Source organism: Vulpes vulpes, chromosome 15, assembly GCF_048418805.1.
Source record: "Vulpes vulpes isolate BD-2025 chromosome 15, VulVul3, whole genome shotgun sequence".
NCBI lineage: Eukaryota > Metazoa > Chordata > Mammalia > Carnivora > Canidae > Vulpes > Vulpes vulpes.
The window spans coordinates 51,224,496-51,328,088 of record NC_132794.1 but is presented as its reverse complement, the minus strand read 5'-3'; the positions used below and the strand labels follow the sequence as shown (position 1 = coordinate 51,328,088).

General features: G+C 41.4%; 2 protein-coding genes, 1 long non-coding RNA gene and 2 pseudogenes across 13 annotated transcripts; 3 read left to right on the top strand and 2 right to left on the bottom strand.

Moving 5' to 3' along the window:
• The first annotated feature begins 796 nt into the window (after window positions 1–796).
• On the top strand, window positions 797–4,991 carry LOC112919875 (thioredoxin-like; annotated as a pseudogene).
• Window positions 4,992–8,316: 3,325 nt separating this feature from the next.
• Window positions 8,317–8,790, top strand: LOC112919811 (signal peptidase complex catalytic subunit SEC11A pseudogene; annotated as a pseudogene).
• A 4,636-nt stretch (window positions 8,791–13,426) lies between these two features.
• SORD (sorbitol dehydrogenase) lies at window positions 13,427–48,439 on the bottom strand. Of its 11 annotated transcripts, none has more exons than XM_072738403.1 (12): window positions 47,451–47,621; window positions 44,613–44,694; window positions 42,201–42,285; window positions 38,456–38,677; window positions 33,738–33,771; window positions 30,624–30,788; window positions 26,800–26,959; window positions 23,067–23,185; window positions 20,558–20,623; window positions 19,167–19,342; window positions 15,798–15,919; window positions 13,427–14,906 (listed from the first exon to the last, which is right to left on the bottom strand). In XM_072738403.1, exons 6-12 carry the CDS (start codon window positions 30,772–30,774, stop codon window positions 14,741–14,743), a joined length of 960 nt encoding a protein of 319 aa, XP_072594504.1. In that variant the 5' UTR covers window positions 30,775–30,788; window positions 33,738–33,771; window positions 38,456–38,677; window positions 42,201–42,285; window positions 44,613–44,694; window positions 47,451–47,621; the 3' UTR covers window positions 13,427–14,740. The 11 variants fall into 11 exon arrangements, 9 of the variants coding, with proteins under 9 accessions (XP_072594504.1, XP_072594502.1, XP_072594507.1 ...); XM_072738401.1 differs by having other exon boundaries at window positions 44,613–44,909; window positions 47,451–47,588; XM_072738406.1 differs by lacking the exon at window positions 38,456–38,677 and having other exon boundaries at window positions 47,451–47,646.
• On the top strand, window positions 48,099–73,552 carry LOC140595622 (uncharacterized). Its single transcript, XR_011997363.1, has 2 exons — window positions 48,099–48,221; window positions 72,788–73,552. It is a non-coding gene; the product is annotated as an uncharacterized lncRNA (long non-coding RNA).
• Window positions 73,553–75,713: 2,161 nt separating this feature from the next.
• Window positions 75,714–99,950, bottom strand: TERB2 (telomere repeat binding bouquet formation protein 2). The gene is made up of 7 exons (XM_025998368.2): window positions 99,400–99,950; window positions 99,204–99,285; window positions 98,301–98,440; window positions 95,325–95,386; window positions 92,162–92,247; window positions 84,564–84,652; window positions 75,714–78,285 (listed from the first exon to the last, which is right to left on the bottom strand). Exons 1-7 carry the CDS (start codon window positions 99,461–99,463, stop codon window positions 78,143–78,145), a joined length of 666 nt encoding a protein of 221 aa, XP_025854153.1. The 5' UTR covers window positions 99,464–99,950; the 3' UTR covers window positions 75,714–78,142.
• Window positions 99,951–103,593: the final 3,643 nt, after the last annotated feature.

The window sequence follows — 103,593 nt, the reverse complement described above, 5'->3', positions numbered from 1 at the left end:
ATTTCACCTGCAAAAGGGAAAAAGGTGGCTAAAAGGAACCTGAAGGAGGAAGAAAGAGTGGGAAAAATGCTGAAGAACCGCAAATAGCCAATTGATTAGATAGCAGTTATTCTGAAAGAAAAGAAGAAAATATTTTTGCTCCCCAAGGGAGCAGATGGGTGATTCTTGAAAATTATGTTAACATCCTTCAGCATAGGGGAACTGGGTGACTCGTTTGGTTAGGTGGCCAACTTTGATTTCAGCTCAGGTCATGATCTCAGGGTCATGAGATGAAGCTCCAAATCGGGCTCTGAGCTCGGCAGGGAGTCTAGTTAAGGATTCTCCCTCTCCCTCTGTCTCTCTCCCAGCATGTGCTCTCTTTCTCTCTCTCTCTCTCTAAAAAAAAAAAAAAAAAAAAAAAAAAAAAATCCTTCAGCATAGAAATCCTACTTCTAACAAACCTACAGAAATTTTTATGTATTTATGTGGAAAGATGTATGTGCAATAAAATGTATTGTATTTATAATGGCAATATATTGGAAGAAACCTATACACCCACCTACAGGATAATGATAAAAAAATATATGATGATACATGGTACATCCATGCAATGGAATAATTTTAGCATTGAAAAGAATGAATATGATGGTGTTCATGGGCTATCATGTAAATATATGTAACAAGGATATGATCCCATTTTTGTACAACTAAATCTGTGTATATATGATATAAATATATGGATATAGTTATGTATAGCATTTGGGGTGTATCTGCAAGGACATACTCCAAATTATTAACAATGCAGGGTTCTACGAATATGGGGTTTGAGGTAAGATAGGGACGTTTTGTTTCTCAGGTGCATTAAGTCTTCATTCTACAGGGCAGTGAATAATTACCAATGCCAAGAATACTAGCATAGAAAGACTACATAGAGCCAAATTAAACAATGAGTTGATTATAATGCAAACCACCCAGTCCCCACCACGAACCTAGCGGCTGGGAAAAGGAGAGAACATCAAGGTAAAAGGACCACATGATGATCAAGAATCACAAAGAAAATGCAGCATCACTGTGGTTGCGGGATCAGTTATTTGGGCTCAAACCTCCATGAGCCAGTTATCTCCATTCAAGTTCCATCACTGCTCTGACACTCAATGTGAGGGCGAGATGAGAATGAAAACCGCCAAGAGCAATACAATCCTCCACCAACATTTCCCTGCATGGCTACTTGCCAAGTCTGTAAATTCTGAGATGAGATCGAATGGGATCATATAAATGTGGGTGCAGTACTTGGTGAGTGGTTGGGGAGGGGCTGGGAAGTGATATTTTAAGAAGCTAGAACAAAAATTTTTTGAGCTTCACATCTCAAGCCTAGGGAAAGAGAAGAGCCTGAAAGAAAAGCCCCACAACACAAAGGAGAAAGGACCCAGCAGCATCAAATAAAGACCCCAGTTGACTTTGCCACTTAGAAGAATATTTCAAGAAATGGAAACCTTGAAATAATTCACCAACAGAGGTTGTGGGCTGTCGAAGTAATTCATAATAACGGTGGGGATCTAAAAAACTGGTCACTCCAAATGGCATGAGGTCTAATTAAATGGTGTCTCAGCTTCGATATCCTGAGAACTACCAGGCAAGTGAACAGTGAGGTTTACAGGGTTTTTTAGACAACCACATCATATCAAAATGTTGGTGAGGCTGGGGAGGAGCCCATATTTCTCTAGAGCAAGATTAAAATGTGAAATTGGTAGTAGAAAGATAAAAACATTCCATCAAAGTTTCTTATGGTAAAAACCAGTTTAAAAAACTAGAAAGGAAAAAAAAAAAATAAAAAAAATAAAAATAAAAAACTAGAAAGGTAGAGGCAGATCCTTCGGCCCGGGGCGTGGTCCCAGAGTCCTAGGATAGAGTCCCACAGCGGGCTCCCTGAGTGGAGTCTGCTTCTCCCTCTGCCTGTGTCTCTGCCTCTCTCTCTGTGTCTCTCATGAATACATAAATAAAATCTTAAAAAAAAAAAAAACTAGAAAGGTGGAGTGATGTTCTCTTCTGACCTCACTTTTAAGGATCTAGAAAATACAAAGTCCTCTACAGAAATTGCATACAGGGAAAAGAAGCAAAAGAAGAAACCAAGGCAGGTCCGAAGGATGATGAAGCCACACACACCATCATCACAGCCCCAGTGAGTCCCAGCTGAGTTCATCTGCCAACTGAAGGGTGATTGATGATTCAAAAACAAAACTCAAAAAAAAAAAAAAAAAAAAAAAAAAAAAAAGCAAGCCCTCAGTGCAATGAAGTCCACAAAACATGGCTAAGACCAAAAGATGCAGGCGTCTGGGGACTAATGGGAGGCAGCAAAGACTAGCCCACTGTTGGCAGTCACTCTGCTGGTCATCAGATAAAGGTAATTAATTAGAAAGACTAAGACTACAAAGATACAGCCTCATGGCTGAAATATGGGAAGAGCTAGACTTGCAGAACTAGTGAATCTACCCCACAGTCCTTGAGGCCACATGATTGACTTTTGGGCCCATGATGTAACAGACCACCCTGCCCAAACTGCCCAGGGTTCTGCTGGGGTCAGGGATAGTTCTGTTGTTTGAGAGTGGGTGGCTCCCTGCCTCTCCCTGCTTCTGGGAATTGGCCAAATACAAAGCCTTTTTGGGAACGGAAAGTGTCCCCTACCTCGGGGGTCCGTGCTGTCACTTACACTCTTCTGTGGTTAAGTCTGAAAGCCACTGAACTGTGATTCCCTTATTCATTCATTTTCTTTCCTTTTTTTTTTTTTTAATTTATTTATTTATTTTGGAGAGAGAGAGAGAGTGCACACTCAAGTGTGGGGGGAAGTGTGATGGGGAAGGTGCTTGAGGGGTAGAGGCAGAGGGAGAGGGAGAGAGAGAATCTCAAGCAGACTCAGTGCTGAGCGCAAAGCCTGAGTCGGGACTTGATCCCACAACCCTGGGATCATGACCTGAGCCGAAATCAAGCCTAACCTAACAGAACCATCCAAACACCCCCCCCTTATTCATTTTCTTAAATTGCAAAAGTTATACATGCTCCTGGTAAAAAAAAAATTTTTTTTCAAACAGAGAAATGTATGTGGTTTAAAAAAAGAAATTCCTCCTGTTCGCCTCCCCTCAAATAATACAAAACTTCAAAATCTTCTCCTCCAGAGTTAAATGCCATTAACTGTCTGGTGTCTATCCTTAGAGATATTTTTTTCCCATGCATATTCAAATGTATGTCTGTATGTGGTGGTGATGGCAAATGGTGCAAATTATTTAACCTCTGTACCTCAGTTTTCTCAGCCTTAAAATGGGGGAATGATATTAATCCACAGGATTATTTGAAGGTGACATGAGTCAAGACGTCTCCATTCTTAGACGTGTCTAGCCCGTACCATAGTAAGCATTCAGGCATTAGCTGTTATGATTATTCTCTCACCCTTTTCCAGAGCAATTTAGTATCTAATTATATAAATGATAAAGATACTGAGAGGTGTTACTGACACCACTTGAAATGCCCAAGAACACACACAAATTAAATAGCTCTCCTAAAATTAGTTGGGATGGGGCAGATGTGTTGGTCCCAGAACAGAGGATTCCTGATACAGTGTTGTTTTTACCACGCTACAGAGTCCCCCACAATCCCTCTTGAAGCCAAAAACGTCTGGAGCGGGCAGCTGGTCCCCATCTTATTTGGACTCCAGGCTGTCTCATGGGTATCCAGGGCTGGGGGCTCAAGGCTCAGGTGAGCCATCCTCTTGCTACACTCTCCCGACATGCCCCTCCTGGGTCCTTGGGGCTTGACTTCTCTTCTACACAGAGAATTGTGCTGAGATCTCCTGGTAACCAGGGGGTTAGCTTAAGGGGATGGGCAGGATGGCAATGGCTTGGAACTGAGAGGGAGATCTGGCTGCTTCTCAAGCTACAGACATTTCTAGAGCTCCTTCTGTGTGTACCAGGCACTGTACTAACCAATGAGGGATACCTCCAGGCCTCTGGGAGTCTCTGTCCCACTGGGACAAATTGCTCAGGGCTCTTGAGCACAGGGCCTCCTCTGGGTGGTCTCAGGGGCAGAACAGGGCAGGCAGGTAAGAAGCAGCTCCTGAGTCCAGTTACCTGGTTTCTAGTCCTCCTCTCTGTTGGGCCTCCAGGTTTATTTCTAGTGCCCTTGCCCTGACAGGTTTATGGAAGAGTTGAGGGTGCTGGGTCATGCCAGGCTGAGGCCTTTTCTGCCATCCAGGGAATTTCTCACATACTTCCAAGTGCCTTTCTAGACTCCAGGTGCAAAGCTGGCAAAGTCTTGAGGATCAGCGACTCTGCTCATTTGCCATAGGAAGAGATAAGTTTTGGTGAACGAGAGGCAGGGGCATAAGCACTTATTAAGCACAGTCATGGCACTCTTGGCCAAGCTAAAGATTTCCAAATAGAAGCTCTGCCCAGTGTTTTAGAACCACTTTCATCAATCCTTATGGTCGCTTGTCAGATTCCAGCTGCCAAAATGGGTGAAGCGGACCGAGAGCAAGTATGCATTTTAGGAAGCTTTGAACAGGGCAAGAAATAAACTTGTAGTAGTTGACTTCTCAGTCACATGGGGTGGGCCTTGCAATATGAGCAAGCCTTTCTTTCATTCCCTCTCTGAAAAGTCTTCCAACGTGGTGTTCCTTGAAGTAGACATGGATAACAGTCAGGATGCTGCTTCAGAGTGTGAAGTCAAATGCATGCCAACCTTCCAGTTCTTTCTTTTTTTTTTTTTTTAAAGATTTTATTTATTTATTAATTAGAGACACACAGAGAGAGAACCACAGGCAGAGGGAGAAGCAGGCTCTACACTGGGTCTACGTTGAGACTCAATCCCGGGTCTCCAGGATCACACCCTGGGCTGAAGGCGATGCTAAACCACTGAGCCACCCAGGCTGCCCCTTCCAGTTCTTTAAAAAGGGACAGAAGGTGAGTGAGTTTTCTGGAGCTAATAAGGAAAAACTTGAAACCACCATTAATGAATTAATCTAATTATGTTTTCTGAAAACATAACCAGCCATTGGCTGTTTGCAACTTGTATTTTTTTAAATTTATTTATTTATTCATGACAGACACACACACACAGAGAGAAGCAGAGACACAGGCAGAGGGAGAAGCAGGCTCCATGCAGGGAGCCCCACCCCGGACTGGATCCTGGTCTCCAGGATCACGCTCTGGGCTGAAGGCAGCGCTAAACCACTGGGCCACCGGGGCTGCCCACCCCACCCCCCTTTTTTTCTTTTTACAAAAAGTAAAGATCGAGTATAAAGACTTGTGGGAGAGCAAGACCTCAGCAAGTAAAAGAAACAGTAAGAACAGGGACACGCATAAACAGCAACAGCGTTATGCATGTGGCAAAAGCCAGTTATTCCCGGAATCGGTCCGCACTGCAAACAGTCCACGCTGCAAACAGCAATGATGGTGGGGAGACAGCCAGGCCAGCGGAGGTCAGGGGTCCCATCCCTGCTGCCCCTAGGTAGTGCTCCTCTGAGACCCATGCAGACGGTCACGTACACAGTTCCCTGCTGCCCCTCACACAATTGGCTTCTTGAGTTGTTTTTCCTTCCTTGTTTCCACATACTTTACATTCTACGATAATAAAACCAAGAGTCAACCTGGACTCTGGGCTTCACCTCACGGTACCTGCAGTTCCTGGCAGTGCCGGATGCTGTAGCCCCTTCGGGCCTCTCTTTGTTCCAAGGTATTGAACTCTGAGTAATCGTCTCACCTCTTATCGGAAAGCATCACGTGGCAAAGACTATATACTCAACTGCCATTTGATTGTAAGTGACAAGAAAAATATTGATTCTACCCTTAAAAAAAAAAAAAGACCTCAAAATCATTCTGTTTCTATGACAACCTTGAGCTAGGTATTATTTTTCTTACTTAAAGGATGAAGAACCATGAGGCTTAAAGAATTAAAGTGATTTGCTCAAGGTCATAAGGAAATGACCTACCTACCTAATGTGTACCTACCTCTTTCTTACTGTAGGGAGATCATGACACTGAAACACCCCACTAGCCTCTTTCTTTACCACCTCTTCCAAATGCATGGGAGCTTTTCTTCTAGCCAGGCCCATGACGAGACATATTTTGGATGACAGAAACACCTCCCCAGCCAACCACTCCAGCAATGTCTGTCTTCCCCTTGGGAGCATCACTCCCTCTGGATCCCTATTCTGAGAGAAGGCTTTTGGGGACCAGTGAACAGGGCAACAATGTTCCTCAGGTTCTAGTTTTGCTCGGTGTGCAGCAAGATATGGGAATTTTCTATGTGGTACCAGGAGAAGCCAAGTCAGTTTGGCTCAGAGAAGCTCTGGTTGGAGCCTGTCAGTCCCTGTGCTGTGCAGAAAGTCCACCTGTTCCCCAGAACCAGCAGCCCCAGTCTCCAAAGGCCACAGCTGAGTCACATTCTTCACTCTGCCCTAGATTACTAATTCCTTTGCCTCTCAGCTTTTTCCTCATTCACTCTCAGGTCATGTGTTGTCCTCCTTCTGCGTACTGCTAACAATTTTTCCAGAAGTTTCTTAGAATCTCAATCCTTAATACTAGCAATGTTGGCAGTCCCACCCCATCCCACCCCACCCCACAAAGTGGGTGACAAGGGAGATAATTCACTTTAGTGTCCCTTAAAGCACACAGCACAAATACAAAAGCACACTTGAAAATCTACACTGCTAAGCTCTCTAAGCACAACATTATATATGTATTTGACAAGAGATTAAGATAGCAATGTGATGATTGTATTTGAATCAGCACCTCAGAAGAAAAGATGCTTTAAGAATCCTACAAATTGTCAATTTCTTGGGGTCTGAGAATTCCAAAATTTCCATCTTTTTTTTTTTTTTTTTGTAAGATTTTATTTATTTATTCATGAGAGACATAGAGAGAAGGCAGAGACAGGCAGAGGGAGAAGCAGGCCCCATGCAGGGAGCCCAATGAGGGACTCCATCCTGGGACCGCGGAATCATGCCCCAAGCTGAGGCAGATGCTCAACTGCTAAGCCACCCAGGCACCCCCAAAATTTCCATCTTAATTACTCTAGTTCACTCTATCCCATGTGGATTTGCATCTACTTAAGAGAGGCCAGAGCCAAAAAGGAACATTCTACACTCACCACCCTCACTTCCTCCTGGTTAGTGACTTACTAAAGTTTGGTGAATGACACCCAGAGTCCTCTGGCACTGAGGTTTGGCAGGGTGGGAAGAGAGTCTTCCAGTACAAATTAATTGACAGGGTTTACTGTTCCACACTAACCCAGCCACAGTTCCCTGTGAATCCTATGGCAGCCTTTGGCAGGAGCCATTTGTTGTTATGTGCTAGCAGTAGCCTCAGAGCTAGAAGGGACCACTGAGTTTACTAAGAAAGAAACTGAGGCCTGAAGAGGTGGTGACCCATCCAAATTTATAGATGGTGAGACCTAAGCCTCCAGCTTCCCCAAGGTTGGCCTAAAGCCAGAGACCAGTGGTTTCATGGCCCCATCCTCAACAACCCCTGAAATCTCCCCCAGACCCCAGAGTCCTCCTACATTATACATGGCCTGGGGCATCCCGATCTCAGATTTTGTTAGGTAATCTCAACAATATTTGGTTTTCTAGTCTAATCATCTCATCTTTAAATTGTATACCCCTTAACACAGCTATTTTCATTTCACTTTATTTTTTAAAAAAGATTTTATTTGACACAGAGAGAGTGTGTGTGTGAGCAGAAGCAGGGCATAATGGCAGAAGCCAGCAGGCAGGGAGCCTGAAATGGGGCTCCATCTCAGGACCCTGGGATCAGGACCTGAGCCGAAGGCAGTCACTTAACTGAGCCATTCAGTTGCCCCCAGCTATTTTCATTTTAAAACATAACTTCAGAAAGCAAAAAGTTGAGAATACAAAGATGTATGCACAAAGTAATCATTTGCAACTTTATTGTAAGCCCCAAACCCTGTATACTATACAAGTACCCAAAATATTGTGATTTGCTTTATGAGTGACAGTACATCCACAGGTTGGAAAACGGTGATTAAAAATAATGATGGGTGTAACTATTAACATAAAAAGGAATATAAAATTTATTAAATGAGCACAAATGCAAAACAGTGTGTTGAGGACAAATCACCCAGTTGCTTCAACATAAAAATAACATTTAAATAAAATGGAGGGGGACCATGATACGTTAAAAGAAACATAACAGGCATATTAACCACATGCAGTGTGTTTGGATCCTGATTCAAGAAAATGCCATGGAGCAGGGCGGCCTCCCAGCTAATGTGGGGTGCTGCCTCCACCAGGGGCTGGGTGCTCAGCATGGATTCAGGACTCTGCTGTATTATCAAGTCCTAAATTTTGGCATGATTGTCTCCTTGGCACTAATGATCTGGAAGAGGTTGACGCTCATAACTGGAAGTCAAAGTCCAATTGTAGTGGTGCTCAGTGGCAGCACAGGACCTGCATTTCATAAAAGAGATCTCTTTTTAACAAATCAAGTTGAAGATCCCACCCGATTGGGAGAAATTGGTGTTTTTAGGATAGAGGAAAGAGAGATTTCTATAGTTCGTGGAGTCTTGAAGACTCATGCGAAGCAAAATGGATATATCAATTTTTGACAAAAGGAGATAATACAGTTGATGACTGAGGCTCTATAAACAAGCACAACACTGGCTAGAGAAGAAAGATGTCATGGGGAGAGTCAGGGAATTTGTGCCTTTTACTGGGATTGTGCTGATCCTCATGAATGACTACCCTAAATTTAAGTGTGCAGTACTCTTTTGGCTATTTTATTTGTGCTAGTCCATCATGAGTAATAAGTCTGCCTTGTTTCTGGAAGATGTCCTACTTTTTCATACTGAGTGTTTGGAATAGATATGGTCTGTGATTGGTGGAGTGGAGAACACACCTATCCATGCTGCTTAGTAGCAATGGTCTGCATCAGTTTCTGTTGCCACGCCAGGATGTGCATGGGCAAATGAGCAAGCACCATGGCATGCACTTGGGGGCGAGGGGAGCTCTCAATCATAGGATTTTGTATGTTGTCATTGCCACACTTCCACGTTTTGTACATCAGTGAATTTTTTTATATTAAAAGGTTGAGCCAAAAAGGGAAAAAAGGAAAGGAAGGAAAGGAAAGAAGGGAGGAGAGAGGAAGAAAGAAGAAAGAAAGAAAAGAAAATGAAGTGGGAAAGCTCACTTTTTTTTTTTAGATAATTAGGGAAAGTTGGACTTGGATTGATGGAGTGTTAGATGATGTGAAGCAATTATTTTAACTTTCGTTTATGGGAATTGTGATTGTTCAATTAAAAGTCCTTATTTGTTATGGGTGAAAATGGGGGGAAAGTAGGTAAAGTACATTCCCATTTCTGATTATAAATACATGTACATGCTTTATATGCACAGAGATGCACAGGGGAAAGCTGGAAGGAAGTTCTTGAACTTATTAGCATCCTTGGAGAAGAGATTATGGCTGATTTTCTCTTCTTTTTATTTGTCTGCCTTTATTTTCTTAACAATGTACAAACTTGTGTGGTAAGGGGAAGTACAGACACTGTTATCTCCTGGCGACAAGGGCTCTGTAAACAACTTGGGATTCCTGCAGGAAGGAGGAGCTGAGGCGAGTCTGTGGGAGAGGCCTCCGGGAAGGGCTGGTGCACATAGAGCCCTGTGAGGCCGGTAGCTTTAGCACCACCCTCTGAAAGCTGAAGCAGGTCCCAAGGGACCTGCACCCCGACTATGCCTTGGTGGCACAGTGCTCAGAACAGGTCCACCTCTTTCCACAGCTTCTTCCTCCCTAAGGATGGATTGCTGGAGTACCCCCACCCCCACCCTGCTAGGCTGTGCTTCTGCCTCTGTAGAGGTCCTATGTAGAGCACAGAAAGGCCAATCAGTGACCACCAGCAGGGCAGTCAGTGATGGAGCCAGACCTCTGAGGGCCCAGCTCTGAGCTCTACATACCTCATCAGGACCATACCTGAGAGCCTGAGGCCAAGTAACAGAACAAGGTGATGCTCAGGATGCGGGCGCTTCCTCTCGCCTCCCTCCCTCGGGTGACCTCTTCACACACACGTACACACACGTACACAAGACTGGAATGGAAACCCAAGAAGGCCCCTCACACCTGCACCCTGAGGGCCATACCCCCCAACCCAAAGGGGTTCTCACTCCCCAGGGCCTTAGCATGATGTATGATACTGTAACTGAACTAATAGGAGTTTGTTTTTTGGTGAGTTGCAGGAAGTAATGACACCAGGTGAGTTGTCACACAGTCTAAAATTTATTGGCAGCAAATAAGATCACGGGGAATAACTTCCAAAGCTGTGACTCCCCAGGCAAGAGTAGATGAGTTCCTTTTATTTAGGGTTAGGATGAATATGTAAAAAGGGGATCCTCGTCATGGCCTGTGGAGGCAGGCATGGCCTGTGCATGTGCCTTGAGAAATATGCCTATACATCCACTGCATGTGATGTAAAGGAGGCTTGTGCTCTTCCTTGGATGGAGATTTTAGCATTATAACAAAGTAAAGGTAATTGCCGGTCATCCTAGAGCTCATTCCTGGTTCACCTGTGCAGGCTCCAGTTGGGGATTAGCTCAAACTGGTCTGGGTGGTCTGGGCCGGCTGGATCTTACCAGGGCAGTCATTACTGCTGGAGTTTTGGTTTCCATCATAGGCTGCTATGCCTGTTGAGTCTTTTGCCTGAGGTAAGAGATAAACTGGAAAGAAGAGCTTAGGGGGAGGTGTGGGACAAAAGTCCGTGAGTACAAGCAGATACGCAGTAAAGGAGGGTCTTAGGGTCCAGTCGGTGACAATATCAGTGACGATAGAGACCTTGAGATCATCTTGCCCAATTCTTCTATTAAAAGGGGGGGGGGGGGCAGCCCCGGTAGCTCAGCGGTTTAGCTCTGCCTTTGGCCCAGGGCGTGATGCTGGAGACCCGGGATCGAGTCCCACATCAGGCTCCCTGCATGGAGCCTGCTTCTTCCTCTGCCTGTGTCTCTGCCTCTCTCTCTCTCTCTCTCTCTCTCTCTCTCTGTGTTTCTCATGAATAAATAAATAAAATCTTAAAAAAAAAAAAGGGAGGGGCAGCCTGGGTGGCTTGGCGGTTTGGCCCCACCTTCAGCCCAGGCCCAGGGCGTGATCCTGGAGACCCAGGATCGAGTCCCGAGTGTGGCTCCCTGCGTGGAGCCTGCTTCTCCTTCTGCCTGTGTCTCTGCCTTTCTCTCTGTGTCTCTCATGAATAAGTAAAATCTTAAAAATAAATAAATAAATAAAAAAGGAGGAAACCAAGACTCAGATTGGGGAAGTCATCTGGCAAATCAGTGAGTTAGTGATGGGCCCAGGACTAGATAGAACCCAGGAGCCCTGGCATCAAAGCCTTTACCACGTGCTGTCTCTCATAGGCCTCGTAGGTTGAAGACCCTGAGGACAGAGGTTACTCCCCCAACCCCTTCCACCCACACCAATGGTGAGAGCCGCTGAACGATCTCTTGGTGGGAACACCATCTATACATCCTGTGCCACTTTCAGGTGCCCAGGGAAGGAGCTCAGTGTCTGACTCCACCAAGGTTTTAAGAGGAGAGGGAAGCCAGGAGCGGGGGGAGACAGAGGCAGTGGGAGCGCAGACTGCAGCGCAGCTTAGCAGGGCAGCTGAGGCACCAGAGAACAGGTGCTGCGTCTTGAAGGCGCTTCCTGCAGGCCAGAAGCTCCTAGCCAAACCACTTCCCTGCTGCCCCTTCCTCACCCTGCTCCTCCCTGAACCCTCCAGAACTTGAGTATGTGAGTATGCATATGTGGGTATATGGTGGGGGGGGGGGGGCGGAATTTGCCTGCCACCCAGGAAGGTGCGTCTCATTGCTGGCCTTCTGAATCCCAAGCCTAGGCTAAGATCATGTGTAGAGGACAGTTCTGGGAAAAGGCAAATATCCAATAAATCCCGTGTGCCTCCCACACTCCTCCTAACTTCTGGCCCAAACAACTTCCCCACAAGCCCTCACTGTTTTCTCCAAGGGAGTAAACCAGGAGCCCAGAAGGAAGAGGCTGCGTGTACAGAAGGAGGCTGACTGGGATGGCCTGAGAGCCGGGGACTGGCAGTCCAGAAGTGGCTTCCATCAGCATTCCCTGGAGCCAAAGGTGGATGGCAAGAGGGAGGCGCTGGAGCTGTAGCCCTTCTTCTCTTTTCAGGTAAATGGGCTGGCCTCCCCGTCCACCTTGCAGTCTGCCTTCGGGGTCCCTCTCCCCGGCTTTCCACCATCCAGGCTGCCCTCACGCTGGGAGTGCCGGCCGGGCGGGGTCCCCAGTGTTGATTGAAAGCCAAGGTGCCAGGCACTGGTGCCAGAGCACACAGAGGCAGCAGGGCCATATTCTTGGTTCCGGGACTGATTCACTGAGTTAATCAATATTTATCGAGCACTCAGTGGAGGTGTTAGGAGGGATCAACTCCGGGGCTCCCTGCACTTCCTTCCCAACAGCAGCGGGAACACTCGCCAAGGCTGCAGAGGCAGGAGCCAGGCAGAGCTCAGTAGGGCCAGCTCGGGCCCTCTCACACCCCAAAGGACTGAGCAACCAGCACTTCACAGCTCACCCATAGCCCTCCTCTCCTGCCCCTACCCGGGAGCTAGGGAACTGAGCAGTGCCTTGGAAGACTTGGGAGGATTTGGACATGGGAGGTATTCTCTGAACTGTTTTCCATCAGGCTGTCCGCTCTTCAGAACTGCCCCGTGGCAGCAGCTCGAAGCCCCGCTGGTGGCGCATGGGGAGACAGACTGCGGGCTACCGACTTGAGAAGATCCAGCCCCAGACGACTGTCAGATCCATGGCAGGTGTTTGTCCTTGGTAGCCCCACCTTTCCAGGATCCCCTCTGTAGCTCCCAAGTCCCTGTCCAGCTCAGTGGCCTTCTCCCTCTAACAAACCACAATCAAAGGGAAAGGGGCTACTTGTGAATTTAACAGAATCCACTTCCCTCAGGGGCATTTCTGTTGGAAGCCTTCCGTCTAGAGGGGAAAGGCCTTTTCATTCCACATTCAAGGAACTCACTCAGGGCACCACTGAGCTGGGAGGGGCTGGAAGGCCAGGCAGCCCGCAAGTCTGACCCTGGAGTGAAGCAGGACTCGAGAAGGAAGTGGGACAGTCCCGCAAATGGGCTGTGTTGCTGCTGAACGGCCACATCTCCAGCCTCCCCCACCCTGCTCCAGAGATAACACGAGAGAGGGAAAGCAGTGGGTGACCTTGAACAACGTGCTTAATTTCTCCATTTCCCAGCTGTAAAATAATCCTGTGCATTTAGCTTGCTTGTGAGGTTTGGAGATCATTAACATAAATTTCCAGTGGTTAATGAAATTATATTTGATGCAGACAGGTGTCCCTTTCAAAAATCCTAACTACTTCCCTTTATGAAATGAGTAACCAGAGTCCATTCCCCCCTCAAAAGGAGACAAACAGGCGGCAACAGTCAGGCACCACAAGGACAATTTATTACCCAAAGCAGTTTGAGGAATTCCAAGCATTGGTCACAGCTCTCCCCAGTCACAAGAAAGCCAGAGCCTCTTCAAACTCACCCTCCACTCCCAGCTGAAGGCAAGGATTAAAAGGCTGCAACCCAAGTTATGTCACAGCTGCAATATCCTCATTCTTGACTAATAATCTCAAAGTCACAAATGGGCATAAAGTGATTTGGACCCAAATCGTGTTTACAGAGGAAAGCTCCATGATTAAAATACAATTGGAGAGATCATTCCAAGAGAAAAGATAACAAGAGTGTTAACAGGTTAGGAGGAGGGATTTCTGTTTATAATGATCAGAAATAAATGGAATTGCCTATCATCACCGTCAGGGAGGGTGAAGGGAATGCTAAGCCTGGGGCTGGAGGGGGAGGACAGGTACACCGGCCAAACCCTCCTGGGCAGGTCTCCCAGGAGGACTCCCCTTGACTGCTGCCCTGAGGAAGGAGCCTCCTGGTTGCCTAGCGACAAAGGACCCCCCCCCCCCCCCCCCCCCCCCCCCCCCCGCCCCAGGTGACTGCCTCTGAATCTGCAGAAGGGTTGGTGGGGGGAGGAGGGTGTTGGGAAGGCAGTTTAGGTTACACACAGTTCTCAGGAGTTGAAGAAGAGGCAATCTTCAAGCTGTACTGAGAACTTCCCTATTTCTACCTTTGGAGAATGCGCAAGCTGGTTGGCCCTCATGTGGGATTTCAGTTCGTGGGTTTTTTTAAATTGACTTAAAACTTATCCTAGACCCAAGAAGGTCAGTCCCTTAAAGTCTCCTTTTATCATCAAACTAAACAGCACTTATATCTAGAAACACTGTGCTCTAAAAATGGCTGACAACCCTTCATGTCACAAACTGAGGTTTTCGTGAAAATCAATTTCTGTGCCAGTCAAGTCTGGATAAAGTTATCTCTTCATAATTTAGCTCCCACCCCCCACCTGGCCAGTCACAGTGGAACCAGGAACCCAAGGGGGCAGATTTCTTTCCTGATTTAGGCACTCCAGGAAGAAGGGGAGTTCCCAGCACCTGCCTAACCTGGCTCCATTTGCTGAACTTTGCTCTGGATGAGTAAGTAGGTCACTCTGGCTGCAAATTCCCCCAAACTCTCCCTACTTGTGTTTTTAAGGCACACCAATTCCTCTGTGTAAGGCTCTCTGCTTATAATGAATTATTTTAATTATTTCTGCTACTCAAAAGAAACTTCTGCATCAAAGCCCACCTGCCCTGAGATACTGGCTCGGTGTGGGGGTGGGAGGATGAGGACAGAGCCCAATTAATATTAGGGATTCTGGTCGTTGGGGTCGCACTTGAGCATGACTTTCAACCCAGTTCCCTTTCTGGCTGTTTCAAAGGCCTCCAGAGCTTTCTCCAGAGGAAACCTATGAGTAACTAAGGGCTTTACATTCACAGCCTTGGATGCAAGCATTGAAATTGCCATCGGCCACCTGTAAAAGATCACAAGTGATACATTCAACCTACAGGAGGAAAGAACCAGATCCCCCAAACTGCCAAGCTCGAGGTCGGCCTGGTCGTGATTATTTATAGTGCTGTGGTTCTACAAGGTCTATTCTACAAACAAACAATGAGAGAAGTGACCTTATGGCTTGCAATCTGGGAGTATGGAGTCTGTTCCCAAAGGCCTCCACCCCTCTGCAATGTCTATCTTGAAGCCTAGAATTCCTTTGGCATGAAGGCATAAGGCAGATAGAAGCCACTATGAAAAGGCAGATAAGACTCAGAGAGGCAGCCTAGGATAATTCATCCATATCTCATTGCAGCATGGCTTGGCAAGAGCTTATGGGGAAAGGGCACTCTGCTGAGGGAATAGCCACAGATCGTAAAGGTGGGAGAAGGGACACTGGTGTGGAAGATGGTCCTGGGAAGTTTCCCCAGTTGGGGAGAGGCTAGAGCCACACAACATGAGGTGGGGTGAACTAAGACCCTCTCATTCTCAGGGTGGGCCCTGGGGTGGAAACTAAGGGACTTAAGTTCTTGCTGCTGTCCCCCTTTCCCTCCTTCTTCCCTTTAAAGGGGGAAAATGAAGAGCCAGCCACTTGAAGAAATGAAAAAGAGAGGGCCTGTGTGATGAGGGGCAGACCACCAAGAAAAACACGCTTCAATACCCCCCCACCCCCCACTCCTCCTATTCCCTCTGCCCCTGTTTTTTAACCAGGAGTGATGCTCTCTCCTTAGATGCCTACCATAACATGTGGCTGCCAGTGTGGCTAGAGGAGTGCTCCTCATGAATAAACAGGAGAGACTCTTGCTCCCAGAGGCCATGCAGGGGTCTTGCAGGCCACTTACCACCCTGTGCGGCTCACCCACAGCATACTCACGTGTTGCAATATCGAAACACGCCCTTGATATCCACCTCCCGGGTGCTTGCGTGTGTTAGGGGCACCGTGGTCATCTCGGAGCCCAGCCCTACGAGCACCAGGGTCCCCCCAGCACGAGTAGCCTGGAGGGGAGATATGAACAAGATAACCCAGAAGATCAGAAAGTGCAGGCTTCTCCACTCAAAATGACTTCTGTCATTCGCGTCCGGTAAGTAGCCAGATATTCCAGAGAATACGGTTCTTTCTCTACCATCAAACTCTTCCACATGTCGACCAAACTTAACAGAGCAGCAGAGTTATCCTCCCTTGAGATCCTGAAATGATAAACTTTACCAGTGGAGGACCAGGCAGAGTGGGAGTACCTTCCACTGTCCCACAAGATCCTAGGCAATAGCCAAGTTTCTCCAGACCCCAGTGAGAATCTCGCCAACAAACAAGGTTAATCTTCAGCCCCTGAACATCTCTCAAAGCTTTTACTAATTCAGTACCCGGTGTTGGCTCAGGTACCTCCTCTTCTCAGCACCCTCCTCCAGAATGTCAATGCCACAAAAGACAGACTCTGTCAAAGCTCTCAGGAACCACCCTCTTGGTGAGGAAACTACCAACTGCATGCAAATGGAGAGGGCCATTAGAATTCTACGGCTTGAACATTGCCTTATATGTGCAAGCTGGCTAGGACTGAGAAATATTTTCGTCCCAGAGGCATTCCTTCCAATAGTATCATCAGTCATAATGGATTTTGTCTTCCTTGCACATCTACCTGCTTTACCAGTTCCCTCCTTGGAGTGGGCCAGACACTGAAATTTCTCCTGATAATCTCCACATGATTCCACATGAGTGTTGTTGCCTGCTCCAGGGATTTTTGAGGATCACTGTGGTCAGAGTTGTGAGAGGCAAAAAATTGTTCATTTGCCTCAGTTTTCATGATAGTCAGCAGCAGCAAGCACTTACTGGAACCATTCTAAGTTTTACCAGTGGAACTGCAAAGAGGCACACACCTCAATCTCTATCTCTGAGGGGAAGGATACACCATGAAGAGAGGCCTGCAGCATGGGGGTGACTGGAATTTACACCTTTGAGCAGTGGGACCCTCTCAACCAGCTTCCTCAGCAGGGCGGCTGGCCTAACATAGTGCTCAGTGCCAGGTCGGGCTCATTGTTTGGCACGTTTTCTGTTTTTAGTGAAGCACAGAGTCACTTACAAACCACCTGTGACTTATGAACACTGTTGGTAAGAGGGGAGGCTCTCTCCCCACTAGAAAAGGTGGGGTGGGGTCAAAGTGGTGACTGAGCCACTGAAAACTCGAGTGAGAAACTCTCTCAGAAGAAATGTTTCCCCAGCAGCATTTCCTCTCCAGCTAGTGAGAAGGAGGAAGAACCCTGCTAAACTGGCCATCCCAAAGTGCCAGGAGGCCAGCAGTTTGCTGATCACAGGCAAAGGAATGCTTGGACTACCTGACCATTGTTTTGTGGGTGTGACCTCTGCACCAAGAGGACATGAATTCTACCCTAAGCATTTGCCACGTCTCCTCTCAAACATTTTCTAGTCACAAACCTGGTAGGAAAGTGACCCTCAGGTATGTCCTCCTAACCTGCCCACTGCTGGGGTGGCCTGCAGCATTCTACAGCATCTGTCATGCATAATGGCTCCACTCCCCACTCAGGAGAGGTACTCGCTTCAGGCCTACAGAGGCCCTTTGGATCACATTTACCTCTGCACCCACCACAGGTAGCCTGGCAACTGGGCCCCCACCATCAACAGGAGACAGATGCCAGCTGTTCCCAATGCTCTCTAGGCAGTGGAGAAGAGGAGAAAAAGTCTTGCATTATGAAGCCATGTCTTTTACCACCTATCCGTGGAGTGGGGGTCACTGACTGCCAACAACTTGAAGACAAATAGATATAGCTTATGCATCATAGCCCTCAAGGTCCTTGGCACAAACCCAGGACACAGCAGGTGCCCAAGACATGTCACTGGTCAAATGATCACATACAGACTCATAACCCTCTGAGTTTTGGTTTCTCTTTCCCCCTTGCCACAAGGCAACTGTTATCTTTGACAGTGGAGCAGAGGGTGGGCTAGCCCCAGCTGGAACTTAGGACAGAGCAAAAGTGACACCTATTCTTCCCTTGTCCCACCACTTCCTCACCCCTGATGCCATGGGCATCCTGATAGGAAAGGGGCTAGGCCACTCTGCCAGGGTACCAGGTCGGCTTTCCCCAGAAGGTCTTGCATGGTGCCAAAGTGTCCTTTTGCATGACCCAGCTGTGACTCAGAAGGAAGGAGGAAGCCCGAGCTGTTGGACAGCAGTGTGGGAGGTGAGGCAGAAGTGCCTGGGGAGGTCAGCTGCCACCACCGCTCTCCTCAGCCCAGTCCCTCCCATTCTAGTATGGTTGCCCGCTGGCTTCTTGTCCCCTTCTTCCCTTCTCTCCTAAGCAGCAGAGTAAGAAAAGCTCAGGCATTGGAGCAGTGTGGTCAAAGGCAAGTCACCATGCCTCCTGCAGTAAAATATGGAAAATGATAACTGGTCTTTGTGGCTATCGTGCAAATCTGGCATCACATTTACAAAGCAGCCAGCAGACTGGGTGATATGCTATATGTTGGCAAACTGAACTCCAATAAAACAAAAACAAAAAACAAAACAAAACAAAAAAACAAAAAACAAAGCAGCCAGCAGAAGACCCAACACGATAGGGCTGCAACCTAGAATGTCTTCTTTCTCCCCTCTTTTCCTCATACTTGGATCCATCCATGCCACTCCCCACCCCTGTGTCCCCCAACCCTCTGCCCCCATTTCCACCAACTTCCCATAAATTATGGGTGGGTCCCTGAGGGGCAAATCAGGTGCTGGCAGCTTACCCACTCCTAGGTCTGGGAGAGAACAGGAGGAGCCAAGGAGCCAGGATTTTCAGTGACCCTGAAAAATCACCCCACCTTTGTGACTAACTAAATTAATGGCTGTTACTTTGTATCAATGACTCAAAGATTGCAGTTTTCCTCAATAAAAGAAGATAGGGATTTCCCATACACAACGAAGGCATGGTTCCCCATTCCTCCTGTTGATCTTTTTACCAAGAGGATTGCTTTTATGATCACAGATATTATCATTTTAAGGGGGTGGCCTCTTAACATCTTCCAAGGGCCATATACACTTGTTATCTCATTTAAGCATAACAATGACCTGATAAGGAAGGATGCTAGCTAGGCAAGTGAGATCAAACAAACAAACAAAACCCAGAAATACCCAGATTACCTCATTTGGCCTGGGGGTCACATAGTATATTAGTAGAGACACTAGATCCCAGCACTCCTTATTGCTGCCTCCTTGTGGAACTGCCCACCAGCTTCAGCTACCCTCATCCAACTCACATAGATGCCTGACTGGATGGCGGACTCCACCCCTGTGCACTCGATGGTCGCCTCTGGCTTGCACCCCAGCATATCTTCCACTTTACTGGCTATTTCCTTAGGGCTCTCCTTGGAGATCTGGAGGACGATATCAGCCCCAACTTCTTTGGCTTTAGACAACCGAGAGGCAGACAGATCTAAAATTGAACAAAAGTTTCTTTCAAACTAAGAGCTGGATGGCGGATTAGGGAGAAAACGGTGGAGGTGCAGTTTTTAATGGTAGTGAAGCCCCAGTGTTGTGTGTGGTGTCAATGAGTCCATCACACATACTCTCTATACCTTCACACACTCCCTTCATACCACGCAGCTGCACTCTCTCTCTCTCTCTCCCTCCCCCTCTCTCCCTCAGATCACTTCTCATTCACACTGTTCTATACCCTTACACACCTCTATACACACCACAGAGCTAAATACACACAATCTCTCAGAAAGGTACCTGCTCCTCATACACTTTCCAATACCTTCTATGCACACTCTGATAGTTTCTTTGCACACAAAACACACTCTCCTAGACCCCTATTCCCCTTTATACACACTCCATACAATTCTACATACTTACCCACACCCACACTCTCAGAAACCTTTACACACACACACACACACACATTCTTTTTCACAGAAGCCTTCTATGTACACACATACATACAGCTTTCTTCTATACCTTACATGCTTCTACACTTATTACACATGCTATTACAGATAAACTCTCCTCATACATACCCTTACCACACACCTCACAAACAAACACCCTTTTATAAACATATACCTCCCACTAACTCCACACACACACACAAGCACACCTTCTTTGCCTTCTGGGTTTAGTCAAATGGATCAAGGGCTAAGCCTTAGAACCAAGTGAGCAGTAGGGGCATCTGAGGTCCTCACAGAGAGCCAGTTCCTCTTCTCCATAGCATCCACCCTCTCCCAGAAGTTTCAAAAGAGTCTCCTCCTGAGCCCTGAGTTGGTCATCCCCTGGGTGGGCTTTTCAACCCTGGAACCCAGGAGAAAAGAAGAGGAACCCCTTTAGGATACCCAGCACCCCAAGAAGGAAATAGTTCTCATGCCCTTGCCCTAAACTGTAGCCCAGCTGTTTCCTTTTCAAAGAGACTTTTTTTTTTTTTTTTTGAGAGAGAGAGAGAGAGAGAGAGAGAGAGAGAAAGAGAGAGAGCACATAAGCAGGGGGAGTGGCAGAGAGAGAGGGAGAAGTAGAGTTCCTGCTGAGCAGTGAGCCCAATGTGGGGCTCAATCCCAGGATCCTGAGATCATGAACTGAGCTGAAGGCAGATATTAAACTGAATGAGCCAATCAGGGGCCTCCCTCTTCAAGGAGATTTAAAAAGAAAACCTTCTTACCAGTCACCAGCACTTGACCTGCACCCATTGCCTTGGCCACAATCAGAGTGACCAGTCCAATCGGCCCTAAATAAAGCAGGAAATGGGAGATGTTTGTGAAATATTAAACATCAGCTCTCAAAAAAAAAAAAAAAAACAAAACAAAAAAAAAAAAAACATCAGCTCTCCCCCTTGCCCATAGACAAGAACCACATCTTTTGTGAACCTCTATCATCTACCCCTGTGCCTGACACATAGTGAGAACTTAACAACTATTTGAACGCATAAGTGAATGCACAAAGAACTGTTCTCTACATGAAAATTTTTTTTTTTTTCTACATGAAATTTTGCTCCTAGTGCTGAGCTCCACTAATTCTCTCAGACCTCAGAGCTAGAAATTTTCCATTTACTCTTGGACACTGCTTGGGGATAATGTCAAAGAACCAGAGGGCTCAAGGAAACATATTTGTTAAGAGAATAAGATGTCTTACAAGGTCTGGATACATTGTCCTGTTCTCTCTAGTGTCATGGAAAGATGTTCATAACATAGTGATTTCTCTTAAAAAAAAAAAAAAAAAAAGCATGTTAAGCATGATCTCATTTAAAAAATAAAAACCTGAAAGATTCTACATCAAAATATTTACAGTGATTCTCTCTGGCTGATAGGTGATGGAACTATGGGTAAATTTCTCTGCATGTATGTATACATGTGGGATGTGTGACTTTTTTTCTATGTCAATAAGGTATTACTTATGCAGATTTAAAAGATATATATCACCTGAATACTATACTCTGTTAGCTCATTGAGGCAAGTCTGTTCTATGCCCACCACCTCTCTTGGAAAACCCTGCAGTCACTTATTTGGCCATGTCAAAATCAGTAATGAAGATGTGTATGAGGACTAACTCAAAATGGATTAAAGACTTGAACGTCAAGACCTAAAACCATAAAACTCCTAGAAGAGAACATGGGCCATAGGCTCCTTGACATCAGCCTCAACGTGATTTTTTGGATTTGACACTAAAGGCAAACGTTTTCTAATAAAAGCAAAAATAAACATGCGAGACCACATCAAACTAAAAAGCTTCCACACAGCCAAGAAAACCATCAACAAAATGAAAGAGGCAACCTACCAAAATAAGAGAAAATATTTGCAAATCATATATCTGATTAAGGGTTTAATATCCAAAAAACATATAACAATATGGAGATTCTTCACAAAATTAAAAATAGAACTACCATATGATCCAATAATTCCACTTCTGGATATTTATTTGAAGGAAATAGAAAAACACTAACTCAAAAAGATAAATGCACCCTCATGTTCATTGTACCATTATTTACAATAGCCAAGATATGGAAGCAACTTAATTGTCCCTCCATGGATGAACATACAAAGAAAATGTGGTATGTATGTACACAGTGGAATATTATTCAGCCATAAAGGGAAACCTTGCCATTTGTGACAACATGGATGGACTTTGAGGGCACTATGCTCAGTGTAATAAATGAAACACACAAAGACAAATACTGCATGATCTCACTTTTATGTGGAATCTAAACAAAACAAAATGAAACAATGAAGCTCACAGATACAGAGTAGAGACTTACTGCCAGAGGATGGGTGGTGAGAGGTGAGAGAAATGGAGGAAGAGGGTCAAAAAGTCAAACTTCCAGTTATAAAATAAATAAATCATGGGGATATAATATACAATGTGGTGATTATAGTTAATAATACCATATTGCATATTTGACAGTTGCTAAGAGAGTAGATCTTAAAAAGTTCTCATTGTCAAGAAAGAAAATTTTGTAACCATGTATAGTGACAGATGTTAATTAGACTAATTGTGGTGATCATTTTGCAATACATACAAATATCAAATCATTATGATGTACACCTGAAACTAATGTAACATTATATGCCAATTATATACACACACCCCCAAAAGGTATATGAAAACACCAAATCACATCCACAAGGAGTATGAGCATGCTGTGTCACTAGTATTAGACACCTAAAATGGTTCAGTGTGAGGCTGCTAGGGTTTGTTCAGGTGGCTGGAAGCAAAGGAGGACAGAAGGCAGCCAGCTGCAACCCCAACAAGCAGAGTGCTGGCTCACGGTGGACCAGACTCCATTCCTTCCAGAGGCCAAGAGCAGGACCCACCTTATTCCTGGATGGACCAGGAGATCATTTCTCTGGCATGATTTGAAAGCTCTAAAAGTTGCCCTTCCCTTTACTATCCAAAATATTTCCCTAGTGTCAAGTTAATAAATAATTCCAAATTACGTTCATTACATGAGCAAAAGGATTATGTTGCCTAGGAAATAACCTGAGTTACTATTATATCTGCAGATAGTTTATTTTAGCAAAGTGCTGATCACTGAGGGAAGGGGACACTGTAATCCTCCCCTACCCAGAAAGATTCTAGGAACAATTTCAGCAATTGGGAGGGGGGGTGAGATGGGCAGAAAGATCTCCATATTCTCCTTTAATGAACTTATAACCACGGTGTCATCTGTGACTTACCAGCTCCACACACTAAGACCTTGTTCCCCAGGGTGATTCCAGCTCGCCGACAGGCATGGATCCCCACAGACAGTGGCTCAATCAGGGCCCCTTCTTCATAGGTGACATTGTCAGGAAGCCTGCAGTATCATTCAACACACTCAGTTAGTCCCTCTGGGTTATTAATAACAAGAGTTAATAGTTACTGAGCACTTATTTATGTGCCTAGCAACATGCTAAGAATTTTACATATATTCACTCATGTGAATCCTTGGAAGAGTTCTGGGGTAGGTTCTCAAATTCTCATTTCATAGACAAGGAAACAAAGCCTTAGAGAATGAAATGACTTGCTCCAAAGGTTCAAAACTAGTGAGAGGCTCAGAGTTTGAAATGAAAACAATGTATATCTGATTCCAGAAACGCTGCCATACTGTCTGGCTCTTAAAATGGTTTTCTTTGGACAAATCACTTCAGTGAATGTGAACACATTAGGTTTTCTTCAACAGGTTATCTTGAGACAAGGTATGGTGTGGCTGTCATTAATAAATGAGAAGTTCACCTAACAAGAGGGTAATATAACCATATGCCAACATCTCATCTGCTTCTCAAACTTATGTATGGCCTTTCTGGTTTCACTTCAGCAAACAATCCCAAATACCAGCAGCTTTGCAAAACAAGGATTTAGAAGCTGGCATCACTCTGTTGTCCCTGTATGAAATGTTCCAGAAGAACCACATCTGATGGCAGCAGCTGCTTGGCTGTCCCTGGACGGGTCATGATGAGAGAGAGCCTGACTTCTAAGCAGTTGATTAAATGCTGTGTCACCTTCACCACAGGATTCTTGGTTTTCACTGAGTTGGCTTGACCCTATTAACAACCCCACCATGATGACAGCAAACATTTGCATAAGGCTTTACAGATTAGAGGGCTTTCTCATCCATTATCTCATTTGATCCTCACCATGACCTTGTCAGGCAGGAAGGGCAGGCTTTATTTTTGCCTTCATTCTACAGAAGAGGAAATGGAAACCCAATGACATTCAGAGACTTGCCAAGGTTACAAGGTTAATTGAGCAGAACAGCCACACTTGAAGCCAGGTCTCCTGGTTCCACATCCCGCCTGCCCCATATTAAGCTGCCTTCTGGTACAAGTAGCTCTGTGGATAATATCTCATTTCTGCTTGGTCCTCATTGTCCAGGATTTTTATTCATGTGCCCCAAACCTCCACATGCTAGAACATAAAATTCCTCAAGTCCCAATAAGACAGAAAAGTGGCAGCCAGGCCAAGTGCTCACTTAGATGATGTGTCACTGCTCATGCTATTCCACAGAACAACAAGGTCCTCAGTGGGCCTGCCCTGCGGTCCCATCTTCTCCTCCCCCACCCCTCTGCTTCTCTCCCACAATCCCTTCAATCCTCTCTTGCTCCAATGGCCGTCATCACCACTTCTACCCACACCTTCCCCATTGACTCTATAAAAGGAACAAAAATTTGAAGTGAAACAACGAAGACTCCCAAACTCTCTCAAGGAACTGCCCCCACCCTCTCTCAGACTTGCCTGCCCCCTCACATCTGGGACTCCCCCGAAGCTTATATGGGCTCTGAACTGAGGGTGGGCATTGGTGCACTCTTCTCACCTTTGCTCTGATTTCCCCTTGGCAGGAGAACACCCAGGAAAAATGGGATTGGGGATGGCAATGATGGAAGATTGTTATGGAGAGATTATTCTGATGAGATAGAGGCACCAGGCAGAGTCCTGGGTGCAGCGCCTTTGCCACTGACCTTCGGAGAGTTACTGGGTCCTCCTTCCCCGACCTTGTTGGGGGGGAGGGATTGAGGGAGAAGGGAAAGGAGAGCACTCTAAGTTTCTTCCCAGCTCCAATCATTCATGACTTTAAACACTAGAGAATAAGACAACTTGGTGGTTTTCACAATAGAGTTGAGGGAACAGCACAAGGTTAGAGGATGATTAAGAAGCCAAGGGGGAAGCAGGAAGATAAAAGAAAATAAGGTGGGTAGGAAAATAAAGAGGCTGTGGCAGTAGAGGAATCCTCACAAAAAAAACAGAGAGGTGGGTGTGGGTCCAGGGCTGGTATGTGGACCCGAGCAGAAAGAACATGAGAGGAAAGGAGAAGTGGGGGACTGCATGTTCCCCTAGGGGCCCTGCTCAGCCCTCCCATTAACAATCACCAAAAGAACACCCCCCTCCCCACCATGCCCTATAAACTCCACCCCCCAGCCCCAGTGCCAGGCTTCCTTTCAGAGCTAACCTGTACCCCAGACACAAGGCCATGGCCATGACATCTCATGGCATCATTTATTGAGCACCTACTATGCTCCAGGCCTCATCTTGAGTACTTGGTATGCTTTTCTCATGGAATTCTACCAATTTTTTCTATACATTTTATCACATTGGTGCTATTATCATCTCTATTTTACTAGCAAGGATATTGAGGTTACCAAGTTTAAGTAATTTGCTGAAGGTCACACAGTTGGTAAATGGCAGAGACCAGTGATTAGTCTTGCGACTTTACCATTTTGCTTTCCTGCCTTTCATGAAAACCTTGTTTGGCGCTTTAACTTGGAAAGGACCCAGACAAAGTAGGCTGGTTCAAGAACTACCTGCTGAAAGGCAGACTTGACCCACGTAACCTGCTTTCTTCTCGAGCAGTTAGTTGTTGACTTAAACTCATCACGAGTTCAGGTCTGTGACTCCTCTCAAGGCTTCCAGTGGGCACTAGAAAACTCAGATCCATCACACTGCCCCTGTGACTGGCTCCTGGCCTCCTTCAGAGGAACCCCATCCTGGCCAGGCTGGGATGAGAGGAAAGCACACCTATTCAAAGGTCAGAAGGAAAGTGGCACATCAGCACCTAGAGTTCCAGGCAGGGGGACCCATGCAGAAAGTGCAACACTTTGCTTCTGCCAGATGCAAGTTCTTACCCCCAAAACCATTTCCAGAGTAGACGTAGGGTGATGAGCACAGGGCAGGAACTTAATTAAGACTCACAGCTGCCCTAGCTTGACTCCTGGCTCTGCTTGTACCCAATTAGCCTCCTTCAACAGGGCCTCTGCACCCTTGCACAAACCTGCCACACTGGTACCCACCTTATCATTGTTCTTACGACGGTTAAGTAAGATAAGACATGCAGAGAGCTGATCAGCACAAGGCCAGGCACAGAGTACTAATAATTGTGACTCCACATGCATTGCCTCATTGAGTCTTCAGGTGAAATGAGACCCAAGCAGCAGAAAGTTGACATCATTTCCCCAAAGTCACTCACTAGGAGGGAGTGATCCAGGGTCCCAAAGCTCAGGCACTGGCTACAAGCCATGCCTCCCCAGTAAACCCCAGGGGCTGCTGTGATTGGTGTTACAATCAGGGTCATTGCTATAATTAAGTTCTCTCTCCTGGGCACTGCCTTGGAAACCAGTAATGGAGGACAAACCCCAGGGAGTTATCTGCAGGCTGGCTGGAGAGGAGTGAGTGAGGCCACCAACAATTCCCTATCATTGCTCCAGGCAAGGGGAGCTTCAGCTCAAAGACTAAACCAAGGACTGCGAGTCAGTCTCAGCCCTAGGCCAGCTACCTTCTCTCAGTGCCACCAAGAAGGGTCCGTCGAGGGGATGCTTCATGTCCAGAATTACAAGCGGAGAAGAACAAAGAAATCACCACTGGAAACTAGAAGAAAGAACCCCAACCAAACGGAGGGGGAGAGGTCCCAGGTGGCCCAGCCAGGCCTCGGGCACTAACTTGTAGCAGAAGTCAGCGTTGTGCTTATAAAACTGGCAGAGGTTCCCATCATCAGGGGGTGTGGCACAGAAGAAGATAGATGGTGACAGATTGTACCGGCCAATCTTGCAGAATTCATCCATTTCTCGCAGAGCACCAGGCTCGATGGCAACACGATCCCCTGGAGAGGAAAACACGAGCAGGAACAGAGCTTCTGTGAAGGGGCAAATGCTCCTGGGCAGATGCCAGCAGAGGAATCTGGCCCAGTGAGCCACCCTCCCCCCTGGGATCCAGGGCACCCTAGACAAGCCCAACCCGTTAGAACTGCCACAGAAAACTGGAGATGCAGCACAGACTCACACTCTGGGAAGAAATGACCAGCATACTTCTCCATGGACTGGTTTGACCTACTCTTTTACCAACTCATTGAATGAGCCAACCCACCCCTCAGCTCCACAATCACTTCCCAACTTGGGAAACAAAGAACCAGCCCCATTTCTAAGGCAAGCTGGGGCTCATCTCACCCTGCTGTGTGGAGTATGCAGACTTTTTTTCCTTCGCCTGCTTTGAAAATTTGGGGCAAGGCCTTTACAAACACAAGAGCCACAATTATGGCATGTCTTATGTTCAGTCTGGTTGTAGGTAGACAATAACTAGGAATTAATTGATTTCTGGGTTAGCAGACCTGCTCGACCAAATAACCCACAGAGGTCTGAGACTCAGATGGAGTGGAGAATAACATTCAGGCTTGTGAAGGAGTGTACTACTCCTGTCTCACTATGCCTGCTTGGAAACCCAGCCTCAGAATTGCTCTTCTATCTTTTCATTATGGAGATTTTCAAACATACATTAAAGTTGAAAGAATTATATAGTCAACACCCAGATATCCTCCATTTTGATTCTTCAATTAATATGTAACTAATTTGCTTCATCCCATAAGCACCCACCCATCCATCCCATCTATCCATTGACCTATCTTCTTTCCTGATGTATTTCCAAGTAGATTGTAGACATTAGTATATTCCATGTATAAATACTTCAGCTTGCATATCATTAACTAGAGTTTGATACTTGTCTATGGTTCTTTTTTAAGGTAAAATTTAGGTGTTGGTCAAAAACACACACTCACATGGATCACTAGATGAATTCTGATAAATGCACTCACCTGTGTAATATAAACCCCTATCATGATACAGAACATAACCACTACCATGGAAATGTCCTTCCTCTGTGTCCTTTCCCAGTCAATCCTCACCCCCACCCCCAGAGGGGTGCATGAGTAGAGCTAGGGCCCTCCTTAACCTGATGTGTGTCATCCGTGGGAGATTTTCCCTTTACTAAACAGACATGTTATTTTTATGTCTTTTGTGTTAAAAGTACCTACAGAATAGTGCAGACTCCTGGTATGTAGTTAGTGCCTATTAAAAGTAGTGGTGGCAGTGATGGTAGTAGTAGTAATGTAAGTAGTACTATTCCTTTTTATTGTAGTTATTATTATAAGTATCTGAGCTGGTGTTATTGTACACGAAATTCAAACTATTAAGATAGATAGACAGATTGTAGTAAGTCAGGAATTTTTCCATGCCTTAGATTTATTGATTGAGATTTATGTTAAGATTTTATAGACAAACATTAAGAACTACTTAGTGCTTTCCTTCTTTCTAGACTAGTCAATTAGACCTTTCAGTCCAAATCAGCATGTAAAACACCTCAATAAAAATTTTGTGTTCTAAAAGGAAAGGAAAAAAAAAAAAAAAGGATCCATGGAAATCTTTGCAACCACCAAAGTGTGTTACTCCACCTGTATGTGTCTCTTCCTCCCCATCCTTCTCTACTTTCTCTGCAGCCCTTCCTCCAAATTATGTTCTACTGATGACAATGACTTCTTCAACCTGGCACTCACGATCCTTCACAATCAGGTAGAGTTTTGTATGCCTCAGTTTTATCTTCTAATGATTACATTATAATATAATAACTCACAGTTGTATGGTGCTTTTTAATGAGCAACTTTATACAGATTATGCATTTTTTTTTAATTTTTTTAAAAATTTTTTATTTATTTATGATAGTCACAGAGAGAGAGAGAGAGGCAGAGACACAGGCGGAGGGAGAAGCAGGCTCCATGCACCGGGAGCCTGACGTGGGATTCGATCCCAGGTCTCCAGGATCGCGCCCTGGGCCAAAGGCAGGCGCCAAACCGCTGCGCCACCCAGGGATCCCCAGATTATGCATTTTTAACATCATTGCTAACTCCCCAACACAGAACTTTTACCCTGAACAGCACAGAATTATTAGCACCCCAGATATGTTACACTTGCCTCTGTAAATTTATTGCTCTGTTCCTCTTAACTATAATATTCACTTCTGACCTCTTCATTAACTCCAATACAAAACTGTTCTTGGGTCTCCAGCTGCTGGATAGCCCAGTGATTTTGAGCATTTGCTTTAGAGTCAGAAAGACCAAGGCCAGCACCTTAGCTTGAGACTCGCTGGTATTTGACCCTGGACAATCACCAGGTTTCACTTTCTTCATTTGTTAAGGAAGAAAATAATGCCTACCTCAGAGTTGTTTCAACAATGAAATACATAATTATACATGTAAGTATTTAACATGGAGACCAACAAATAGTAAATCAATGAATATTAGCTGCTTTCTTCTTCCTATAATTATTAGTTAAATGTCCAGCCCAAAGACCTATCTCCTCCATGAACCTTCTTTAAAAAACCTTTGTCCACAACAAATTCCCTTTTTTTGAATTGTTAGAGCCTATTCTTTTTCATACCTGATAACACACTATGGTCTTATTCTCTAATTACTGGTATTTATGTATGTCCTGATTTCTGGTCTCCCCAACCTAGATCAAAGTATCCAGGGATTGTATCTTCTCAATTTTCCGTATCCCTCAAAGCACCTGGCACAAGGTTAGACCCATTGTAGATGCTGACTAAACGCTTATTATAACTTAAAGAACCTCATTCTGTTGTGATTAATATTTAGAGATCTCATCCCACAGGTAAGAACCAATCAGTGGCTATTGGAAACTATGAATCTTACACTTGGAGATAACTGCACAGAATCTCAGGGGCTTCCTCAACTTCCAGTCATGATGAATGGAGGGCCCAACAATATTCCTAAACGAAACACAAGACCAGCTTCATCAGGGCTGGACAGTTCCTCTCCATGTAGCTGTGCTCAGAGAACATTATAACTAACACAGAATGACATCTGCCAATCTCCTCCAAATAATCTGATGTCATCTCCAGGCTGTACAGTGGTCTCTTCCACAAAGGAAGGATAAGATCAATAGCTGGCTGTGTCACACAGCTTGTATTTAATTCAGTGTATTGGGGAACATCACAGGCTGCCTCAGCTGAGAATTCCTCCCTCCAAGAGAATGAAGTAAGCAAATCTAGAAAAATACTGGTGGTTTTCCAGTCATCCAATAAGATCAAAGACTGTATCAAAAACCCTGGTTCTCAGCATGTGAAAGCAGTTTGTGGTTCCTATGCCTGGAACATTTTCCCTACCCCTTTGCTTGGCTTATTCCTTAGCTGCCGAGCTAAGGGTGTTGGCCGAGGAGGAGTAGACAGGAAATCTGTTTAGAACACACTGATCATGCCACTATTCTTTTCTGTTGTCCTTAATACAATTGTAAGTAAGTCACTCTATGTGTGTCCCAGACCTGTCTTCCTCTGTGTAAGGTACAATTCATTCATGTAGAAACTGAGACTGTCTTGTTCACTGTCTTAACCCCCAGGGTTTTAGAGGGTCTGGCCCCAAGAAAGTACACACAGAAATTCATTTGTGTTGAGGAATAAATAATCAGTTGAAAGGTTTTGCTGACCTGATTTTAGGTGCTTTACCAGTGATCCCACTTTTATGACTGTTCCTGAAGCTTCATGCCCCAGCACCATTGGCTTTTTCACAATAAAATCCCCAATTCGACCATGCTGCCAGTAGTGGACATCTGAGCCACAGATTCCGACGGAATGCATCTTCAGCAGTACTTCTGATAAGAGGAAGGAGAAAACAAGTGAGGGAAAGAATGACTCCTCTACAGTCGGAGGCACCACCATGTTTTCCCACTGGATAGGAAGTGGGCTTGGTTTCAAAGGCCGGGTACAGTATTTAGACCACAGAGGAAAATAAGCTAAACAGTGATACCAATTAAGGCTTGTAAGCCAAGAAAGCTTCCATAGAGCAAAATAATTGCACTTGAGGATTAATTTTGTGTCAACTCAGCTAAGTTATGGTGCTCAGTTGTTTAATCAAACAGTAGTTGTTGGGGCACCTGGATGGCTCTGTCAGTTAAGCGTTTGCCTTCAGTTCAGGTCACGATTTTGGGGTCCTGGGATCAAGCCCCATATCAGGTTCCCTGCTCAGGGGGAGTCTGCTTCTCTTTTCTTTCTTCCTCTGCCCCTCCCACTCCCCGTGTTCTCTCTTAAATAAAGTAACTAAAATATCTTAAAAACAAACAAAACTCCCAAAACAGTAGTTGTTGCTGTGAGGTTTTTTTTAGATGCAATTAACATATAAATCAGTAAACCCCAAATAAAGCAGATTATTCTGCCTAATGTAGGTGGGCCCCATCCAATCAGTTGAAGGCCCTAGGAGAAAAAGACTGAGGTTTTCTGAAGAAGGAATTCTCTAAGACTGAAGCATCAACTTTTACCTGAACTTCCAGCCTGCGGGTGAGTTCTACAAATTTCAGATTTGTCAGTCCTCACAATCACAGGAACCAATTCCTTAAAATAAATTTCCCTCAGCCTTCTCTATATAGACATGTATAATAAAACTATGTATAAATAAATATATATAATAAATCTCTATCTCTTTCTTGGTTCCATTTCTCTGGAAAAGTCTAATATACTGCATAAACAAGATATTTAACATATCTTAAATATAGATAGGAAAAAATGTATCAACCATGTAAGGGAAAAACTGTTTTCTAGGAGATAACTGTTTCCACACAATCTGCTATGCCTGATTCTTATCTATCATGAGAGAAAGGCTGCAAAATCTAGGCTTGGCAACACTTTGTCAGCTATCTGACTGCATTCTTCATGTCTGTTTTGTTTAAAAGTGCAGCTTTCATTTAAACCATCCAAAGATTTCAACTGGTATTTCCCCTTCACAGGTTTGAATAAGTGAGATTTTGTTGGTATTGTTGTTGTCAGTTTTCCAAGTTAAAGATAATGATGCTACTGAGCCCCTGTGCTAAAGTAAGTGCTAAAGGATTACTGGTCTAGGCTGACTAAGGTGACCATGGTGCAAATCTCTCCCTGAGAAAAAGCGCTACTTTAGAAAGACAAAGAGACCTAAAGCTCTGTCGTGTATTCAGGTGTCTTACACCCTGCCCTCACCACAAATCACCTACCAATCCACCAGGTGTGGTTCTGTAGAACCTTCTCTGTCCTTGGCCTTGGTGACAAAGTAGGAAATGGCAGGGTGAAGACTGATCAAAAGTAGAGAAGATTATAGGAGTTTCCTCTCTTAAAGTTACCAATTTGTAATAAGAGATTAAATTTGACTTGCTAGAAGGCTAGCTGAATTTACCATCGTTTCCCCTTCCACCCCAAGGGCAGCAAGAGACAAGAAAGTAAGAACAGAACGCTGTGTCAGAGAGAGAGAAACAGTACCAGGGTGCTTTGAGTCCAAGAGAGCTCTTGTTTGGTTACTTCTAGAATCAATACCAACTTTTCAGGACACAGTGAGGGGCCTCTTTCACTTCTCTGAACATGTTATCTTGGTGAAAACCCTTAAGCCCTAAATATGCATTACATGCTAAATTCTGATAGAAACAGCTATTGTCTGTGTTCTTATCACTATAAACCAATAACTCAACTGACCTTTGAGTAGCAAAGCTCTGGAGGCTTCAGGGAAGCTGCCTTCAATCTGATGTTCACACAGAAGCTACAGTTCTGGGGTAAGGTAGGAAAACACATCCCCAACTCACCAAGGGCAGAAAGGAGGCCTGAGTGGCTGCATATGAGATGAGTTATCTATACACTCTTCTTGCTCTCAGCCTCACTGCAGATTATGAAGTGGAACACTCCAGGGATGGGAGGTACTGGAAAATTTTCAGTAGGCATCTGCCTTAGCCAGCAGGCGGCATGACTTTCCCAGGTACAGACACCACCCCAGGAAATGTGCTTGTCAGCTGGGTCTTACAGGCTCGCCCAGTGAGAAGCCAAAGGACTAGAACAAAGGTGACAGGAACATTCACCCAGTGTGTGTGCCTGGTTGATTAGGGCCATGGGGCAGCGATCCACGAGGCCCCTCCCATTCCCACTGAACAGAAGGTCCTAGTCTCCCTATGGTGACGTCCTCTTCTTTAATGAAGAGATTAAGTTTTGTAGACTCACTCATTTTCAAAGCTTGGGCTAGGGTTAGGACAGGCTTTGGCAACCCGAATAGCACCTTATAGTACACAGAGTAACCTAACTCTAGGTTAGGTCAAATGAGGAACAACTCTGTTTCTTGTCCAGAAAGACATTTTATGTCAAAAACTCTGGGACAGGGACGCCTGGGTGGCTCAGTAGTTGACTGTCTGCCTTTGGCTCAGGTCGTGATTCTGGGGTCCTGGGATCAAGTCCCACACCAGGCTCCCTTCAGGGAGTCTGCTTCTCCCTCTGCCTGTGTCTCTGCCTCTCTCTGTGGGTCTCTCATGAATAAATAAATAAAGGCTTTAAAAAGAAAGACTCTGGGACAAGTCAGCAGTCTGATATGGTAACTCTTCTGATTCTATCACTATTTATTTCATGTAGCAGTCAAGCTGAATCTATCCAGTCATGCCATGGGTAACAGACTGGGTTGACAGCCCAACAAAAAAGATAGTTTTTAATTGGAGGCAAAGTAATAAACAGGAGGAAAAGAGGGTAAGCAAGCAATGCACAGGTGTCTTCAGGATAAGTAATAAGAAACAATAAAATGTAAGTTGAGCATCCCAAGGACCTACCATTTGGGCCTGGTTCTGGGATAGGATAGTTCTCCTAAAGGAAATAAAATAGAAAAGCCAGTTAGCATGCAATAATGACTTTCTCTTATGAACATTTTCAATTTGCTTAGTCAACACGGACTCTCATTCAAGTATTTCTTCTTAGAATTAACACAGGGTCAGACCATATTGCAGCTGAGTGGATGCCTGAGGGGCCACACTAAATCGTGCTGCCCCTAATTCCTTTTTTTTTTTTTTTTGGGTATATATTTTATTGGAGTTCGATATGCCAACATATAGCATAACACCCAGTGTTCATCCTGTCAAGTGCCCCCCTCAGTGCCCTTCACCCAGTCACCCCAACCCCAGCCCTGCCCCTAATTCCTGACTTCACCATCTCCCACCCACTGGTACAATTTGCCCTGGACTGATAAAGTGCACTAAATGCTCCCCTAGGCAGAAAGGGATGTTTGGTCGGCCTTCCATATCAGATCCTTCCCTCCTCAAAAAACACATTCTTAAGATACAGATTTGTTTGGTCTGGGAAGCTCTTACAGGGTGAAGGGTGAAGGTATCTGGTAGTTGCATGTGAAGGCTTTGACCTCTAGACAGGTTGGAGAAAGTGTATGCAGTTGCTCTCTCCTTTACATCAGCACATGGACCAGTGCTTGGTCCCCTCTTCTGAAACCTCTCATGTGGAGTTTTAGAGGCCCTTTGGGAACACATAGGATCTGCATTTTGGCCACTCTCCAGGTTCAAAAAGCAATCTGAGCTATTCTGACATTCACAGCTATTATTATCATTAACCAACTTTTCTTCCCATTACCAACAAGCTAGGACATTCATGGTGACAAGAAGGAAGGATGATGAGTGGCCAAATTCAAGGGTTCATTTTATGAAATCTTTGAAGGCAGCCAAAAGAGGAAGGAATGTGAAATGTTCACTGTACCAACTATGTGCCAGACAATGTTCTGGCTTTACACACATCATGGCACATGGCCCATGGTTTGCAGATGAGAAACCCGAAGCTGGGAAATTAAATAACTTGGTCAAAGTCTTACCACCAGAGTGGATGAACCAGTACTAAACCTGATTCCCCAGCCTGTCTCACTGCGTCCCACTACATCTCAAGGGTGGAATATGCCCTTTCTCCTTTCAGGGTGATGCAAGGAGTAGTCAGAAAGGTGGAGAGAAGGTTGGGGCAGGGCCCCTGCAGAGCACGCTGCTGGGGCACTGCCCAAAGCTGGTCCCCTTCAGAAAGCCTTCCCCAGATGCTTGCTTTCTTTTTTTTCTTTTCTCTTTTTATTTTTTTTAATTTAAATTCAATTTGCCAACATATAGTATAGCACCCATTGCTCATCCCATCAAGTGTCCTTCTTAGTGCCTGTCACCCAGTTACCCCATCTCCCCACCTACCTCCCCTTCTGTAACCCTTTGTTTCCCAGAGTTAGGAGTCTCTTATGGTTTGTCTCCCTCTCTAATTTTTCCCACTCAGTTCCCCTCCTTGTAATCCCTTTCACTATTTCTTATATTCCATGTATGAGTGAAACCATATGATCGTCCTTCTCCAATGGACTTATTTCTTATTTTTTTTTAAAGAATTTTATTTTATTTTATTTATGATAGTCACAGAGAGAGAGAGAGGCAGAGACACAGGCAGAGGGAGGAGAAGCAGGCTCCATGCACTGGGAGCCCGACGTGGGATTCGATCCCGGGTCTCCAGGATCACGCCCTGGGCCAACAGAAGGCGCCAAACCGCTGCGCCACCCAGGGATCCCCAGTGGACTTATTTCACTCTGCATAATACTCTCCAGTTCCATCCACATAGAAGCCCAGATGCTTTCATAGGTTAGCAATGAATGACCCCTGGGCTATTTTGCTAACAAAATAACCCTGATGCCAAAGACAATGCCTTCGATCTCTCCAGTCACCAGGCACAGTGCACTGCCTCAAACATGGAGGAGCATGTACTTGTTACCTAACCACTCTCCATAATAGACAGCGAAGGAAGGTTTGCAGTTCTCACTCATCTCAGATTACCAGCCTTTCTGTTCAAGTAGCTTGAAGAGAATCAATGCTAATGCTGATTAGCTAACACTAACTTCCTCCTACCAGGTCCTGTGCTAAATGCTGTACACGCATCACCTTGGTTCATCCTCACAACAACCCTACATAATACCTTCTCTTATGATCCCATTTTCCATAAGGTGAAACTGGAGAACAGGGAGATTTAGTGATCTGCCCATGGTAGTACTAAGGTAAAACTGGTAGAGCTATATATATCCAAAGCAGCCTGATGTGGGGAAAAGGTGCTCAGTTAGTTTTTCAGCTCTTAATAATTTAAACTGGCTACATGTGAAAGGAAAGAAGGAAAGAAGGGGGTGGGGGGAATCCATCTAAAAATGAGCAACTCCTGATAGCCAAGTATCACCAAAACCTCCCCAGTAAAGCTACCAGTAGCAACTTCTCAAGCAGCAAGAGGTAATTTATTCTTCATTATCCCTGCCTCCAACCAGGTCAGCCATGACCCGTTTAGGGGCAGAGAGGGGTAAGAATCAAGCTCAAAGCAACAGCTGGGCACACCAAGGAGGCCCTGAGTCACTGGAGAGGACTACAGTAAAGATTTGCTGGAGGTGAGAGCCCACCAGCTTTGGTCCTGCCACCCCGAAAAGCTGCAGTCACCTTTCTAGACACTAGAGGGTGCTGTGTGGACAGCCTGGTTTTCCCTTTGGAGCAGGTGGCACATTTAGAACTTCAATACCTTTTCCTCTGCGTTCTCTTTCTCGCTTACTCTAACCACCCGGACAACTCAGCTTGGCTCCTGACTCCCCTCTCTGCAGAAGACATGCCGCAGCAGCAGAAGACCGTGTAAAGATGAGCCCTTAAGTCTACAAATGTAATCCTAAGCATGGCTGTGGAGCTCTTATTTTAAAAGGTTATCCCAGCACAGTTACTAAAAAAACCTTGCTTTTCATTTGTGATTCCTCCAAATGACGTTAGCCCAAATCCTCTGTTTCCTTAATCTCCTTTTCTGTCTCAGATTTCGGTGACGATATTCTTTCATCCATCCTACTTCTCATCTATCAGTTTCTTAGCTCCTCCGAGATCCCCAGCTTTCATTTTTATCCCCACTGCCCTTTCATCTCCTAAGTTTTGTTATCAGGCATCCTCAAGGTTTCCTGAACAGGACTTCTTATCTCTGTGAGTGACAGTAACAAAGGGATAAAGGAGAGTGGAGTTAACTGTTCTTTTCTGTAGTTATGTCACTTTTCCAGCATTTTTCATTTCAAGTCAGAAATACGTCACATACATATCCTCCCTTCTATCCCTTCCAACTCCTCCTCCTCCCCCCAAAAATCAGGGAAATACTTCAGGTAAAACTCTGTGGGGGCATGGAATCATTCCTGGTGCCTCTTGCATCCTAAATATTATCTTGTATTTCCTAAATATATTTTGTCAAATCAGCCTAAATGTTTGTTTCCTAAGTACATCCTCCTGTCCGCCCCCCCCCCCCTTCTTCTATGGCCACCTGTGCAGCAAAGGCCTCAACATGAGGAGAAATCAAGGGAAAATGCCTTTACCCTCCTACAGATGACCCAAGGGGAGCAGGGGTGAAGAACTCAGTTTGCAACTGCCTGTGTGCAAACCCAGGCTCCCCTCCACCCATTGCATGACCTGGGGGGGAGGGGCGGGGGGGTAGTTACAAAAGCTCCTTGCTCCTTCAATTGCCTCCTCTGTATAATGAGGATAACCATAAGATACAGTGCCCAACTCATAGTAAATAACTGAGCTCTTATTACAAAAGAAATCGAAGCAAAGTTCTATTTCTTATCATTAACTCACAGTATGGTAGAACCTGCTCTGGACAGCCTTGTCCTTCTTTTGAAAAAGGTATTTTTTAATTTTTAAAGATTTTGTTTATTCATGAGAGACACAGAGAGGCAGAGACACAACACAGGCAGAGGGAGAATCAGGCTCTGTGCAGGGAGCCCGATGTGGGACTTGATCCCAGGATTCCAGAATCACGCCCTGAGCTGAAGGCAGATGCTCAACCACTAAGCCATGCAAGTGCCTCCTGAAAAGGGTACTTTTAAAAATTGTTTTTGGACAAGTTATTTCCCTTGTTGTCATATCAATATTAAGAAAACTGGCCTGCTCCTTACAAGGCTGGGATTTGGGAGAAAGGGAAATGGGATTTTGCCGTTTTAAGCCCAACTCTACTGGTTGTGGGCAAGTGTGTAAAGCCAAGCTTCATGCCTTAGAGTGAGGGTTTTGGGAGCAGCCTTACCCCAGGTCCCCCAAGCCCACCACGGCCTACTCCCGCATCAGGCCTCCTGATGACAGCTGGCTGCCCTCTATATGTAAGAACAGAGCAAGAGACCTTATTTTGCTTTCCTTCCTCAGTTTTCCTCCTCCCTGGAGCATGTTTCAAACAAGCGAGGAAAATCCAAAGGTTTCCTGATGGGCCATTTTGTCAAAAAAGGCTCTGTTGTAGCTGCATTAGCCCTGGCCAAGTTGGGGTCAAAGTAGAAGGGTCAAATACTCCCTCCAAAGCCCACTGAACCGCTCTCCAGCCTGAGCTCTCAGGGTTCCAAGCCCCCACCTTCTGCTAACAGTCTTTCTAAAACACAAATCCATTTCCAGCGCCCCATGGCCCTGTAAAGTCCTAACCCCTCCATGGTGCAGCCAGTGCTCTCTGCAAGCCTCCAGCAACTCCTAGCACACCGCTGCTCACTCACCTCCCAGGGACCACTTCCCCAGGGGCTGATCCTTCTTCAGGAGGTGGGAAGTGAAGGGGAGGAGATGGGGTGGGGGGGTGACTTGCTAATTCTCCTGGGAACTCAGGGAAATATAGGTTTGGATGTGTTGGAATTGCAGTGTCTGGGGACATCCAGGTGGGGCTGTCCCACAGGTGGCTGTACTCCTGGGACTGGCACTCGGCATAGGTCAGGGATAGAGGCCTGTGAACAAGTGAGAAACAAGCACACAGTGAATCAATCACCTCCTCTAAAAAGCTTTCCTTGTCCTCACAGGACTGGGAAGGTGGCCAATCCTCTCCATTGAGCCTCCCCAGCTTGTAGAGCTGGATCCATACAGGATGGTTAAAGGACTATTTAATTCTCAACTGGGATAAATCAGTAAATTTTTTTTTTATTTTTTTAAAAGATTTTATTTATTTATTCATGACAGACACAGAGAGAGAGGCAGAGACACAGGCAGAGGGAGAAGCAGGCTCCATGCAGGGAGCCCGACGTGGGACTTGATCCAGGGTCTCCAAGATCACACCCTGGGCCAAAGGCAGCGCTAAACCACTGGGCCACTGGGGCTGCCCAATCAGTAAATTTTTAAAAAATTAATTTCCTAATTCAAAATGTACAAATAAAACTATATAATTATACCTATCAGATGGTCTTCAAGCAAAAATATGAAGTCTCAGCTTTGCTCGATGCACTAGTGTGTTACTAACATTGATTAAATGCTGCGTTCAGGTCTAGTAAGTGAAACATTTACATTTTAAAAAATGATTTAGCTAAACATCACTTCATAAAATCTGGACCTATTCCTTCCTCATTGTAAATCTGATTTTGAGAAAACTGCCAGCTTTAACAGCCACACCAGAAGACTTATCAAGTGGATGTCATTATGGTAGGAGAGTACATATTTCTCCTCTTCCTTAATTTCTGTCATGCAATTTTAAAAGAGAAATTTCGGGGCACCTGGGTGGCACAGTCAGTTAAGCGTCTGCCTTCAGCTCAGGTCACGATCCCAGAGTCCTGGTCCTGCGATGGAACCTCATGGGGCCCCCTGCTCAGTGGGGAGTCTGCTTCTAACTCTCCACCCTGCTCCAGCTGTCTCTCAAATAAATAAGTAAAATCTTTAAAATAAATACATAAATAAAAGAGCAATTTCCCCCATACTCTTAGTTATTCCCTTCAGAATAGGGGTATTTCACTACATTTCTTAGTAGTACTAGGACTTATTACATAAAACGTTAAGATCCTATTTGTGGCATTGTTAACTGTTCCTGCTACTTTTAGTGGAAAAAATTAAGCTTTGTGGCTCTAGGCCTCCTCCAGACAAAGGCACTGTCCTTGCGTAGCAGTTGGCAGAAATAGCTGGATTTGATTTCCTGTTGTTCATCTGGTTCGGGTCTTGTTTTATTACTGAAATATAATTAAGATAAAGGAAGAGGTATTTCTTTGAGCTATTTGCTACTACCTGATTTTCTCTTTTTCAGAAGGAGCTTTATATTGTATTGTCAGTGTCTCTGACTGATAAATCTAGTTCAGGTGTTAAAGGGTTAAGTAGCCTGCACTTCTTCATTCTGGTGTAATCTCTGCGTTTAATCCAGCTGCTACTTAAAACCTATCAGGGCCCTTTAATTTGGTGGTAGAGATGCAGCTAGCTGGGTCTAGCAGCTATGGCAAAAGTAACCTGGGAAAGAGACTTGATGCTCAGGACCACTTGAGTTGCCAGTGTTGATGCCTCCTCATTAAATAATCCCCTCATCCTTACCCCAAAATCTTAACAGTAAAGTACATATGCAAGGAGGGGATATCTTCAATGTGTTACATTACACAGAACTATTTTACTTTAAAAACTATTAAAGATTCAAAGCAATTTTTTTGACCTAGGGTATAACACGTCTCCTCAAAGGGCAAAAACTCAAGAAATATCTTCGTGGGGCCTGATTAATGTTTAAGCTTGATGCTGACACATTTTCTCTGCTCTTTAAAATTTAACATCAACTCATCATCCCCCCCCTTTTTTTTTTTTAAGATTTATTTATTCATGAGAGGCACAGACTGAGAGAGAGAGGCAGAGACAAAGGCAGAGGGAGTAGCAGGCTCCTCACAGGGAGCCTGATGTGGGATTTGATCCTCCATCCTGGGATCAGGACCTGAGCCAAACAAAGGCAGGCCTCCAACCACTGGGCCACCCAGGAGTCCCATCAACCCATCATTCTAAAATGCCTATTTTCCCTTTAACTTGGTCTTTCCTTAGGGGGAGCAGAATTTGCCATCCCCAAATATATCTCTTTGGCAAAAGAATTATTTTAGGCAGATCATTTTTAACAAACAGCAGATTTAGGAAAAGCTCTGAAAACTGAGAACTTACTTTATGAAAGAGATATTTACATTTACAAGGAAAATCTTTTATAAGGGTGTCTCCCTCTCCCTATCAGGAAAAAAGAGATTGATCCAATCTCTCTTACCAGGAGAGAAGGCACAGATTTAAATTTGAGCAACAACCTTTTATTTTCTGTGCTTTTCCCGAAAACCTCCCTAACTGGCTTCCCCCATTCCAAGATCTTTTGTTTTTAGGTGGAAATGGAATTTAAGGTGGTAGCTTTGGCCATCTCATGAAATTACTGTTTCATGAGAAACAGTAGAAAACATTGAGAAAACATGAGAAACAGAAGAAAAATTAAATTTTTCTTTTTTAAAGATTTTATTTATTTATTCATGAGAGACACAGACAGAGAGGCAGAGACACAGGCAGAAGGAGAAGCAGGCTCCATGCAGGAAGCCTGATGCAGGACTCCATCCCAGGACCTTGGGATCATAACCTGATCCAAAGGCAGCCACTCAAACCACTGAGCCACCCCAGTGCCCTGAAATTACTATTTTCATCATTACCTCCCATATATACAGGAGGTACACATTATTAAACTTGTATACTCTTGTTAATCTGCTTCTTATTACAAGGGATCTCAGCCAAGAACCTAGAAGCACAGGGAGAAAATTATTTTTCCTCCCCTACATCATAAAACAAAAATCTGACTATATCCCATCTGGAACCCAGTGGTCCGCCTCCGGGAAGTGGGGGCTGGGTTGCTCCTTTCTTCTCCCTGGCCACATGCTGGTGCCTGAAATCTGGCAGAGCTTGCAGGAGTACTGGCAGATGAAATGCACTCAATGTGGTCGATGGACTACTACTGATGTATGATGCAATATGTACAGAAAAAAACAGATTAGGAGCATTTAGCAATATTTAAAGCATGTTGACATTGCTGCAACACCAAAACGCAGCAACACAAACATATCGGCTTGTGGTTGAAAATAAATAAAATTGCCATTTGTTTCACCCAGCATAGTGTGTGAAGCACTAATTAAAGGACATGGCACATGCCCAAATTTGGTAGGCACTCACCACATTAATTCTCTTTGTTCCCCCCTACCTTTCAAGTGAAACCTAGAGCAAAAAAAACCAAAAAACAACAAAAAAAACACCAACACAAAGTCTCCCCTCAGCCCTCCTCTGCCAAGCAGCTTCTGTGCAGAAAAACTCATTTGACTTTTATATCCCAACTTCATGAACTCAACAGAGAATTCATTTCCCAATCAAAAGGAACTTCTGGATTTCTCAAGACTGAACTAAAAGGCACAAAGTAATTAAACTGGCAAATACAGATAAATACAAGATTATTGCCCAGGCCTACATTTATCATAATTTGGTTATGAATTGTCCACAGAGGGGTACCTGGGTGGTTCAGTTGGTTAAGCATCTGACTCCGTATTTCGGCTCAAGTTGTGATCTCAGGGTCATGGTGATGAGGGAGCAGAAGCTGAGGACAAAGCACAAGGTGACACCCCATAACCTACCCCCCCCCTCCTGTGACATTCCTCCAGGAAACTTACAACTATCTTAATGTTATTTTTTTCAACTATCTTAATGTTAATGCTTTGCTGGGGTGTGTGTGTGGGAGGGAACAACCTTGGCTTAACAATAACAAGGCCTCCTCTACCCAGAAAGTCTTCTTTAGCAATATCAAAGTCCTTCTGGACACCTCCCTTTTTCCTTACCCCTAACTCTCAAGCATATATAATCAGCCATTCCTCAGTGCAGCAGCTCTTTCTGCCCACAGGTCCTGTCCCATGCTTTAATAAGATCACCCTTTTTACACCAAAGATGTCTGAGAATTCTTTCTTGGCCATGGGCTCCCAACCTCACCTAAATTCCAAAACTACATCAGTAAGGATAAGCCCTGCATAGAGCTACATGCTCAGGGGATAGTCTGCTTCTCTCTCTCTCTGCCCCTCACCCTGCTCAAGTGTGTGCTTTCTCTCCAATAAATAAATTTTTTAAAGATTGCCCACATAACACACACACAAAAAAATGCCCATGTATTTGAAGGTCTTGATTTTTCTCTTTTTATGCTAAGATTTTTTTACTACTATTTTTAAGGTCTTTTTAAGTAATCTGTACACCCAATGGGGGGCTTTTAACTCAGGGTCCCAAGATCATGAGTCCCGTCTTCTTCCCAATGAGCCAGCCAGCCAGGCACCCCTAAACTGAGGTGGTGTAAATGTCTGATTCTCCATAGGCCCTAGCCTTAGCACATGTCATGAGCTGTGCTAGGCCTGTTACAGGCACCATCCCATTGTAAGGGGCAAGGGCAGTCTGCCCTGATTATTTTAATCCGAAGGCAATCAAGGTCCTGCGGATTCAGGAGACACTTTTACCCCTCCCTTAACAACAAAGAATAATGGAAATTAGAGGGGCTTGACCACAGATAAATTTTATCTGAGTAATCTAGTTATACGTCAGGGCAAACATTTGTTTACCAAATACACCAAATATTTACTCTTTGATCTTCCTGTGAATTGCATTCATTCCCTTTGAAGTCCCAACCCCCAGCCCCTTTCTCCTCAATTCAGAATCCCATATATACCTCATTTTGCCTGTCTTTGGCCATTTCCATGTATTTGTGGATTCTTTGTACATATTACCTATTAAATTTGATTTTCTCCTGCTAATCTGTCTCATGTCAATTTGATTATTGGTCCAGTTAGAACCTTTGACAGGACATGAAATTCTTGTTCCTTGATACCATCTAGTCTTCACACAACCCAGAGGTGAGAATTACTGTCATCCCCATCACACAGATGGGAAATTGAAGCAGAAAATAATCCTGCGACTCACAAAACTATAAACAGCAGAGCTGGCACTAAACTGCACTCTGGGCCTCAACCTGGCTCGTGACTTTATTACTGTTTCCATTTAAAGAGAACTTCAGCCAGCTGCACTTTGAGCTGACACTTTTTGCTGACAAGCAGTTTGCCTCTTTACCCATCAGTTTGGCTGCCTTGCCCCTTGCTCCTTTCCCTATTTAAAATAGGGAGGGAAAAGTAAAAGCTCTGTTTCCCCCCTCAAATTTTTGTTTTCCTCATTATAAAAAATAAACCACCAGTCAGTGTGTCTCTGTGCGTTTGTGTGTGCACACACATACTCTCTCTGATTTATCACTCAACTTAGAAATGCCCAGAGTGAAGACACCATGCAGACCTGAATCCCCAGGCCAGGGAGCACTGGAGCTGCCAGGGCTCTTCCCTTGCTGTGGCGAGGAGATCACTAGCTACATAGTAGGCAAGGAATTTAATTTTTCCTTCCCTGCAGCCCCAGCAATCAAGGAAGAAGAGGGAATCCTGCCTTCTCCGTAAGGCAGAAAGAAGCGAGGTCTTAAGTTTCCTTCCTTGGCAGGTGGAAGATGCCAGGAGTTTGAAGAGGTTCAGGTCAAATTTCTGCCACAAACCACTGCCATGGATGCTGGCTGGTCCCTGGGCTTACCTGAAGTGGGATAGCAGCACTAGAAAGGGTTGAACCCTTGGCTTCCTGCTTCAGAACCCTTCCAAATCCTGCTTCAGATTTTAGAAATGGGCCTTTCACCAGATAACTCCCTTCCCACGAGTTCCTGAGGCACAACCATTTCTATCAGTGGATCCTGACCCTGGTTGGCCAAAATGGCCACAGCCGGCTATCTATGTCCAGGAAATCTTGGGTTTCATTCTGGTTCTCCCACAGAAAGGAGAACTGGTGTTCCTTTGGAAAGCTTTTCGGGTTGCTTCCTGGTTCCCTAGTAGTACCACCCACCCCCAATCCCAAACCACTTACCTATTTGCCTTACAGGGGTGGAAGGACAGAGATACTCTATGGAAGTCAGGGGGCTCTCTGTCGAGGTGCTGAGGGTCCTTCTCTGTAGGGAGTGGTGAGGGGCCAGGAGGGTCTGTGCTGAGGTTATCTCTGCAGCAGCCTAGACATCCCTGGTCACTCTTCTGACAGCTTTCTGCCCCTTCCCCTGAGTGCGGGGCTCTCTCCAAGGTAATGTCCTCCACTTGCTGCCTTCTCAGTCTACACGTCCCACTCAGCCTAGGCAGGCTTATCCTTCTACAAATTCCCACTACGGTGAAACTTTGGGAAGGACAATACTTTGTTGAGCAGGACAGTGCTGTAAACCTAACGAAGTCTGCCCCTCAGCTGTTGTGACAACCTGCGCCCCCTTACACATTCCCAAATGCCTCATGGGGTGGGAGTGCAAAACTGCTCAGTAAAGAAGCAGATGACTCCTGAATTTACAGCTCCAGTTGCTATATCCCAGATCCTTAGAACCAAGATAATTTCTCAAAGACACCTCGATGTCGATGTCGTGTTCCAGAGACATCTTAAACTCAGACCTGATCTCATCATTTTAATCTATTCTCTTCTGTCTAGTAAATGATCCCATCACCTCTTACTCTCAAACAGACCTGAGGCCCTCATGAATCCATCCTGAATCCTTTCAGTGTACCAATGCTACAACCACAGGCAACATTCTCTAGCCCATCATATTTTCTAGAGCCTTTAGGATACACCCACCCCAATTCCTCCCTAATTCAGAGAGCAAAGCTGATAAAATCCTATGGCAAAGCGATAAAATCAATCTTTAAAAAAAATTTTTTTTTCATAAAATCAATTTTAAGGTGAGCTTCCCACTCCCTCCAATCTTCAAGGCTTTGCTCTATAGAGAGCTGTGATAAAAATAGAGGTCACCTGGAAGAGCAGTAGGAGAGCATGAGTTGAGGAGTTAAGGCAAAGCAGATCCTGGGGTTGCAATTCTAGTCCTGCTACTTATTAGATCCATGACTGAAAGCAGGCCCTCTGCAGCAGAAGCAGATCCTATCCACTCCCCCAGCCTCACCAAACTCCACACTATTTTCAGGGCCAGTAAACAGGACCCGTAATCTTGTACTTCATATATCTTTGCACTTGTTCTTACATTTGCCTGAATGACTCCTACTTATCCTTCAAGAACCAGGTCAAGGAGCATTCACCTCCTCTAGGCCTCCTTCCTAGGTCAAGCACACACCCCCTCCCCCCCCTCGTCTTTACTCAGTGCGGCATCCAAAACCCTCACACTGTCTGATTGTTAACTTTATCTTGTCTGTCTCCCTAGAGCAGCTTGAGGGTAGGGGCTGCATCTTCCTCTTCTCTTCTGGGACCCCAGCCCTCCACCCAGTGCTTGGCATATGGCAGTCACCCTCTCATCTAATAAATGTGGAATGAAGGATGGAGTTGGAGGTCACTCTGTAAGCTGCGTAGAGCTGTATTACTTTGCCTTCCTTACAATACCATCTGGTGTTGGAAGTAATAAGCACCAGCAGCATCACTTTAATTTGGGACCTTGGGTGAGACTCCACAGAGTGGAGAGAGCACTAGAATGGGAGCCTGAACCCAAGTTCTCTGGGCTCTGTTAACTAAACAAGCCTGTCACCCTGGGGATGGCACTTTCTTAACTAAGGAAATGGGAGAGTTGGCTCAGGGAAGGAGCTCATGGTCAGGGATCCACAAATCTCTAGGGAGTTGATGGAGGTACTTAAAGGAACTCCACAAAAATCTCTGAAATTGCTGCCAAACTCCATCTATCTGCATTCTGTGGGGAGAGAAACCCTAGATTCTCATAATCAAGAATCACTAATCTGGATAATCTGCTATCTAGATCTAGATATCTAGGATAATCTCTCCTATCTAGATCTTCCTGTATCTTCTCTTTGAGGAGGAAGGAGGTGCCAGGGAGCAGTTGAGATGGCTGGCACCCACCCCACACACCCACTGCTATCCCAGGCCCATCTGAGATGGACTTTGTCAAGGGACCCCTGACACCACCACAGGGCTGACTCTGTAGCTCCCTGACTTTGGCCACCTAAGCCAGAGAGCAGACATAAAGGCATGGTGCCAAAGAGACATACACAAAATGTTCTTGAAGATAACAGGAGCCGGATCAAAGATGGTGGGGAAAATGAACTAAGCGTGGACTAAGGGTGGTAAGGAGAAAAGAAGCTTTGGAGATATGGACACTATCCAGATCCAGAAGTCTGGCACAGGCGCAGGAACACCAGGGGTCCTGGAGACAGAGGCCTGTGCTGGAAGTTCAAGAGGCAGGCACTAGCATTTTCTGAGCAGCCAGTAAGTCCTGGGTACTCTTGCGATCACAATAATCCTGCAAAGGAGGTTTTGCCAGGCCAAGGCAAGACCGATTAAATATGAGTTCCACAGCTTTTAAATGTCCCTCTGGCCCTCCTGTCTGCCTTGCACTGTCTTCCCAGAGTTCAGGGCATGTCCTACATCAGGTAGCCTCCTGGTATCTCTTTGAAAAGCGCAACGAAAGAGGCTAGACTACGAATCTGCAGCTGGCAAAGCAGGGAGCAGGCTTCGATCAGTTTGCAACCCTCCTGGCCTCTGGCCACGTGCCGGCCACGGGGCTGGATTCCAGGAGGCGCAGGCAAGAACCTTCCTCTTAGCGCTTTACAACCAGCAGCCCCCTCCCCCGCCACGGTACCAGCTCAGATCTGGGCGGCCAGGACCCGGGGGTGCAGGGCCCGTCGCCAGCTGGAGCCGGCAGGGCCGCGGCCGAGCTCCCTCCGAGGCCAGCGGGGCAGGGTCGGGCCAGGCTTCCCTTTCCCCCTCCCGTTTTACCAGGCGCAGGTCTCCGGGTCCGTGCACCACCAGAGTGAGGTTCTCGGCCTTGGCCGCCGCCATGTCGTGCTCTCCCTCCTGGGTCGAGACTGCAGTCCGCGGGACGTGCGGTGGCTCGAGTGACAGCCCCGCGAGGGTACAGGGTTAGAGCTGGGAGGCCCCGGGTCGGCCGGGGGCGGGGCCTCCCCGTCCTGACAACCGGGGCGGGGCTAGCGTGGGGGGCGGGGCCTCCCTGCGGCGCCCGGGCGTTTGCCCGAGAGGGTGCGGGTGGGGGCTGGGAGGGGGTGGGGAGGAGGCTGGGAGGGGTGGGCGGCGCTGGGGAGGGGGCTGGGAGGTGGGAAGGAGGCTGGGAGGGGGTGAGGAGGGGGCTGGGAGGTGAGGGGGGGCGCTGGGGAGGGGGCTGGGAGGTGGGAAGGAGGCTGGGAGGGGGCTGCAGAGGGGGCTGGGAGGGGAGGGCGGCGCTGGGGAGGGGGCTGGGAGGTGGGAAGGAGGCTGGGAGGGGGCTGGGAGGTGGGAAGGAGGCTGGGAGGGGGCTGGGAGGGGAGGAGGGATCTGGGGAGGGGGCTGGGAGGTGGGAAGGAGGCTGGGAGGGGGTGGGAAGGGGCTTTTTTGCAGCCTGCTGGTTTTGCCTCAAATCCGAGGGATCGTTGCTGCAATCCGAGTAGCCTGCAGGGGCAACAGCCACCAGACCGATGTGCTCCGACTTCAGCTGCGGAAGAGGTTCCGCAATGTGGAGCAGAGTCTCAGGACCGGCACTGAGATTCTGATAGGGTAAGCCTAGGTCTCACCCAGACGTGAGGCCTCAGGGTCTGTATTTGCATTACCATTGAAATGCTGAGGTTCCATCCCAGTCGGGCAAGATCTACACTTGGAGGAACAGGCTCTACACTGATGCAACCTCCATGTTGTCCCAGTGTCCCCAGCATCCAGCAAAGCATCTGGTACAAGTAGGAGTGAATGAATGAATTGGTGTGCCACCCCACGGGTGGGCTTGGTGCATCAGGCTATGAAATGGAATCTGCAAACCCTTTTCCCCTTAACTGGCTCTCCTTGAATAGAAGCAGGATTTCTGCCTACATTCTTCCTTCAAGCCTCTCTTTCCTCAGAAACAGTGACATTTTACTCCAAGGGGAGAGCTGCCCTCAGAACTGGCCTAACTCCATAAAGTCCCTTCTCTTCTTTGAGAACAATGCTCTGGATTTCATTCCCTACAGCTCTCCCCAATCCCAGACTTTCTGCTGGATTGTTTTATCTTCTCCAGGAGGCTCTCCCCAGTGCCCAGCCCTCAAAGATATCTCTCTTTGCTGCTCAGTGCGTGCCACACAAATGGGTCACAGCCTGTACTTTCACCTATAATCATCCCTTCCCCAGATGCTCAGGAAGGCTATTGAGGGCAAGGCCTCATTTTTTTTCTTCTTTTTTTAATCTACTAAATGTCTTTTCTTTTTACTTTTAATTTTTAAACAGCTTTATCAAAGTATAATTGACATACAGTAAACAGCCAATATTTAAAGTACACACTATAATTTTTAAAAGATTTTATTCATTTATTTGGCAGAGAGTAAGAGTACACAAGCAGCAGGCAGAGGGAGAGGGAGAAGCAGACTCTGCTGAGCAGGGAGCCCAACGTGGGGGGCTTGATCCCAGGACCCTGGGATCATGACCTAAGCCAAAGGCAGATGCTTGACTGAGCCACCCAGGTACCCCTACAATAAGTTTTGATGTATGTGAATATCATGAAGTTATCACCATATTCAAGATAATGAGCATATCTGTCCTCAGAAATTCTCTCCCTATCCAAAGCAACCATTGCTCTTCTTTCTTCACTACATATTAGTTTGCATTTCCTAGAGTTTTATATAAAAAGTGGGTATTATTTTAGTCTGGCTTCTTTCACTTACCCCAGTTGTTTTGAGCTTCATCCAAGTTGTTAAATATATCAGTTGCTCATTCCTTTTTACTGCTGAGTATTATTTCTTGATATGGATGTACCACAATGTGTTCTCCACTTTACATATTTGATGGACACTTGGATTGTTCCTAGTTTTTACCATTACAAATATGATTGCTATGTACATTCATGAACAAGTTTTGATGTGGATATACGCTGGGTTATTGTTACTCTCTGTTTAGCCATTTGAGGAACTTCTAAACTGTTTTCCAAAGTGACTGCACCACTTTACATTCCCAGCAGCCGTGCAGCCCACGCTGAGAGGTCCAGTTTTTTCAAATTCTCACCAATAGTTGATATAGTCAGTTCCTAAAAAAGTTTAAGATGTTTTAATATATGTGTAGTGCATCTCATTGGTTTTTTAAACTGAAATATGATTAACAGTGTTATATTAGTTTCAGGTTTTCAATATAAAAATTCAACAATACTATACATTTCCCAGAGCTCATCACAATAAGATAATTCTCTTCACCTATTTCACCCATCCCCTACCCACCTCCTCTCTGGCAATCAATTACCCGTTTGTTCTCTATATTTAAATGTGTGTTTGGTGGTTTTTTGTTTTTTTGTTTTGTTTTGTTTTGTTTTTGCTGTTGTCTCTTTTTTTCCTTTGTTTTGTTTTTTAAATTCCACATATGAGTAAAATCATGGTATCTGTCTTTCTTTGACTTCTGTGACTTAGTATTTTATCTTCTAGCTCCATCCATGTTTTTATGAATGGCAAGATCTTACTTCTTTCTATGGCCTAGTAATATTCCATTATAAGTATATATCACTTCTTTATACATTCATCTATGGATGGACACTTGAGTTGGCTCCATATCATGGCTATTGTAAATAATACTTCAGTAAACATAGGAGTGCATACATCTTTTCAAATTAGTGTTTTTATTTCCTTTGGGTAAATCCCCAGTAGTGGATTTACTAGATCATATGATAATTATATTTTTAATATTTTAAGGAATGTCTTTATCATTTACCTCGGTGGCCACACCAGCTTGTATTCCCACCAGCTGTGCATGAAGGTTCTTTTTTCTGTATATCCTCACCAATTTTCTTTTTCTCCAGAATCCTTGCCAAGGCCTTGTATTTAAAAACATAATCTGGTAAAGTGTTTCGGACAGTGTAAGGAGCTCAAACAAAACAAAACAAAACAAAACAAAACAGTTTTTATGATAAACATGGATCAAGTTCTGGAATGCCAATAATGACAAAAATATAAGTATGTGTCCGGCAGCCCGGCGGTTTAGCGTCGCCTGCAGCCCAGGATGTGATCCTGGAGACCGGGATTGAGTCCCACGTCGGGCTCCCTGCATGGAGCCTGCTTTTCCCTCTGCCTGTTGTCTCTGCCTCTCTCTCTGTGTGTCTCATGAATAAATAAATAAAATCTAAAAAAAAAAGAAAGAAAGAAAGAAAGAAAGAAAAGAAAGTATGTGGCAGGGCAGGAGGGTAAGGTGTGACAAAGCCATGGAATGGATTTTTGCAGGGGACTTGTAGCATCTGTCATGCTCATTGCTTTGAGATCTATCCCACAAGGCTAGGCTATACTTGGTGGGTCCCTCCAGTATCTCCTGCACTCAGCTTCTGAGCAGGCTTTGCTTGGAGAAATGGACTAACTCGGAATTACCTGGCTTCATTCATGCACATGAACTTCAAACTCAGTTTTCCCTTTATGCCTTGTGGAGTCCCTTCAGAGTCTACCAAGCATGGCTTTCCAGTGGGTGAAGCTGACAGAGAAAGCTTAAGAGCAGAAGACCCCTTGAAGTAGACATTTACTGACTTTTTTTTAAATTAATTTATTTATGATAGTCACAAACAGAGAGAGAGAGAGGCAGAGACACAGGCAGAGGGAGAAGCAGGCTCCATGCACTGGGAGCCCGACGTGGGATTCGATCCCCGGTCTCCAGGATCGCACCCTGGGCCAAAGCCAGGCGCCAAACCCCTGCGCCACCCAGGGATCCCCATTTACTGACTTTTAAATTAAGTGAACAAAACACCAGAATCAAAGCAGAGGTTTGACACTAAAAAATGACACAATGGCCACACTTTGGAGAGGTATTTGTTTTCTTATGAGCAATAACACTCTGAAACTGTCTTGAAGGTTGTTGTCTGAGGGTAAAGAGATTTGGAAAGGCAGGAGACAAATTTAGAGATGTAATCGATAACTGGGATCCTTTATAGAAAAGATAAAAGGGTAAGTTGATAAAGGTTCTTAAGAAAATTACATTTTTGGGGATCCCTGGGTGGCTCAGTGGTTTAGCATCTGCCTTCAGCCCAGGGTATGATCCTAGAGTCCCAGGATCAAGTCCCACATCAGGCTCCCTGCGTGGAGCCTGCTTCTCCCTCTGCCTGTGTCTGCTTCTCTCTCTGTGTGTATCTCTCAGGAATAAATAAAATCTTAAAAAAAAAAAATGACATTTTTAAAGTAAAAAGCAGGTTGTTATTACAGTATTGAAACAATTTGGTGTGACATTTCTGCATAATTTTCTCACAGAGACCAGCATTCATGAGGATGAGGAACAGATTTTTCTAGGCATTTCACTGAATAGAGGATAAAATGCTGGCTTTGCCTTTGCTGGTAGCCCGCTTGGCCCAGTTTCTCTGGGTCTCTGCCTGACTTTCCCAGACAGCACAGCACTTTGAGGCACTCTCTCCACTGATTTCAACTACAAGTTGTTGATAAATTTCTGCCCTGAAAACCTATTTGGAATTTAAAAGTTAAACCATGAGATGCATATCCTCCAGGGTCACACGTCTAGAAAAAGGGAGACTTTAGTCCAGGTGGTATCCTATCATAAACCCTGGGTTACTTCAGGTGAAGGTAACACAGTGTACTAACAACAAGTAAAGTCAGTATGCCATAGGGCCTTAACTTTCCAAAGGTCAGTGTAGTTGTAAAATCCTTGTTTCCTGATTTTTCCCCTTGCTCATCAACTGGTCCATTACTCCAACCTGGTTATTTACACCAAAAGAAAGAAAAACAAAACAAAACAAAAAGAAAGAAAAGAAACCATGAAGTTTCTTGCAGACTTTGGAAATGAGGTTACCAATGAGAGTTAAATTAGTAAATTCCATAGGCAACAGATGAGATTAATGGGCTTCACTAAGGAACTATTGACATCCCTGCATTCAAGGAAGGTTAAGAAAAGAACAAGGAGTGCAAGTATTTTAGTCTAGGACTACCTAGGGGAGAGAGGCACTAGGTAGGAGTGCCAGTGCTGCTGGGCACAGGAGAGTGGAAGCAAGGGGACCTGTTAAAGGTTAATTGCTACATGCCAGCTGAGGATGGTGATTTGGATAAAAGTTGGAAGTGGAGATGGAGTGAAGCGGGTAGACCTGAGATCTATTTTGGAGCTAGGTAAGGGACTTACTTAGTAAGGGATTGGTTTATAGGAGTGGAGGAGAAGGTAGTTGGAAGATTGACTCTCAGATTTCTGACATGATTACTGGATGGATGAGTGCTATTACCTGATAGAGGCAGTAGTGAGGAGGGACAGATTTGGGGAAAGATCAGGCAGGTAATTTTGGATAGGCCAAGTTTGAGATGCCTGTGAGATATCTAAGAGCAATAACCCAGTGATATGAGGATCTGAGAAAGTCTTGATTTGAAAAATCTAGACTAAATTTGGAAATCATTGGTATATAGGCTGTATTTAAAGCAGTAAGAGAGAAGGAGATAATGTAGGAAGAGTCAGAAGAAAGGCAGGCAGGAACAAAGCCCCCCCCCCCCCCCTTTCCTAAGAGGAAAAATGCCCTTAATAAGAAAAAGACCACATCCTGTTATTCTTGGTTTTATACAGTGCCCCCAACTTTAAGTTTTCTACCAGGTGGAAGGGAAGGGACTGAAAGGAAAGAAGGGAATGGACTTGGCCATCCTGACCCAGACTTGGGGGCCAGCTCAACAGCCAGTGAGATATTGATTAATTGATTGATTAAAATATTTTATTTATTTATTCATGAGAGACACAAGAGACATAGGCAGAGGGAGAAGCAGGCTCCCTTGCAGGGAGCCCAATGCAGGACTCTTATCTCAGAACCCCAGGATCACTCCCTGAGCCAAAGGCAGATGCTCAACCACTGAGTCACCCAGGCATCCTGCCAGTGAGATATTTAGGCAAAGACCTTGATCTAGTGGCCTGCGATTGGCTGGCACACCTTAGGACAGGGGCAGCCGCTCTCCTCTTGGCCCTGAGGCTATGAAACATCACTCTGGAAGGAGTCCACCACCGTTTCCCACATGAACAACAACCTGATAGGTAGATGAGTGCATGGACAAAAACCTGACTGGGTGACTGGTGCATGGAGGGTTATCAGATTAAAACAGCCTGCACTGAAGAGCTCCTAAAAACTCCCGAGTTTAAATGCCAAATTGGCAACTCTTTTGGGTCCCTTCCCTCTTCAGGAGCTTTGTACTATTGCCCAATAAACTTTGCTTTGCTGCCTACCACTCTTCATCTGGTCTACCTCTTCATTCTTCAAAGTGGCAGGACCAAGAACCGCAGGCACTACAGGAAAAGAAATCCTGCAACATATAGAATGAAAAAAGACACACTTCAGGTCTAAGCTTCCAGCATCCAACATTGAGGAACCAGGAAGAGGAAAGAGGAACCAGCAAAGGATTCTGAGAATAAGGGAGAGCATATGGGGAAAGGCAGTGTTTTAAGAAGAAAGAGGTGAACTGTTGAATACTGACAACAGGTCAAGATAGAAACCAAAAAGTGTCTATTAATTTAGCCACTAGGAGGTCAAGGGTGATCCTGGCAAAGAATTTTGGTATGAAGATAGGAACAGGAGTGATACTGGTTTGGAATAATTCATATATTCATTTAGGAAATACATAGTAACCTGTGACATGCCAGATATAAAGTGTTGGAGATAAAATGAACGAGACAGAAACAATCCCCATTCAAGGAAGGGAAGCCTTTTTGGTGATGGCTATGAATAAAAAGGAAAGAATACCATGAAAGTGTGTAATAGGAAAACCCAGTCCAGCTTGAAAGTGAGGGAAGATTGCCCCCTAGAAGTGATATATAAGCTACAATAGAAAGGCTTAGATAGTCACAGCAGTGAGGCAAAGAAGAGAGTGTATTCCAGCAACACACATGTGGACTCCTAGAGGAAGAAGACACCATCATTAAAAGTTTGCATTAAAAAAAAAAAGAGGGATCCCTGGGTGGCGCAGCGGTTTGGCGCCTGCCTTTGGCCCAGGGTGTGATCCTGGAGACCCGGGATCGAATCCCACGTCAGGCTCCCGGTGCATGGAGCCTGCTTCACCCTCCGCCTGTGTCTCTGCCTCTCTCTCTCTCTGTGACTATCATAAATAAATAAAAAATTTAAAAAAAAATAAAAAAATAAATAAAAAAGAAAGAAAGAAAGAAAAAGTTTGCATTGTGTTGGAGGACCTGGGCAGCTCAGTCAGTTGAACACCTGACTCTTGGTTTTGGCTCAGGTCATAATCTCCGGGTTGTGCAATCAGCTCTGCATCAGGCTCTATGCACAGCAGGGAGTCTACTTGAGATTCTCTCCCTCCCTGTTTGCCCCTCCTCTTGCTTACATATGTGCTTTCTCTTTTTAAAAAATAGGTAAGGAAAAAAAAGTAGGTAAGGGACACCTGAGTGGCTCAGTGTTTGAGTGTCTGCCTTCAGATCCCGGGGTCCAGGATCGAGTCCCACATTGGGCTCCTTGTGGGGGGCCTGCTTCTCCCTCTGCCTATGTCTCTCTCTGCCTTTCTCTTTCTCTGTCTCTCATGAATAAATAAATAAAATCCTTTTTAAAAATAAGTAAAATAAATCTTAAAAATGAAAGTTAGCAGTGTGGAAGGGCCATGGTGAGGAAGGAGATCTAATCCACAGGTCTTCCAGTGTTTCTCATTACTGAAATGCAGGAATACAAGAGGAATGTGGCAAGAATACCTAAAGATCTTAGGGGAAAAGTGAGAAAAATCACACTTTTCCAAGGTCAGGAGTTCCCTCTGAAGAACAAAGTCCATTTTTGCAGCAAGGACAGGGAACAGAGCTGAGAGCATAGAGCCTTCTGGAATTGGTTTGATTCTGAGAATCAGAGAAGATAGGATTGAATAGGGAATCCCATTAACAAATCTTACTTGTAGGAGGCAATGGGGAGGAACTGGCAGGCAATGTTATAAACAAGCCTATCTGGCTAGAAGTGGGAGCTAGAAGAGTTTTGTTGTTGTTGTTGTTGTTGTTGTTTTTGAGAGAGAGAGAAAGGGCAGGAGGAGGGGCATAGGGAGAGGGAGAGAGAGAATCTGCCCCAGGGCAGAGTCCGACAGGGCCTGGATCTCACAACCCTGAGATGATCTGAGCTGAAATCAAAGAGTTGGACATTTAACTGACTGAGCCACCCAGGCACCCCCAAAAGAGCTCTTTTAGACAACCTGAGTTAGAGAGGAAATTCCTGTTAGCTAAAACTCTGCCTTGTCTTCTCTTCATGTCATGTCTGCAATAACTGGTCCAGCAGTAATTCATGTCATTCAGTAGTTTTCAGTGAAGCTCCAGAATAGGAACCGTACAAACATGATAAAGGAAACAAATAGTAAAAAAAGAAAGAAAGGGAGAAGAAAAGAAATAAAGAATATTCACCAGAAAAATATTGCTGAGGAGCAAATTAAAGTTGTGATAGAAAAGTTTGCCATAAAACTGAAGAGGGGGGATCCCTGGGTGGCGCAGCGGTTTGGCGCCTGCCTTTGGCCCAGGGCGCGATCCTGGAGACCCGGGATCGAATCCCACGTCGGGCTCCCGGTGCATGGAGCCTGTTTCTCCTCCCTCTGCCTGTGTCTCTGCCTCTCTCTCTGTGTGTGACTATCATAAATAAAAAAAAAAAAAAAAAAAACTGAAGAGGGTATTCAATATGGAGGCACTCCACATTGGAAGTAAGGTGGAAGAGGGGTACAAAAGTAGGGGTGGGGATAGGGCAACACAGGTGTGAAGCCTGTATGGAATGAAAAGAGCATCTTCACAGGGAAGTGGTAATAACATGGGGTGTCAAGTCCCTAAAAGGATGAGGAAGAGCCCACATGGGGGCAGCACAGTTCAATGTGAGGTGAGAGAGACTGGATATGAAGAGGATGACCATAGGGGAAAGTTGGGTATAGGAGCCTGAATGGGTTGGAGCCAGCATTCGTTCAGGTAAAGAAGGAGCCACAAAGATAAGAGATTGGTACATAAAGGAGGATTGAAAAAATAAATAATAAATTAAGGATAATGGGAGCAGGACTTCTCACTATTGGAGAAGAGGTATACATATGGAAAGAGAAAAACAGAATGAACTTTGTATGGTATTAGATAAAATTGAAGAGGTCAGTGTCAACTCATGATTTGCAATATAGACAGGAATAAATATAGTTATAATCATATGTGTATACACACACACAACACTCCATAGTTCTGTCTATAGAAAGAGCTTGGGAACAATGACACCTGACAGCAAAATGTATATGTCTAGTACTCAAATCTTGGTTTCCATTCTCCACTAAAAGGCACCAGGGCTTCTTAATGAAATGACTTAATCTAGGGTTGGAACAAGAAAAGTACAAGATGAACCTGGAACATCTTGTGCCAGAGAGTAAGGGAGTATTCCATGGATGATGGGACATATCAAAGGACACAGAAGCCAGCTTGAAGAAGTTCTACTGGCCAAATCACAGGCAACATGAGCATAAAAATAAATTATAATAATAAAGATCATAACCCTTTGAATAAAATACAAATCATAAGTCCATAATGATAAAAATCAATAAATTGAAAGTTTGACAAAGAATGTGTAGTTACATAACCCAAAGCACCTCCCCACAAAATATTTAGTAATTACCTACGGGAAAAGAGTAACCTTATAGTGGAAAGCCTGGTATATACCACCCTAATCAAGTGATCAGGGTTACTATCATCAGCAATGGGATATACTGCAATTATATACCACTTGATAGGATGCAGTGAGAAGAAAACAATTGGGATATTCATGCCAAAAAAATGCATAAGCTGAATGAGAAAACATTAGATAAGCTCTAATTGAGGGACATCGGGCAATAATTTTTCTGTAACCTTTAAATGTGTCAGTGCCTTGGGAGTTAAAGAAAGCCTGAAGAAATGTATCGGATTGAAGGAAATTTAAAAGACAAGGCAAATAAATGCAGCATGTGATTCTGAATTGGATCCACTTGTGTAAAGGACATTCCTGGGGCAATTGCTTAAACTTGAATAGGGTTGGAGGATTATCTGATAGTAATACTATATATCAATGTTAATTTCCTGGGTTTGCTGAGGCTTAATGTTGACAACTGGGTTAGGAAATAAAGTCCTTTGTATTTTACTTGCAACTTTTCTATAAATAAAATTTACAGGGCAGCCCGAGTGGCTCAGCAGTTTAGCGCCTGCCTTTGGCCCAGGGCGTGATCCTGGAGTCCTGGGATTGAGTCCCATGTCAGGCTCCCTGCATGGAGCCTGCTTCTCCCTCTGCCTGTGTCTCTGCCTCTCTCTCTCTCTCTCTCTCTCAAGAATAAATTTTAAAAATCTTAAAAAAAAATAAGTTTACAAAATTAATATGCTTGAAAAAATTCAATAACATATTTGCCTTTGTGAGAAAATAGCATAAAGTAGAGATGAAAAAGAGGAGCAAGAGTGAAAATTAGAAAGAAATGAAATGTGAGCGAGAAGACCTCAGGAAGGAAAGTGGGAAAAAAACCAAAATCATCCAAAAAAAAAAAAAAAAAAGAAAGAAAGAAAGCAAAACTGGAAATATCACAAAGGAATAAACACTGCTAAAAACAGTGAAAGACATAGAGGACAGAATTGAGGAAGATGAACAAAATGAAATAGAAATGAACAAGTTAGATGATTAGAGAGAAAATGATAGATATGGAAGATAGGTAAAAGAGATCCAATATTTGCATAATGGATATCCTGATAAAGATACCCAAAATAATAGAATAGAAAACAATTTCAATATATAATTTGAGAGAATTTTCCAAAAACAAAAGAATATTTGAATCTACAAACTGAAAGTTCACACCACATCCAAGAAATGTTATTGTGGAAACTGAGAAAAGCTTGATTTTCAAGATAAATAAAGAACCCTTTGGGCAGCTAGGCAAATAATCTAGTCACTTATACAGGTGAAGAAAAATTAGACTTAGTTTAGACTTCTCCATGGCAACTTTCATTGCTAGAAGCAATACCTAAGAAGGCCTCAAGAAAGTGTTGCCCATACATTTTGTACCCAGCCAAATATACAAAAAAGGCATAGTGAAACATATTTGAACATAAAAGAACTAAATATTGTTTCCATGAGCCTCCTTTGAATAACTACTAGAAGAGGAAGTTAAATCAATCATGTGATGAACAAGAAAACTATGACTAAAAGAGAAGGGCTATTGAGGGAAGGAGAAGGAGAAGAAAATAGATTTATTTCATTATTTGTATTAGGGGATTGATAAGTAATGCTTAAGCAATGAGAATTAGGTGTATGAGTTATACACTAAAACAAAAATATAAGCCTTCCAAGTTTTCAGAAAAAATAAAAAACAAATACATGTCATATTTTGAGACTTTTTAAAGAATCTGTAAAGAAATAAAAGACATCATATAAAATAATATGAGAACTAAGACCAGATATATATCAATTTGATAAATATAAGTGGGCCAAACTAATTTATTAACGTAAGAGAAATTCAGATTGAATCATAAAGCAAAATCCAACTCTGTTCTGTATACACAGGACCCAAAACAAAATAATTCAGAAATCTTCACAATTGCAAACAAGAAGAGGGTTGTGATTGAAATTAGGCAGAATTAATACCAGGACAAACCAGTGTTTAAGGTGACAAAGTAGTCATTTATAGTGATAAAGAATGCATTTCACAATGAATTTACAAAGTTAGAAGTATCTATGTACCAAACTACAGAGCATCAATATGAATATTAATTAATATTAATAAATAAAACCACAAGACACACAAAGAAAAATAGAAACATAGTAGTAGGAGCTTTAAAGACATAGAAGGCCTAAATTGCATTCTAAAAAGAGAATACGCATTCTTTTAAGTATCCATGGATAATTCACAGGAACTTACCATATTGTAGGCCAAAAAGAAAATCTTGGTAAAGTACAAATGGTACAAATATACAGATAACATTTTCACAATGTAAAACAATAAAGAAAACAGACAAGATTTCTAACTGGTTTTATGACACAGGCATAACCCTAATGCCAAAACCAGACAAGGACATTACAAGAAAGAAATACACACACACACACACACACACACACACACACCACACCCCAAATCAATCTGTCTCACTATAGATGCAAAAATCCTAAACAAAATATTGTCAAATCTAATTGCAGTAATATGTTAAAAGCATGTGTGGTTTTTAAGAATGATTAGATATGAAGTCAAGTTTGAACCACTATTGTGCATAGTATAAGTTGTCATCAGCAGGGAACAGAATAATAAATTACAGGTTGAAATACCAGTTTGGAAGCTTGATCTTTCATAGTCACTTCAGTGCTATGGGAGATGAGGCTGAACTTTGAAATCAGACTGATCTGAGATGAAGTCATTAATCTACAATTTATCAAGGTGTGTGATTTCAGACATGTTTGGGCAATTCTTAAGGTCAGTTTTTTAAGCTTTAAAATGAAAATAACACTAGTTACTCTATAATGTTAATTTATGGAATTAATGAGACCATATTTATATGGACAATATGTTGGACTGACACCCCAAAGTATCTTCTAACTTAGAATAAAATCAGGAAGACCCAAAGGAAAGGAATGAGATCGGACTAGCAGAAATGATATAGTCAAAGGGATTATTTGTAAATGTGTAACAGATGAATCGCAGAGACACCCAGATCAGATTAAAGTGTTGTGAGTATATTGTCATCTCAGGAAAATGTGGACTGGATGGAACTAGATTAGGTTAGGTTTAAACCTAACCAATTACATAATAATGTGGGAAGAAAAAAAATGTGCTTACAGAAGGGGTTTTTGGTCTTTAAAACCATCCTGAAGAGACAGTTCTCTGACCTAAGGATATGAAGAGCCACTCCTCACTGTGGAGATTTCCTAATAACAGCTATAGAGGCATCAGGCCACAGAAGCAGGGGGGTATCGGCCATTGCAAACATCCAGCACATCCCCTGCCCCATCCCCTGGTTTCATGCTCACTTTGCAATCTTCCTAGTGACTTTTTGATTTCCATGCAGATTTGCTTATAGGAAAGGGAACTGAACCGAACCAATAGCATATTCATTCAATCCCCTTAGTGCTATTCGGGTAGAAATCTAAAATCTCTAAGATGTAGGCCACTGTTTAATTCTCCTGTGTAATGCCTTGGAGATGCTAGTAAGGATACTTTGTTATTTATTGTAGTTCCCATCTTTTCTCCCATCCCGGTCTATTCAGGTCATGTGTCAATAAGGAGGGTAAATGGAGGTTTTGGTGATTCAGGTTTTTGAGGTGGCTGCTACAGAATTCATCAAAGACAATGCTGTGATGATGATTTCTTAGCTGTACTAAATATTGGCTGGCACTTACTCTTTCTGAAGAAAAACAGGTCTATTAGGAGATGACTCAATTTTTATATGGCCACTTCTGGTTTTTTTCTGTCATGTTTTAGAGACAGGCTTAATCAAACTGCCTCTCCTTCTTCTTGCCTAATTCTAAGCCCTTTTTTCTTGTTTTCTTTCATCATGTTTCCTTATCTCTCAGAAATACATACCTTCATCACAAGCTTTTTTTTAATAAAGATTTTATATATTTATTTGGGGGAAGTTCAGAGGGGGAGGAAGAGGGACAAGCAGACTTTGTGCTAAGCTTGGCACCTGAAGGTCAGAGGTGGGGGTGCTGGGACTTAGTCTCACGACCCTGAGAGTCAGGTGCTCAGCCATCCTGAGAGTCAGACACTCAATAGACTGAGCCACCCAGGTCCCCCACCTCCGTCACATACTTCTATCACTCTTCCTTCACACTGTGCTTTTTTCCACCATCATCCAAATGCTTATCACTTTGACCTTGTAGATACCTCTTTCTTCATAGTTTATTTGCTGATTTGACTTTCTCCTGTTGAATGATGTCCATCTCCTACCCATCCCATAATATGCTGAATTTAACCACAGTCTCATCGTGCAAGGATGATTAGAACATTCTGCATTAACAAAAACACTATTCTTTATGGAACAAAATGAGATGTTTTCCCAAAGAGTAGTTATAATCTTTACATATCCCAGACCAATAGACTGGCTGACCTTCTCACTATGTCAGCCTCTAAGGGTTGGCAAAATACGGATGTGGATTTTGTTCTGTTTGATCAGTATTGTTTGCACTTAATTGACTTTATAGTCTCCAGCTTTGACAGTTAAATCAACAACATTGATTTCATTTCAGTATGTAGAGAACACCAAGCCACAAGGGAAAGTGCACAGCAGACTCCCTGTCCTGAAACACAGGCCAGTCAGTGGGGAGGGACCTCTCCTCCCCAAGAAAACATGCATCCATTCAAATGGCTGAAATAGAAAAGTAGGATGGCGCCCCAGCGTTGTTACTGTAAGAGGAGAGTAATAGGTGTGCTCCCCAAAGCCACCCTGGGATTGTGGCTAAGAGCAGCAGCTCTGGGTTGAGTCTTTTGAGTTAGAATTCCACCTGCCATCTGATTTTAGGCAACTACCAAAGCTTTCAAACCTCTTTTCTGTAAGGTAGGGATATAATCTCTACCTCATAGGGTTGTACTGAGGATTAAATGAGGTGATACATATGAAGTACTTAGTATAGTCATAATAATAGCTAACATTTCTTAAGCATTTTCTTTATGCCAATGTGGCAGGCTGAATAATGGCCCCCAAAGATATCCAAGTGCAATCCCTGGAACCTTATGTGGCAGAAGGGACTTTGCAGGTGTAATTAAATTAAGAGTTTTGAGATGGAGAAATTATTCTAGATGAAGTTGGTGGATTCTAAATGTAACCAAAAGTGTCCTTTTATAAGAGCAGGTCAAAGGAATACTTTACTACAGAAGAAGGCAATGTGATGCCTAAAGCAAGGGGCTACACTGCTGGCCTTCAAATAGGAGAAGGCACCACCAAAGAATGCAACTCTACATCCTGGAAAAGAAAAGGAAACAAGTTTTTCACTATACCATAGAAGGGTATGTGGCCTTGCAGATACCTTGATTTTAGCCTACTGAAACAGATTTCAGACTTCTGACCTCCAGAACTGTAGGATAATAAATTGGTGGTGTTTTTTCAAGCTTTGTGGAGATATAATTGACGTATAACATTGTGTAGGTTTAAGGTGTACAATGTGATGATTTGATACACAATATATATTGGGAGATGTTTACTGCAGTAGGGTTAGTTACCTCCTTCAGCTCACATGACTACCATTTTGTCCTTGTTATGGGGAGAATATTAAAGCTCTATTCTCATAGCAACTTTCAATACAGTATTGTTAACTGTAGTCACCATGCTGTACGTTAGATCCCCTGAACTTACTCATTTTATAACTGAAAGTTTTACCCTTTGGCCTTCTATGCCCCCTTCACTCCCACTCCTTAGCCTCTGGCAACCACTGTTCTCTGTTTCTGTTAGTCCAGTTTTTTAGATTCCACATATGAGTGATGTCAGATGGTATTTGTCTTTCTGTGCCTCACTTATTTCACTCAGCATAATCTTCCTAAGGTTCATTTGTGTTATCACGAATGGCAGAATTTTATTCTTTCTCATGGTTGAATAACATATATTCCTTCTATTTCCAATTTGTCAAGTGTTTTTATCATGAAAAGATGTTGAATCTGGTCAAATTCTTTTTCTGCATCTATTGAGACAGTCATATGATTATTGTCTTTCATTCTATTGATGCGGTGTATCATATTTATTGATTTGCATGTGTTGAACCATTCTTGCATTCAGGCATAAATCCCACTTAATCATGGTATGTGATCCTTTTAATGTGCTATTGAATTTGGTTTGCTAGTATTTTGTTGAGAAATTTTGTCTATATTCATCAGGGATCTTGGCCTATAGTTTTCATTTCATGAAGTATTCTCTTTTTTTAGGATTTTTTCTTAACCTTTAAAAAAAAATTAATTCCAGTGTAGTTAACATACAGTGTTACCTTAGTCTCAGGTGTACAATACAATGATTCAGCAACTCCATATATTAGTGTGCATAAAGATACGTGTGTTCTCATTTCATGTTCTCATTTCTTACTTAGCTTTAGAATCAGGGTAATGCAGGCCTCATGAAATGGGCTTGGGAGTGTTTTCTCTCCAAATTTTTGGAAGAGTTTGAGAAAAATTGGCATCAATTCTTTAAATGTTGGGTAGAATTCACCAGTGAAACCATCCTGTCCAGAGGGCTTTCCTTTGTTGGGAGGTTTTTGATTACTGATTCAATCTTCTTACCTGCTATTGGTCTACTCAGATTTCTTCATGATTCAGGCTTGGTAGGTTGTATGTTTCTAAGAATTTGTCTATTTCTTCTACGTTGTCCAATTTGTTGGTGTGTAACTACTCATAGAAATCTTTTATGATCCTTCGGACTTCTGTGATATCAGTTGTAATGTCTCCATTTTCACTTATAATTTTATTTATTTGAGTCTTCTCTCTTTTTCTTGGTAAATCTAGCTAAAGATTTGTCAATTTTGTTTATCTTTTCAAAAAACCAACTTGTTGTTGTTGTTGATCTTTTCTACTGTTTTTCCATTCTCTATTTCATTTATTTCTGCTCTAATTTTTGTTATCTCCTTCCTTCTGATGACTTTGGGCTTAGTTTATTCTTTTTCTAGTTCCTTGACATGTGAAGTTAAGCTATTTACTTGAGATCTTTTTTTATTTTTTCTTAATGTAGGCATGTATGTCTATAAACTTCCTCTTAGCTGCTTTTGCTGTATCTTGTAAGTTTTGATATGTTAGTAAGTATAGCTACCTCTGCTGTCTTTTCATTTCTACTTGTGTGAAATACCCCTTTCCACCCTTCCCTTTGAGTCTATGTGTGTTCCTGAAGCTGAAGTGAATTTCTTGTTGGCAGCATACACTGGAGTCTTGTTTTTTAATCCACACAGCCACTCTGTGCCTTTTGATTGGAACATTTAATCCATTTGCATTTAAAGTAATTGTTGATAAATAAGGACTTACTATTGCCATCCTGTTCATTATTTTCTGGATGTTTTGTAGTTCCTTTGTTCCTTCTTTTCTCTCTTGCTGTTTTCCTTTGTGAACTGATAATTTTCCATAGTGGTCTACTTCTTTTGTTTCCTTCTTTTTGTCTTGTACATATCTCCTATAGGTTTTTGTTTTGTGGTTACCGGGAGGCTCACTTGAAACGTCTTATAGATACTATAGTCTGTTTATTTCAAACTGATAACATTTCAACTGTATACCAAAAAATCTACCTTTTATTCTACCCCCTACTGCATTTTGTTTCATACTTTACATCTTTTTATATTGTGTATCCATTTGTAAGTTATTGTAATTATAGCTATTTTTAATACTTTTGTTCCTCAAGCTTTATATTAAAATTAAGTGGCACACATACCACTATATTACAGTATTAGAGTATTCTCAATTTGACTATATACTTGCCTTTACCAGTATGTTGTTTATTTTCACATGTTTTTACATTACTAGTTAGCACTTTTTTGTTTCAGCTTGAAGGACTCTTTCAGCATTTCTTTTTTTTTTTTTTTTTTTTTCTTTCAGCATTTCTTATAAGGCAAGTCTAATGGTGGCACCAGGTCTAGGGGTCATGGTGATTTGTCAGCTCAGGACATTGGGGTCTCCTCCATCAACAACTACATGGTCCTTATCAAGTGCCAGTTGCTCACCCCGCACTTCCTTTCCTTTTGAGGCAAACTCTTTCTAACTTGGGAGTTCCCTCCTGGTGCTAAGCAATGCTGGCTGTGGGGGGATGGGTTGATGCAGCAAAATGAAGCTATTCTTCCTTCCCTTTTTGTGTGATTGTTCTCAAGTTTTTAGTTTAACTGCATTGGTAGAATTTATAGAGTGGACTCCAGAGCTGTTTTTATTTGTGAATAACTGTCTAATTGTTGATATTTATGGAGAACTGGAGGGGTCTCCTACCCCACCGTCTTGGTAATGTCCCTCCCAAATGTGTGTTGTTTTAAGCTACCGAGTTTGAGTTAATTTATATAGTAAATGAATAAGCTAGTCGTTATTCCAAATGCTCCCCATATATTACTTCATCCAACTCTCACTTTTCTCATCTCTTCACTAATCATGGAGAGGTGTGTTAGTAAGTTGGCCGCACTACACACACCCTATGCCCTGACCTATTTTATGTTGGGACAGAGATGACCCTGATGAGCTCAAGCCTAGTGGTTTCCCTCAAACCACTCCCACACTCCCACACTCAAACCTTGTTTAAAAAGGAGCGGAGGGGCCAGCAGAGGGAGCTCTAACACTCTACTACTCCTTGTGAATTGCAGACCTTATGGTAAGAGACAGATCTTGCAGGTGGGTATTTCTTTACATCCCAGAAGGAGGGAGGAAGTTTTTCCTCCTTGCCTGGCAACATCCTAGCCAGTGAGACTGTCACTTTTCGTTCAACCAACGAAAAGCCACTTTGAACTCCAGTGTACTCTAATGGACTTTTTGTTTATAATGGTCCTTCCGGGGATCCCTGGGGGCTCAGCGGTTTAGCGCCTGCCTTTGGCCTGGGGCGTGATCCTGGAGTCTTGGGATGGAGTCCCGCGTCTGGCTCCCTGCATGGAGCCTGCTTCTCCCTCTGCCTATGTCTCTGCCTCTCTGTGTATGTGTGTGTGTCTCTCATGAATAAATAAATAAAATCTTGAATATATATATATGTGTGTATATGTATATATGTGTGTGTATATATATATAATGGCCCTTCCAAATTCCTCCTTTCCTCTTTAAAAACATGCTCTTTGTTGTCTGGACTTGCCTATGGTTTTGCTATAGTTCGTTGGTCCTGAATTGCAATTTTCTGCTATTCCCGACTAAATCCGTTTTTTTGCTGATAAAATAACTGGAGTTTTAGTCTTAAGGCTAACGTAGTTCTTGAGTAGGGCTAAGTTACTGAGGAAACAGAAACTATGGTTATGCAAAAGCAGTGAGGTCAAGAACAACAATCTATATAGAATGGATGCTGATAAAGACAGAAGTGGGAATTACCCCAGTAAGCAAAGTCTCAGTAGCTGAGTCACATAAATGGCAAAGAAGACCTATTAGCTTCTGCCACTGAGATTCCTAGTGCCATCCTGGATCAGAAGAGTTCCAATCTTGGATTTCCTTGTTGCATATGCCATTTTAAAATGAATTCTTAGGGATCCCTGGGTGGCGCAGCGGTTTAGCGCCTGCCTTTGGCCCAGGGAGCAATCCTGGAGACCGGGGATCGAGTCCCACATCGGGCTCCTGGTGCATGGAGCCTGCTTCTCCCTCTGCCTGTGTCTCTGCCTCTCTCTCTCTCTCTATTTATGACTATCATAAATAAATAAATAAAAATTAAAAAAAAAATAAAATGAATTCTTATTACTTGAGTTTGTCTATTATTATTTCTTGCAAAAGAGTTTAATTAAAACAAAAGGAATCCAAGTGGTAGTTCTGTCTCATTTTTTAAATGGATCTTGAAACAGTGAGGCATAAGAGAGGCAGAAGAATATAACTGGCAAAGGGAATATCAGGAGTCAGGGCTTGGAGGTGAGAGAACATTAAAGATATTGGTGGGAAGAGTCTTAGAGCAAGGGACACCTGGGTGGCTCAGTCAATGAAACATCTGACTCTTGATTTTGACTCAGGTCATGATCTCAGGGTCCTGGGATTGAGCCCCACATAGTGTTCAACAGGGAGTCTGCTTGAGGATTCTTTCTCTCCCCCTTTCCCTTTGCTCTGCCCCCCCTCACATGCTCTCTCTCTCTCTCTCTCAAATAAATACATAAATTCATAAAGATTTTATTTATTGATTCGTGAAAGACACAGATAGAGGCAGAAACATAGGCAGAGGGAGAAGCAGGCTCCATGCTGGCCCAGTGTGGGACTCGATCCCTGGACTCCCAGATCATGCCCTGAGCCAAAGGCAGACGCTCAACTGCTGAGCCACACAGGCGTCCCTAAATCTTTTTTTTTTTTTTTTTTTTTTTTTTTTAAGAATCTCAGAGGCATAGTCAGAGGGTTGTGATCTCTCACAAAGGGTAAAGGCAGTAGGGTAGAGTAGGGTAGTTGGGAACCTTGATGCCCAAGATGGACAGCTTTACTGTTATTAGAAGCTGGAGATTTTCCACTGAGGCTTTGTCTGTCTCATAGCATCACGGTTTTATTTTAGTAATACATATAATTTTTAACATCTTAAAGAGCAATCAACAATTTGTTCTAAATCCTCTCAGGCAAGAAGTATACTAACTTGATTAATGATCAAAAACCTAGTTGTTATTATGGGAGACTACTGGATATGTCACTTATCTTTGCTATTCAAGAGCGTTTCTGTCTTCAAGAAAGCTACTTGTAAAAAACACAGAAAACAAACCAGCTCCCTGTCACATATGTCCCTGTGGCCTGAGTCATAAGGAAATGCAGACAGGATAGTACCAGGCTTCCTATCCATGGGGTAACTCTGCCCCAGCCCAGACTCAAGTGATGACTGAAGCCCCTGGGAGTTTGGATACAGGTCAGGACTGGTAAATTCCACTGAGCCTGGGTCCTTATTCAGTATCAGAATCTGTTTCTGTGAGGTGTTTTCCAAATTTTCTGGGCTCTCTGAACCTGAGGAATAGCCTAAGAATGGTGGTATCCAATAGAAGTATAATGTAAGCCCTATATCTTTTATTTATCTATCTATTTATTTATTTATTTATTTAATTTAAAAGATTTCATTCACTTATTCATGAGAAAGAGAGAGAGAGAGAGAGAAGCAGGCTGCATGCAAGGAGCCCAAAGACACCCTGGACCAAAGACAGGCGCCAAACCACTGAGCCACCCAGGGATCCCCACGCTATATCTAATTTAAACTTTGCAGTAATCAAGTGATAAAAGTAGAAATACATGGGTGAAGTTTATTTTATTTTTTAAAGATTTTATTTATTTATTTATTCATGAGAGATACAGAGAGAGAGAGAGAGAGAGGCAGAGACACAGGCAGAGGGAGAAGCAGGCTCCATGCAGGGAGCCCGACATGGGATTCGATCCCATGGATCCCAGGATCACACCCTGGGCTGAAGGCGGCGCCAAACCGCTGAGCCACCTGGGCTGCCCCTGAAGTTAATTTTAATAATATATTTTATTTAATCCTGTATATCCAAAACATATTTTTAACATGTAAGCAATGTAAAAACTATCTTTTGTGCTGTCCTCACAATCCAGTGCATTTTTTACACATAGGTACATCTCAATTCAGACTAGCCACATTTCTTTTTAAAGATGTTATTTATTTATTTATTTACTTATTTACTTATTTATTTATTTATTTATTTATTTGAGAGAGAGAGAGCACGCACATGAGTGGGGTGGGAGGGGTGGGCAGAGGGAGAGGAGAGAATCCCTAAGCAGACTCCCCTCTGAACACAAAGCCCAATGCAGCTCTTGATCCCACAACCCTGAGATCATGACCTGAGGTGAAATCAAGAGTCGGATGCTTAGGAATGCCTGGGTGGCTCAGCAGTTGAGGGTCTGCTTTCAGCTCAGGGCATGATCCCAGAGTTCCAGGATTGAATCCCACATCAGGCTCTCTGCATGGAGCCTGCTTCTCCCTCTGCCTGTGTCTCTGCCTTCTCTCTGTGTCTCTCGTGAATAAATAAATCTTAAAAAAAAGAGTAGGATGCTTAACCAACTAAGCTATCCAGGTGCCCCCAGACTAGCCACATTTCAAGTGCTCAATAGCGCCATTTGGCTGGTGGCTGCGTATTAGACAGCATAGGTCTAGAAGAACTTGCTTCCCCCTTCCCATCAGAGGCAGGGATTTGAGGGGTGGGTGGGCCAGAAGTTCATTGGCTTTGTCATACCAATGCTATAAGTCCACTGGAAAAAACAAAGTTGTTCTTCTGAATCATCCTCATCTATTTCAATATGCCTCTTCTTTTCCCTCCTGAAATCAAGGGCTGGTGCTCTCAGAGAATTTGATCTATGTTATAGCATTTTATTTCACTTTGCCTTACACTCAGTTGTTATGTTTTGAACTCCCTGACTGGATTACAAAGGCCTTGATGGTAATTGTCATACTCCTAGTCATCTCTTTTTGCAACATGTTTAAGCCTCTAGTCACCAATAAAATGTTTGCTGAATGAATGAATCCTTACAGAATTGATAAAGATGTATTATGGAACCCTTTGTTTTATCTGACACCCCTAGGTCCATACAGCCCTTTTCCTCATTTCCTATTTATTTATTTATTTATTTATTTATTTATTTATTTATGATAGTCACACAGAGAGAGAGAGAGAGAGGCAGAGACACAGGCAGAGGGAGAAGCAGGCTCCATGCACCGGGAGCCCAATGTGGGATTCGATCTTGGGTCTCCAAGATTGTGCCCTGGGCCAAAGGCAGGCGCTAAACCACTGCACCACCCAGGGATCCTTTTTTTTTTTTTTTTTTTTATCTTTTCCTCATTTCCTAAAGCCAATCAGGGCACTGTTGATCCCACCCTAGAAACTGGGGGAAATATTTACCTTTGTCCTCTGGGGTCTCCCGCTCTGGACTCCGTTCAACAGTTAGTTCCTGAACAACTCCCATGCCCCAGGCATCGTGCTGGGTGCTATGGGAACTACACAGATGAGTAAGAAATATTCTTGCCCTCAAGTCCCTAACTATCCAGTTGGGGGCCTTTAATAGGTATACACAAATAATTATAATTTTAGGTTGAGTAACCTCAGTCCTATAAGTGGAATAAAGAGTCCTGAAGGGAGGGGACTGGACTCCCAAAAGAGGTTTCATTCAGACTTGTCCTTGAGACGATGCTTGAGGTTAGGGCAGGATTTGAACAAGTGGGAAGGGAAGGAGGGAAACAAACAGCTTTTAAAAATCTGACAAATGAGGAAGAAACACAATACAGAGGAGGTGTGGTAAAGAGACTAATTAGGACAAGGAAATGAAATGGAATCCAAAGATAAGAGCAGGGTGGAAGAAATCACAACAGGGTGGCAGAGGAGCAAATCCCATGAGAGGGGTGAGCACTCCCCAGGCACCTTTGTTTAAGAAGGCGATGCCAGGAACAAGAGCTTGCCAAGTGAAGCTGGGAATTCCAAAAGGAAGTGAGATAGGTCTGGGTCACACACTCATGGTGGCAGAGGCAGGGTCTGGAGGAATGAAGAACTCTCTGATCAAGGAAAGTAGAATCTCCTAAAGAATGTTATACAACCAGATTTGAGCAGAGCCCCAGAGTGACAGGGAAAGGATGAGACGAGATCAGAGAAGCTGGAAAGAGGAAGATGTGGAGACGAGAGCAATGCTTTATCTAGCCAGTACTGCATGCCCTGGAGATCACAGGAACAGTCAGATCAGGAAATCAAGACACCAGCCTGGGAAGGTAGCCCCCAGTGGGAGGATAGAAGGAAAATGGAAACAGCAATTGACTAGGTGTAGCATAAATTACAAGTCATGATAACCTTTCCCAATCCCTGAAGTCGGGATTCATGCCTGGAGGAGTGTAGGTAGTTATGTACACTACAAAAGTTGCACCCAACAGTAGTGGGAAGAATTCCAAGACTGGCATTGAAGCAGGTGTACAAAAGAAAAGCAAAGAGAATCTAATATAAGGAGAAGACTGGGGATGCCTGGGTGGCTCAGCAGTTGAGCACCTGCCTTTGGCTCAGGGCATGATCCCAGAGTCCCAGGATCGAGTCCCACATCTGGCTTCCTGCTTGGAACCTGCTTCTCCCTCTGCCTGGGTCTCTGCCTGTCTCTCTCTGTATCTCTCATGGATAAATAAACAAAATCTTTAACAAAAAAAGAAGACTGATTTACTTTCAGTTTTATTTTTAAATTTCAGATAACTCTATTGCCTCTAAGCACTTTTATTTCAGAGAAAAAGGCAGACCAGACCATGCTCTACCTTTCAGGGCGCCTGAAAAACACACGTTTTTGTACTCAGTGACACACACCCAAAGCTGTAATGGAGACTAATAATGGCTAGTGTACATTGAGCATGCGGCAACTGCTAGGCCATGTGCAAAGCACTTTTACAGGTATTATCTCATTAAATTTTCGATATTACCTATGACGGGGGCACCTGGGTGGTGCAGTCAGTTGGGCATCAGACTCTTGGTTTTAGCTCAGGTCGTGATCTAGGCAGGGAGGGGTGCAGGATCCTGAGATCAAGCCCTGTGTCGGGCTTAGCACAGAGTCCACCTGGAACTCTCTTCCTCTCTTCTGCCCCTCCCCCACTCATCTTTCAAATAAATCTTTTTTTTTTAAAGCCAATATTACCTATAACATTATGTTACTATCTTAATTTCTCAGAGAAACAGGTTAGATGACTTGTTAAAATCACAATGCTAGTAACTTGTGGGAGGAAGCTTTTTATAAATTCATTGTTTTTTATAGTTATTGGGTTATCCAGATGTCCCTTTTTTGTATCAGTTTTAGTAAGATATATTTCCTAGGAAGTTAGACAGTTCATTTAAACCTTCAAAATTAATGGCATGAATCTGATCAAAACCTTAATTTTTAATAATTTAGGATCTTTGATGTATTCCTGTTTTCATTTCTGATATTCATTATAAGCACTTGTTTCTCTTTTCCATGACCAGTCTTGTCAGAGATGTATCCATTATAATAGTCTTTTCAAAGAAACAATTTCTTGATTTGTTGTTCCTATTATAAATTTGTTTCCTATTTCATTAATTTCTCCTCTTATCTACATTATTTCCACTATTGGTTTTTTTTTTGTCAATTTCCCCCACTAGTTTCTTGAAATGGATGCTTAGCTCATTGATTTTTAGTCTTTATTCTTATCTCAAGTGTCTATTTAAGACTTTTATCATTTCCTAAAGCATGGCTTTGGCAGCATCCCACAACTTTTGTATTTTATTATCATTCTGTTTAAAATATTTTATAATTTCCATTGTGGTTTTTTTGATGCATGGGTTTTCTTAGAGTGTATTTCTTACTATTTAAATATGAAGATTTTCTAGTTATTATTTTTTATTGGTTTCTTGCTTAATTGCACTGTGGTTAGAGAACACACTTTGAATATTTCAGTTCTTTGAAATTTGTTGAGACTTGCTTTATGGCCCAGTATCTGGTCTGTAGCAGATTATAGTTTCCAAAGAGAGCCACAAAAATATCTCCAATGCCACATGCTCTTTTGCTATGTGACTATGCAACCTTCCCATCAAGGGGGAAATCTAAGTTTCCATCCCCTGGAATCTAGGCAGGCTCTGTAACAACCAAGAAAAAATATCCTTGCAGCTTTAGCTCCCAGCTTCATGGAAGATGGCTGCCATGGAAGAAGTGTGACTAGCTGATACAACCATGCTGCGAAAGATTCAAGCCATGTGAAAAGACCCTGGAGAATAAGAGATCTTGAGAAAGAAAAGCCAAGGAGCACCCAGGTGCCAGGACATGTGACTAAAGAAGTCATCTTGGATATCTAGTCAAGACTTCAGATGACTCTAGTGTCAGCTGTTTCTGACTGCAGTCACATTGGAAACTCCAAGTGAAAACTACCCATCTGAGTCCAGTGAATCTATGGAACCTTGAGAGATAATAATAAATTGCTATGTTTGGGATCCCTGGGTGGCGCAGCGGTTTGGCGCCGGCCTTTGGCCCAGGGCGCGATCCTGGAGACCCCGGATCGAATCCCACATCAGGTTCCCGGTGCATGGAGCCTGCCTTCTCCCTCTGCCTGTGCCTCTGCCTCTTTCTCTCTCTCTGTCTCTCTGTGACTATCATAAATAAATTTAAAAAAATTAAAAAAAAAATAAATTGCTATGTTTAAGCTCTACATTTATGGGTAATTTGTAATGCAGGAATAGTTCTCCAGAACATGGTCAATTTATTTAAATATTCTGTGCATATTTTTAAGATTTACAATTCTAATTTTGGGGTGTGGTGTTCTGTATGCATCAATTAAGTCAAGTTCATTAGTTTGTGTATCTAAATCTATATTCTTAATGATTTGGTTTGTTTTCTGTGAATTACTGAGAGAAGCATATTAAAAATCTTTCACTATAATTCTGTATTTGCCTTTCTCCTCTCATTTGAGGCTGTTTTAGGTCTTTGTGTCTTACAGGAGAGAATACAGAGCTCCCTAAATATACTTAATTCTTCTATATCCACTAACCCTAATTGAGTTTAGAAAGTACTAAATATGCTAGTAGTAATATTTGATTTGCTAGTATAATACTAGAATATGCTAGTAATAATAGTAATGAAACTGAATAACTTTTTCATTGAGCACTTACTAAGTGCCAGGTGTTGTCCTAAGTACTTTACATGTAGTACCTCCTTAATCCTAACAAATTCCCTATAATTTTGGCATTATGATCCCCATTTACCACAGACAGGTTAAGTAACTGGTCTAAGATCACTCAACTAGATAAGCACTACATTGGAATTTAAAACAAGACAGACTGACTGTGCTCTTAGCCACTTTTTTGTACTGCTATTGAGATGTGATGCTCTCTCTAGGGCAGAAGATGTGAGTCCAGGTGTAATTTATGAGCATGTTTGCTTTGACATACTGCAGTATGTAAAGTAAATAGAAAAAAAGATAAAGTACTCCAGGAGAGGTCTATATATGTTCATAAATTATTAATAGCTTTAAGGGGGTTCTTCTGGTATATAGTAGTAACAGGATGATAGTTATGTCAGTGGGCTACTAGGCCTTTTATTTGAGTACTTCATGGAATCACTCATACTAAATAGGAATTTGTGCAAAATAGCATTTCTGGGAATAATTTGTACCTAGTAAAATATTATAGACTCATAGGTCTGGAAGGTCCCTTAGAGATCAGTTATTTCAGACCACTTATTTATAGTATTAACAATCATTATCTTTGAAGGTGGCATTTTAAGGGACTTTTACTTTTTGTATTATTTATTTGTATGTTAATTTTGTATAAGAACACATCACACATAATCAGAAAAATAAAATAGTTATTCCTCTAAAACAACTCAGTGGGGGAAAAGATTAGTCTTTTCAACAAATGATATTGTAAAACCAGATATCCACATGAAGAAGAATGAATTTTTACTCTTACTTCATACCATATACAAAAATTAACTCAAAATGAATTGCAGACCTAAATGTAAAAACTAAAACTATTAAAGTCTTAGAAAATATAGCCTAAATCTTCGTGATCTTGAGTTAGGCAAATACTTTTTAGATACAAAACCAAAAGAAAAATATAGAAACTGGACTTCATCAAAATTAAAAACTCGTGTGCTGCAAACAATGCCATCAAGGTAGTGAAAGACAACCCATAGAGTAGGAGAAAATATTTATAAATCATATAGATATAAGGGACTTATATCCAGAATATGATAAAAAACTATTTCAACTCAATAATAAAAGGGCAACCCAAACTAAAAATGGGCAAAGAACTTGAATAGATGTTGATTTGCAAATTCAGGAGCTTTGCAAGTGAAATCTGTAACTGGCCCCATGCACAGAGGGCAAGAAAAGGCTGAAGAAAGAGGCAGATCACTCCAGACTGATAGGTGACAGGTTATAAGCAAGAGAACTTACATATAAGGCTTGTCTTAGGCAGTTGCAGGATAAGTAGATATCTGCATCCACCCACCAGAATCTTAAAAATTTATATAGAGGCTTTAACTGAGTTCAGTACATATATCAACCAGATGGTCTAAATGCCATATTGCTCTCTCAAGTCTGCATCCTTGAAAATCGTTCTCACTGTGGGAAACAGTGAGCAGAACACACATTTTAGGGACAGGGAAAGGGATCAGGAGCCTCCAATTGCCTGGGTCCATGTTGCAGGTCAATCAGTAGTCACATCCTCTTGATGACTTCCTCTGACAATTAGACATTCCTCCAAAGAAGTTATAAAAATAGACATAAGCATGTGAAAAAATGTTCAACGTCATTAGCCATCAGAGAAATGCAAATCAAAAGCACAATGAGATATGTCACACACACTAGGATGGCTATATTGAAAAAACAACAACAAACCAGATAATAAGTGTTGGTGAGGATGTGGACAATTTGAAACCCTCATACATTGCTGGTGGATAAATGATGCAGCCACTTTGGAAAGCAGCTTGGCAGTCTTCAAAATGTTAAACATAGTTACCATGTGATCAAGCAATTCCACTTTTACATACCAAAGAGAAAGGGAAACACATATTCACACAAAAACTTATACACAAAATGTTCATAACACCATTATTCATAATAGTCAAAAAGCAGAAACAATTTAAATGTTAATCAATTAATGAATAGATAAATAAAATGTAGTATTATCCAAACAATGGAATACTATTGGCAATAAAAAGAAATGAAATACTGGTACATGATATAACACGGATGAACTCTAGAATATGTTATGCTAAGTCAAAGAAGCCTGTCACAAAAGAGAGTGTTTTATGATTCCATGAATATAATGTGTCCAGAATGGCAAATCTATGGAGACAGAAAGTAGATGAGTAGTTGCCTAGGGCTGAGGCAGGGGTGAGAGGGCATAGGCAATGACTACTAGTGGGTAAGGAGTTTCTTTTTAGGGTGGTGAAAATGTTCTAAATCAGATTTTGGTGGTAGTTGCACAACTCTGTCATGATACTAAAAACCATTGAATTATACCATTTAAATTGGTGAATTGTATGGTATGAGATTATAAATAAAGCTGTTAAAAGGAAAAAATGGCTATTCCATTAAATTGATGCAGTGTGACTTAAGATGAATGCCTTGGCAGCTCAGCTGGTTAAGCATCTGCTTTCAGTTCAGATCATGATCTTGGGGTCCTGGGATTAAGCCCTGTATCAGGCTCCCTGCTCCTGGGGAAGAGGGCTGCTTCTCCCTCTTCCTCTGTCCCCCTTCGCCCCACTCGTGCTCTTTGTGTGCTCTCTCTCTCTCCTTCTTATGAATAAATAAAATCTTTTATAAATAATTAAATAAATAAAATGATTTAAAGTGTCCTTCTATTCACTCAAAGGAGGTAATATTTAATATGTTTCAGGAAAAGGTCATTAACGTTTAGTTGGGTTTTTTTAATTTACAAGTACAAATAAGGAAAAGTCACTGTATGGGGAAATAGAACCTTTAAATGATGATGCTGAGACTGTTCTAATGTTGCATTATGAAATTTGAGTCATGGAAGAAAAGCCAGGGATCACATACATTTTTAAAAAGTGTATTTTAAAAAATATTTTATTATTTGACACAGAAAGAGAGCACAAGCGGCAGGCAGTGAGGGAGAAGCAGACTCCTACTAAGCAGGAAGCCCAATGTGGGACTTGATCCCAGGACTCTGAGATCATGACCTGAACCGAAGGCAGACGCTTAATGGACTGAGCCACCCAAGTTCCAAAAAACTGCATTTTCTTTAGATAATTCTACAGCTGGTATTCTAAACTTCCTAGGAGAAAGTAGTTTTTAAAATGATAGCCTTGGGACACCTGGGTGGCTCAGCGGTTAAGTGTTTGCCTTCTGCTGAAGGCGAGATCCTGGGGTCCATGGATCAGGGGATGGAGTCCCGCATGGGGCTCCCTGCGAGGGCCTGCTTCTTGCTCTGCCTCTCTCTCTGTGTCTCTCATGAATGAATACATAAAATCTTTAAAAAAAAAATGATAGCTTCACAAAAATTATATAAAAGATATATCATGCACAAATTCTCCTCTCACAGATTTTTGGTAAGTATCTGCCAGTTTGTTTGGGATGATGAGGTAGTTTCTGCACTGGGTGAGTTACTAATTTATTCTTTGTGGATTGATTCTCTTATAGATCCTAAAAACCTTCATGCCATGTATAAATATTATTTCACTGTAGGTTTTATATATTTCACTGGGGCTCATAAATCTGCCCTAAAGTTCTTTTTTCTTTAGTGTTCTGGTTCTCCTCTGTCTTTCCTATTTCCCATAGCCCTTCTGACCCCTAAATTAAACTATATTTGCAAACATCACTCATACATTTCATAATGTTATTTCCTGATTTGGCTTCCAATTAGTCACCCTAGGCAAAACACCCTCTCAAGGCCTTCATTTCCTCATTGTTCTCTAAGGTTCTTTCGAGCACTGTGATTCTAAGGTGATTTGAGGGCTCATTTCAGTTGATAAAGTGCTTGTTACATTAAATCACTTCTGGTACATGCTTTCAGGAACTGTCCACACATGAAGACTGAATCATTAAAATGTTTTACTCCATATTTTTCAAGTCAGAATCAATAATTCAGAACTCAACGATAACATTCTAATTTTTTAAAATCAAAATAAGATGATCAGAATCATAAAACTTAGCATTTACAACATTGAACCTAGAAAAACATATATAATAGAATGTTAAAGCCAAAAGAGCATCTGACAGAGAGAGAGACTGAGACTTCTTATGAAGTGTTTCAATTACAGTTACTCCATAACAACTGTGTAATCAGAATCTGTGTACATAGTCTTATAAGGTGGGGAAAAAATCCAGCCGAAATGTCAAATCATGGAGCCAGAATGATTCTGAATTACCTAAAGATACATTTTGAGAAAGAAACGGAACTCTCCCTTATATCCCCCTCCCCCTGTATGAAAGGAGAGAATCTAAAATTATGCACATCTTTAGTAATATTTTATAAAAAATAAATGCCTAGATATAAACACAATTTAACATTTTCTCTTCAATTTGTTTTTTATAGCAGACATGTTAATTTCGTTTTGAACATGGTATGCCAAATATCCTGAGCTTCCAGGAATAAAGTCATGTAGCTCCCCAAGGAATTTCTTCATGGCATCAATTGATATATAACCTACAAAATAAAAATATATATTTATATTTGAAATCCTATCATACTATCATACTGTTTTTCAGTGTGTTTAAGATTTCTAAAGAATATTTTTAGAAATAAGTAAAAAGAAGAAATAATACCAGTGAGAAAATCTTCCATAAACACTTTCCTTTCCAACTCCCCACTCCCTGCAACCTTCTACCTCCTTTTATTTATTTATTTTAAAGGGTTTATTTATTTATTTTAGAGAGAAAGAGTGTATAAAGCAGGGGAGAAGCAGAGAGATAAGGAGAGGGAGACAATCTCCAGCAGATTCCAAGCTGAGTGCAGAGCCTGTTCTGAGATCATGACCTGAGCTGACACCAAGAATTGGACCCTTAGCCAACTGAGCCACTCAGGAACCCCTTCTCCCTCCTTTTAAAACACAAATATTTGATTATCCACTTTGACTACTGAGGTCCTTGCTGTCCCTCTCTCTCTCTCTCTCTCTCTCTCTAACAAGTAAATAAAATCTAAAAAAAAAAAAAAAAAAAAAGCTAGGGAAAATCAGTATTACTGCTTAATCAACAAAGGTTATAGATATGAGTAATTTTGATGTTGTTAATAATCTGAAATTGATAAGAGTATCAAAAAGAACACCTAGAATCTAGAGAGCTTAAGGAATCAATGACTTTAAGCAATATTACCTTGATAGCAAGCGCTTATGTGAATGATTATATTTTATGTGTAATATGTTTGTAGTTTATATTAAAACTGAAACTAAAAAAAAAAAAAAAAACTGAAACTAATTTAAAAGTAAATACTATGAGAAAAATTCTGATAAATCTCAAAGGTTATTGATTTTAGAACACTAACTCTGGGGATGCCTGAGTGGCTCAGCGGTTGAGCATCTGCCTTCATGTTCAGGGCATGATCCTGGAGTCCCAGGATCAAGTCCTGCATCAGGACCACATGAAGCCTGCTTCTCCCTCTGCCTCTGTCTCTGCCTCTCTCTCTCTGTATCTTTCATGAATAAATAAATACAATATTTAAAATAATTTTAAAAAATGAACAGGGATCCCTGGGTGGCACAGCGGTTTGGCGCCTGCCTTTGGCCCAGGGCGCGATCCTGGAGACCCGGGATCGAATCCCATGTCGGGCTCCTGGTGCATGGAGCCTGCTTCTCCCTCTGCCTGTGTCTCTGCCTCTCTCTCTCTCTCTCTCTCTGTGACTATCATAAATCAAAATTAAAAAAAAAAATAAAAAAAAAATAAAAAATGAACATCTTTCCTCGGAACTCTCTTTTCTTCCCTCCAATTCATCTGATTTATATAGAAATAGTCATTTTCTACATGAACTTGCTCCTCGCCCCCAACAGTTGCTTTGGGAACGATTTGAGTTGGGCTAATCACAGCTCTTTCTCTAGCTTTTTATATATATAATGCAGCCAGTCAAATCATTATCATTCAGGTGACCATAGCTCTAAGATCTAAAACTTGGGAGTCATGGGGGTCCATGTTTCCTACCATGTAAAGAAAGCCAACTTGCTTCAAGAGAGAAAAATAAAATGAAAATAACATGCAGGGGGCGGCCAGGGTGGCTCAGCGTTTTAGCGCCGCCTTCAGCCCAGGGCCTGATCCTGGAGCCTCTGGATCGAGTCCCGCAGCGGGCTCCCTGCATGGAGCCTGCTTCTCCCTCTGCCTCTGTCTCTGTCTCTCTCTGTGTGTGTGTATGCCTCTCATGAATAAATAAACAAAATCTTATAAAAAAAAAAAAAGAAATTAACATGCAGAGAAAAACTGGGTATCAGTGAGAGATAGCCATGAGTCCTAGTTACTTCTGAGGCCGATACGTCTGTCTTCCTCACAGTTTGGTTGATGTGGCGATTTTTCTAATGGACTCCCTTTTGTTTAAGCTAGTTTAAATCAAGTGTCAGTTGACTGCAGCCTGAAGTCCTAACTACTTCAAAGCTGCTAGAATAATCCATTTCTGATGCATAAATGTACTATCTTTCTTATAATTACAGGAATATTTTTATTAATGTAATAATTATTTTTAAAATTCCTATCCTCACATATATCTTCAGAAACTTCACACAGTGTATATGTGCAATTAACTAAATGTTAATATTTTTCTGTACTAGTTTATTTTACACAGAAACCTTGTCATTAGGCAAAGATCATGAGCCATATGGAGTATAGTAATAGTGCTTCAAGAGATTTTCTGAAGTGAATGATAATGATTAAAATATCTTTAAAAACACTAATCAGTGTTATATTATTGGATTCATAGTTAATTTATTAGCTGTCACTTTATATTAGAGGCAATTAAGCAATATGCTTATGTACCACATGTTGATGGAGGTAGTGTTTATTTTTTTTATTTTTATTTTTTTTAAGATTTTGTTTAAATCTTTAAACAAAAACTGTGGGGAACCTGATGCAGGACTCAATCCCAGGACCCTGGGATCACGACCTGAACCAAAGGCAGACACTCAATCACTGAGCCACCCAGGTGCCTCAGGAAAATGTTCTTGGTGGAGGATTCCACATGTGTCTGTGGTAATTAGCCTCTCATATGGTCCTAAATGATTCTTATCTCTTGGTATTCACTAATTTGTGTAATCTCTGGAAGGAGACTGTACTTGGGTTGGCCTAGTTGACTGATGGCAAGTGGCTGAAGTGACTGTATCCCACTTCTAAGAATAGGATATAAAAAAGACCGTGGCTTCTGTTTTGGGTATGCTCTTTTTCCCTCTTGCATTTCTCACTCTAAGGAAAGCAAGCTGCCACGTGTGAACAGCCTTATGGAGAGGCCCACTTGGTGAGGAGTTTGGCCTTTGGCCAAAAATCAGCAAGGACCCAAGGCTTGCCAACAACCACATGAGTGAGCTTTGAAATGGTTATTCCAGTTCCAGTTGTGCCTTGGAGTAACTGCAGGCTTGCTGACAACTTGATTGCAACATTATGAGAGACTTTGAGACAGAAGTATCTAACCAAGATGCTCCTGGATTCCTGGCCCTCAAAAACTATCAAGTAATAAATGTTCATTGTTTCAAGCTGCTTTTAGAGCAGTTTGTTACACAGTAATAGATAACTAATACAGTATCCATGATAGGTTCCTAAGTTTTTAATTATTAGAACTTTTTGGTTTGAAAATTTTTGCCTGGGGATCCCTGGGTGGCACAGCGGTTTGGTGCCTGCCTTTGGCCCAGGGCGCAGTCCTGGAGACCTGTGATTGAATCCCACGTCGGGCTCCCGGTGCATGGAGCCTGCTTCTCCCTCTGCCTATGTCTCTGCCCCTCTCTCTCTCTCTGTGACTATCATAAAAAAAAAAAAATTTTGCCTGCAAGATAATTTATAGTTATTAATTTCAAAAAATTAATCACACATGTAGCTATCAATCAGAACTTATTATCATGGGTGATAACTAGTGATATCAGACTAAAAGAATTTAATTCCAAGGATGCCTGAGTGGCTCAGTGATTGAGTGTCTGCCTTCAGTGCAGGGCATGATTCAGAGGTCCTGGGAAGCCTGCTTCTCCCTCTACCAATGTCTCTCCCTCTCTCTGTGTGTCTCTAATGAATAATAAATAGAATCTTAAAAAAAAAAAAAAAGAATTTAATTCTAGTCAAAAGCAAAACACACACACACACAAATCCCTTGATATTTTATGGGACATTTGGCACTATCTGAAGATATTTTTGGTTGTCACAACTTAGGGCCTCAGGTCCTAGGGCATATTTCCAACTTGTATTTTCTGCACCTAAAATCTAATTAGTTTTATGAGATTTATATTCATTAAGCTGAACCCAACCCATTTTGAGAGACAGTCAAGTTATAGTCACAGAAATTGCTACCACTGCCTAAATTAGAACTGTCAATCACTATATTCCAACAAGAAGTTATTCCTTCCTGTATAAGCAGATGGGCATGATAAAAAAAAAAAAAAAGGAAGTACTTGTCGTTCCACGCAAAATTATAGCCGAAAATCATCTCTAAAGATTAAAACTTTCTTCTAAGAAAATGTTATTTAAAATTTTAATGTAGGGGCACCTGGCTGGCTGAGTCAGAAGAGCATGTGACTCTTGATCTCAGGGTCATGAGTTGGAACCCAATGTTGGGTATGGAGATCACTTAAAATAAATAAATAAATAAACTTTAAAACAATAAAATAAAATTTTCATGTAGAAATATAAAGAAAGAAAATAATCTGGGATCCCTGGGTGGCGCAGTGGTTTAGCGCCTGCCTTTGGCCCAGGGTGCGATCCTGGAGACCCCGGATCGAATCCCACGTCGGGCTCCCGGTGCATGGAGCCTGCTTCTCCCTCTGCCTATATCTCTGCCTCTCTCTCTCTCTCTCTCTCTCTCTGTGACTATCATAAATAAATAAAAAATAAAAATAAAAAAAAAAAAGAAAGAAAATAATCAAGCAAATAAAAATACCAGGAAATTTTACTATGGTTCTATCAATAAAATTAACAAAAGATTATCAGAGGTTGAAATTTTACTTTAAAAATTCTAATGATTATTTTTATAGTTCTTTTTTAGTTTGTTCTTAATACAACATTGTCTTGTCTTTTGAATAGTCAGACAACATGGAAACACAGCAGCATTGTTACATGTCCAAATCCAAGCATTTTTCTTTTTACATGGCTGATTTTATTATTTATCATTGATTTTTTAAATAAGTTATCAAACATTTGGTAAGTCCAAATGGGCCAAAGGGGCCCAAAGGCAGGCGCCAAACCACTAAGCCACCCAGGGATTCCCAGATACCTCCATTTTATCTGAATGTTTAGGCCTAAGAGATAAGTCAGGGTACAACTGCTGCTCCCAATATTAGAACTTAAGTACTTCTACTTAGTTCATTGCCCTCTACAGCCCATGATTTTTCCTAAGCCCCAGAACTGACTTTGTTGTCCAAGCTGGGTAACAGTTTTCTTTGATGTCTCCAAGACTCATCCTCAAACCACATATTAAAAGTTTTTTTAAAGTGCTTTTCTAAAGACTATGAACAGAAGAAAAAAGTAATAAAACAAATGGCCAGGGCAGCCCCGGTGGCGCAGAGGTTTGGCACTGCCTGCAGCCTGGGGTGTGATCCTGGAGAACCAGGATGGAGTCCCATATCGGACTTCCTGCATGGAGCCTGCATCTCCATCTCCCTCTCCCTCTGCCTGTGTCTCTGCCTCTCTCTGTGTCTATGAATAAATAAAATCTTAAAAAACAAACAAACAAATGGCTAGACCAAATGGTAAGAAGGAATAGTACTATGAGAGAAGGCATCTAGGAATTTGTGGACTAACTGTAAGAGTTTTCACACTGATAAAAAGAATGCACTCTAAAATGATTTTTAAAATGAAATTTCAAAAACCTATACTTTTCAAGTTGCTGTGTTTTAAACAGAATTTTTTTAAACTTATATTTTAGGATCCCTGGGTGGCTCAGAAGTTTGGTGCATGTCTTTGGCCCAGGGTGTGATCCTGGAGTCCCAGGATCAAGTCCCACATCGGGCTCCCTGCATGGAGCCTGTTTCTCCCTCTGTCTGTGTCTCTGCCTCTCTCTGCCTCTCTCTCTCTCTCTCTCTCTCTCTCTCTCTCTGTGTGTGTGTGTCTCATGAATAAATAAAATATTTTTAAAATAAATAAATAAAACTTCTATTTTAAAAATGACCCTACTGAATATTACCCAGATCAAAGTATCTAAATATCCACCTCACTCACCATTATCTAAATCCCAGTGGCCACTTTTCACCTGGTTCCCTTGGTTCCATCCTCTCATGTCAGCCTTAGTAAGCTGTCTTTTCTTTATGTCAGGCACTAGAAAAGCTAAATATGGAGTCCATGGACACCTGTGAATCTCTTTAATTATAGTAAAGTTGGTGTGTTATGTTTGTGTGTGTGTGTGTGTGTATCCTAGGGAAAGGGGTCTAATTCATCAGATTCTCAAAGGAAACTATGATTAGAGTTGTCCATGTAATTTGTCTCTCAAATTGGGACACCTGAGAGTAAAAAACTGAGTTTGAGCCCAATGTTGGGTATGGAGATTACTGATGCTAGGACAACAGACATAAACCAGAACTGTCTTGTGTAAACAGGAATGTGTATTCACACTACCAACAGACCAGCTTTTTAACAGAAAATATAGGACCTAACTCTGGGTCAATTCAGCAGATTTATTTAATGCAAATGATATCTCCTCTTTTAGCATCTATAACTGAGTGGTCTCTACTTGCTAGTCTAGGACAACTGCATTATTGTACAAGATATTCTTTTGTTTCTTCCCTACTTGGGTGTTCTCTAAATTTTATTTTAAATTACCTGTTACCATGTTGTTTACTGGATAATTCTGAAGAGGGAAGTACATCTGCTTTTCTGTAACTGGAGTCCTTATAAAATGTTTTTCTGTGCTATAAAATGAAGCATACAGAAAGTCATATTTATACTTGTTTTTTCCTGAGAAATTATTCCAGGCAATATATATAGTAAGCTGTTTGCACTTGAGCAGACTTCAGTCTTATTGGATGAAAACATTCAGTGTGAACTTCTTTTATGCTTCTAAGTAATACTAGTTCCTATACAGATATTTTCAGTTTTCTTGGCCACTTCATAAAACATATTTTTTGTGTATGTAGAAGCCTAGGTCTTCCTCAATATTCTTAAAAGCATAATAATTCAATAATACTTTATAATTAAGGACACCTGGATGGCTCAGAGGTTGAGCGTTGGCTCAGGTCCTGATCCCACGATCCAGGATCGAGTCCCACATCGGGCTCCTTGTGGGGAGCCTGGTTCTCCTTCTGCCTATGTCTCTGCCTCTCTCTCTCTGTCTCACATGAAGAAATAAAATCTTAAAAATTATAATAACACTTTATAATTAGATTAAAAATATACATATGTAATCTTAAATATGCCAAAAGAAGGTACAGTGGGCTTTATTTAAAATAATCACAGCATTTTTTGTTACTCAGTGTTTAATAATTGGAACTCTGTTAACTAGTACTTCAAAACTTTAAAATAAATAAAGAGTGAAATCTGGGAAAATCATGCAATATACTAAAATTCTGAAGTGACTTCTGAGTTAAAAAGAAAAACGGTTAAATTATTCTGAGTGTGGTTGTGTATAATTATTTATATTCTAACTTTTAAGAGCTAAGTAGTTTTCAACTAAAGTATTCTGTTTTCTGTGCCAAATAACAATGTTTATTATATTTAGACTACATATAACCAATAGATAATACAATTGTGGGCAGCCCCAGTGGTGCAGTGGTTTAGTGTTGCGTTAGGGGTGTGATCCTGGAGACCAGGGATCGAGTCCCACATCGGGCTCCCTGCATAGAGCCTGCTTCTCCCTCTGCCTGTGTCTCTGCCTCTCTCTCTCTCTCTGTGTGTCTCTCATGAATAAATAAATAAAATCTTAAAAAAAAAGATAATACAATTGCATGAAAATAAAAGTCTCAATAATTAAAAGTTGGGGTCATCCTTAATTTATTTTCCTTAAAAAAATCTAAAATTACATTTAGTGATAGTAAAAGCTTTATTTTTAATTTATCTAAAAGTTAGATTTCATCTGAACTTTTTTTTAATTTATCTAAAAGTTAGATTTCATCTGAACTTTTTCTTTTTTTAAGATTTTATTTATTTATTCATGAGAGACACAGAGAGAGAGAGAGAGGCAGAGACACAGGCAGAGGGCAAAGCAAGCTCCATGCAGGGAACCTGATGTGGGACTTGATCCCAGGTCTCCAGGATCAGGCCCTCGGCTGAAGTCAGTGCTAAACCACTGAGCCACCTAGGCTGCCCTGATCTGAACTCTTATAAAAGAAACTGTAGCTCAGTTAGGGTAAGATCCTTCAAATAAGCAAAATAGTGTTCCCAGAAGAGTCAAGGACTAAAAAAAGATAAACCATTATTATTATCTATTATGGCTCTGAAATTTCTGGCTAAGCAATGAGATGGGGGAGGGTAAAGAAAGAAATGAAAAAGAGATAACTAGTAAAAAGGAAGAAACAATCTTTCATATTAACAAATGATATGATGTACACTCTGAAAAGCCAAGAGAATCACTGAAATGTTTCTAGAATCTTAAAGATTCCAAGTGGGTAGTTATAAAACAAATATCCCCAAATCAATAAATTTCCTATATAACAGCAATAACTAATAAAAAATAAAATAAAATAAAAATGATTCAATCTATAACAGCAACAAAATTCATAAAAATCTAGAAATAACTATAACAAGAAATTTGTGATTCTATATGTAGAAAAATAAGAAATTTTACTGAGATATAGAAAAGGAAAATTAAAACAAAATATAAAAGATATTCTCCTGGATTGGAATATTGAAAATTATAAAGTCATCAATTCTTCTCAATTTTAACACAATTCCCAATAGGGATTTTAGAGGTTAAGAAAAAAATAATTCTAAAATTTACTTGAACAACATGTTAGAGGATCTAATAGGAGGCAGATCAAACTTATAATAGAATGAAAAAAAATACCTAGCAATAATCTTAAAAGACAAATGTGATTCATATGAAGAAAATATGAAAAATGTTCCTTAAGGGCCACAAAAGAAAATTTGAACAAGTGGGGGAAAAATACAGTTTCTCAGATGGGAAGATTCAATATCAGAGATAGTCTCCCTAAGTTAATCTATAAATTTCTTGTAATGTTACCAGAAATAACAGTAATTTTTAAAAAACATATGAACAAGATGGCTCTAAAATTCAGACAGAAAAATAAACTAGAAAGAATAGCTAAGAAAATTTGAAAAAGACTAAAGAAGAAAACCTAGCACCAGATATTAAGTCCTATTATAAATAACTAAAACAGAATGGTGCTGTTGCATGACAAATGAATGGAATATAAAAATATAAAATGCAGAAATAGACCCAAATACTTACAGGGATCTAACCTATGATAAAGGTGGCATTTTAAGGTGGTGGTGAGGGTCAATAGCCACAAGTAATTAGCTATCTGGAGGAAAAAAGAAAAAAAGTAGGTTCCCACCTTACACCAAAATATATTCCAAATGTGTCACAGATTTAAATTGAAAAAAAAAAAAGAAATCATTAAGAAGAAACCATAGCAAAAAATGATAATAATCTTAAGAGTAGGAAGACTTCCCTAAGTACAACATAAAACCAGAGAACCATCAAAGAAAATGTTAATAAGCATGAATGCATACAGGAAAACATATTTGCATGACAAAACCCAACATTTTTTAAAGTCAAAAGACAACAGGCTAAAAATTAATTGTAATTTATTTCAAATGAAGTAACTCTCTTAAAATGTAGAGTTCTTATCAAAAAATAAAAAAGCAAAACTCAATAGAAAAATATGCAAAGGATACGAACAAACATTCACAGAAAAAGAGATATAAGTGGTTCTCAAACATCTGAAGACAACTCAACCTCATTCATAATAATAGTAATTCAAACAAAACTAGAATGAGATACCATTTTATACCTATCAGATTGGCAAGGACCAAAATATATGATAAGTACTCTGTGTTAGAGAAGGCATAGGGGAAACAAAATGACTAACCATTCCAGTTTACCCCAGATTGAGGGATTTCTCAGGCCATGGGGCTTTTCAGGATTAAAACCAGGACATTTCTAAGCAAACCTGAATGTTTGGTTACCATAGCTAGAAAAGGCACATTTATACATAACCAGTAGGAGCGTAAATTGATTTAAACTGTATGGAGGGCAATTTGGTAAGACCTATTAAGGATACAAATCTACATGCCTTTCGATCTCCTAAGAATTACTCTACAGATACTCCCATACATACAAAATGACATAAGATAATCATTCACTGAGGCACTGCTTTTTTTTTTTTTTTTTTTTTTTTTAAGATCCATTTATTTATTTGAGAGAGAGCAAGCAAGAGAGAGAGAATGAGCCAGGGGAAGGGGCAAAGGGAGAAGCAGACTCTTTGCCCCACTGAGGAGGGAGCCCGAAGAGGTGCTCTATCCCAGAACCCCAAGATCATGACCCCAGCAGAAGGCAGACACTTAACCGACTGAGCCACCCCAGGTTCCCCTGAAGCACTGTTTTTAATAGCAAATTAGAAATTAATTAAAAGTCCATTAAAATAAGCAACTAGTTAAGTAAGTTATGGTACATCCATATAGTAGAACACTATATAGATAAAAACATGAAAAACTCTTTATGTAATAATATGGAATGATCTCCAAGGTAAATTATTGAGTGAAAAAAGGCAAGGAAACTGATAATATTGGTTGCTTCTAGGAGGGAAATTGACTTACTAGGGACCAGTATTTTCATAGTATCCTTTTTTGTACATGTTGGGTTTTCATAATTAAAATTTGAAAATAGGAAAGTAACATGTAGGCATGAAGACCTAGGGAAAATATTTTTTAAAAGGAGAGTAATAAGACTGGGACTTCCCTTGTAGTTATTAAAATACATAAATGAAGTTATATAACTTAAAAGAATATTGTATTGATACAGAAATAGATCCACAGATTAATGGAATAAAACAAATAGCCTAAAAATAGATCTTCATATACACAAAAACAATGTACGACAAAGGAAAATTACACATCAGTTTGAAATAATTATTCAAAAAACCAGTGGAAATCTCTTATTTGCAAAACAAAATCAATTTAGATCTTCACCTATTACCATACATCAAAATAAATATCTGCAGAGTTTAAAACTAATTTGATCTCTGAATGGGAAATAATTTCTCTGAACATAAAAGCGGTAGAAGAAATTATAAAGGAAAAGTGATTAATGATGGAAAATTTAAAACTTATATCTCTAAAAAAGTATATGCCAGACAACAAATTGTGAATACAATGTGGCAAATTGGCAAAAGGATAATATAGCTACTATATAAAGATGCCAGACAAGTTGATAAGAAAAACAATAAGGCTTCCAATAAAATAGGGAGAAAGCAGGTCACCTGGGTGGCTCAGTCCATTAAACATCTGCTTTTGGCTCAGGTCATGATCCCTGATCCCCCAGGGTCCTGGGATTGGCTCCCACATCAGGCTCCCTGCTCTGTGGTGGGCCTGCTTCTCCCTCTCCCTCTGCCTGCCACTCCCCCTACTTGTGTGCTCTCTCTCAGTCAAATAAATAAAATCTTTTTTAAGAAGTGGGTGGGTGGGGGGAATAAAGCATAGGGATCCCTGGGTGGCGCAGCGGTTTGGCGCCTGCCTTTGGCCCAGGGCACGATCCTGGAGACCCGGGATCGAATCCCACGTCGGGCTCCCGGTGCATGGAGCCTGCTTCTCCCTCTGCCTGTGTCTCTGCCTCTCTCTCTATCTCTCTGTGACTATCATAAATAAATAAAAAAAACTAAAAAAGAAGTGGGTGGGTGGGGGGAATAAAGGATAAAAACAAACCACAGAAAAGAAATATAAAACGCTAAAAAATTCAAAAAAGTTCAAAGCCATTAGTATTCAAAGAAAAATGCAAAATTAAAGCAAGACTTATTTGTATAAAACTAGGAAGAAATGTCCTAATGTTGGTGGTGGTTATCTCTAAGTGGCAGGGTTGCTTATTAAAAATTTTCTTTATTTTCTATTTTGAAAAATTATATGCATTAGGTTTATAGTAGAGTAAGTTCTTGCAATTTTTATAAGATTTGGGGAACATACTGAGAAGCAAAAATAGTATAGTGATTAAGAGTTTGGATTCTGGATCAGCTAAACTTAGCTTCAAATTCAGCTTAAGCAATGTTGGGTGACAATTAGCTCTCTGAACTCTTTTCCTCAATTGTGAGATGGGTCTAATAATATTTATCTATCTTATAAGGTTACAAGAATCAAATGAACTGATAAGCTTGCAAGTGTCTTATATTCAGCAAGTGTTTAATAACTAGTTCATCACTTACTGTTCAATATCACCAGTAGTACACCAACAAAAATGCTTCCTGAGTAAGGACAAAGTATATTTTATCTATGTTCACACTGCACCCTCTGGTGGTTCCATAAAGAAAAGGCTCTAGATTAGATACCTACCTAAGGTATCCATTCATATCCTTTGTCTATTGTTATTGCTATTGTTATTGGACATATTTTCTTCAGATTTGTAAGCCCCCTTTGTATCTTAAACTAGTTTTTGTCAGATGTTTTTCCAAGTGAATATTTTTCTTTTGACCTAGTTCATGGTATTTTTATTGCCACATTTTTGGTAGTTATACTTCTCAATCTTTTTCCTTTATGGCTTCCATGTTTTACAGGCAACCATGAGTTAAAGAACTTATGTATCTAATATCTTTCCTAGTCAAGTGAATTACTGAGAGTTACTTTTTATTTTCTATTTCCCAGCCTTCTCTTACAAGATCACTTAGGATAATTATCCTTTCCTCTATTAATCCCTTCAGAATATCTTCACGGTCTTACCTCCTCTATTCTTATTTTTTTCCTCTATTTATCTTATCTCAACAAAGTGTAACAAGTAAGTTCAAAGGAGTGCTAGAGATAGAGATCCCAAGACTTGAAATATGAATTCTCGGGACACCTGGGTAGTTCAGCAATTGAGTGTATGCCTTTGGCTCGGGACATGGTCCTGGGATCGAGTCCCACATCCAGCTTCCTGCATGGAGGCTGCCTCTCCCTCTGCCTATGGCTCTGCTTCTCTCTGTGTGTGTCTCTCATGAATAAATAAATAAAATCTTTAAAAAATGAATTCTCAAACTTAAGTAGGAGAATATCTAGAAGTCACAGGACCATGAAACAATAGTTTACTAAACTTACTTAAATACACAACTTTGTGTAAATTAGGTAACAACTAACTTCAAATTATAACAAACCAAATAGTTGGTACAAACTGGAAGAAAAACTTAAAATTGAAAAAACTATATAAAGTAAATCCATTAATTTTAATATTGAAGAGAGATAGCTACTATTTGATCATTTTTATTTCAGCAGCAAAATACCAGACCTTCGAATAGCCAGTACTCCCTACGAGCATTTGAAAACCATGGAACTGGAAAATATGGAATAAGGACTAGATTATGAATAAGGCTGAAACAAAGGGGGCCTCTCATAGATTGTTTCTAACATAATGGTAAGTCCATGAGTGTGTCTTTTTAAATTTCATTTCTTAAACCAAAAGAACCACATTACAAACAATTTGGAAAAGAGAAGAGGAAATCACTTAGAACTTCCAATCCTAATAAAATTACTGCTAATATTTCATATATTTTCTTATTTAAAAAATAATGTAACATAAATAATAAATAAATTCTTGTTTCTTTTGTGCAAGGATAGTCTAGCATACTGGTTGGCTCTGGAATTAGACTGACCAAGTTAAATCCAACTTATCCACACCTAATAATAAAAGTTGGGGCACCTGGGTGGCTGAGTTGGTTAAGCACCTGCCTTTAGTTCAGGTCATGATCCCAGAATTCTGGGATAGAGCCCTGCATCGGACTCCCTGCTCAGTGAAGAGTCTGCTTTTTCCCTCTCCATCACCCTCTGTTCCTCCCCCTACTCATGCTCTCTCTCTTTCTCTCTGAAATAAAATATTTTTAAAAAATAATAAAAGTTTGGGGATCCCTGGGTGGCGCAGCGGTTTGGCGCCTGCCTTTGGCCCAGGGCGCGATCCTGGCGACCCGGGATCGAATCCCACGTCGGGCTCCCGGTGCATGGAGCCTGCTTCTCCCTCTGCCTATGTCTCTGCCTCTCTCTCTCTCTCTCTCTCTCACTGTGTGACTATCATAAATAAAGAAAAATTAAAAAAAAATAATAAAAGTTTGTATAACTTTGGGCAAATTAATGTACCTAATCCTAGATCTTTTTTGCTATAAAGTGGCAATGGTGATAATGATAATATTAATAGTGTAAGAAGACCATGAAAATTAAATGAGATAAACACAGTCGGTGCTCAAAGATGCCTACATTAAATTGAATATCAATAAAGTATATGAATTCAATACCTTTTGGATAATTCTTTTTTGCGATCTGTTTCTAGTTCACTGTTTTCCCTAAGGGCTTTTATTTCATTTGGTGTTACTTCATAATGCTGTGGATAGCAAAAAGAAAAAAAAAATCACATTTTTAAAAGTCAGCACATCAATGATCTAATCAAATGTTTTTTTTAAAAGCAAAAAAAGTAAATTGGCAATATATATCAAGAGTCATAAAAATATTTAGACACTTAGGTCCACTCAATCTAGTTTGGTGGCAAAAACTTGAAAAATTTTGCACACACACACAATTATACTATTTGTTTTTAGGGCTATGTAATGAAGACTATGTATTTTTAAAATATCAACTGTGGTTGTATTAGATTGTAAAATTTTGACTAATTTTATTCTCTTTTCAATTTTTGAAATTTTCCCTAATGTGGCCATAGTACTTTTTAGTTTTTAAAAGAAACAATAAATAAATAAATAAATAAAATAAAAGGAAACAAAAAGTTATTAATTTAAACTTTCTTAAAATCTTCGACTTGAAAATTCCTAGGCTTCTGTTGAGTTACAAATCAAAAATATTAAGTAAGCTGAACAAATTATATTTCCACTTCAAAATTAAAATGGAATATATAGCTATAGAGTTATGAAAGAACTAAATGTGTATTAAGCTTTTCAAAAAGATTATGTGAAAGTGACTCAGATATTGGCACCTGTCACATAATTATAATTACTTAATACACCATTAGAAAATTTCTGTTTAAATCACAAATCCACTCCAAACAATATTAATGCTCCCCCAAATTACTTTCCAGATTTATCCTTGCTGTTACCATTCAAAGAAGTACTTTCTAGTTATCTATTCTATGGTTACATTATTGTAATTGGCTAATATTAATCAATATTTTGAAAGAACTAACAAAATCATTTATCACAAAATCATATAATTTCTAGAGTTAGTCACCACTACAGACATGTTCTACTAATTTTTTCATAGAAAAAATACTGGATCGGGTTGGAGCTGAGAAAATTTGGTTCCATTTTGCTGATGTCTAGTATATAAACTAAAACAGGTGTTTACCTTTTCTTTACCTCAGTTCTCATTTCTAAAACTGAATAATTAAATTAATGAGCTTTAAGGAGCTTTTTTAGCTTTGAAGTTCTAGCATACTGAATAATTATTGTCAAATAACAACTATTCTACACCATAGTGAAAACACTATGACAAGCCAAGGATTAGATATTTTGGCCCTTACTATAACATAGCCAAAGATACTTAAATAACTATGATTTTCAGATGATGAAAACTTGGGAAGAAAAAACAAACTAATGAAAGGAATACAAACTGTGTAATTGCTTGGCTTTAGGCATATAAAGATTTTCTTCCTAAGTGTTTACTTCGAAAATTTTCAAACTCTGAATTGTCAGAGAATAATACAGTAAGTACTATACACTTTTCACCTAGACTCATAACGTGTTAACATTTTTTAATCACTCTGCATGCCTTCTCTCATTTTTTATTTTTGCTGGACCATTTGAAAAGATTTGCAGATATCATGACATCTTACTCCTTAATCTTTAGGTTGCATTTTATCTTTTTAATTTTTAAAAAAGATCTTATTTTTTTTTTTTTTGACAGAGAGAGCACAAGCAGGGGGAGCAGCAGAGGGAGAGGGAGAAGCAGGCTCTCTGCTGAGCAGGGAGGCTGATGTGGGGCTCAATTCCAGGACCCTGGGATCTTGAGCTGAGCTGAAGGCAGATGTTTAATGGACTGAGTCACCTAGGCACCCCTGCATTTTCCTTAAAAAGCATTCTTTCATCTTTACAATACCGCCATTACAATTAAGAAAATTAACATTAATTCAATATCACCTAATAGTGCACATTTATATTTTCCCAATTGTTCTCAAAATGTCTTTTTACTTTTTATTTAGAAAACATCCAGAATCCAGAAAAAAAGAAAGAAAAGAAAACATCCAGAATCCAATCAAGGTTTATACATCACATTTGCTTGTTATGTCTCTTGATCTAGAACAGTATTTCTGCCTTTTTGTTTTGTTTTTTATGACATTGTTTTAAAGAGACTAAGCTAGATAGCTGTTTTGTGATATGTCTCACATTCTGGAATTGTCTGTTTACTCATAATTAAATTAAGGTTAATTAGGTTAAGCATTTTGAACAAGAACGCCATATAAATAACATTGTGTACCTTTAATATATCATATCAAGCTGAACATAATGAGAGGTTATTCCAATTTCGGTGATGCTAAATTTGACCAGTTGGTTATGTGGTGTCTGCCAGATATCTCTACTGGGAAGGCACATCCTTTATCTTTGTAACTAATAAGTAATCTAAGGGGTGATAATTTAAGATCATGGGTTTAACATCCACTAATGATCCTGCCTAAATCAATTATTTTATTAGGGGTGGTAAATTAGGGCTTTGCATTCTACCATCTTTTCTATATTTATTAGTTGCTATTTTATAAGGAAATTTTCCCTTAAATTTAAATTTAAATTTTTTTTCTTAAATTTCATCTTTCCTTCCTTCCAACCCTCCTTCCTGCCTTCCTTTCTTTCCTCTTCTTACCTCCTCTCCCTCCTTCTGTTCTTTTTTTTTCTTTCTTTACGCTTTCAGAGTAGCACTACTGAATCATGGATTCTTTTAAATTTAATGTACTATAATTCATTACTATCATTCTTTTTGGCACTCAAATTATCCCAAATTGGCTACTGTGTAAAGATTTTGAAGTAAGTCAAAAGTACTAACAAGTTTGAGGCAGAATAGTAAAAGCTATAAAACAGTTTTCAATATTGTACACTTTTATTGAGGGGTGTTATTCAAAACATTTAACAAATGACACAACATAGGAATTAGTAAATCAGAATCTATGCTGGCAATAAAAAACTGGTAAATTCTGTGCACCTATTACTTCTCCAGTTAATGATAGGTTTTCAAGTTTTTTACATGAATAATTTTATTCGTATAAAAATATCTCAACATTATCAGTGTACTAGTGTGAAAATAGTAATAGACTAGATAATGTTCTCTAAAAGCATGTCCTTTAAATTCCATAACCTGGATCATTGATGTCAGCATGTCACAAGTAAACATTTTTAAGATTACATTGCTTTAAAATTTTTTTGCAACTATATATTCTAACCAAGTACTTTAATTTACTCTTACCTTTTCTATCTGAAAATGTTGGTCTTGTTCCCAAATAAAATTACCAAGTTTTCTTCTTATTTCTGTGGTAAGAAAAACAAATTCAATACTATTTTTTAAGTAATTTTGTAGAGTTTTCTGAAGTTTACTTGAAGACTGAAATTTCTAGGTCGCTGTTATTCCACTTTCATCAAACTCACCTAAGATACTGATTTAAAATGCAGATTCTTATTGAATCAGATGATTGAGGAGGAGCTCAGGAATTGCATTTTTAACAGCCTCCCCAGATGATCCCATAGCATCATGAGAATCATTGTTGTAAACTTTTTCTGCTGGAATATATGCCTTCATTAGATGTCTGTGTCTTTAGGCCAACCGTTAATAAAGAAGACAATTGTCCAGTCAAAACAAAAGGTGTAAACTTGCTAAATTTGTACACTAGAGGTCCTCAAGAATTTAACGGTTGGTAAAAGAAGAGTGGAAGTGGGCATAATAGTATAGGAATTCTAACAATGCTCAGCATGTTAAAGTACTATGTCATTCTTTAATGATCTCAAAAGCTTCCATTGTAGCCCAATTGAAGACAAAAAGGTAACATTCCTCTAGACCTATGCGGTCCACTATAGTAGCCACTGGAGCAGCTACATATTGGCGTCATATTGAAATGTGGCTAGTCCAAAGTGAGATGTTTTGAGTATAAAATAAACACCGTATTTCAAAGATTTAGCATCAAAAAAGGAATGTAAATATCTTGATAATTTTTATGTTAGTTATATATTCAAAGGATAATATTTTAGTTATACCTGGTTAAATAAAATATATTCTTAAAATTAATTTACCTAGGGGCACCTGGGTGGCTCAATCAGTTAAGCATTTGATTTTTTATTTTGGGCTCAGGTCATGATCTCAGGGTCATGAGACAGAGTGGGAAGTCTGCTTGAGATTCTCTCCCTCTCCCTCTGCCTCTGTCCCTCCTCTCACTTGCACTCTCTCTAAAAGTAAATAAATTAATCTATTTTTTGTTTATAAATAAAAATCTTATTTTTATTCATTGATTTCTTATTTATACTAGAAAATTTTAAATTAGCATTGGTTCACATTTGCATTTCACCCTTCTACTAGACAATACTGGTCTAGGTAGATAATAATGTATACTTTTTATTCTTAAAAAGGAGCATCATTTCATTTAAAACAGATTTTTAAATTTTTTTATTTATTTATTTTAGAGAGAGGGAACACATGCAGGGATTGGGGGAGGGACAGAGGGGGAGAGAAAGGGAGGGTCTTAAACAGACTCTGCACTGAGCATGGAGCCCCCCATGCTGGACTCTATCTCACCACCCTGAGATCATGATCTGAACCAAAACCAAGAGTTGGATTCTTAACCAATTGTACCACCCAGGCTCCCCATTATTTATATGAGAGAGAATGCATACAAGTGGGAGCTTGGGGGGCAGAAGGAAAAGATCTCAGGCCGACTCTGTGCTGAGCATCGAGCCCCATGTGGCGCTTGATCTCATGACTCTGAGATCATGACCTGAGTATGACAATGAATAAAAAATCAAGAGTTGGATGCTTAACCAACAGAGTCACCCAGGAGCCTCAAAACAGATTTTTTTAAATTTAAATACATTTTAATATAAGATGCTAAATTCAAAGACAGAAGTAATAACTTAATATTAGAGCAGATAGTCATTCTATAATATAAGCTCTTTAAAAGTGGGTATTCACTGATTGGCACAGTTTTTTTAATAAAGCAGTTCTCCTATCCAATCCCCAATCCTTAATTTATTTGTATAGTCATTTAGAACAATTTATTGTTATAACTAGCTCTTACCAGGACATCAATTGTGGAAGGAATCCAATCTTTGGAGTTTCTAAAGCTCTCCTATAGAAATCTTTTTCAAACTCTTTTTGTTTTTTTGTTTTAAATAGCCTACTCACTGGGAATCTGTTCTAGCTTCAGTCTGTCTTTCTAAGGATAGACACACATGTATCATTAATTGGGTAATAATGTAAGACCTAAAATGAGATATTTAAAAATAGGCCACAAAAGTCAGGGAAATCGTATTTTAAGGAGGGAAAACTAAAAGAACCAATCTCAGAAGCAGTTTATTCACTTGCCCTTTATCTTATAGGGTTGCTGAAATAATTAAAAAAGTTAATGGGAAAGTACTTTTTTTTTTTTTTTTTTTTTTTTTGAGAGAGAGGGAAGGGTGGGAGAGGGAGAGGAAATATTTCCTTTTTTTTTAATTTTATTTATTCATTCATGAGAGACACAGGCAGAGGGAGAAGCAGGCTCCATGCAGGGGGCCTGATGCAGGTCTCCAGGATCACACCCTGGGCCAAAGGCAAGCACTAAACTACTGAGCCACCCAAGCTGTCCCTGGGAGAGGAAATCTTAAACTGGCTCCAGGCTCAGGCCAGAACTTGACTCGGCTTGATCTCACAACCCTGAGATCATGACCTGTGCCAAAATCAAGAGTTAGCTACTTAACTTATTGAGCCACACACATGCCCCAATGTATAAAGAACAATACAAATAAGTATATGGGTTCATTATCACAATGAATCTTAAAATTTCATTATAATAATGAAGAGATTCAAAACTAGCAAACATTTATTAAATGCTCACATGTCAGACTACTTGATATATTTTATCCTCAAAACAACTTGCTAAAGTTTACAAAACTAGTAAGTATTGGATCCTAGCCAGTGAGCACTGTGAGGGCAAGATCTGCTTTTTGTCTTATTCACCACTGACTCACCACCACCTTGGTTGAAACCTGACACAGTAGTTTAGTGAATGTGTGAATAAGCAATAAACAAACAAAGCCAGACTATATACTCAAGGTAATCTGATCCCAAGCTCATGCTTTTCCACTTATATTAAATGATATGAAACACAAAAATCTCTTATTGAGAACAAAGATCAGTAAAGTTGGGAGAACTAGCTGGATTCCGCTAACAGAGATTGGATAAATGATCTTTGCTAACCTTTTTGCAAGCACTCAGGGGGAAGAATGAAATGACCTAAAGTCACCGAGTTTTTTATTTCAGCATTAGCGACTGCAGAGAGATAGTGGGCGTGAAAAACTGTAGCATTGTCTTCTATGTAATCAAGGCTCTGATATATTCTAGGAGAAAGAAAGGAAATATTTTAGGTTATAAAATTAACAAGAATGTATTCAACCTTTCATAAGAAAGAAAAAGTGAGAGGAAGCAGGGATAATTATCTATAGGTACTCAAGCCACTGGGGAATTAAGGGAGTGGGGAGGGGGCAGCCAGGGTGGTGATTACACCTCTGGCTTGTAATCATAAATGGGACAGCAGTGTGAAGGGGGATCGCGGGTGGGCACATTGGAGGCAGAGTAACCTCTCAGAAAGCCACTGTTAGAGCCGGGCGAGCGATAATGAGGGTGTGTAGGAAGATAGCGGCGAGTAGGAGGAACATTCACAGGCGTACACGGAACACGTCCCCTGGTGTTTGGCCACCGACTGATTAACGGGAGTGGAGTTGTTTATTCACAAGAAACTAGTAGTTTTAAGTTTGAGAACACAGGACCTGGTGCAGGTGTGAAGGGGCAATCAGGAGGTTTGGCTGAAACACACTGGATGTGATGGGCCTTCAGGGCACCACACAGAGTTGCGGGGCAGACAGCTAGAATCACAAGGCTGGAACCCGGGAAGCCTCGCAGACCAGGTGGGAGGCCACACGGTTGTGGCGAGAAGTTATTTACATACCCTCTCCCTGCCCCCCCCATCCCCCATCTAGGGCTGAAAACTTGCTCCTTTCCAGTCTATTCCTATCATCAATATTTCTCAGGGCACCGCGACTTCCATCTCCAACTCCTGGCTCATCAGGACCGAAGAGGCACTGCCCGGTGGCCTTCAGGTACCTCAGCGTGTCTGGGTGGGAGGCATCACAGCTGAACAAGAAGTCGGCAGCCCTTGGGTCACTGATGGAGCCCCCTTCGTCCACTGCGGAGGCAAGAGCACAAGGTGAGCCTAGCAAGTATCCTGGCACCAAAGCACCATAGAGAAGAGGGGTGCTCTGCCCACCACCTCACCCGCCCCTTCCACCCAGCTGCCTACCCCAGAACTGCCTCAGTTCCTCGCCGACGCTGCCGCAGAACCAACCCCGCTGCCCTTGAAACATGGCGTCGGCCGGCACACAAGGGTGTGGGGGAGGGGAGGGCCTAGCGGGGATCGCTGATTGGTCTGAGGTGCTAAGCCAAGCTCGGTGATTGGTTCTCAGAGTAATGGGCGGGAAGAGACTGAGGGGAGAGGAACAGGAATCCCGTCACCACCAGGGAGCTGACCCGCTCGTGGGATTGTGGCGGAGGAGCCTCTCAGCTTTCCCCTGACATGGCGGAGAAGGGTCAGTCAAGCTTGTGAGTGGTAAACCCTCAGTATCAAAGTTATTGTGCTGTTGTTACAGGCGTGGTCGCAGGTTCTGTGGCATCAAGTATTATTTTGAAGCAAAACTCATTTTATCGTTTAATTTATAAATGTCTCCATTAGAATATCTAAAAGTTGAGGACTTGTAGAAAAATAAATCCACAATACCATTATCACCATTGAAAATAATAATTCTTTAATATATTCAAATTTCACTAGTGTTGACATTTCCTGCTTTTTCAGAATTATGCTTTACTTTTACAATTTCCACCCCCACCCTCACCATAACCCACCACCAGTCACCCCCTTACATCAGTTTTGATAAGCTATATTTTTCTGGTGTTGGAGCCCTCTAATCTAAAATTTATAAAATATTGATATAAATTTCATAAAACATTTTATTATCTTTTTTAATGTCTGCAGGCTTTGTAGCAATACCATTTTCATTTTTGTTATTAGCAATTTGTGCCGTTTTATTTCTTAGTCTCACCAGGGGTTTGTCAATTTTATTAGTCTTTTCAAAGAACAAACATCTGACTTTGTTGATACTCTTTTTTGTATTTCTTTTCTGTATTACTAATTTCTGTTCGTATAGTTTCCTTAGCTTTAACTTGCTTTCATTAATTTCTTGAGAGAGAGGAGTGATTTTCATTCTTTGTTTTCTAATATGTGCATATAAGGCTATAAATTTCCTTAAAACTGTGTTTACTTTAAAATTTCCAAACACATGAATATTTAGTTACTCTGCCATTAATGATTGCTGGCTTAAATGCATTGGAGTCAAAGGATATGGCCTATATGATTATAATCCTTTAAAATTTGTTGAAATTTCCCTTATGATTGAGGTATATGGTCAGTGTTATGTATGTGTTTCCAAAGAATATTCTGTGAGTGTTGGATATTCCGAGTGTTGGGTACAGTATTCTGCATATACTGACCCATTCATTGGGTCAAGTTTGCTAATCATGCTGTCAGATTTTTCAGTTACTGAAAGAACCATAGTAAAATCCCTTTGTGGATATTTATTGATTTCTTGTTAATTTTTGCTTTATTGAAATTAAGTTGTTAGGTGCATACTAATGTATGCTTGTTACTTTCAAGTTGACTGGATATTAAGCACTTAAATTTGAAAGGCAAAACTTTAAAACATATGAATAAGACAGGGGGGGAATACCTCTCAGGCCTCTGAGTAGAGAATAATTTTTAACAGAGGCAAGTATTAACCAATAGGGGAAGATATTTGCAGTATGAATAACCAACAAAGAATTGGTATCTAGAACACCTAAGTAACCTTTTTTTTTTTTTTTTAAAGATTTTATTTATTTATTTTTGAGAGACAGAGAGAGAGAGAGGAGCAGAGACACAGGTAGAGGGAGAAGCAAGCTCCATGCAGGGAGCCCGACGTGGATTTCGATCCGGGGACTCCAGGATCACACCCTGGGCTGAAGGTAGTGCTAAACTGCTGAGCCACCCAGGCGTCCCATACACAAAAGTTACCTTATGAATCAATAAGAGAAAAACAACACAATAGAAAATATGGGCAAACACCTAAATAGACATTTCATGGATGAAGAAATTTAAATGGCTGATAAACTTATAAAAAGATGCTCAACCACAGGGGTAATTAGGAAAATGCAAACTAAAACCATGAAATACCATTATATACTCACTTTACTGGACATAATGGAGTTGCTAGAGACATAGATTAATGGGAACACCGATTAGTGGGGATGTAAATTGGCATAGACACTTTGACCAACAATTCAGCATTACTTAGTTGAAGATGTACCCTGTGTGCCAGCATTTGTTAGATGTATACCTAGAGAAACTCTTGCTCCAGTTTACCAGTACACCTTGTACAGTAATGTTTATGGCAACATTGTTGCTAAAGCAACAACCAAAACCAAAACTAGAATCAGCCTCTTATTATCAACAGTAGTTTGGGTATTTAAACTGTTGTATTTTCAGAGAATGGAATACAATGTAATTTTTAATTTCAAAAAAGCTAGGAAGACATAGAACAAGATTCCATTCATTTAAACTTCAAAAACCAAGTGGGGCTGGGGGTTGGCTGGCTCAGTTGGAGAGTGTGTGACTTAAGCTTGAGGTCGTGAGTTTAAACCCCACATTGGGTGTAGAGATTATTTATATAAATTAATATTTTTTAAAAAATTAAAAGGCATAATGAAACTTTCTTTTTAGGGATATATATATATGTATATATATATATGTAGTAGAGAAAAAACTAAACAGTACAGTTGGAAAAATATACCTATGAATTGTTTTCAGAAAGGAAAGAACTAGATACAAAATGTAGAATGATTACCTCAGGTCCTAGAAAGATGCACAGGGAACCTTTAAAGGTTTTAATACTAATCTATTTGCAAAATTAGATGGTCAATTAATGAGTGTTTTTTATATCACTCTAAACTGTGTATATATATTACATACATTTTTGTGTGTCTATATTACAGTTTAATTCTTAAAAATAACTAGGTCAATTGAGGAGGATTTTATTTAAAGTAGTTAAACAAATATTTGACCTTGAATAAATCACCTTTACTCATCTGAAAAATTAATTTACCCAAAGCATCTTTTTCCTTGGAAATACTTGGTAATCCAGAGTTACTTTTTTTTCTCCTGTATCTCAGCTATGTTATACAACTGTGCAATGATGTTGCCACTGCTAGTCTAAAAGCCAGTTTAGTCACAGAAAAGTGCAAGGCCTTCTCTTTTTAAGGTTCTCACCTCAGTGAAGGGTTACTGCCTTTTTTTTAAAAAAAAGATTTTATTTATTTATTCATGAGAGACACAGAGGGAGAGGCAGAGACACAGGCAGAGGGAGAAGCAGGGAGCCCGACGTGGGACTCGATCCCGGGTCTCCAGGATCAGGCCCTGGGCTGAAGGCAGATGCGCTTAGCCGCTGAGCCACCCAGGCATCCCTGGAAAATATACTTCTTAAAAATGAATGTTGGGGGTGGGGTGGTTTGTGTGTGTGGTGATGGTTGCATACTTACATAAATATACTAAAAATTAGTGAAGGGTATACTTATAATGGGCAGATTTTATTGGGTACAAATTATACCACAATAAAGTTGTTCTTTAAAAAAAGCAAAGAAAAAAAACTGATTTTTTTTTTTTCCAATCACCAGGGGGAAAAGGACAGACCACAGGTGTATTTGTATTTCCCACTATCTGTAGGTATCCAACTTAATACTTTCTCTAACATGCTACCTCAACTTTCCAGCACTTGTCTTGACATAGATGACACAAATTTATTTTTACATAGTTCTCCCAGATAACTGGTTACTCTATACCGAATAATTTGAACAATCCTTCTATGTAGAACTCAGATAATAATTAAAGGCAGGAATCCAGGCAGACCAGGTGTCTCAGTGGTTTAGTGCCACTGAATTTTCCAAATTCAGATTAGAATGTTTATTTCTACTCATCTTTCACTATCTCCAACTTAAACACAATTTTTCTTTAGAATTTTCTCTTTCTATTCTGGTGAATATTGACCTCCTCTTTCTCTGAACTCTGTAGTAAACTTGTCTATCCCTGAGGACAAACTTTAGATATCAGTTATCTAGAACTCTGTATATGATTTAATAGGTAGGAGCTAGGCCCTATTCTATTCCCCAAACTCTGTCATACTACATGAAATTTTCTAGCACAGTGCCTAAAACCCTATCATTAGAAATATTTACTTTTTTGCATATGGACTATATGTTAGTAACTATTACCAGGTTGATGTTAAGTTTTCTGAATTTGATAATTTAGTACTGTGATTATGTAAGAGAGTATCTTGGGGGTGCCTGCCTGGCTCAGTCAACAGAGCATGTGACTATTGATCTTGGGGTGGTTAGTTCAAGCCCTATGTTGGAC

What these genes read in the sequence shown, in the direction of transcription:
- SORD (XM_072738399.1), bottom strand. Translation starts at nt 47,513, where the DNA reads ATGGCGGCGGCCAAGGCCGAGAACCTCACTCTGGTGGTGCACGGACCC. An exon ending in AACGCTGACTTCTGCTACAA is followed by an intron (nt 23,186 to 26,799) that starts GTTAGTGCCCGA and finishes ATGATACTGCAG; the next exon opens with GCTTCCTGACAATGTCACCT. An exon ending in AGGTCAAGTGCTGGTGACTG is followed by an intron (nt 19,343 to 20,557) that starts GTAAGAAGGTTT and finishes GTTCAATTTTAG; the next exon opens with ATCTGTCTGCCTCTCGGTTG.
- TERB2 (XM_025998368.2), bottom strand. Translation starts at nt 99,463, where the DNA reads ATGTTTCAAGGGCAGCGGGGTTGGTTCTGCGGCAGCGTCGGCGAGGAA. An exon ending in CCCTGAGTGCTTGCAAAAAG is followed by an intron (nt 95,387 to 98,300) that starts GTTAGCAAAGAT and finishes TTCTTACCACAG; the next exon opens with AAATAAGAAGAAAACTTGGT. An exon ending in AGTAAACAACATGGTAACAG is followed by an intron (nt 78,286 to 84,563) that starts GTAATTTAAAAT and finishes TTTATTTTGTAG; the next exon opens with GTTATATATCAATTGATGCC.